Genomic DNA, 144,179 nt, shown 5'->3' with positions numbered 1-144,179 from the left:
TTTATTTTCTGATTTCTCTGTACTCAGCCTTCCTCTTCAGAAGCTTGGAGATCAGATGATGAGGGTGAGCAGGAGAAGGGATCCTTCTCAAAGTATCCTGCTGACTCCTGTGCCCACATCTAACATTCCCTTTTTTTGTCTGGCCCTTTTGGGGCTCAGGAGACTTTTGGTCTGATCTCCCAGAGCTGTTCAGGAGCTGTAGGATGCTTATATTAAGTGCTACAGCCAGCCCTGAAGAGATTGTAATACAGGAGACAATGTGTCCTAAACTTGGCTATATGCCTGGATTAGAAATTAAAGGCAAATAAGGCAACCTAAGCTCTGGAACAGCATCAAAGGCAAATCCAGGCTAAATGGGAAGGATCCAATTTCACAGTTAAGTTTGTTAAATAGGTGGGTGGTGGTTGCTGGTGGTGTGCACGTCCCTTTATTAACAATTTAAAAATGAAAAGTCCCTCCCTGGAGACAACTAGAGGATCAGACCTTTTTCTGGCTACCTCGACACGAAGTTAATCCTCACTCTTGCAAAGTTTCTACTAAAATCCACGGAGCTGCCCACTGGCACAAGGGCTCTCTTGTAGAAACCCAATATAACAGCAAAGGTGAGGGCAAAATTGGGAGGATGATGAGACAAGCTTGGCAGCCCCAGCACAGCAGAGAACAATCTGGCAAACGTAGCTCTTTCTTTTGCACTTGTGAGTTGTCTGCAAGCAAATAATTCCCAGCCAGAAACCATTCAGCTGTTCATTCATGCAAACGTGGTTTTTATTTGGGATGGCTTCTGAATTTTGTAGGAATAAATTATACTTCAGCTTCTTCCCCTTGCACCCAGGCTCTGATTATTCTCCCTGAAGTTGAGGGTGACAATTCCCAGCAGAGAATTGGACAGATGATTTTTTTAGGTTGAAATCAGAATGTTTTCACTAATAGATAGCCAATAAAGTAATAGTTTGTAGAGCTCCCACTGATGCTGTTGTGGGGCATATTTTGTGTGTGGATTGCTCTTTGCAATGTGAAAACCAAAAGGCTCTGTAGGACCTCAGAAAAGGTTTCATGGTTTCATTTGAAGACTCTTGAGTATGTTTGTTTGGACATGAATTATAAAAGGTGCCTCTTCTACCTATATCAACATCAGGATGAACAAATATGCTTATAATTTCCTTGTGCCACCTTTTGTGTGTATCTTTGTGTAAAATGCTGAATTATTACTACTGTAGTAGTAGTAATAATAAAACTACTGCTGACTTTTTTTTTTCTCTTCTCTGTGGCAATTTATGATTAAATTTCAGACTTTCTACATGTGAACTTTTCCCAGTGTTCCCATTCTCAGCCACATGACAAATGAGTTGAAAAGCAACAAACCTTCTTCTCTGGGTTTTTAGCACTCAGAATGAGGTTTGAGAAAAAAATTCCCCCGCAAGGACTCAGAAATCAGAAAATAAATTCCATGAAGCCAGCCAGAGCTATTTGGAAGAGGTCATGATTTTTAAGGAAACCTCATAATTTTAGCAGGGAAATGACTGGAGAGGTTGGGCTGCTTGGCAAGGGCACTGCTACACGAAATGACCCTGTAAACAAAAGGAGGTAATTAAAATACATTTGCCAGAAAAGAGCCCAGATTTCCCATGCAACAGGCACTACTCTCTGCAAAGCAGAGCTTTTCCTTTCTGTGCTCCCCTCAGCTCCTTGGTTTTATCATCTCTCAGTCAGAGGCAAGCAAAACAATAGACATTCTTTGAGAAATTCACTACAGGGGAGATGAAGCTAAAGGTCTGTGGTGCCAGTTTTACATCTCCTTAGGCCTTGTCTTCATGGCAAATGTGACCAGAATAACTATTTTAGACTCAGCTTTCTCTGGTGTCACTGTTCCAGAGGAAAGAGATTTTATTCCAGATGAATTTCCCTGTTTAGGAAAGAGCTTGATGTTTTACAGCTAAAATGCATGTGAACAGAACAGCACATGGTGATGTGCAGAGATACTTGGTTTGAGGAGGGTCAGAAGCAAGATGACCAGGTTAATGTCATGCTCAGATGATGCTTTTATCTGCAGCATCATGTAGGTACACACACCCAGCACAAAGAGGGTGTTCCTGATGAATGGTTGCCTAAAATACATTGTCCAGTGTGAGCTCTACCTTGTCTCTACAGTTAATGAGTGAGGGCATCCTTGGTCTCAGCTTTCTGAGCTATCCTAGGGTGGGCAGTTGGCTTTGTGTAAAGATTTGCCTCTCTGAGAATGAGAAATGAAGTCAAAAGTCAGAACTGAACCTCAGTTTGGAGGAGTGGTGATGAAACAAATCCTTCTTCAGATGACTTCTCAGACAGAGGGTGGGACTCATCCTACCAGTTCAGATCAGGGGCACATTGCTCTTTCAGGAGTGAACACACCTAAGATGAAAATTATTGTAATCCCTTTGGTAAAGGTTTAGGGTGCCAGGAAATCACCTGTGGACAAAACCTTTGCACCTGAGTTTGGTTGGATGTCTGGGCTTCTTAGAAGTTACCACCTCCTCAGAAATTTCCCCACACCATTACCTCCTGCCAAGAGGTGTCTTTGGTGTGGCTCAGCTCCCACTGACTGCATATTCTGGGTTGGATTTAAGCTGTGTTTAAATGGATCAATTGGCCCTCAGCTCCAGCTAGGAAAATGCCCTCTCCTGCCTGAATCCATGTTATCCCTGCTGAAGAACATAGAATCATCAAATGGTTTGGGTTGGGACCTTGAAGATCATCCAGTTCCAACTCTCCTGCCATGGGCAGGGACACCTCCCACCGGCCCAGGCTACTCCAAGCCCCATCCCACCTGACCTGGGACACTTCCAGGGATGGAGAATCTTCTCTGGACAACCTGTTCCAGTGTCTCACCACCCTCACAGGGAAGAATTTCTTCCTCTCATCTCATCTCATCTCATCTCATCTCATCTCATCTCATCTCATCTCATCTCATCTCATCTCATCTCATCTCAATCTCATCTCAATCTCCCCTCCTAGAGTTTGAAACCATTACCCCTTGTCCTATCACTCCATGTACATGTAAAAAGTCCCTCTCCAGCTTTCCTGGAGCCCCTTTAGGTACTGGAATGATGATGCTTCCATTTCATTAACCATGTGGTACCCATGGGGAATGGTAATACAAAAGAACACATCACGTTTGGGATGCATCAGAAATCTTCTTTGAGACACAGGACCACCATGCCAACTACTCTAGCAGAGTGAGGCCTGCATGGTTTCTACCATTTGATGAAAAATGAGGAATCTTAGCTTTTTTTTTTTGGGGGGGGGTCCAGTCAAGAGTATTTCTAGGGAAATTCATCAGGCCCTCAACCCTGTGGTGGAAGATCCTCTATAAATTCATGAGAGAACCAATGCTACAATGGATTTTAGGCCACTCAGAGTTTGTGGGAAGAAGGAATATCTTCCATTTGGCCATGTGATACAACTGGTGCAGAGAGATGTGCTGCCAGGTACACAAAATCTGCTTCTCATCTGGATTAGTCAAAATTAGGAGACATCAGACAAATGAAGGAGGGAGATTAGATTGTGCCCTGTGGTGGTAGATGGTTTTCAGCCCTGACGTAGGCTGAGCCTTATCTCATCAAACTATGCTCAGAATGAACCTTGGGGGCCTTTTCCAGCTGCAATCATTTGTGCACAGGTTGGCCTGATGTGAAAGACAGTTCTTAAGGATAGCAATGGGCAGCTCTGGAGAGCATGGGCTCCAAGGTCAGTGTTTTGCAAGGCCAATTCCTTACTCACTACACGGATCAGATGTTTTTCCTCATTGCTGAAAGGTGTTTTAGAAGGGTTAGGGTGAAAGCCTGTCCCTTGGGATCAGGGGACTCAGTCCCTGCAAGGCAGTTCCTTGCACAACACTGGGGAAGTGATTTGATGTGGGACTCATATTATCTATCAAAAATTAGAATCCAAGCAAGTCTTTCACCTTCTGCAGCAAATCAGAGAGGTCTGGTTGTCTAGAAAGTGATTTCTCCCATCCATGTCACAGCAGAGTGAGGCTGTGAGCTCCAGGGGTGGCAAATCAAAGTCTCCTTTCAGCAGGCTTTGCAGAGTGAGACCTGTCCATCCATCTGTCTCTCCTGAGGGCAACCAGAGACAAGATCCCTAAATCTGAGAGTGCCCAAGTTGGGTGAAATGACTCAACTTTTGGTTTCTTTGTGCTTCTGCTTCTAATTTGTAAAAGAAAGATGAGGGCACTTACTCCAGCATACAAAAGATGTGGACAGAAATATGTTGAAGACCATGAGCTGTATGCTTGCTGTGGTGACAAAACTGGGAGGAGGTGACTTATGACATCTGCTGTCTTCTGCTTGGATGGACAGTGGGTGAAAAAAACCCCACAAGATGGACAGTTGAGAGAAGGCAACCTATAGGGTAAACCTCATCCTTGTGCCCTTATACTCAGCAGCCAAAAATCAAATGTCACCACTGGGAGGCATCACTGCTAGGAGAGAGTTTTGGTCAGGTTTTTGAGCTTGGATTACAGTTGGGGAAGAAACCAACTTGGTCCCAAGGACCAACTTGTCTGAAACAAAATCAGTTTGGGGAATTTTTGTAGGTGCTGATGCACTATCAGAAGAAATAGTGGTGGAAAACCATGGAAAACTGTTGGCACTGCTGCCCAGTGTGACATCTTGAGTAGGTTGTGTTGTCACTTTTTGCCTCCTGAACCTGGCTGAAAAGCTGATCCAAAAAATCCTTGTCCAAAGGAGATGAGCAAAAAGTTTATGTCAGTGTGGGAACACTTTTGGTGCTGGCTACTTGGCAGCCTACACCAGCTGGAACACATCTGTGTACCCCAGCAAATCCCATATAAAATAGAGAGAGCAATAATCAATCAGTTCTGTGCTGCATTTCAGTCCTCCAAGTGCCAAGAGCAATGGGAAAAAGATGCAATGTGGAGCAACAATGCAGAATAGAACTAATTTTGGTTGGGTTTTTTTGGTTTTTTCTTCTTGCCTTCTATATCATCCCAGGAGTAGACAATTCCAGACCAAATTCCTTTGTTGGTGACTCCAGTCTGGAAGAATTAACAACCAGTGAAGGTTTGTGCTCTCCAGAAATGCATGAGACCTAACTTCTGAAGATCTGAAGAAGATTTCCACACTAGGCATGCAGTGGATGATGAGGAGGAATTATTGACACTGGTGTTGCTTTTCAGCTGTTGGTTTGAATGCTGCAGCTCCTCACTTTGGTGAGCTTTTGGTAAGGAGGAATACAGGAAGAATAAGGAGGATTAACTAACTCTCTGCCTCACCTGAACCTTTGCTCCCAAGTGCAGAAGAAGAGTTAGTGGGAGCCTAGTGGGAGAAAAAATTCTTGTTGCCAGTGTTTTGTTGCAAAGGAGAAAGGAATCAGGAGAAATCAGGAGAAAGCAAAGGAGAAATCAGGACCTGACTGATCACCACCCTTTGATTGTCCTCTGAGGTGAAAGAGAAAATGGTAGAGACCGAACTGGAATGAGACACATGGACTTGAAGGCAGGACTGAAATTCCTAGGAATCTGTTTTTCTTCTCCATTTATCTGCAGCACCCATCAGAGGGAATTTAATCCTTCTGTAAATAGGTTTCACGTGATTTATCCTCCTTAAATATTGTTTGAACATTTATAGGCCACAGAATGCTTTTCATGAATCATTGAATCATCATGGTTGGAAAGGACCTTCAAGATCATTAAGTCCAACCATTAGTCCTACACCACCTCAACCACTCAATCATCTCCCAAAGTGCCACATCCACCCATTTGTTGAACACCTCCAGGCATGGTGACTCCACCACCTCTCTGGGCAACCTCTTCCAAAGCTTCACCACTCTTTGAGTAAAGAAATTTTATCCTGAGAGCTCACCTGAACCTCCCCTGGTGCAAAAGTCCACGAATTGTGTGTCCTCAGTAGCCAACCTTTGGTTGTGTCATAATAGGGAAAAAAAAAAAGATGTTTTCTTGAGATCACTCCATCAGGAAGAGGATTTAGCATCAGCTCCACTGAACATCTTCACTGTACTGAAGCTGTGGGACATCCCCCTGACATCTGAGCTCTTTTTGTATTTTCATGGCCCCTGGCACAATGTAATTGTGACATTCAGGCTGTGTTTGGACACAAAAGCTGAACCCTGTGACTTTGGCATCGCAGTGTAAGGGACAACATGGACCTGCTGGCCATTGCCTTCTACCAGGGCTGTGCTTATGTGTCTGCTCATGGCTGTTGAGCCCAAGTTGCAGGCAACATAATTTTTGAAGGAATTGCATGTGATGGTTACAAGAGGCTGCCCAGACAAACGCTGCAGGTCAAGACTTGCCCCCTCCTCAAATCCAGAGTTGCCCCCTCCTCAAATCTTGAGTCACTCTACCTTTGTCTTGGTGAAATAAGAGGTGAGAACCGTGCTCACCTCTTTGAGAACTAAGAAACCACTTTGTTTCACCAACTTTCAATTCAAGAAGAGATCTGTTGCCTTGTCAGATGCATTTCTGGGTTGTTGGGTTTTTTTGCCCCAATGAGCAGATGGCAGACTGGTTATTGATGGAAGATGTGGTGATGGGCGATGGTGGTCCAAGGCATGGTGCCTCTAAAGGTGAAGATTCTTGGGACATCCTCCTTACCAAAGACACAACCCAGGAGGATGTTCTTACTTGCAGAAAATGATTCAGCCACCAGATGTCTCTCCATGCTCCCCTGGTGAGCAAGGGAGGCAAAACTGGAACTCAAATCAAGTGGAAAAATGTGCATTTAAAGTTTGCAACCCTTTTAGGTCTTCATCTTCTACCTGGAGTTGGGCTTTGCACCTCTCCAAGGAATACTCTGCTTCAGGGGTGGATTTTGATGCAGCTCCTTGGGTTGAGGAGTCTGAAATAAAGATTCTCTAGAGCTTTGTGGGAAGATTAGTCCTAAGAAGGTCACTCAGGAGGTCAGAGAAGCTTTATGGTAGAGGTGGCCTTTAATGAAGAGCTTTAAAAATGGACATTGTCTAAGATGGAGTGAAGCAGTCAAAGAATATCCAACCATGGATTTAGAGCAGGGAGAGCAAGCCTACTGAGGGCTCATTTCCAACATGAATTGTTTTTCCAAACTGCTGATTCCCAAACCTTTCACCCTTCAAACACCCAACACATCTGGAGACTGAAGCAACTTTTGCCTCCTGCTGATTTTGAGAAGTTTACAGAGACCATCGTGTCAGTCTGACATTTCAAAGTATTCCAAGCAAAAAAAAAAAGAAAATTAAAGGAGAACTGCACTTTTCTGACAGGAATCCTTCACAGACCTGGAATAAGTAACTGCAGCTTTCTCTGTCCTCACAAACTGTGACTGACTTTGGTCCCTAATGGGACAGATGGTTTCATTCTGCTCAGTCATCAGTCTACAGCAGGTTAGGCATGAATCCTCCCAAAGCAATTGTCTTTTTTTTTTTTTCTTTTTTTCACAGTACATTAATGTTCTTCTTTAAAAAGTGCAGAAAGAGTTGAGATTGTGGCACCTGCAGAGTTACAACCCCTTGAATTTACTCTTCAAAGTCACCCTCTGCTCAGATTTACAACAGGCTTCTCTGGCTGACAGGAAGCCCTTCACGTGTGGAAGGGAAAAGGCAGCAGCTCCTGTGACTTTGGAACAGAAAAAGGAATCCACTCACCCCTGGCATGCTCTGAAAGACTCCTTGCTAAGGAAGGCTTTGCAGGATGGTTTGAACTACCTAGATTCCTGCCAACCACAGAGTCAGAATCCAGCTGACTCAACTCAACCCTTTTGTGCTTCTTCAGCAGCTGAGTAAAGTCTGTTGAGATTACTCCCATTAAGGATATATTGTTCAGTGGCCTGGATAGACATTAAGGATATTTTTTTTTTTGGTTAGAAATGAGATTTGCTTTGGTGTCTTCAGCTACAGTTTTCTTCCTAGCTAGAACTGGCCTTCACCCTTTGGTTCCTGTGATTATCAAGAGCTTTTCTTTCTTATGGAAAAATCTGTAGACTTCAGAAGTTCTCAGGGAGAACTATTTCTTGGCCAGGATCTGGTGTGTAAACCTCAGGGGTACACAGGAAATTTTTCTGCCAAGATTCAGTTAAACCTTATAAAACAATTTTGAAATATATGTGAATTTTCTTTCACGTTTAACACTTTTTTTTTTTTGTTTTGGTACTTTTTTTTTTCCCTGTTCTACCTCACAGCTGAGATTCCTGCAAACTTGAGGTGAGGCTTGCAGTTTTGGAAGGGTTTCATCAGCTCTAATTTACACCTCTAAAAGTCAGGTGCCCAGGTCCAAGTTAGTCAGCCCAGGATTGCTTTGTAGTCAAGGCAGAGGAGAGTCATCCCTAGGGGGACGTTCATCTCTTACATTTGGTCATGCAAATTGCTTGCTGGACATGTCCCATGCTCTCTCTTGGCTGGAAAGATTTAGTCTTTTAGCTTTTTTAAAGTTAAATGAAATGGCCAGTGTCTTCGGTTTGGTTTGGGGTTTTTTTTGGTTTTGTTTTTTTTTTAAAGCCAGATTAAAAGAATTAATTACAATTTCTTGAAAGCCAGAGAATCACCAAAGGTTTGGGTTGGAAGGAACCCTAAAGATCATTTAGTTCCAGCTCCCTGCATGGGCAGGGACACCTCCCACCAGCTCAGGTTGCTCCAAGCCCCATCCAACCTGGCCTGGAACACTTCCAGGGATGGGACAGCCACAGCTTCTCTGGGCAACCTGGGCCAGGGTCTCACCACTCTCAAGGAAATTATTTCATCCTACTCTTTAAACTGAGCTTTCTGTCTTCATCCTGCATGGACAGTTTGCCAGATTTGATCAGGGCTGTCAGTCAATAGTGATCATCTTTTGAATGAACTTATGAGACTGTTTTTTTATGTGCCACAGCATATGAATTTTGTCCATATTTATTCCAAGCCTGGAATAAATTCCAAGCTGGATGATTTCCAAGCCTGGAATTCCAAGCAAGGTCATCCAACCTGACCTGGAACACTTACAGGGATGGGGCAGCCACAGCTTCTCATGGGCTCAGCATCCTCACACCAAAGAATTTATTCTCAGTATCTCATCTAAATCTCCCCTCTTCTAGTCTGAAACTATTCTCCCCCATCCTATAATTCCCTGCCCTTTTCCAGTCCCTTCCCAGATTTCCTTTAGCTCCTTCAGGTACTGGAAGATGTTTAAAGGTCTCCTTGGAGCCTTCACTTCTCCAGGGTGAGCAACATCAACTCTCTCAGCTTGTCTCCATAGAGCAGAGCTTCTCCAGCCCTCTGATCATCCCCATGGCCTCCTCTGGGCTCTCTCCAACATCTTCCTGTCCTTCTTGTGTTGGGGCCCTCAGAACTGGAGACAGCACTGCAGGTGGGGTCTCACCAGAATGGAGTAGAGGGGAAAATCCCTTTCCTTGACCTCCTGGCCACACTTCTTGTGCTGCAGCCCAGGACATGGTTGGTTTCTGCCAGCACAACATTGCCAGCTCATGTTGAGCTTCTCATCAACCAACACCCCCAAGTCCTTCTCCTCAGGGCTCCTCAGTCATTCCCCCCCGAAGTACAGAAAGGGTATTTGTCTCTTTCAAGTTTGTTTCATGGACATTTACATGTCAATGAATGTATGATCAGCTGTGTTGGATCAGGTTGTGTTGGTCCTTCCTGCTGTCTCTGGAAGTGGCTGGTGAAGAGCAGAAGAACAGGACCAACACAGGGTGACACTTTAACTGGTGTGTACCCAACTCCCTGCAAAACCTGGATGGGATTTTTCCTTGATAAGTTGCATCTTTGAGTGTAAAAACTTCTCATGTAATTTTCTTCAGTGAATTTTGTCTCAGTGCTTATTAAACTTAAACTCTCCTCACTTTCATGTGGCAGAGATTTCTAGTATTAAACTACATCCCATGAGAAGAAACCTTTCTTTCTCTTGTTTTCCACCTCCTATCTCCAGTGGATGTCCCCTACGTTTAATATTACAAGAAATATTACAAACCTGGATGGGATTTTTCCTTGATAAGTTATATCTTTGAGTGTAAAAACTTCTCATGTAATTTTCTTCAGTGAATTTTGTCTCACTACTTATAAACTTAAACTCTCCTCACTTTCATGTGGCAGAGATTTCTAGTGTCAAACTACATCCCATGAGAAGAAACCTTCCTTTCTCTTGTTTTCCACCTCCTAGCTCCAGTGGATGTCCCCTAGGTTTAATATTACAAGAAATGGTGAATATTTGTTCTCTCTTCACCTCTCAAACCCATTATCTTCCCAGGCCTGGCTGCTCCAAGGGTTTCTTTTGCAGATTATGCCAGCTTGCATCCTATGGTCTTTGCTTACAGAGCACTTCCCACTTTTTTTATTTCTTTTTTATGCCAGCAAGGTGCAACCACAGGCTTGGTGAGGCAGCAGAACTGTAACTTTTTTATTGGCTTGTAGTAATTCCAAGCCACAAGTGAAAAAAAGTTATTTCCTTGACATGACATGCTTGATAAATGATGCCAAAAGATGGACCACACTTTCCTCTAGTTAAGCCAGACTGTGTTCCTGTTACTAAATTGATATTATTTGTGCACTTGGATGATTTGCAAGGCATCTGCTTGATCTGGAGAACTTTATGGCTTCCTTAGGTACAGCTGTTGTGTCTACAGGCAAACTGGATCAGGCAGACTGCTAGGAGCTGTTTTTATGTATCAGCATCACTGGTTGTGAAAAGGTTAGGTAGAAATAGACCACTTGGACTGGAAGTTCTTTAGAACAGGGTCCATCACCTTGTATTTGAGCACTAAGAGTGGTCTTCAACTGTGATGAGCACCAGAGACATCGTCACCAGACCAGGAATCAGAAAATCATAGAATAATTTGGGTTGGAAGAGACCTCTAAAGATCACCTAGTCCAGCCCCCAGGAATATGATTGAGACTGCCATAATAACCTGGGTCTCAGTGTGTTCCTCAGATATCAAACCTCCTAATTAAAGGGGGGGAAAAAAAAATCATTCAAATCTGCCCAGCCAGCCTTTCAGTTGTGTTTTATTCCATACGAGTTTGGAGTGTCTGCTGCTTTTTAATGTGTAACCTTCCTCTTCCCTGCAGGAACAACATCTGCTGCTAAAGGCAAGGTGTGTCCAGCAGTCCCTGTAGCAGCAGCTGGGGAACTTACTCAGAACTCTTGAGGACCACTCAATTATCATTCATTAACAAGTCTAAAGCTTTGCTCTTTGCCAGCCCTCCATGTGCCAAGTTCCTTGACTGGGGGATGGTGTTCTCACTCCATGGTTGAACCAACAACAAATGTTCTTATTGATTTAGCTGTTAATATCAGCCAAAGTCCTTCCCTTTACCTCCTTCAGGTCTATTTACTTGTTCTGCCCTCCCTACTTCATTGAGACTCCTTGCTGTCCCAACTGACCCAGGGGAGATCATGCCAGAGAGAAATCTCCTGCTAAATCTGCTCTGGTGTTCCAGCCTGGGTTAGAAATGTGGAAGATAAAGGTGTTAGAGCCTCATCTCACCCTCCCTGCAGACAGCTCTGTCAAAAGCCTCACCCATTCACTAGCCAAAGGCTACTCTCTGGTCTCTTCTGTGAACCCTGCTCTAAGGAGGTGGGTAGGACCTAAGTGACTTCTTCATTTCTGAGAGCACTTGGTGTACCCCTTGGGAGGGAGCAGCAGGAGGAACTGAGAGGGAGCAGCAATTTCACAGGAAGCATCAATTTATTTTTTTTTTTCCCTCTCTGGAAAGCAGCATTTTGTTGGAACCAGAATTCCAGTGAGTTTGCTCAAGACTTGACTGGAGCTATCAGACACTCAGGAGGGGTTGGTGACTCAGGCAGGATATTGGATGTAGGTTCAAGTCTCAGTCTGACAGGGATGGGAGGCTTGCATGTGGATTTCCATACACTGGGATACTTCCATCAGCTGGGATACTTTTCTCACTGAAGCTACCCCCTTTTGCATAAAGACCTTGATATTCCCAGGATGAAAGACACTGCCTGCATAACCCAGCAGCATTGATTAGGACAGAAAAAACAGGTTCAAGACTCTCCTTGGATGCCTACATGAAAGAAATTCACCCTGGAACAACTTGGCACCCCACCACCACCACTGCTGTTTCCCACACACAGCGATGCTGCAGAACTGAGGATGACCATGGCCTCACATATCCCAGGGAAAAAAAAAAACAAAACACAACAAAACCATAAAGCAGCTTCATTTCTCAGAGCTCAGATGCTTGGTGAGACATGTTCAACACCACCTTGCCATGTGTCCTCCTTGACAAAAGACAAAATTGAAAGGATTGAGGTGTTCACAAACCAGAAGGTTTCGAAGAGTCAGTTCCAGAGCACAGATCTCCTTTAAATCATTTTAAAACCAATTTAACCTTGCTGTCCTTGCACAAAACCACCAGCTGACCTCACCTTAACACTACCACCAAGTTCATGAGTTAACACTTCACCTGTTGACACTCGCAGGCAAATCCCAGACCGGATTGTAGCCCTGTGGAATGCAAATCTGGCCATGTGCCTCCAAATGACTCCACAGTAAGGGGAGGGGGGGGGGGAAAAAAAATAAGAAATCCACACCTGCAAATAAAAGAGATCCGTAAGCAAATTCCAAAGCCAGGCTAGGTAGCAATGTGATGGCAAAGCTTTCAAATTGTGTCAGGTCACAGCTTATTTCTTTATGGCTTGGTTAGCTGCTGGTCAGGAATTGCTTTCGGCTGATTTTCACAGCTTCAAAGGATGCTCCATGGGGCTGATTGCTCAAGCGGGCTTCAACTTGCAGCTGAAGACACCTAAATTTAGGCAGCACTGTGTAGGGTGCTGCCTACATGTGCTCGGGGAGTCCAAGCTCCTATTACAGGCAGGGGAGAGTGAATTTTTGTCTGGTAGCATCTGTGGTATCTTTTTGGGGTTCCTCTGCATATCCCTCGGGTAGTCCAGAAGGATGTGGATCTCCTAAAGGGTCTGTAGGATTTTATGTGCCAATCCAGGTTACCAAAGTGATGCAAAGCAGAGCTCAGACCTCCTGGTGGAATAAATCCCTCGTTAGACTTGAGTGACAATGACAGGAACTTGAAAGCCATATCTCAAATCCCAGCAAATTGGGCTTGATTCGCTTGATTAAAGTGCCTGGTGACTTTTGACATGGTTTGGGATATCTGGGACAACTTCTTGGAGCTTCCAGACATGACACAGACCTGCAGGAGAGCCGTGGTGGTTCTGGAAGAGCACCTGGAGGACAGGCAGCATCCTTCAGATGGAAATGCCTGGAGGGCATCGATACGTCTGCTTGTGGTTCTGTGGGCACCTCCTTTTGTCTGTTTGGATCTCTGAGCTGAATCCCACTCCTCGTAACCAGTGAAGCCTGTGTGGCAAGTCTGCAAGTTTGTGGAGACTTTGGGTGCCTTGTTCACATGCAGATTTGTCTGATTACAAGTGGTTGGTTTCCACCAGATGAGTGCACGAGGGCTCTGGGGGCTCCCAGAAGCTTTGAGCTCAGGCTGCATGCACAGAGCAACCCAAACTGGTTTGAGTTACTGTCCATGTGTGACTGGGAAGCCTGAGCATGGAAAGCAGGCAGCAGAGATGGTGTTGTCCCACCAGCATGTGAACTTGCCATGGATTTCCTTAGGAGCTGTGTAGTCAGTCCTCATTTTTAATTTTGCTTTTTTTTTTCCTGGGAACCAAACCTCTGGCCAAGTTCAATGCACTCGTTTCTCAAAGAAATATGGAGGTCTCAACTCTGCTAATTACAAGGAAGTTAGGTACCTAATTGCATCATAGTATCATAGAATAATTTAGGGTGGAAGGGACCTCTAAAGGTCACCTAGTCCAAGCCCTGCAGTATCAGGGACACCCTCACCCATCAGGGTGCTCAGAGCCTCCTCAAGCCTCACCTTGAACATCTCCAGGGATTAGGCCTCAACCACCTCTCTGGGCAACCTGGGCCATTTTCCCACTCCCCTCATGGTAAAGAATTTTTTCCTAGCATCCAAGGCCTGTGTGCACATCAATCCTTAAATTTTTCCCTGGAATGAGGTCAGACCCTTGGCTCTGCCTACCAAAGAGCTGCCACTTGGTAGTGGAACAGTTTTAGGTACTTTCTATGACCTAACTATGGTTCTGTGCCCATAGTTAGGCTGTGTTACCTACCCAGAGAGGGAAAAGGGACAGTTCTGCAAAAGAGAGGACTTTTGTGGGTTCCCTAAGGATGAAAAATCCAGGATATGGAGCAGCAATGAGGTATCAACACCAGATTTTCTTCTTTAAATCATAAAAGTGTCTGTAGGGGTTAACAGCACCCCCAAGGTAAGAGCAATCAAGGTGTCCACTCATTTCTTAATTTTCCCTATTTAAGCCAAAAAGAAAAGGTTCTTGCTCAAACCCAGTGAAGCAGGCAACACAGCTTAACAAATAAACTTATCTCAAGTGCTCTTTAATAAGAATGTTTATCACTTATTTCTGGAAAATATGCTGAGCTTGGTATGCTGAAAGCTCTCCGTGGTGTTTGACCTGTGTCCTTCAGAGCAAGGGCTCGGGGTGTGGTTGGGAGGGGGAGAATATTTTGTCTGGGGTAGCACAGGATGTTGCTTGTCTGCCAGTCTCTTCTCATAGAAAAGTTTGTTTTGTTTTGTTTTGTTTTGTTTTGTTTTGTTTATAGATGTGTTCATTTAGTGTCTCTGTAGAAAGCCAGGTGATTTCTAGCAGCCAAAGTCTATGTTTTAATGTGATAAATATAATGGGATAAATGGGATTTAATGGGATTTAATGGGATAAATATCTGAATCTCCTGAAAGCTCTCTATTGGCTGTAAAGGAATCATCAAGGGTGAGGTGAGAGGAGACACCTGGTCTGCCATCGATTCCTAAAACCCCAGACTGGTTTGGGTTGGAAGGGACCTTAAAGACCACCCAGTTCCAAGCCCTCTGCCATGGGCAGCCCTCTGCCTACCAGCCCAGGTTGCTCCAAGCCCCATCCAACCTGGACTTGAACATTTCCAGGGATGGGGCAGCCACAGCTTCTCTGAGCAACCTGACCTAGTGTCTCACCATCCTCACAGTGAAGAATTCCTTCTTAGTATCCCATCTAAACCTCCCTTCTTCCAGCTTATATGAGGGATACCGTTGGGTGGCTTGAAGCTCTGCTAACTGAATGATGAAGGTCACAAGAAAACAGATTTACTTCTGTTTGTATAAGTGGGGTAGGAGATGCAGAGGCACAGAGTCCCTGGAAATGTTTCCTTCTCTGCCTGCAGCTCTTCCTGCAACAAAACCATCACCTCTGCAGTGGATCCATCACCTCAGCACTGGATCCATCACTTCTGCAGTGGATCCATTACCTCTGTACTGGATCCATCACCTCTTCTTTGGATCCATCACCTCTGCAGTGGATCCATCACCTCTTCCTTGAATCTGTCACCTCTGGAGTGGATCCATTACCTCTGGAGTGGATCTATCACCTCTGCAGTGAATCCATCACCTCTTCTTTGAATCCATCACCTCTGCAATGGATCCATCACCTCTTCCTTGAATCCATCACCTCTGGAGTGGATCCATCACCTCTGCAGCCAATCCAGTCAAACTGAAAATGTCAAAGAGAAGCTGTGCTGCTTTCTGAATAAACTGAGCCCACCTCAGGAGGATGCTTTTCCTCACTAAGGACACAGGAATGGGAAAGGCTGCAACAGGGTTACTTTGGAGACCAAATTTCTCTGTATGCAGTCACAGAATCACAGAATGGTCAGGTTGGAAGAGACCTCCAGGATCACCCAGTCCAACCTTTGACCAACACCCCAGTCCATGCTGGCCATGGCAATGGGAGGTCAGCCATGGGGAGTTCCCATGGGAGGATCAACATGGGTTCCACCATCTTGCCTGTCAGCAGTGTCTCCCTCTAGTTGTATCCTGATCACAGGATTGTCATGGTTGGAAGACATGTCTAAGATCACCATGTCCAACTCTCAACAGCCCTTCCATCCCCTTGCTGCAATAAAATAAATTAATAATATATATATATATATGATTAGAGCACGTCCTGAAGTCCCTCACCCACACAATTTTTAAGTACCTCCAGGGATGGTGACTCCACCACCTCCCTGGGCAGCCCATTCCAATACCTGAGTACTCTCTCAGTGAAGAAATTCTTCCTCAGACTGAGTCTAAACATCCTCTGGTTAAACTTCAGGCCATTTCCTCCAGTCCTATCTCTATTTACTTGAGAGAAGAGACCAACACCCACCTCCCTACAAGCTCCTTTCAGATCTTAGAGGGTAACACTTCATGTTCAGTGTCTGCAATCTATTGATTTTTCCAGCATGATCTGGTGGTTACACGACTATGCCCAGCAGGCTCCTCACCTCATGTACTGACAGAAGAAGAAAATGGCAGGAAATGGCAGAACCAACACAAAATTTCTTAAAGACTTCCAGAGCCATTGTGCAAGGTGTTGTCTTGCCCATATTGGGCTTTTCTTGCTCCAGAGAAAGAATATTTATGGAAATGGTGGTGGGTCACCTTGTAGCAGCTCTCAGCTGTGAGTAGATACGTGGTTGGTCCTTGTCATCCCCACATTTGAATCACAGCATCACTGAGGCTGGAAAAAACCTCATCAAATCCAACCTCTGACCTAACCCCACCACATCAGACAGACCATGGCACTCAGTGCCACATCCAACCTTTCCTTAAACACCTCCAGGGATGGAGAATTCACCACTTCCCTGGGCAGCCCACCCCAATCCCTGATCACCCTCTCCATGAAGAAGTGCTTCTTGATATCCAACCTAAACCACCCCTGGGGCAGCTTCAGGCCATGTCCTATTTCCCTGTCATTAGTTGTCTGAAAGAAGAGCCCAACTCTCACCTGGCTCCAACCTCCCTTCAGGGAACTGTAGAGAGTGAGAAGGTCCCCCCTGAGTGTCCTCCAAACTCAAGAACCCCAACATCCTCATCCTCTCCTCATAAGACTTTTCCCCTGGATGCTTCACAGCCTCATTGAAGCAGGATGAGTGTCCTTTCACCACCTTCCTGCACATTGCAGCTGGACTCCTGAAAGCTGAGTCCTTGTTCCAGTGATGCTCAGATGAGAAATGGGCTGGTGTACATTTTTGACTCTTACTTGGGCTGTCACCTTCCATGGGTTAAACAGTGCCAGCTCAGGTGGCAACTCTTCTTCTAAACTACACACCTTCTGCCCCACAAGAGAATCATAGAATCACAGGATCATCCATGTTGGAAAGGAGCTCTGGGATCACCAAGTCCAACCCTTGATCCACTCTCCCCGTGGTTCCCAGCCCATGGCACTCAGTGCCACATCCAGTCTCTTCTTAAAAACCTCCAGGGATGGAGAATCCACCCCCTCCCTGGGCAGCCCATCCCAATGCCTGAGCACCCTCTCTGCAAAGAATTTCTTCCTCATCTCCAACCTAACCCTCCCCTGGCAGAATTGAAGCCCATGGCCTCTTGTCTGACAGATAGATCCCAACCCCCCCCTGGCTCCAACCTCCTTTCAGGGAGTTGGAGAGAGTGATGAGGTCTCCCCTGAGCCTCCTCTTCTCCAGCCTCAACACCCTCAGCTCCCTCAGCCCTTCCTCACAGGAATTCTGCTGGATCCCTTCACAGCCTCCTTGCTCTTCTCTGGACCTGCTCCAGCACCTCAATCTCCTTCCTGAGCTGAGGGGCCCAGAACTGGACACAGGACTCAAGCTGTGGCCTCACCAGGGCTGAGCACAGGGGCAGAATCCCTTCCCTGGACCTGCTGGCCACGCTGTTCCTGAGCCAGCCCAGGATGCCCTTCTTGGCTACCTGGGCACACTGCTGGCTCATGGTCACCTTCCTCTCCCCTCAAACTCCCAGCTTCTTTCCTGCCTGAATGCTCTCACCCCCTCTGTGCCCCATGGAGCTCCCCATGGGGTTGTTGTGTTGAACCTCATCCCGTTGGAACCATCCCAACTCTCCAGTGTCTCCAGGTCCCTCTGCAGAGCCCTCCTGCCTCCCAGCTGCTCAATACTCCCCCCAGCTCAGTGTCATCTGTGAATTTGCTAATTATTGGACTCAATCCCCTCATCTAAATCAATTAGAGGAAAGCATCTTTGTTCCCTGCTGTATTTCAACCCCCCGGATATGTAATATTTTCCCATTGAAATGGTGGAATGGTGAGGAAAAGACCCAAAGGCAGGTTAAAAGGAATGCACTTTTTTTTTTTTTTTTTTTTTTTTTTTAATTTTCATTATAAAGTTAACACATCTATCAAACTTAACTGGTAACAAAAAACAGTTACAAGACATTGCTAGTGTGCTGTCAGTAGAAAACAGAGTAAAAGCCCATGAGGTCACAAGCACAACAGCAGAGCAACAACACTGTCCCGATGAGTTATTTCCGCAAATATATACTCTTACTAATATATACATTTATTCATAAAATAAATAATCATAAAAAAATCATCAGACTTAACAAAAATACTGAGGGGGGGGTGGGGCAGAAAAAAAAAAAAGGAAAAAAAAAGGTGACAATCCTACTTTGTACAATAGCTTTGGAATTTCAGGTTGTATCATACATGCAATCTGTAAAAAGGGGGTGCTCAGGTGGGGTGAGGGCAGGGGCAGGCTGGGGAAGGGTTACAGACAGTGATGTAGCTTTGAAGGAGGCGATGTAATCAGGCAGACAGTCTGTGGGAAGGGAAAGCAACAGTGAAAAAAAAAACCCCACAAGAAGATACTTGTCCTTGAGTGCTGGACAAGCATGTTTTTGTACCATGGGGGAATCCCCTTGGGGTGCTACAGGTCTGTGTTTTATGTCTTCCACACTGCTGGTGGGCTTGTCAGAGAGTCCAAAGCTACGAGAGGACTTGTTCAGGCAGGTTTTGTCCTGGGAGTGACAGAAAGTGATGCCATAAGAGAGAGATTTGAGCAGTTCATCCACTGAGATGAAGAGACCAAAGGCTGAGCTGCAGTCAGTCAAGGACCAGGTGGGCAGTTGGGGCAACCAAGGTCTGGAGGAATTCCCACCAGTGGGGAGGATTTCATCACACACAGGAAAAATACTGGAGGAATACCTTGGAAAAACTCAGGCCTTTTTTGTTTTTGTGCATGTTGGGAAGGAGCTCTGACAAGATGGTGCCTCCCCTCCAAAAAAAAAAAAAAAAACCACCAACCAAAAATAATGGGTGATGCTTGGCTGCTTCTCAGCCTGTGTCTGTAGAGGATGTGACTTCAGTATTTTTTGGTGGAGTGGAATGAACGGTGAGAAATAAATAAATACTAATAAATAAGAAGAAGAAACTTGGAAAAAAAGAAAAGAAACTGAGGAAAGCATCTCCTCACACCTTCCCTACTCTCCATTCCCACAGAGGGCTGCCCAAGACCTCCCTTGGTCCATAGAACATGTGTAACATCAGCAAGGTCCACAGCAGCAGAGGAGGAGACCAAGTCATGTGGAAAAAACCCCCCTGTGAATGTTGTGCTTTAGGAACTTTCTCTATCTGGATGGTATTCACGTGACAAGAGGATTTTTGCCTGTAGATGACTTGGTGGGACTTGTCCATTTTCATTCTGTGCTCACCAACAAGGAGAGCAGAGATGCTCCCTTGGGGCCAAACCCATTAAATACCAGTCAGTAAAGTGGATTCAAATAACTATCCTCACAGGGTAGGTCCACCCTCCTCTCCCTTTGAGAGACTTGCAAGTCTGGCATTATGAAATGATGCCTTCTGGTTTCTATCAGTATAAAGGAGAGCAGAATTGAGCCCATACACAGTTTTCCATCTTAAAGCCTACAAAGACAGGGGAGTTGGGCATCTGGAGTGGGATCCAGCTTACAGATTAAGACACACACTTGTAGATGTCCACAAGCATCAGTCTCCATGTGAGACAGACATTTAAACACCTGTCTGTGATGGAGTCAGCATGGTTGGTGGAGTCCAGAGGGTGGTTCAACTACACCCTACAGTGGACACCTCCATTTGGACAGCTGAATTGTTCTCTATTTTCCACTGCTTATTGACTAGGAGCAAAAGTGAGTTGCTCAGCACAGGCATCTGCTGTCATCTGAGATGCCCTGAGGTTTCTGGAGCATCTGCATGGAGCTGGGAGATACACTCTGGGACTTAAAGGAAGCCCACATTCTACCAGAGCAGTTTCTAGAAGCCTCTGGGGTACCCTGGGGCATCCCAAAAGGCTTGAGACCTATCTTCAACAAATCAGCTCAGCCCCAGATGCTGTGTTTAGGCAAATGGAAACCATCATTGGGCTTGTATGGGAGCTTCACATGTAGGTTCCTGCATTTAAACATCTCACTTTGCCTTCTGAATCCCACCCAAGGCAGCCTCGGGTTAACCCTTGGAGTTAACCTTTGCTTGTGCTTGAGAACATCTCCCCCTCCAAGGTGCAGATGCACCCTAAGGTGGAGATGCACCCTAAGGCACCTCCAGAAACTGCAGCAGGATGGGAGCAGAAGGATTTGCCCAGATCCATGAAAACACTGGAAATGTCAGGGATGAGGACTTAACACCCTCTTCTCCAAATGGAGGCCACAGAAGCCTCAGTTTCTCATCAGATCAAAATATCTGCAACCCCCTCAGCAGTTCAGAGAGGGCTGAGGGAGGAAGGTCCTGTCCCCTTGTAGTGTAGTGAGGAACTGCAGAGGAGGAGATTTTGTTGGAGGACACAGGAGGGAAGCAGGAAATATGAGCAAAACATTCAGCAAAAAGCAAGCCAGATCCTGCTGCTGCTGCCCAGAGAGAGGGGAAATCCAGAAAAGAGATTCTGCCATGTGAAGAACTCTCAAGAGCCAAGATTTAGCTTGGAGGGAAGTAGGAAAGAGGAGGTGCATAACTATGGAGAAAAGATGGAACCTCCTCCTGCCCATCCCACCTTCTGTCCCATGCTCTCACTAAAGCTTCTCATCCAAACAGCTTCTTGGGCACATGACTGAGAGATCTGGGAGAAAATTCCACCACTGACAGCAGAATTTTGCCTTCCTAGAAGCTCCAGCTTTGGAGAAGGTCTCTAGAAGAGCAGGGAGTCATTTTCCTATAGGCAACTTGTTTAACCCAGGGCAGTGGCTGGTCTGGTGCCTTTTGATGGCCCTATTTTCTCTTCCCAAAGCAATATCTCTAAGGTATCAAGGGAATAATTGCCATAATGCAGAATCTAAGTCTGGGATTCACAACTCCAAGCTCTTGCAGAGTGCTCGTGCACCTTTAATACCCCAGCAACATCAAAACCCATCTTTTCAGCACCAGAACTTCTCCTTGAAGCTAGAAAACTGATCCAAACCTATAGTGTATTTGAATTTAAGGATGAGGAGATGGGAAGCACACAAGCACAGGTATGATGGATGTGTTCCTGTACCTGCATGCAACTCAAACCATTTCTGAAGTGGCAGATTGAAGTGGCAATTGCTCTCTGAGGTTTCCTAACACAGAAATCCTGCAATGCTCAGCTAAGACTCCAACACTCCTGGCTGCAGGGCTGATGTGGTTGGAGCTGACTCAGAGGTTTCTGTCCCAAATTGTGTTCTGTGGCGTGGTTGTCTCTGCAATCCTCTCCCAAGATAAAATCCTGGCTGCTTTAGCTCCTCGTGTGAAGGAGTGGAAACAATTCTGGAGGCTGCAGAATGCTTTGGAAAAGACTTTCAGTGGGGAACATGCCCCTCAGCCAAAAGAGATGCATCAAGGGGTCAAGTAACAGAAAATGTCATCTGTTTCCCTCCCCAGGTTTTTTCTTTTCTCTAAGAAAGAGAAGACCCCGAATTCTAAACCTAAACCAAAACGAGAAAAAAAACCCAAAACAAAATAAAACACCAAAACTCCTAAACTTTCCATTTCTTTCATAGAAAGAAAAGAGATGAGATCAATTTCCCCCCTTGCAGGTAACTCCACTGCCTTTCATGAGGTTGGATGTGGAACTGATAGGCCCTGTCAAACCCATCTGTTCAGCTAAAGGAAAGGTTGGATATAGCAGCATGTAAGGTGGAGGGAATTGTGGTCTGGTTTTCTTTTTTTGTGTTTTTTACATCTGTGTTACTTGGTTGGATGATACCTTCTCCCTTTTCCCTGGCACTGCCAGACACATCCCTGGTACAAACCATCTGCCTGGGGACAAACCTCATCAGAAGTGAAGGCTGAAGGGAAGGGCACCGTGGATCATGGAGGTTGAGTTGGTCAGCTCCCGTTTGTGGGAAATTAATGATTCAAAGATCTTTTTCCTTTTGACTATAGATGGGTCCTTACCCAGCTCAACTGAGGTGGAGGGGAAGCTTTGACAGAAAGCCATGTCCAGAGAAGTGCACAATTCAACTGCTTACACACAAGCATCTCATGTTGTTTTGGACACCCTACAGTCTCTGACATAGCCCAGATTTAAGACTTCTTGGTGTCCTATGTCATTGAAGCAACAGCTGGATCCCAATAAAATATTAGCAGGCCACCTAAAATGTCACCAGATAATTATATTATTGAGTAAAACCCTAAGTTCCCTCCATAAGAAAGGTCCTACCACTTGCAGGATGGGAGCACCTGAGGCATGAGAAAGCTCTGGGTTATCCTCAGACCATCTCCTAAAAGAAACTCAATGTAGGCTTGATGAAATGTAGGGAGGGATGGCTCCTCACTCCTCATTGACTCAATCTTTCATGCCAGCACAGTGGCAACCCCTTCCTTGAGACCTCTCAGGTAGGCAGTAGAGTGGGATCTTAGTTTCCCAAAGAATCCTCAGTGCATGTGTCCTAGGGAGTGTTGGGCCAAGTCCCTTCTCCAAAGCCATGGGGTCAGATGCAGGTCTGGATTGTGCACTCAGTGTGCTCCCAGCAGGCTCCCTCTCTTCCCTCCTCATGAGTGGGCAGAGTCAGACCCAAGAATAGGACCCTCAGATGCCCCACAGGGTGGTTAACAAAATCCAAACTGGCATTTTTCATTGACTTTAGTAGCATCTTAACCCCTTACATTGTATCACCGTGGTGGATGATTAATTAATTACACCATCAAACCAAACAAATATGCAGAGGCACCATGAAACACCCCTCATATGGGGTGGAAGTCCTCAATCACTGAGCTGTTTCAAGCCTGACCCCAGCTTTGAAGGAAGGACCCCAACTTCCAACCCACCTCAGCTGATGATCAGGTTGTAGCTTCACCTCCTTGACTCACAGTGGACTTCACATCCTCAGACTGGACCCATCTAAGACCTCATCATCTACTATGATCTCATCAGCTAAAGTCAGAGGAAAGACAGAGAGTAATTTCCCAAACATAGCTTAGATACCATCCAAGACCATAATGAATCACCTGGACTTGTTTGCTTCTTGTCATTGATCTGAGCAGAAAAGTAGGGAAATAGCTTAGATTAGATGACATGGTCAGATGAAATAAATTCCACTGCTGCAGTTAAATCTGTTCACTTGAAGAGGCAATTGCTCAGCAAATGCCTACTTTGGGGTTGTTCCCCCCTCCCCAAGTCCATGCTTCCCAAAGAGCTTCACCTGGTAATTATGTTTGGCTTGGTTCTGGTGCAAAAGCAGAAGTGGTGGTTGTTAGGATGCTGTGGATGGGCTGGAGTCAGAGTCCAGCTCCCATGCATGGAAGTCAAGTCCTCCAGCCCATTTCTTCATTGGTGTGGTGTAGCAGAAGGAGTTTGAAACCACCCTTGTTTAAAAATATTGGGGTAAAACGAATTGTGGGTGTCTGCTGAAGTCAGTGGATTGGCAGGAGCTGTGACCTGCAATGATTTGCATCTCTGCTGTTGGGACACCACTCACTGACAGAAGTTCCTGGTAGGATGTGTCCCATCCCTTGCTGTGACTGATCTGCATCATATTCAGGAAATCAGACCAAATGTCTTCCCTTGTCCCATCTTTTCCAGTTCTTCAGCGGCTTCCACCGTGTGGAGTATGAGGTTTTCTTCAGCTTTTGCCATCTTGAGAGCTGGTGTTGGAATATTGGTTCTTGTGGCAATATCCCCCTGCAGTGGCTTCCTTCTATATTTGCCATTACAATCAGATTTTGGTTTTCTCCCAGATTTTGTTGCAAAAATCAGTCATGGCTCCATTAACTGGTCCATCTTCCTCTCAGATTTTATTGCTTTCTACCACTGGTGTGTGGCCATCCATTGGGTGCAAGATTTACATGTACAGATATGAGTGAGTGGTTTGGAGTTTTTTTCCCCATTTTTAATTGATCTCTCTTGATCTCTTCCTCTCTCCTTCCTTCTCTTCCGTGCCTCTGCTCTCATTTCATTGAAGCTTTTTTAATTTTTTTTTTCTTTTGCAGAGCATTGATAGAAGTGTCTCCATCAATAAGCAAAGCTCTCTGGTGCCCTTGGGCAAAGCCCTGGGACAAATGGGTGATGCATAAACTTCTCCAGCCTAGGAGTAGTCCCAGGAGACACCATGACTCAGAGTCAACCCTTGCAGGCATCATTTCCTCCTCTTTCCTCTCTGATGGGATGAAGTTCTGTTTGTTCCCTGCTTCTTCTGCATGCATCCTTTGGTTCTTGGGAATGAGGACATGCAGGAGAGAGGGGCACTGATATATCTACGTAGACATCAAGGAGTGAACTAGCCAGCAGTGATGGTTGCATTGCCATGAGGAGACTCTTATGGGTCACTGAGGGTTGATCATGCCCCATTTTCTTCCATGGACTGGAAGAGGAAGAAAAACCTGCTAATCCATTGTCCTTTTTCCCAAGATAGGAACCCAAAGGTATGGGTAAGGCAAAGAGGACAGAGGATAAGTGCATCTGAGACTGAACAGATCCCATCCTTGGTTCACCTCTCATTTGTGCCAGGATGGACCAGGAATAACTTAAGCAGAGTTATGGTGCTTCAGGTACCAGGGTGATGGGCTGTGCTTCTCAGCAGATCCCCACGAGTCTGAAGAAAGTCCTGGTGCCCACGGAAGAGGTGGGTGCTGTTTCTGGAACTTGGCAAGCCTGATCTGAAGTCATTAGCAGAGCAAGACTCAAAGATGTGGAGGCAGAGGTGAACAGCAAGAGATGGGTCAGTGCTGCAGAGCTGGGAGGTGGCTCTTAGTCCAAACTTGCCCTAAACTTGAGTTGGTTCAGCCTCTGGGTTTTGTGCATTTTAACCTGTGCCACTTTTAGAGCTGGGAATGGCTGTAGGAATTAGGTGTGGACTAAAATTTGCCTCCAGTCTGAAACTGTTCCAGTTTGTGAGGGTTGGTGGTGGGCTGGTTCATCATCATGCAAATGGAAGGGTGACAAGCAGTCCTTCAGGGTCAGGTTCCCAACAGACTTGTGGTCTCAGGCTTTTGCTAAGTGCCCAGGGGGGAAGCTTGGATGAGGTGCAGAGAGCAGATGGACTAAGTGCACTTTCCACTGTTGGTGATGATGTTTTTTAATGAATTGGGAGGGATGAACGCTTCCCCTTTCCTCCTCCACAGAAACCAGCTGGGATGCTGAAGAGCTGAATGTCCCAACAGAGAGTATCCAGCCCCAGGAGACTTTCTCTGTGCATTTTATTTCCAAGGGAGGCTTTTTGGCTGAGACACATACCAGGCCACAGCTGGGGCAACATCTCCCTTCGTGGGACTGTTTCCTTCTCAATGCACACACTGAGTCCTCTTGACTTCACGTATTAGGCACTGAAAATTTCCACACTGTGCCCATCACCTGTGTCCCAGGAGGGAATTTGCAGGAAACCATCAGGAGTTGGTTTCACTCCCTCTTCCTTCCTCCCTTTCTACAGGTGTCACTCCATCCTATGTCAAATCTGGCAGAAGATACTAATGCTAAATAGTTCACATGAAGAGCTTCCCTGCTCTACAGCTCTATTATGTATTTTTAGAGTTCTCCAGTTCCAGGGCAAAAGCAAAGGAGGATTGACATATATTTATTATTATTTTTTTTTTTAAAGTCATTAATTTATCTGATTTTATCTCTCTTGCTGCTATTGTTGTTGCTTGTATTGTACACAGAGTCTGACCACTTGGGTGTGTAGATAGATCTCAGAAAGCTCAGTGTTGTTGTTCCACACAGCCTCTGCCTGGCTGAAGGAAAAGGAGATGCTTAGGAAGATGCAAGTCTTTCAAAGGACACTTAATCACACGAGTCACTTCAGGTGGGTGACAGCAGAGCAAACCCAGGCTTTTGTTGATGGTCTCCTTCCCAGCTCTGTGGCCTCAGCTGGTTGAAAAACCGCTGTCTACTATGGGAGGCATCATTGGGGCAAAACTTTTATGACTGCCAGATGTACCTCAGGATAGCCCAGAAGTCATTAGACCTATTCTATCCAACCAGTTTTAGCCTTTTTTTTTTTTTAAAAAAAAAAAAAAAAAAAGTTGTGTTTGTTTTTTTTTTTTATTCTTTTAATATCAAAAAAGGAGGCTTCTCTCATGTCTGCAACCTCAGAGGAAGTAGGCTCAAATCCATTCCTCCACTTGGAGCCCAGCAAAGGGATTTTCCTGCTTTATTTGCACGTGTGGACATCGTAGACTCTTATGCACTCCTGGCAGCGGACGTAGCAGCACCAGTGGAAGATACAGTGACATTTCTCCTTCCTTTTCTCAGTCCTCGTGTTGTGCCCGCGGCCGCAGCACAAGAGGTCACACCCGTCAATCCCGTGGGAAGTGACGTTACAGATCCTGTCACGGGTCCCAAAGGAACCTGTCTCGGGGTTGGGCTCACAAAAGTTTGGTGAGTTCTCGTAGTAAACCAGGTCCTTCTCAGTCGGAGCCTTGAAGAAGTTGTATTTGGGCCTGAGGGTCTCAACCCAGCCGCGGGATTCTCGGTGTTTTTCCACCACCATTTCGGAAGCGCTGTCGTACTTGTCCTTGAGGTAGTCACCAATGACCCTGAAGTCTGGCTGAGACCACCAGCAGGTTTTCACTTCACAGCTGCCTGAGAGGCCATGACATTTGCACTTCAGATGCATGAGTTCAATAATAGACTGGAAAAAAAAAAAAAGGAGAGGAAAAGCAAAGAAGAAGGAAGGCGTTAGCTTGTCATCAAAACTCAGCTCGTGTTCTGTTGTTAACCAGGGTTTCCTAGAGAAATGCAGTTTATTCATAGATAAAGTCACACACTTGTGGACAAAATTCACCTCAAGTCAGTGCCCTGTGTAGATGCTGGATCTGAGGCAGATAAAACCTCTGCAACTTCCTTTTTTTTTGTTATTGCTATCTCTAATTCCCACCCCAACTTTAAGCATCTACCGAGTGCTTTCACTAAGGGCTGCAGTGATTTCTGTGTGTACCACGTGTCTTAGCAGCTTTCATGGGTGAATGTTGTCCCATCAAACAGAAGCACACTTTGGACACACCTAGGCAGGGAAGCAAAGAATGCAGAAATCTTCTAAGATATTGTTCTCATCAATGAAATATACAACTATTCAACCAGAAAGCAAGAAAACGTGGGATGTCCTAATGCTCTGGTCCAGAATTCCATTTGTGTATGTTTTCAGTGAGCAAAAAAAATTCTAGCCTGGTTTGTATTTATGTTCAGAAGCCTGAAAAGTGTTTTATTTTTAAGACAGACATGATTTTTCTAAAAGCATTAAAAAAAAAAAAAAAGAAAAGAATAATATCTATTTATCTATCTATTTATCTATCTACATATGGGATCCCAACTTTTGATTTGGAAATGCCTCAACATAAACCACTGGAATAAATGGCAAGGTGATTATTGATCTCAGAAGTTTGCTAGTGGCTTTTAAGGTCTTCTGAAATCAGCTTAAAGGTTCTATAAGTTCTACAAAGTTCTACAAGTGTTGCCCTCTAGTATTCCGAGGTGGGAGACAGCCTTATGCAACTTGCTTGATAATCTGCATTTTCAGACTGATCAGCAAATTTCCTGGGTACGTGAACAGACTCGTGCCAACCTGAGTCCAAAAGATTTGCCATGAATCAGCACCTTGGTGCTCACCAGGTGCTTTCCTGGGTTATTTACGGAGTATCACCCACCGCAAAGGAGGTGGTAATTAGAGAGAGAACCACAAAATGTTTGGTTCATATAATCATGCACAACTTAATCAAAGCCTACCTGGTGGTAGGGCTTGAGTTCATATGGGAACTAAGATGAAACATTGCCTATGGCTCAGGTTTAGCTGGAAGCACTTGAGCATGGAAGCACGGGTGAGCTACCCTTTAAAGTGCAGGCACTGTGAGTATGGAAAACACCAGGGCTTTAAAAACCAGGAGGATTTCAGAGAGTGACATCTGCTCTCTAATCTCTGACATCTGCAAAATGTCCAAAAAATAACTCAATGCCAAGTAACGAGGCTTCTAACAAACAAACAAAAAAGCCTTCTGCAGCCCTGTGACCACAGGGATGTTTGCTCAAAGCTCATTTTTACCAAGGATTCTCATCTGAATACAAATCCCTTCTTTCCAATCTACCCAGTCCTGTTTATCTCATTGTCTACCCCATCAATAGCCAACAGCAATGCCTGATACCTTGGGACACCTGGAATAACTGGGCCAGTGCTCAAGGAAATCACAATATTTCTTGTGGTCATCTTCATTATGGACAATTTTTTGTTTCTGGTGGTATTTCTTTTGGAAGGGTTGCATTCCCTATTTCAAACCAGCTCTCCTGGGGGGTGAGGTAGAATAAATCCAGCAGAGCTTGACAGCCCCCACCTGAGGAGCTCACACCAAAGTCCTAGACTGCCTGGGGACAGCTGCTTCCAAGCAAGATGCAACTGTGGTGGCTTTGCTACAGCTCATTGCACAGCTTGATGTCGTCCTAAGCATAAGCAAGGCCTGCTCCTGGGGGAAAAAAGCCATATTAATCTCTTTTGATTACACTGAGGTATTTCTCTTCCACTGGGGGATAAACTATATCAAGATTATTATGTGAAAAAAACCCAAATGCTGTTATCTCAGAGGATGTGGTCTCCATCAGTAGGAGCTTTGTGAACTGAATTTTACAAAGTGTTTTCCATGGATTATGTTCTACTGGTATTTATTGGCTATTCTTGAGATGAGAAAGGGAACGTCTTCCTACTGGAATCATTCCACCTTGTGGAAGAGATTCAGAGTCACTGTGATGGGGACAAGACTTTCTGCTTTCAATTCCCTCATACTTTTTGTCCATGACTGCCCTTCAAACACACCAACTGGCTTTGAGGGGTGATCTAATTTTAATCAGGAGGGACCAGAGTTACATTCCCTCTCCTTTCCTTTAAATACCGCTTGGGAAATGGAGCAGTGTTGAGAAGAAGGGTGGTGGGAACTGCTCTCCTGCTCTCCCCCACCCTCAAACTTACAAAGCAGAGTGGTGATCCCATTCCATTCATTATTGGAATGAACAATTACACTCAAAGTAGGATTCAGTTCCCAAACCCCATGAATCTAATGCTGTTTGTGAGCTCCAGGGATGCATAAGGCATCTGTCCCAAGATGACAGAGGACCTGGAGGACACACAGAGTCTTTCTCAGTAGCAGCCCAAGGACAGGCTGGGTACTTCAGGATATCTCAGTTTATCTCAGTTTATACCAAAATGCATTTAGGTTAAGCAGCTGAATCCTCCCCATAAAGCCTATTCCATCTCTCTTAGCTTCAGATGTCTACAGCACAGACATCTCCAGCTCCACAGCTCCCCTTCTTACAGACAGCTGAGGTGGACAGGCAGAGTTAGAGCATCATTAAGTGAGTTATTTAAAATTATTCCTTCAAGTTGAGGTGACATCACAACCCAGACCTCCCTGCCTTGATCCATTGTCTATAATGGATCCACTGGCTCCAAGGCAGATGTTTACCTCTAGGTGGGGAAATTAAAGCTTTCCCAGGTCAAGCCACCCCCCTGAGAAGAACTGTGACATGGAACATACCATTGTTTCATGATATAAACCAGCCCAAATTTAGGTTTGGTTAATTCCCCCTCCTCCCTTTCCCTGTTGATTTGTGCCAGGTAAGAAAAGATTAGAGCTGAAACTCAGCGTCCTTACGGTCCTTCCAGCTTCGTTGTTGTGCCTGTTCATGGCTGAGCGAGCGTCCGGCCTGTTCTCCCGGGCGTCTGCAAACTCCCGAGACACCATGCTCCCAAACTCCACGTCCTCACTGCAGCCCCCCCATTTCCAGCCTTCCCCAGGAGAGCCCTTGTGACGGGTGTCACAGCCGCAGATGGTGGCCGAGCCCTCGGCGCAGGATCTGGTGACGGCAAAAGCCACCCCGGCCGAAGCGATGGCGTGGACAAAGGCTGACTCCCTGGTGGCTGTGAAAGAGAGAAAACAGTGAATAAATGGACAGTAAAGGGACCACGTCTGGTTAGGGGCATCCCTGTGAACACCTTCTCTCAAGGCCATGGCAGAAGGCCAAGAGGTTCATCAAGGATGAGTGCCATGTCCTACATTTTGGCCACAACAACTCCATGGGGAGCTCCAGACTGGGCATGGAGTGGCTGAGAGCAGCCAGGCAGAGAGGGACCTGGGAGTTTGGGGTGAGAGGAAGGTGAACATGAGCCAGCAGTGTGCCCAGGTGGCCAAAAAGGGCATCCTGGGCTGGATCAGGAACAGCGTGGCCAGCAGGTCCAGGGAAGGGATTCTGCCCCTGTGCTCAGCTCTGGTGAGGCCACAGCTTGAGTCCTGTGTCCAGTTCTGGGCCCCTCAGCTCAGGAAGGAGATTGAGGTGCTGGAGCAGGTCCAGAGAAGAGCAAGGAGGCTGTGAAGGGATCCAGCAGAATTCCTGTGAGGAAGGGCTGAGGGAGCTGGGGGTGTTGAGGCTGGAGAAGAGGAGGCTCAGGGGAGACCTCATCACTCTCTCCAACTCCCTGAAAGGAGGTTGGAGCCACGGGGGGGTTGGGCTCTATCAGTCAGACAAGAGGCCAGGGGCTTCAGCTCTGCCATGGGAGGGTTAGGTTGGAGATGAGGAAGAAATTCTCTCCAGAGAGGGTGATCAGGCATTGGAATGGGCTGCCCAGGGAAGTAGTGGATTCTCCGTGTCTGGAGATATTTCAAAAGAGCCTGGATGTGGCACTGAGTGCCATGGGCTGGGAACCATGGGGGGAGTGGATCAAGGGTTGGACTTGGTGATCCCAGAGCTCCTTTCCAACACAGATGATTCTATGCTCCTATGAAACTCTCTTCTTCCCTGTGGTCCAGCTTGGATCTACTCCAAAGACATTTTCTCATGCTCAGAGGAAATAAGTTCTTTTGTAGACAGGACCAGGCTTGATTCAAGACCAGAGATGTCAGCCAAGAAGTTTTGACCAAGGTCACTTTGAGGTCTTAGTTTGAGGCCATGGCAAAAAACAAGAAGTTGGTCAAACCTGAGTTTGAGTCCACGTAGAAGATACCACAGGGTTCTCTGTAGTACCATGTACCAGTCTTGGTGCACAGAATTTGGGCTGTGTTCTCATAAGATGGGAAATCCAGGTCTACACTTAATGACAGTTTTCACCCTTAGTGGTGGGACCAGCACCAGGCAAAGCATCTCTTCCTTCCTAACTAACCAGTCAGCCTCATCCCTGGAGAGGTGGTGGAGCAGTTCATTCTGGAGGCCATCTCTAACCCCTTGGAAAAAAAAGTTATCAGGAGTATCCAACATGGATTTAAGGGGAAATCATGCTTGATCTGATATCCTTCTACAAAGGCATGACCCAATGGGTAGATGAAGGGAGAGCAGTGGATGTCATATATACTTTGGCTTCAGTAAAGTTTTTGAACTTGCTTTTTCTACACAATGCCTCAGGGTGGTGGGTGGCATCAGCCAAAAGATTTTCTGGCTAGGGGCTGAGGAGCTGAGGTCTCTGTGGAGACCTTCTGGAGCTTTTCATCTCAGCTGGGGTTTGTTGGGGCAGGGCAGTTAAGTTTTAGCCTGGCTTTCCTGGGTGCTGGTGCTTTTTCTGGTCCAAAATGAAAGCCACATATTTCAAACTCCTTTGCAAATGGCAAAGATACAAAAAAAAACCAGGTTTTATTCCACTCTTCCTTTCCCAGATTTGATTTCACGATGTTCCTTCACTTTCTAGAAATGACTCTGGAGTTCAACACCATGTCTGAGGAAAAAGCAATTGCCATGGGTTTTTTTTTGGCAAAATGACATTTTTATCATAGGCTGGGCCCTTCTCAGACCCTCGAGGTAATTCTAAGAAGACACAACAACTCTGCAACTGTCCTCCCTTAACCTCCTGTTACCATGCCCCACTCAATATCACCTTGTGACTATGGAGCAGTTAGCCCAGGAAGAATATTGTCCCTGAGACCTTCCAGATGATCAGGCTGGGACAGCACTGAATGGATCCATAAAGCTCAGGTTCCCAGTTGATGCAGCTTCACCAGCTTCTGAGCTGTTCATCAGCTGATGGGGTGCTTACTCCAAACCACCCAAACCTTCTCTGAACCATATTTTGCTGATCTGAGCTTTCCCTGGGCATTTTGGCTTATTCTTTACCTTCTAGATGCTTCCAGGCTTTGCTAAGATGGGGAGAGTCCAACATGCCAAGCCCAAAAGCCAGCATGTTCTTGGGGAGAAATGAAAAGTGCCTGCTTGCAGAGCAATCCCAGCTGGGTGGAAGGCTTAAGCAAGAACTTGTGCAGCCCCACATTGCTTTGGGAAGTCTCCCAAACCCCACAGTATGCAAATCAAGCAGTGTGCATGAACTTACAAGCTGAAGGTATGAGCAATGTCCTGGAACATGTTGTCAATGCACATGGTGAGGTTAGCAAGTCACCAAGGGCTCGAACCAAAAAAAAAGAAAAAGTACAGGACAGGAAACCTCAGTTCCACAATATGAGTTTGCAGTCCCCTTATTCAGCATCTGTGCTGAAAGTGGTGACCAGGCAGTTCCTGAGCTCTGGGGAAGCATGGGCAGAGCACTCCAGCTCTAACAGGGCTGGGCACTTAGCATCTTGCACTTGCATAAGACCAGGTAAGATCCAGAAATCAAATCTTAGGGGTGAGGAGCCTGGTGTGGTGTCTCCAAGGACACTGATGAGCAGCCCTGCAGTCTGGAAAAGGCAAAGGTTTCTCTTGGAAACCATTCAGTGGGATGAGTGCCATCACCCACTGGTAGGGAGGTAGAGCCTGACCAGAGAATATCTGACAAACCTTCCACCTCCTCCTCCAGTTAATATTGAAAACTTTTGATATGCTGCTGTGCCATGGACAGAAGAGGAAGATGCTAATTCTTCTTCTTCCCCTCTCTGACAGCTACAGCAGCTGAAGCACACTGCTCAGATCACTTGGGAACCACCCCTTCCTTGGGAATCTCTCATCACTTGGGAATCACCCCTTCCTCTGCTCAGGAAGAGAGACCTGATCCAGGCCTTTGGCTGCTTGAGAAGGTGCTGAATTGATGTTTGCAAATGCCATGGAAAACTCCTGTGCCTTGCCATGCTGGGCATGACCTGAAAGCATCCACAGGCATGATGTTTGTGCAGAAAACCTTCTCCTGTGTGAGAATGAGAAGGAGATGGTCTTGGCTTAGGAGTCCACAGGTCATGGATCCCCCCTGGGTTTTGTTAGCTCAGAGCAGAGGTGCTGCTGTGTGCATACAGCTACAGAGCTCACCAAAACACAGGCAGCTTCAGGACACGCAGTCTGCAAAATTTCTGCATTTTTCAGGAATTGGTGGCAGCAGAACAAGGAATCACAGAATGTCAGGGGTTGGAAGGGACCTTCAGAGATCATCGAGTCCAAACTCCCTGCCAAAGCAGGATCCCCCAGGGCAGGGCACACAGAACACATCCAGGGGGGGTTGGAAATTCTCCAGAGAAGGAGACTCCAGAACCTCTCTGGGCAGCCTGGGCCAGGGCTCCCTCACCCTCACAGCCAAGAAGTTTCTCCTCACGTTGAGGTGGAAATTCCTACATTCCAGTTTAAACCATTATTCCCTGTCCTATTACTGGGCACCACTGAAAAGGGATTGTCCCCTTCCTCTTAACACCCCTCAGATATTTATGGACATTCCTAAAATCCCCTCTCAGCCTCCTTTTTTTAAAGCTAAACAGCCCCAGGTCTCTCAGTCTTTCTCCATAGGAGGGATGCTTAAGTCCCTGCATCATCTCTGTAGCTCTCCCTTGGAATTTTTCCAGTAGATCCCTGTCTCTCTTGAACTGGGGAGCCCAGAACTGGATCCAGAGAAAAGTAGAAGGGGAGAAGGACCTCCCTAAATCTTCTGAGGAATTACAGGAGCTTGGGTTGTAGCTACCCAAATTCTGCCTATTCCCCAGGTCTGTTACCGTAACTCCTCACTTCGAGCCTTCATCTCCAGTAGGTAATTACCAGGATTTGCCTTCAGAAGCACCCATTATACTCTTCTTTTTCCCAGAAAGAGCTCAGATGCCTTTTTTTACAGCCCTGTATATAGGCCCCGTAATCACTCCCTTGGCTTTTTTGAAATGCAGCCTCCCCTGGGGTGGAGTGCAGCCACCACTTAACAGCACCCAACAGGAAGCAAAGAGCCTTGTATCTGATCCTAACAACCTGGGGAATGCAGGCAAGCAGAGAGAAAAAGCTGAAATCTGGCCCCGGGCTCTGGGGTGAGGAGTTTGTCTCTTGAGAAAGTTGCAGCCGGAGCTCCTAATGACTCCGATGGAATTAGGGCACCGGGTTGACATCCCCTAACTTTAAGGCACCCGACTTCAATCCGGAGGCAGATGGAAGAATTCCCATCTCCTGGACCGCATCTCCAGAAGTTTAAGGGCTGTCCCTCGGTTACTAAGTGCACCCGAACCTCCCGAGAGCTCCCCCGGGATGGAGCCGGAGGCGATGTAGCTGCAGGAATGGAGAAGGAGTGGATAAGAGATAAGGAGGAGGAAAGCATGCACTTGTAATGGAAATGAGGGGTTATTAAGGTGCCATATAAAAATGCGAGAGACTTAGGAAAGATAACAGGGAAGTGCGGTGTATTTGTGCAGGTCGCCTCATTCCTTTCTGGGTGGTTCTGGTAGCAGGAGAGCAAGCAGGTAGCTATGTCTTGAAGAGAGGTTCTGGAAAGTCATCTGGCAAGAGGAGGTTAATAGGGACTTGTATCTCACGAGGATGTTGACTTAGGAGCGTTTTAACCACTTTGCTTTCAGTGCAGCTCAAGGTCACCAAAGCTCTGGCTTCATTTTTTTTAATCCCTGCCAGCTCCCAAGTTTCTCCACAGGGCTTGGATGTTTGGTGCTCCTTCCAAGTTCCCTCGTTTCAGAGCTTTTTGGGGGATTGGCTATTAGGGAAAAAGGTGCTGAGACTTCCAGAGACCCTTTAGGGGTTCTCTGTAGCTTTCCCCTCATTGTTCCCCAAAGCACTTCTGGAAATAGGGTCAGGAGGAGCTTAGCCCATGAGGTTGGGAGCCTTAATGCCCCATGCAGAGCATCTCTGACCACCCTGCCCAGCATCAGAAACATCTCAGGATGCAAAAGCATCTCAGATTACTCTGGGGAGTAGCCATGTGAGAATTCAGAGGTCTGAAGATGAGGTAGCCTTAGATTTGATTTCCTCCTTTCACAGTTTTTTTTGTTTGTTTTGTTTTGTTTTGTTCTGGTTTTTTTAATGTGACTTTGGTCAGTCTGTGCCTCTGCTTCCTTATCCATACACCTGAGGACAATCCTGCTGATCTCCTGAGGATCCTGCAATGCTAAATTAATTCACTGATGTCTCCATCCCTGGAGATATTTAAAAAGAGACTGGATGTGGCACTCAGTGCCATGGGCTGGGAACTGAAGTGGCAGTGGATCAAGGGTTGGACTTGATGATCTCTGAGGTCCCTTCCAACCCAGCCAATTCTATGATTCTATGATGCAGAATTGTGAGCAGAAGGTGTTGGAGCTGAACAAAAGGTCATCAAGATGTGGGATGAGGAAGGCAAATGAATAACTGCATTAATATCTTGACTGTCTAATGTATGAAACTTGGTTTCATGGGTTCTGCTGCCCAGACAGTGACTGTTTTTCTCTGAATCTTCCTCTGAATGACTGAATGATTAATCCCAGGTCAGGCAGATCTACCAGATATGAGGGAGGAATGACTGTAGTGATGTAGAAGGATGATTGTAATGGATTATTTTGATCTTAAAAAGCTACAGTGCCTTTTCACCACCTTTGCACCATCCTTTGTGCCCTATTGTCTCCACTTTTCCCTCTTCCAGATCTTTCCTTCCTCTCTGCACAATGGTCTGGTGGAAAGAAGGGATTCTTGGGACAGAACTTCAGGTGTGTTGGGAGATGAAGTTTCAAGTTCTGTGTCCTGGTCCACAACTCAAAAAGCCAGGAGGTATTTTAGAAAGGGGGATTGCTGGTTCCACTTGCTGCTCCTTCAAAGAAAGCAGCGAGATCTGTGCAGGGGAAGGAAGGAAGGAAGGAAGGAAGGAAGGAAGGAAGGAAGGAAGGAAGGAAGGAAGGAAGGAAGGAAGGAAGGAAGGAAGGAAGGAAGGAAGGAAGGAAGGAAGGAAGGAAGGAAGGAAGGAAGGAAGGAAGGAAGGAAGGAAGGAAGGAAGGAAGGAAGGAAGGAAGGAAGGAAGGGAGGAAGGAGGGAGGGAGGGAGGGAGGAGGAGGGAGGGAGGAGGGAGGGAGGGAGGGAGGGAAGGTGCTTGAAGTGGTTCTGTGTTACAGACCTCAGCAGACTGGAGAACAGGTCATAGAATCAGAGAATGGTTTGGGTTGGAAGGGACCTTAAAGCTCATCCAGTTCCAACCCCTGCCATGGGCAGGGACACCTCCCACCAGCCCAGGTTGCTCCAAGCCCCATCCAACATGGCCTGGAAGAATTCCAGGGATGGGTCAGCCACAGCTTCCTTGGGCAACCTGGGCCCAGGATTTCACCACCCTCAAACTAAAGAATTCCTCCCAAATATCCCATCTAAACAAGACAGCCAAGCAGTAGAGATGGACCCTGCTTTCTTAGATGGTCCTTCTGAAAGTGTGGAAGCTTTTTTCCATGGGGAACCTTGATGTCTCCAAGATTGCTACTGATTCTGCTCTGTGAAGACAAACCTCCTATGCCAACAACCCCTTACTGCCCAGGACCTTGCCACCATAATGTCACCACATGTCCTTTGTAGTGTAACTCTGACTTTTTGGGGTGGATAGTGTGTAAACAACATACAGAAGAATGGATTTGTCCCAGATTGCTCCTGAAGAAGTAGGAGAGTGAAAGGAGAGAGTTCCCACATCTTGGTCACTCCTCTCAGCCATGTCTGCTCCTCAACAGAGGATCCTACTCCTGGTTCCACCCCAGGAAAGACACTGCAATGGAGTGGCTGCAAGCCTTGAATTTCTAACACCACAGATTTTTGGGCAAGTCCCTGAGCAAGTGAGTTAAAACGAAGCAAATACCATATCTGCTGAGCAGGACCACAGGGAGGAGACGTCTTGTTTTCTCTCAGCTTTGTTTTTGAAAGCTCAAAGAGAAACCTGCCTGTTGTGTCAGCTATTTCAGACACCCAGACACCCATATCTAAGGGGCAGAAGGTGGAAAGTCTTTCCAACATTTGTCTGGTAGGGCATGTACCCAGGGAGTGTGAGAAAAGGTTTCAATTCCCTCCTTGGCCCCAGGGGGTACAAACCCACAGCTCTCATGCTAGGATTTGCACAAGAGTTGACACTCCATTGACTCTGGATTAAAAAAAAATAAAAATAATCTAAATAAAACCCCAAGAACCAAGAAACTGGAAATGAAACTGAGGTCAGACAAGTGCTTCTGGTATTTGGAGCCAGCACAGCCCTCCTGGAGCCTGACCTAACAACTCAATCTTCCCCTGATTTGTATGGTCAGAGACATCATGGGGACAGGAGGAGAGGAAGATGACAACCCATGGAGGAAGGTGGTGAAGAATTTGTTGGGAAGTTACAGAAGGCCAATCCCTGACTCAAGGTGAGGTGAATTTTGGTTTTGAGTGCCATGTAAAGAGAAGGACCCAGCTGCCACAGCACATGGGGGTTTTCTCCTTGAACCCATTAAGAGCCATCTCACTTAGGGCTGGGAGGAGACCTGTGCCACTCCTTTGTGGGGAGGGTCACCCATCCACACCTCCCTGGCTAAAGCTAAACCACTTTGGATGGGAAAGAAGGATGCCAGAGGAGGTACCAAATGTTCCTCACCATGGAGGAAGGAGCTGAAGTACTGAGGTGGTGTAAAACTCAGTGTCTACACCTTATTTGCAACCACACTGAAGCCAAGGATGGAGGAAGGCTTCAGCTCCGAAGATCCCTTGAGATGTTTCATCAGATGTTTAGCAGCTGGTGACCCCAGGGGATGGTGGGTTTCAGGGCACAGCAGAAATGAAAATCCAATGGGATTGGTGAGCCAGAGTTCAGAGGAGCTGCAGAAACATCTGCAGAGTTTGCTCTTGGCTTAAATTGCCCTGAAATCCTGCTCTAGGACACTGAGGACCACCTGAAAAAATGCAGCTTTGCTTGTCCCAGATACCAGCAGAAAAAAAATCCAGTCCCCTCACTCAGCCTTTATGGATTCTGCCCTAAATTTGCCAGTCAGTGGATCCCCCAGAGCCAAGAAGGGTTCAGGCCATGGGGCTGATGTCCCTCATCTTAACCTGCTCATCACACGAGACCAATCCTCTTAGCAATGCTTGATGAGGAAAAAAAAAAAAAAAGAAAAAGAAGGGTCATGTCTCAGAGCACAGAACATATTTCTCCCCAGGGAAAGGAGGAGGGAAGGTTGGAAAAAATGTTAAAAGGCTTTTTTTTTTTTTTTTTTTCCCCTCTTATGATCACAAAGAAGCCAAACCTTTTGCCAATCAGAACTATTAAATATTGGCAGAGCACCAGGGGAAGAGGGAGAACAGGGAACCCCTTGGCACATGCTGGCTGACAGATCCATCCACACTGCAGAGACAGTGCCCAAGTGCTGGAGGGGAGCAAGCATCGTTCCCATGGAGCAGGAGGAGGAGGAGGAGGAGGATCCCAGAGGTGTCACGGCTGCTGTGAGCCTGACATTGCTTGTGGGGAAAATACTGGGAACGTTGGAAACAAAATATTGGCTCTGGTGGCCTCGGAGGCAGGCGAGCTTCAGCTTCACCACATTCCTCTGGATTGTAGCAATAGAGGATCCCATCTCAGATAAACCAACTGAAAAGGTTTTACATAAGCTGGCTGGCTCAGCCTCAGCTTCCTGCAGCTCCTCTCCTGGAAACAGAGGCCCCTGTTTCCAGTGCTCATATTTTCCTTGACCCATCCTCACCAAAATTCAACTTGTTGGCCTCCTGCTACAGTATCTCCTGGTCTGCTACAGCATCTCCTGGCCTCCTGCTACAGCATCTCCTCATCTGCTACAGCATCTCCAGGCCTCTTGATGCTACAGCATCTCCTGGCCTCCTACAGCATCTCTTGGTGTCCTCCTACAGCATCTCTTGATATCCTCCTACAGCATCTCCTGGCCTCCTGCTACAGCACCTCCTGGCCACCTGCTGCAGCATCTCCTGGCCTCCTACAGCATCTCTTGGTGTCCTCCTACAGCATCTCTTGATATCCTCCTATAGCATCTCCTGGCCTCCTGCTACAGCATCTCCTGGCCTGCTACAGCATCTCCTGGCCTCCTACAGCATCCCCTGGTCTGCTACAGCATCTCCTGGCCTCCTACAGCATCTCTTGGTGTCCTCCTACAGCATCTCCTGGCCTCCTGCTACAGCATCTCCTGGCCTGCTACAGCACCTCCTGGCCACCTGCTGCAGCATCTCCTGGCCTCCTACAGCATCTCTTGATGTCCTCCTACAGCATCTCCTGGCCTCCTGCTACAGCATCTCCTGGCCTGCTACAGCATCTCCTGGCCTCCTGCTACAGCATCTCCTGGCCTGCTACAGCATCTCCTGGCCTCCTGCTACAGCATCTCCTGGCCTCCTACAGCATCCCCTGGTCTGCTACAGCATCTCCTGGCCTTCTGTAACAGCATCTCCTGGTTTCCTGCTACAGCATCTCCTGGTCTGCTACAGCATCTCCTGGCACTGAATGCTCCTCAGTGACCTCCTTGCCCCCAGAAGAGGTCTTTGCTCCACCCTTGGCTTTCAAAAATTCATCTTCTACCCCACCAGAAAAAGTGGAGAGGAGGAAAATATGGCCTTGGATGTACTCAACACACGGAGTATAAAAGCAGGGGACAAGCCAAGCTTCCTGATGGGAAGGTGAAACATTCCACAGAGCACATCCCCCAGTTTGACACCCCGTGTGCCGTATTCATACTGGGGATACTGGAAAATGCTTTCTAAAGCCAAAGCTTTAGGAAGAGATCTTGAGCTTGTTTAAAGCTTTCATTTCTTGGTGTCCCTCCAAGTCTAAACACCAAGTAGCCAAGTGCCCTGGCCCTGATTTTCTGCTCAGTCACAGCAGTCTCAGTCGTGCTGTGAAGTTCTTGCTGTTATTTTAAGAAGACTCTGGAGGCTTTAGGGAGATCAGAGCCTAATGACTGCCTCACACAGGGCTACAAATGCTGCACAAAGTCCCCCTCTGGGCAGAAGTGACACTGAAACTCTGCCTCAGTTTCCCCATTTTCAAATATGGACAAAATTCATATATTGTGGTACATAAAAAAACAGTCTCATGGATTCATTCAAAAGATGATGACTATTGACCCTGATCACATTTGGCAAACTGTCCATGCAGGCTGAAGACAGAAAGCCCAATTTAAGTAGTAGGATGAAATAATTTCCTATAAGGGTGGTGAGATCCTTGGCCCAGGTTTCCCAGAGAAGCTGTGGCTGCCCCATCCCTGGAAGTGTTTCAGGCCAGGTTGGATGGGGCTTGGAGCAACCTGGGCTGGTTGGAGGTGTCCCTGCCCATGGCAGGGGTTTGGAACAAAATGATCATTAAGGTCCTTTCAAACCCAAATCATTCTCTGATTCTATGAACTTAAAATCTACAGCCTGAGCTTTGAGCCTCCTTTCAGTCTATAAAGTTACAGAGGAGATGAGAAAAAGGGAGGACTTGGTTTCTTGGATCCCTGTTTTTCTACTAAGCCTTCCACAAGAACATCTCTACCTCAAGCTGCCTGTGTGCTGAGCTGTGTGGACATCCATACTTTTTTACCAGCACCTCCTCTTGGCTTATAACTCTTGTAGATCTTGGTGGGGGGATCTCTGGGACTTTCCAGAACATCTTTGTGTTGCACAGAGAAGATGTGTCCAGAGCTATACCAACTCCATCCACTCTCTCCAGAAAAGCATGGTTGCATGATCTCCTTTGGACCAGAGCAAAGCTTAAATGGTTGCCAGGGATCTCATGGATGCAGAAGGATCACTAAATCCATTCCCCAAAAATCCATTTCTAGGACTGCAGTTTGACTGTAGACTTATGGACTGATAGGAATAGTTGGGAGCCATACACCAATGAAACCCAAAGACATGTCTGGTGTTTCTCAAGTCCCCTTATCTTTATCAGCATTTCCCAAGTGGCTTTATCTCCAAGTCTCAGGAAACCCACTGTGCAAAAACACCAGTCCTGGGGTGCCTCAGGTGATCATGGCTTTCATTTCTAACCCTGAAATGAGGTGGGGGTTGGCTCTGAGGTGCATCTTGAGGGCACCCACACCACAGCAAGTGATACCAGCCAGGAGCTGCCCCACAGATCTACAGCCTGAGCCCCTCTTCAAGGGGAGCCATGCCAACCCCATGCCCAGCTGATTCTGCACTCTTTCTCATCAAAATCCAGCTCCAGGGTTTGTTTGGCTTTTTTTTTTTTTTTTTTTTTTTTTTCCTTTTAAATATCAGGCCTGAAAATGCAAAGATTTATGCAAATGCAAAGCATAATAACAAGAAGCTAACCACATTTTTGCATATCTTAAAGGAAAGGTTCAGGTTTGGGTCCCATCTGTGTTTTGAACGAAGTTCTGATTGAGTTCTTGTTTCCTCTGAACCAGCGTGCTAGTGTCAACACATCCCTGGGAAGATGAAAGGCCCTAAAAAGACATTTGATCAGATTAGCTGTGATTCAGATCATTGGAGGGAAATTATTAAATGGGCAATTCCTGCCAGGGAACATGAAGGTGATATAGATAAGAGGGAATGTTGGATTGAAAGAGGTTGGATTAACACAGCTTGTAAAATCTTGAAGGCCAAGTTCCCCTAAAACATTTGAACAGTGGTTTGGTTTTTTTTTTCCTTGTCTTTTCAATTTTTTCCTCTCCATTTTTTTTTTTTTTAACTGGTTGCTTATGGTTATTGTTGCACCACAGAGCTGCAACCTCCAGCCCTGTGCTGATGCTTCCAAACCTTTCAGGCTCTTGCTGGAACAGGTAGAGCCAGATTGTCAGACTCTGGAGCAGCCCGGGAGCCTTGTGCATGGCTTTGGGAGCAGGGCTGGTGCTCCTTGCCAACCTCCAAGCCCCTGTGAGCCCAGGGTGGGTCGAAGGCTGGAATGCTCTCACTAATTAGCTGCTGTCAAAATAACCCCAGGTGATCACAGGTAACCAGACCCCCAAGATAGGCAAATCAGCAGGACAGTCTGGTATCAGTAACTCAAGTCTGATACCTCCAAAGCAAACATCCCTCTATCTCTCTCTCCATCTCCCTATCTCTCTGTCAATCTAATCATTACCATGTATGTCTCCTTACCTCCCCTGCTTAATGCAAGCACGTTTTTATCTGGCTTTCTGTTGGCTTGGTCATGTGTGAAACACTTAGAATCTGATCCCCCTCCTTTGCTCCCACCATCCCATAAATGCCTTTTTCTGCATATTTCATCTCTGAAAGACCAAGGTCCTCTCAGCCCTTCGAACCTCCCCAAATTACCCCACACTCTTCATCTCCCCAACCACTCCATGTCCCTAGAAGGCTGTAGACAAAAGGAAGCTGTGTGCCAATTGGGGATTATTAGCAGAGATACAACGTGCTCATTGTGGCAGGACCAAGGCCTTAATGAAAGGGGAAGGAGCAGGGAAGGACTGGGGTAAAATTCTCCGGGGTGTGTTCCATGGTATAGGATCATTGGGGTCCCCTCTGGCCTCAGATAAAAAAAAAAATAATAATAAAAAAGCAAGGTAAAGGAAGAAAAAAAAAAAAAGCTGATTCTCAAGGAGCTCCTAGGCAAAGCAGCCTCGCTGGTCAAGAGGGAAAAAAAAAGAGAAAAAAATAAAAATAAAATAAAATAAAAAATTGCATTCGGTTATCAGAAGCAACATGGTTGACCAACAAAAGGATCTCCCTCGCCCACCTGAGAATGGAATGTGAGGCTCCATTTCGCTGCTCTGATCGTATTTGACAGCCCCCCTCGAGACTGCCTGGTTGGTATGGCAAATCGTCCTTATTACCTGCTGGGGTGAATGAATCCCCCTTTGTGCTGCCACTGTCACGCTGCATTAGGTTGACAATGGCTCCAGATATTTTATATGAAATTTGCCCTCACTTGTGATTAGCCAGCACCAACTAAGTCATAGCAACCTAGAACTATGCATTGGCCGGGCCCCGTTGTCGACCGAAAGGGAAATCCCTATTCAAATGGTTTAATAAAACAATCTAAAGGGCGTGTGAATCGTGAAAAGCATTTTCACTTTTCTCTTTAGCTTAATCTCATGGTCGCTGGGATATTGTGCTCTGAGCAGACCCCAGCAGGGTGTGGGCTAAGGTCCCCCATCAACTTCTTTTACAGCCTCCTTTTTCTGTGAGTTAATGATATACCGGTGTGATTGCCTCCCGCAGCAAGGAGAAACACGCAGCTGATGAAAAGGATGGACCTCCTAACACATCCTAAATGGCAACAATTTCTCATCCAAAGGTCACAGGTCATAACCTGGATTTTTGAATCACCACCCAGATCTTTTTTTTTTTTTTTTTCCTCCAAAGCCCTGCTAAAGCTGAGGCTGTTTTATGCACAGAAACGCACACAGACACCACAGTGTCTCCGGAGGTTCCCTCTCCTCTTGAGGCTTGAGATCAGTGTTTGGAAATTATAGGATTTTCCTCTGGTTTTAGCTACAGTTTGCTGCCTTTCCTGTCCTCTCAACCCTGGGCTGCTGGCTAAGGGAGAGCACAAGAAGGAGGTTGGCAGTGCAGAAGTGCAGTGTCTCTCTGCAAGGCAACTCCTGAACATCCCCAGGGGGGCACCCAGAGCCCAGCAGCACCCAAAGTATAAGCAGGACCCTCAGTTGAATTACTAGGTGGTTGTTCACCCCAAAACTCCCATGCTCTCCACCCTGAGCATCACCTCCAGCAAGCCCTGGGAAAGCTCTGACCCCTCCATCACCAAGAACCCCCAGAACAGGGGCAAGATGCAGCCCCAAAGATTGGAAGATGAGGAAGGAGAAATCCAGGGTTTTCCAGTTGTATTTTTCCTTCTCTTCCTGGCCAGGGCTGGGAAGCAGAGGAGGGCAGAGGAGGGTGCAGGGTGTCCAGAGGGTTAGCTGAAAGCTGGGCAGCTGGGTGCTCCTCTGAAATGTTTCCCTCAAGAGAAGAACACTTTGCTTCTGCAAAATAAATCTGGAAATCCCCTGGGAAACAAGCTCCCTCATGAACCTCCTGAGGCCGACCTTCCAAACACAATCCAAAAGTCAAGGGGAAAGCAACACAGGAACTCTTTTTTTTTTTTTTTTTTTTCCCCATTTTTCTTTCCTTTTCTCTACTTCCCTCCCCTTCCCACCATGAAGCCTTGGGCCAGGGCTGGGGGTTCCTCAGTTTGTTGTATATATTCTCCCCTGATTTTTTTTTTCCCCCCCACTGGAGCTCAGCACAATGCAAAGCAACCCAGCAGCTTTCCTGAAGGACCTTTTTTTCCTTTCAAAATCCCTGTTAGGCTCTTCTGAAGGGTGTTCACACGAGCTGTGGTATGTTTCCACTGCAGCTCTCCACTTAATTGTAAGTTATCTGGGGCAAGGAGTGATTTTGTTATTATGTGCTTGTACAGTATTTAGCACAATGGGGCCCTGATCTCTGCTTGGGGCCTCTGAGTCTACTGTAATACAAATAATTAACCATAATAGAGCTGGGCAAATATCTTAATAAAACCATGGAATCAATTTGAGGCAATTAAGCAGGTTTTCAGCTTGCAGAAGGTTTTTGGTTTGGGGTTGTTTTTTTTTTTTTTTTGCTTTACAGGCTCAATTTGGAGAAGAAAAGGGGGGGGCTGAAGAACTGCAGGGAGCTGCTCATCCTCCCTGCAGCAGGATTTAGCAAGCTTTTTTTTATTATTATTTTTCCTTTTTTTTTTTTTTTTTTTTCAGTTTCACCCCATTGAGGAGGTAGAAAATTTTTCTGCATTTCCCAAAGCACAAAATCCAATTTTTTAGAAAATAGCTCCTGAGAAGAGGCATGCTTTGGAGGCTGGATTTGTAGTTCCTGAGGGAGAAAGGGCTCAAGTCCTAAGCAGCATCACTTTCCAGCAGCTCTTTCCAGCTCTGCCCCAGGTGCCCACCCATGACATAGAGAGCAATCTTTATCTTCTAATCCCAAGCACTCCAGGATGTGGTGAGATGCTAAAGCTCACGTGGAGAGTGCAGATCTCTTTAGGCAGAGAGGAATAAGAAAATTTCAAAGCCCTGGACACAGATTGGATGATTGGAGAGCAATTATAAGTCAGCAGATAAGCTCTGGATGAGAGATGCTCTGATCAGGGTTGAATAAGCAGAGCAAGGACTTAAATACATTGAACACTTGTCTGAAGTTGGGGTTGGTTCTCTATTTGGCCATCACAGAGGGAGGGAGTGTGAGCAAGGGGCTCATCTTCTAAAGGTGGAGACCTCAACACAAGAAGGACCTTGGAGCTTTTGGGGTGAATCCAGAGGAGACCACACAGAGAGTGGGACAGCTCTGCCTTGGAGCCAGGATGAGATAGTTGGGAGTGTTCAGCCTGGAGAAGGCTCCAGGTAGACCTTAGAGCATCTTCCAGTGCCTGAAGGGGCTCCAGAAAAGCTGAAGAGGGACTTTTTACAAGGCAATGGGGTAAGAAGACAAGGGAGAACAGCTTCAAGATGAGGGGGGAGATTTGGATGAGGTATTAGGAAGAAATTCTTTCCTGTGGGGGTGCTGAGCCCCTGGCCCAGGTTTCCCAGAGAAGCTGTGGCTGCCCCATCCCTGGAAGTGTCCAAGTCCAGGTTGGATGGGGCTTGGAGTGACCTGGGCTGGTGAGAGGTGTCCCTGCCCATGGCAGAGGGGTTGAATCCACCCAGCCAAACCAATAATTTCAAGAACTGAACTGCACCACCATTTTCTGAAGGAAACAGCTTTACCCTCCATGCAGATATCTGCTGGCCACATGGGTGCAGACCCTGAGCTTTGTAATGCATAGATATTCTCTAGCCAAGCCTTTGCAGGAGCTCTGACTATCCAAAGTCATGTTCTAAGAGGCATTTCCTAAATCTTTCAGTGCTGGGAATACACAATCAGATCAATCACAACAGAAAAAAGGAAAAAACCCAATAATCTTCCATATCCCATTGTGTATCTGACTGTATGGCTCAAACAAGTCTGGGAACTGGAGCTCAGCCTGGTCTAGGTCCCAGACTTGGAAAAATAAGACCTAGTTCTTAGGTCTTCTTTATAAGAGGTCTTATTTATGGTCTTATTTAGGTCTTATTTATATAAACTGAAGAAAAAGATCTGCACCATAATGCTTTCAAACTAGAGCTCACCTTCCACTGCATGAACATCCTAAAAATGACTGACTTTAGCTGCCATGAAGAATTAGACTTTCATTCTGGTGGACTGAAGATGTGTCACCTGTTTGACTTGGGAAGGCAACTTAAATCATACAAGGTGACTACTTGGCTAGGAGATTGCCTGGAAATCTGTCATGGCCAGAGCTTGAGCTCTTGGTGAATAGAAGAGGAGAGAAATGAGATAGATTGAGGTTTTCTTTGAGTTTCACTGTCAGGTGATAGACAGGGGTTAAATAATAATAATAATAATAATAATAATAATAATAATAATAATAATATCAACAACAAACTAGCCATAACTTGCATCTTCTTGTGATTTAAATAAGGGAAACTCACACACACAGACACCTTGCCCCCCACCAATGGGAATGGGCTTCTTGTCACCTCCTACACACTTGTGTCCACACCTGTGTATCAAGTGACAAGAAATTTCCATCCTGTGATATGAACCAGTGCCACATGGTCGTACTACAGAGGTGAGAAGAGCTAAAGCATCCAAACTGTGTTTTCTGATGCCCACCAACAAGCTCTCAGAGGTGATGGTTTGTGTTCCTCACCGAGCCAAACCAATTTTTGAACTGATCAGCCCCCCAGAATTTCAAAATTGGGAATAGTTGTGGTCGAACCTCAGGTCTCCTGCTGTTCATGCTCCCTCCCATGACCAGGATGGCAGCATGAGACAAAAGAAAAATGCTACACCTGTGTCCACACCTGTGTAGCAAGTGGCAAGAAATTTCCATCCTGTGATATGAACCAGTGCCACATGGTCGTACTACAGAGGTGAGAAGAGCTAAAACATCCAAACTGTGTTAGCAGCATGCCTTGGGTTTTCTGATGCCCACCAACAAGCTCTCAGAGGTGATGGTTTCTGTTCCTCACCAAGCCCAAGAAATTTTTGAACTGATCAGCCCCCCAGAATTTCAAAATTGGGAATAGCTGTGGTGAAGCCTCAGGTCTCCTGCTGTTCATGCTCCCTCCCATGACCAGGATGGCAGCATGAGACAAAATGAAAAAACAAAACGAAAGAAGAAAAACCTGCAGTAGCAACAGGGGATACCGAGCACCTCCAGACAACTATCTCAACCAGGCAAGATTTGCATTCATAAATCAAGCCAATTTCTTATCTTTGCCTTATTTTACTTGGGTTTCTTAAGCTAAAATCACACCCACCTACCTAATTGCAGGGATGCAGCCTCCTTGCCCAGCCCTGTGCCATGCACTTGTCAACCCTGGTGGAGAGCAGAGCTGGAAGTGTGCAGAGATGCTCTCTCCTAGTGGGATGATCTCTTCCAGTCCAAACTCCATGAGGGTTTTGCCCTCCCAAGCAAAGAAAATGATGGGCAGCCAGAATGTGAATAACCTCCAGGTGAGGTTTGGAGTCTCCCCCAAGAGAGATGGGGGCTGTGAGCAAGAGGGACAAAGGAGCAGGTGCTGTGGGTTTTGATCCAGCTTCAGTTTCACTCTCTGGGTTCATCTGTACTAACCCATTGCAAGCCAAATGATAACATTTGCTTTGATGAAGCATTCCCTTCCTCAGGCTATTCATTACAAGGTTTCATGATGGCATTTTGGCCTCTTTTCTTTACGTTGTGAGGCTTTTCCAGACCTTTGCCAACCCGAGTTCCAGAAAACTTGCAATTCCAGCTTACTCTTCTCATTCCCCCTGCTTTTAATAACCCAAATGCCTGTTTGCTCCTCTGTCAGCCCTGCCTTTGTGTTTGATGACTGGACACGATTTTATTCCTGATTTTGCATCCTAAATGCTCCTGTAGTTCTGCTACAGGTTGTTAAAGAGCATCCATGCCCCAGGGCCATGGGTGTGTGCACTTCAGAGCTGGTGGGAACAACTCATGGCTCCTGATCCAGCATATTAACTCAAGGGGGGAAGGAAGGGTGATGACCTGTTCTGCCTACACGGTCTTCGATGACTTCAGTGGGAGTGAAAAGTATTCATCAAACTGCTGGAGGAAGTCAGTACCTTCAGGGTTTACTGACTCTGCACATCACTTTCATCCCTGCCTATCTTAAAGCAAGAAAAATCAAAGCCAGGCATCCTCCTGTCTCTTGGGATGGGAGCTGGGAAAGATTCCTCTCTCCCCGTTAAATGTAAGCTCCCTTGGTGGCAGCACTGCTGGGACCCTGTGGAGTGAGTGGGGGGAGATGATATATGAAGTGCAGGGAAAAAAAAAACCCACCCAGAACAACCAAGAACCCTTAGGAAATGCCTTTGAAAATCAGTTGCTGAATAAATCAGGTCAGGTAAGAAAATACATATTGGCCACCAGCAGAGCAATGTGGGGGTGATTCTCCTCTTGGTTGGGTGTAAATCCCAATAACCTTTATCAAACCACAATAAACTTAATCAAATTGAGTGGAAAAGGCAGAAAAGCTAAGTCAGTCTTACTAGGGGTACAGCTCCCTGAAAGGAGGTTGGAGCCAGGGGGGAGTTGGGCTCTTTTCCCAGGCAACTCTCAGCAAGACAAGAGGGCAGGGTCTCAAGTTGTGCCAGGGGAGGTTTAGGTTGGAGATTAGAAAGAATTTCTTTCTGGAGAGGGTGATCAGGCATTGGAATGGGCTGCCCAGGGAAGTAGTGGATTCTCCGTGTCTGGAGATATTTCAAAAGAGCCTGGATGTGGCACTCAGTGCCATGGGCTGGGAACTGCAGCGGGAGTGGATCAAGGATTGGACTTGATGATCTCTGAGGTCCCTTCCAACCCAGCCAATTCTATGATTCTATGATCTTGACATAGGAGATGGGGTTTTTCCTCCAAAACCCTTACTTTTTCTAACGAGACACCTCACTTCTTGTTATTTTAAATGAAACTGGAGACCAGATGCTCTGCAGGCTCAGTTCCTGCTCCAGAAAAAAAAACCTTTAAAATCATAGATATCAGACCTGGACCCTTCTGCCCAAAGGCAGGATCCACTCTACCTAAACTGTCCCTGACAGATGTTTGCCTAACCTGTTCTTGAAAACCTCCCAGGTTGGAGCTCCCACCCCTTCCCCAGGCAATCTGTCCTCATGCTTCACTACCCTTACCATTAGACTGCTCTTCCTACAGCCCCCTGGCTGGGATTGAAGTGGACGTGGAGGAGAACTTGTCAAATTAAGGAAGAGAAGAAAATGAAGCAGATCAGTGGCAGAGCTGGGAATTGAGCTCAGCTCCCTGGATTCCATGACTTATACTTGTGTAGGCGAGGGAGCTCTTAACTTATTAATCCCACTGGGTACCTCGCCTTTCTCTTGGCCTTTTTATCCATGCTCTCTCTTCTCACTCTCTTCCATCTCTCATGTTAATTTTCCTTGCCTTTCAGCAGCTCACATGTGCCCTCGGAGGGAGAGGCTGTTGTAACATTCTCAGTCTTTGACTGATTCATCCCTGTGCTCATGCATGACTAACACTCGTGCTATTTGTCTAACTTTGTCGATTGATATACATTTAATATGTAAAAATTTAATTAAAGTGTTATTCATAAAAAAATATCTGGGCCAATTTAATATTTTTTTTTAAATACCCAAAGGGAATATTCCAATTAGGGACTAAATGCCAGAAAACTCTGTCAGATTTTTTTTTTTTTCCTTCCATCTCTAATCAAAGCAGCAGGTTTCGAGATCATAAAGGAAAAGCCACCAAAACCACAACAATATTTACAGGCATTCGCTCTGCAGGTGCAGAGATCAATCCTGAGAGAAGCTGAGAACTTCCAGTTCTTGGTGGAAACCTGTGGAAGTTATTCTGAGGAGAAGCCAACCACGTATCCAGAGCCAGCTCCTCACCTAGTGGATCCGTGCTAATGCTCTGATTGGAGAATTTGCTGAATCTTTCTAATCAGCTTGGTCCTGCAACCTTTAATCATGCAAATGGCTCACGTCTTCCAGTGCAGTTCCAGACTTGCCAGCAAAAAGCTTGCAGGACTGAGTGTGGAAAGGGGAACTGAGATTTGTGCTGGCACAACAAAAGTTTCTGACGCTGATGGGCCCGAAAATGCATTCCTCCAAAGAGATGTTTCTCCTGAGTTAGCTGGGAGGGGTAAAAAGTCTTGGAACTGCATATTACATGGCCCAACAAGTCTCTCCAGTGGACAATGTCATTCAGGAGCTTAGCAGATATATTAAGATTTCCTGCTTCCAGAGAAGCAGTGACTGCCAAAAGGAAGGAGTTGGATGGAAACAGTTGCCTTCCCCACCAAAAAAAAACCCCCAAACAAACCCCATAGCTCAAAAAACCCCACAGCAAACACCTGAATTTGTTTATCCTAAGAACAACAACTTGGTTTGGGTCTTGGGAAAAAGCTGAGATCAAGTCACCCAGCCTTCAGTTTAGCATCACCCAGACCTGATTCACACCCTTGGTCAGAGAGTCTGCTCTCCAGCAGTTTCAGGTAACTGTGTGGTTAAGTTCCAAACCCCAGGACAAGTCCCCACAACAAAGCTGGGTGTGTTGTGGTGGTGGTATAACAGTGAGGACACAAAAGTCTTGGGTGACTCAGAAGAGGGTGCCATACCACTCAGTGCTGATGGTGGCCCTTGGCCTCCTTACCCCCTCCTGCCATCCACCACAAGCCATGAAAAATTCTTCTCCTTAAGACTCTTGGTGTTCCCTGACAAAATTAAGACTTCCCTTAAGAAACAGCAAAGCCTCAACAACAACAGTGACCAAAATGGTCTGTCACCCCCACCCCAAGTGGACACTTTCCCCTCAGATCTTCAGCTGCTCCATGGTTGACATCTCCCTACAGGTTTTGTGAGAACTTCTCAAGATTTGTGAAAGTCTTGAATGGTCTCGTTGTCGTTCCAGTGCAAGCCCAAAGGAGCTCGAGAAACTGAGGAAATCTGACATTTTCCCTCAACCTGGAGTGCCTGTTTCCTACCCACACACCATGGAAGTCCCAGCTGCCATCCCAAAAGTGAGGCCAGTGGAAATGTTGTGTCACAATTGAGGAATGGCCCCCAAACTCCCCAAGAGAAGAATGTGAAGAAGATCATCATGAAGATGCCCAAGCCCATTGAACCCAAACCTTCATTTCAGGCATTTTTTACGAGGTCTTTGTAAAGATTCAGCCATTCAGGTCTTCAGAGAGAGGTAGTAGGGTGCTTGGTGGATTCATTTACCTCCATGGAGCAGTAGCCTTGTGGTGCACATGTAGGAGCTGTTAGATATGCTAATATGGGAACACAGGCCTCATCTTGAAATCTTAAGAAGGGATTAGAGCAGATGAGTCCTCATTTAGCTTTCCAGCACAAGGACAGAGATAAATCTGGCTGCTCCTTTGCAGGGTGTTAAAGGGGGATTTCCTGGTGGGTGGGACTCCTCACTGGGATGTTATTGTCCTGACAGTGGGGTGGGAAGGGATGGATTAAGCAACTGGCAATGGGATATGGAGCCTTTGCATGTGTTGACAATGGGTTGGAGCTGGGGAGGATGGAAAACAAGGGAAAATCAGGTTTGGTTCCTGGAGACCACATTGTTGCTCTTGAGCTGAGCATTAATTTTCAGAAATTGAACTATGGCTCTCGTGCTGGGCATGTCACCAGTGACCAGCTGTAGGGTTCAGGTGTTGAGAACACTGTTGGACCTCCTAGTGTGGAAGGCAGGGAGCTGGAGCTGTTGAGGCTGGGTTACTCATACACTGCACAGTCCTACAGTGGAGTAATGTCATTGCTGGTAAGAAATGCGATCTCCTGCCCATAGATCACTCCCAGGTCCCATCATCTTCTTGGCTTCCTTGAATATGAACAATTTCCCTGATGCTTTTCTTGGCCATGGTGAAGATTTTGGCATGCTTTGCTTTTAATCTGCATGTTTGATCTTCTGTTCTGCTTAAGCACAGATGCTGAGGGCAGCACCATCAACTTCAGTGCTGATTTGGGGGACAGGTGGAAGCCTGCAGAGGGTTCAGGAACTGAGAGCAGAAGTGAGAAAAGTGGGGCTGAGAATGGATTTCCTCTTCACCCTGGGAATGTCATCTCATTTAGAGAGGAGAGGTTTTGGAGAGGAACTACAGGGATTCTTCAAATGTGAGGGCCTATGTTTGCCTTTATTTTAATCCTAAATGCAACATGGCCATCCCAGAAGTTCAGAGTCCTGTTGAGTAAATATATTTAACTTAAGAAGCAAAATGGCCATGATTTGCAGATTTACTGAACTTCTTAGAGACCAGGCACAGAAATGAAGAGCTCCCAGCTGACAAGCCCTACCCAAAGAAGATGCATAACTTCACCCTGGCTGGTCAACCACAGCTGGTTAAGTCAGATTAAAATAGCTTTTAAGGCAAGACAGTTTCTACATTGGTTCAGGTGAGAAGATTAAGTTCAAGGCAAGTTTAGATGTTAGTTTTGGGTGAGTAACTGATGTTCAAGCTGCCAGGGCACAAGCTCCTGCTTGGGGCTCTCCAGCACTTTGTATATGGTTCTTTGCCCCTGTTCTAACATGGGGTTGTAGCTTGGGGGATGGAATCCCAGCATCCCTGGGTTACATCACTCTGGGATGTGTCTCTCATGCCCAAGTCACCTCCAGAGAAGCCACTGTCATCCTCTGAGGTAGTTCTGGTACACCTGGACTTTCTGCTGTGGCTCACAGAGTGACAAAGATCCACAACAATGAGACTCATCCCAAGTTGTCTGATTCCAATGATTCCAATCACGGAATCATTAAGGCTGGAGAAAACCTCCAGGATCATCAAGTCCAGCATTCAACCACCAGCCAACTAAACCATGTCCTCAAGTGCTTTGTCCACATGTTTTCTGATCACCTCCAGGGACAGTGACTCCACCACTTCCTTGGACATCCTGTTCCAATCCCTGACCACTCTTTCCATGAAGAAATTTTTCCCAATACCCAATCTGAACCTCCCCTAGCTCAGTAGCTCAGTCTGACTTAGCACCACTCTTCTTCTGGCAGGGCAGATGGAGCAAAAGAAAAGTCTAAAAACTCAGGAGGCAAAAACCACAAAAAAAAAGATGCAGCCCTGGATTAACCAACCAGCAATCAGCTCCCAGCTTCTCAAATATCAGAATTCTCAGCCTTGGCTAGAAAAGCCTAATATACTTGGTCAACCCTATTAGTAGTCAACCCCATAAAACAGGCAAATGTGTGTAGTTAATAATCTAGAGTGCTTGAAGCAGTGACCTCACTGAGTTGCAACACCAGTGATTACAGCCTCTTTTCCACTGGAGCTATAGTGCTGATACATAGATTTTTAAATTGCACCTTCCCAGCTTGGCAGATTTGGAACAATTATTATTTTGTAGCCAGCACCCACAGAGGAGCCTCGTGCCAGAGCTGTAATGGTGAATGTGGATGAGCAGAGTGTTGGCCATTTATAAAGTATCTACATAGGTAAGCAGGGAGATGTGTTTGGATAGCTTAAAAAATTTAAAAAACCTGCAAAACAAACTCCTTTTTTTACTTTCCCTGCTGTCCTGGTTTGGGCCAGGATAAAGGTGATTTTCTGTCTTGTACTTTTACTTTTAGCTAAGTCTCTTGTAAGTAGTTGCACTTGCTGAAATTAACATCAAGTTTCTCAGACAGTGTGTGCTTCTAGGATTGATAACACTTGATGTTTATAGTTACTGCTAGAGACTGGTGTGCAGAGCCAAGGACACTGCTCAGCTCTGAGGAACATTTTACCGTCCAGGAGGATAAAGAGGTCCCACCTGAGCCCTCCTTTGGGGAGGAACAGACAAGATAGATGCCAGAATTGACCAAACAGAGTATTCCATCCCATATACGTCACACTCAGTATAAATTTGAGGCATCACGAGGGCCGAGCCAGATCTTTTCCGGATTTCCAGATTTCCAGACTTCTGGATTTCCTGATTTCCCTTCCTCCCTTCCTTCACTCGGCATCCTGGAAGGATCCCGTCCATTCGTTTGCCTGTGGTCCTGATCCGTGCCAGCCCATATCTGTGTGTTCCTGCCTCCGGTTCCCGACTGCTGCTGACCCCAGGATTCCAGCCTGGACTTTCCCAGGGCTGCCCTGCAGTCTCGGTGGTGATGTGAGAGTTATTGGGGGAAAGGGGGGAGGAATGTGGTATCCCTTTTCCTGTATATTTGTATATATTTAGTAATTTTACCTATTTATCATTCCTGTTTCATTAAAGCTGTGTAGTTTAGTTTCCAACCCATCAGTCTCTCTCCCTTATTCTCTCTCCTTTCTCTATCAAGGAGAGAGAGATTAATAGAGAGCGTCTGTTATTCGGTTTAATCGCCGGGCCAGTGTTAAACTGTGACACCTGCTCTGTTCTTTTTGAAAAAACACTGAAATGAGTCAGGTTGATTTAAGGATTTCAGGGAAGTCAGAGCCCCCTCAACATGAATAATGAACAGAGGTATTAATTCTTGATGGGGCAGGAATATTCTGAAGGCTTTGGTTGAACTGAGGAGAATCTAGGGAGAGTTTCTGACTTCCATTTGATTATTCTTACCTATAGATTATTTGATAGAGCACCTGAGGCCTTGGGACAAGCATTGGAACCATGGAACTGGAAATCAAGAATATGCTTTTCTGCTGAAAACTTTTTCTGAAGTTCAGAAGCTTCAGAAAGTGTCCATCTAGACTCTTGAAAACCAATGCCAGAAGGCAAGACTCCACTATCCTGCTCAATGGATGAATAAAATGTTCCATGAGAAGACATTTCCATCCTCTTCCACTCTTTCCTGGCTCACAGGGGTTAATGATGTGATATGGGGATGTGTTTGGACCAGGATCATAACTGATAAAGCCATAAAAATGCTACAAAAAAACTATTATTTGCCAAGGTCTTGACCTCAGAAGCCCACTGAGCCATCTCTGAGTTGTGCAGGTGCAAGTAATGGGCTCAGAAACTTCTGATTGGAAGGCTCTGCTCAGATGAGCTGAACCCAAAGGATATTCCTCATTTCAGCTGCTGGGCACAAATAAAACCTCAATTCCACACCTCACCCTCACAGAGTCCTCCTGTGCTGGGCACAGACTGAACACCTAACACAGACTGGCCATGCTCCTCCCATCTACCTCTCTTGAGATACATCTAAGTCCTCAAATTCATCTCCCAAGGAGCCTTTATCCAAAATATTGTTAGGAAAGCAGATTGAAAATGTTCTAGGAACAGAAAAGCCTTTCTCCACCAAACCCAACAACTCTGAAATCCTTTCCCACCTCTTCTTTCTTCTCCAAGAAGGATCTATGCAATTCCCTGTTGGAGCATCTCCTCCTCTCCATGATTACAGAGGAGAAAATGTCACAGATTTGGGGTCTGTCTCTATTTTATAGAGCTGTAAGGATGCTTCAGGGATTTAGCAGAGTCCTTAGGAGAGCAATGCTAAGACTTTGCTAAGACTTGGGATTTAGGCAGCCTGTCAGAATGAAGGAGTTTGGAGAGCATGTCATGCCTCGGGCTAATAATGAGGGCCAAAAAACCTCACATTTCCATATTATGGGAAATTCTGTTTTGTTTTCTTTTTAAGAGTTGAAAATCAGATGGAGAATATGAGAGGCTGAGTTTTTCCCTGTGATAAGAGACTTGGGGGGGGGGGGGGAAAAAAAAAAAAAGATATTTTAGGATGTTGAAATATTTTATCTTGTTAGTGTCAGAATTTTTTGTTTGGCAAGATAAAATCAGCATCCAAACACTCCAATGTTCTTTAAAATATTAAAGGTACAGCACTGTGCTTCTTTGATACCTTATTGACTTTGCATTTTGACATAAGATCACGTTCAAACTAAAAAGAAGTTTAGTGGCTTCTTTTCAAGGACTCCAATGGAACCCTCTAAAATGCAGAAAACAACACAAGAAAGCCCAAGCTGAGCATTTTTGCCTTGAAATTGAGGAGGGTGCTGCAAAACATCTCTATTTTGATTTTGCTTTTTTTTTTTTTGGGTGGAAAACTGGCCCAGAAAAGAAATAAATACATTTTTTGACAAGATATAATAACTCCTAGGCTGGATCTTGTGTGCTTAGCCTAAGGGGTCTCCAACTTTTTTTTATGGCTGCGGGTGAGCAGAAATATCTCCTTGTGCCCTCCCCACCCAGCCACCCTCCCACAACATCCCTGTGGCAACAGCTTCCCTGGGAAAGCAGAATGATTAGGAAAGGATAAACCATAATTATTAGCTATCATTTAATGCGATTTAACACCTGGAAATAATGGAGAGGAAATTGTGTCAGCTGCTTACTCAACAAACTCCAGCCTACCAGGAAGGGTTCCATGAAGTATTACTGCCCTGTCCATCAAACTTGAGAGCATAAGTAGGCAATAAAACCACCTAAATCATGTTGCAAGAGCTGCAGGGCCCTACACATGACCTATTTTGGTGGCACTCTCTTGGAAGCATCCAGAGATTTCTCTGGAAAACAGAGGTGCAGAGGAAGGAGGATCTGCACCACTGCATCCATCACAGTCAAAAGGAGAACCAGAACTTCTCTTTCCTGCCTTGCTCACTGTTGCTGGGTCTGGAGAAGCCACCTAAAAGACATGGATGCTTTATAAACGGTGGATTTTTAGGTTTTTTATTTTTTGTTTTGTCTAGGAAGGGTGAGAAGAGTCAAGATGAAACACCAAGTCAGTGATGCCCTTCATCTCTCCACTCATGACCTGACTCTAGAGTTCCACCTCAAGACATGGGGATGTCCCTGTTTTTCCCAAGATCTGATGACCTCTCAGGCTTTCTGTCCATGCTTTGCCATCAGGTTTAAGAGTCACTTAAACCTCCAAAGCCCCCCTGAGATTCACCATTCCACCTAAAAAATCCTGTTCAAACCAAAGCAAAGCTTCGATAGTGGCCTTCAAGTCCTTTCCCAAAGCACATCCATACTGTGACATATTTATATTTTTATATCTTTTGTTATATTTATTATATTATATATATTTTATATTTTATATTTATATACATATTTATATTTTATTTTATTTCTGAGTCCATTTTACAGTGATCTGCTGTAGGCAACACTCACCAGAAGTGACCCATTTCAGTGACCCATGGGAGCATGTTGAAGGGAACAGGAGACAGCTCACCAGGGACTTCCCTGCTTTATATTTTGGGGTCTCCCTCACACAGTAGGTGAGCTCAGCTTCACTCATGCTGTTTTTGGAAAAAAAACCCCCACTTCTCTGCATCATCAGCCTACCTGGGAGGAAGTCCCTACCCAGTTCAGCTGGGTGCTGCCAGCCACAAAACTCTCTGATTTATGGCTCTGGATCTTCCAAGACTTTGGAGGCCCCAAAATTCTGCTTTCCTCTTGCTTCTGCTTTGTCCTCAGTAACATCAGCTGTTCCCAAATCACCTCCATGACAACAGAAACCCAACCACAACCACAACCACCTTTTAAGCCATTCCTTCTCCTGGTGGCCTTTGCTAATCCTATAGCTCTTCCCAGGTGATAAAAGTCCTTCCTTGGAAGGATGTGCTCCCTGAGAGATGGGGATGAGGGAGCAAAGAAAAGGGAGAACCTGAGACACCAAAGTTCCTCCTGCAGCAGATCTTAGCAGGGAACATAGAATCCCAGGTTGGTTTGGCTTGGAAAAGACCATAAAGATCCATGAGTTCCAACACTCTGCCATGGACAGGGACACCTCCCACTAGACTCAGCTGCTCCAAGCCCCATCCAACTTGGCCTTGTTTGCTGTTTCTTTTGCCATGCCAGGCTCCTGCATGCTCACCTATCTCCTGCTAAGTGCCTTGGCTCTCTGCCCTGTCTGCTCAGCAGGAGACAGCCCCATCCCCCTGCCATGCGAGCTCACATAGCACAGAAAGAAGCCTGCAAGTCATCTTTAAATGCTGTATTTTTTATGCCTCGTGCCATCCTATCATCTCTGCTTGGGGAGGGACAGGAGGAAATTCTCTGCTTCTTATATTAGGATCCAACCAGATGATCCCACAGCCCCTCCTGGCTTTAAAATTTCCATGCTTATTCATCCCTGCCAGCAATAAGACATCTCAGGGGGAAGAAAAAGCCACATTTAGGGGCTGGGATTCCTCTTTGTTAAAAGGCTTTTCTCAGTTTGGATCTTTGGTACCTGGCAGGGCAGGCAAAATCACGGCAGCAAAAACCCAGCCTGGGGGAGCAGGGGATGTTGCACCCCAGATTTAGGATCCATTAGGGATGAAACCCACAGTTTCCCCCCTTTTCCCTTCCCCCAGAGCTTGGATGAAGGCCACCAAGGCTTCATTTCCCTCCTTGGCTCCCATCCATGCGTGTGTCTGTGTGTGTTTGTGCTGCCTGTTGTGCACCGAGGGCCCATTTGGGGCTGGGATTCTCCTGGGACAAAGGGATGCTAATCAGCTCCCTCTGCTGTTCCCTTTTGTCTAGGACCAGCTCCCACGCTTGGACTTGGCACTTTGGGATGCAGCAGAGGGAGCTCCTTGTTGCAACCAGCCTGAGCCCACTTGGGGGAATGCGATGGACTCAGCAGGGAAAAAGGAGGGAAGGTGGTTGGGGTAGGGGTTGGGGGGAAGGACATAAATCTAGGATTTCACTCACCCCCTCTCCCAGCCAGCCCCAGGCTGAAATTTCCAGTGCCTCCCACTGCCAGGAGAGATGCCACCAGTTTTGTAGCCACTGGCTGGCTTGTTCCATCTCCCCTTCCTGATCCCCTCCATCTAATGTTTTGGTCACCAGCAAAAAAAAAAAGAAAAAAAAAAATCTCTGCCAGGGCTGACAGATGGGGGGTGGTGCAGGGGGAGGGGAGGAGTAGAGGAAGCAAAGAGAGCAAAGGGGATGGACCCCCAGAACTGCTGCCATCTCCTTCCTGCCATCTTTGCATCCTGCATCTGGATGTTGTCTCTCTGCAGCTGTTTACAAGGGCTGTCTCCTCTCCAGTGAGTTGTACAGATGCTTAAGGGGCAGATCATTTTCCCCAGGATCACTTTGCAGGCAAGTGATGAGGTCAGGACCTCTGGTTAAGAAACCCAGAGAACACCTGAGCCCTCCAAACCCAGGCCTCTGGTTGCACTGGGGATAAGGAGGGAAATGCAGCCAGATGTGATGCTAACCCAAGGCTTCTGGATGCCTGCTGTACTAGAGAGCTGCCCAATGCTTGCCTTCCAACCCCTCTGAAGTCCCCAGAGGCTGAAGTGACCTCTTCTGATGGTGACCTGGCCATCCAGCAGATCCAGCAGTAAGAATTCCTCCTCTACCACCTCCTTGGCATCCTGCTCCCAGGGGCTAAAGGACTGGGAATTTTCACGTTGGGAATTTTCCTCAGCATCTCTGCTTGCTGCCATTGCAATGTGCAGCTCTTGCCAAGGCTCAGTAGAAGCTGCTCATCTCCCTCCCACCCCTGGTGTGGGCTACAAACCAAGAGATGTGACTCCAGCTCCTACAAATCTCCCCAATATCTGCATTTCCTCCTCGATGGAGCCACCTGTACCAAGCTACCCAGGGAACAGCCTGTTCAGGAATGCTGTCACCATCAATATGGACCTTTCTGCACCCCTGGACTGGAGGGGGGACTTGGGCAATGCAGGAACCCCCTGGTTCTGGTGTTTATGATTGCCTCATCCCTTGCAATAACCCCCAGCTCCAAGCTTGCTTTGCACCAACACTTCACGCGAGTGATGCTTCTGCCTCCAGCCAGGACCTGGAGGAGCTCAGCAGCACTGGGAGACCTCTGGATTTATGCATCTTGAAGGCTGAGTGGAGCTTGCACAGTTGCATTTTCAAGCCTGATCCTTCCAGTTTCCTTCCCCATAGTTACAGGGCAGAGTTTGTAGATCTCCGTTGTTGATACCGGGGCAGCTGCCCAAATTGCCATTAGCAGGGAGGTAGACGGGGTGTGGTTGGAAATCAGATCCTCTTGGGAAGAGTTTCATGAGAGAGCAGAGAGTACCTCCTACATGTAACTAACCTCCTGGATGGATCAGTATCTTGTGGCTTTCTGCTCATGCCTTACTTTATTGTAGAAGGTGGGGAAGTCGGATTTTAGAGCAGGGAAGAGGTTGGGAGGGGGAAGCGTTTGGCACGAAGACAACTGAGGTGCCAGAAATCCATCAGGAAAAGATGAGGAGCACTGCTGAACGTATCCATTTTACATGATTCAAGACATTAGTAGGTGGGATCGTGCCCGAAATAGCAAGGGGTTGCCTGTATGTCATGGCCCAGGAGGTCTTTTCCAGTGCCATGGTTGTGCAGTAGTAAAATATCCTCTCAACACATCCTGGATGTCAGGGCTGTTTTCTGACAGGAGAAAGAGGGGAGGTGGGAGTGGGGGGGGTGGGAATTATTTGCCCCCAAACTGGGCCTCTAAGAGATACACATGGAAGTCTGAGCCTGTAGCCCTAGGCTCCCTCTATAGTCAATGGAGAGAAATAAACATCTTGGGATGATTCATGTTATCCTGAGATAGGTGTCTAAGATAGGTCAGAAGAATTGCTCTCTGGAGATGCTGATTGCTCTCCACTGACTACAAAGGGAGCCTGGGGTGACAAGCTCAGACTTTGACATCTACCTTTGGTAGATGAGATCAGGACTATCAGAGAGCCCGTGGAGAGAGATTCTTACGACACAGCAAGAAAAAGAGATGGAGGAGACTTGTGGCTCCCAGGTATTATAAATGAATCTAAAAGTTTTGTTCTGGTCTTGCTAAACCCAGGGGAAAAAAATCTCACATGGATTTCTTTGGATTCAAGATGAAGTTTCTCAGCCACAGTATTAACAGGGACGAAAGACTCAACCCATGTACACAGGTAATATTTGGCTTTCTGATGGCAGACAAGGCATGGGGCTTATGCCTCAAAGATCTAGAGTCCAAAATAAGCTTATCTGCAAAATAAAACTAGCCCAAAATAAGCCTGGGTGCAAAGATAACAGTGCCCAGTGCCCCATATGAAACTGGAGGTGACCTGAACCCCACAAGCCAGACAAATGCCTGCTCTGCCCTTCATGAGGTCCCTGGGAGCAGGAGCCTTCTCAGCAAGAACTGAATTCTCCCAGTGATTGATGGAAAGATGGAGAAACTTCAGGGTGTGAATAATTGAATCTTAACTATGCATCAGATGATATATAGGACCAGAGGACCCCAAAATCAAATGGAACTCCCTTGACTAGGAGAGAGCCACTGAAATGCTCAGAGTGCTGAGCACCTTCCTGGGAAGCCAGGCCGAGGGATTGGGCTTGTTCAGCCTGGAGAAGAGGAGGCTCCCAGGTGAGCTCAGAGCAACCTTCCAATATCTGAAGGGGCTCCAAGAAAGCTGGGGGAGGGCTTTGGACACGGGGGTGTAGGGAAAGGACAAGGGAAATGGGTTAAAACTTGGAGAGGGGAGATTGAGGTTGGAGATGGGGAAGAAATTATTTAATTTGAGGGTGATGAGACCCTGGAACAGGTTGCCCAAGGAAGTTGGGGCTGCCCCATCCCTGGAAATATTGAAGCCCAAGTTGGATGGGGCTTGGAGCAGCTTGGGCTGGTGGGAGGTGTTCCTGCCCATGCAGGGAGTTTGGAATGAGATGATCTTTAAGGTTCCGTCCAACCCAAACCATTCTATGATTCCATGACCTGTCTTGCTGTCTGGCATAGTGGACCCAGCTTTTGCTGATCTACTGCTCTTCTGCAGGCCTCAGCTTCAACTTTTTATAAAATATAATTAGCAATGAAAATTCTCTGTTCTAGAAGAGTTATTCTGAATCTAGCAAAGAGAGAGATCTAGTGGCTGATTGTCAACACCAGAACCATGTTACAACAGATAGGAGACTTGTAAAAGAGGAAGTGAACAGTCTCTTGGTGGTGTATCAAAGCAAGGTGTCCTTGGGGAAAAGATGCCATAGTCCAACCCAGATTTTTGTTTCATTCCAGAAGTCTTGAGATCAAATTCTGCAGTCTGCCTCATGCAAGAATTCTGCAGGGAGGTTCAGGGACCCAGAGATCTCAAACCTCTTCCAGTAACAAACTGTTAGTGCTGCTCTTTTCCATTGCCAAGTGGCCTTCAAAGAGATTATCTGGCATCATGGTCTGAAAGGCACTCTGTCATGTCTAGGAGACATTGCCATCTGCAGGAACATCATGAATGAATGAAGGCAACAAAAATTCTTTGTGCTTCATGGTCTCCCTGGATAGTGTCACAGGGAGATACGACCCCGTCCCACCTTGATGTGAGTTGGGAGTGCTGCAAGGCAAGACATCCACCCAGTTTAAGCAGTCAGATGGTTTCAAATACTCCGTATTTCATTCCAAGCTCATCCTCACTCCACAAACAGGTTCTATATCAAAAAGGAAATCTCTTTGCTGGACAGGAACAGGGAGGGGAATGAAGAGTGGGTCACTCCATTGATTTTGTGGCTCTCATCCTTTGCCTTTGTCCCCAACCAGGACGACCTTCTAGCAGGCCAACAATTCTTTCCGGAATAAATTTATGCCTCTGAACTTCCTCATCACCCATTAGGCTCTCATTTGTCCAGTGGGGAATTTGATAGATGTCCCCAGAGGGCACATCCGACGGGCGCAGACGCTCGATAAAAGCCACGGGATGCTCTGCTCCTTCCAACCCCCCTGGCAGGCCAGCAAACACCCCGACCTCCAAAAAGGGGATGGTGTGGCTTCCCCAGGCTGCACGAGTGTTAAACTCTAATAAACAAGCCCCGTCGGAGAAAGCTGAAAGAATCCAAGCCCTCCACAACAAAGCATTTAATCCAGTTTGGCGTCACCTTTGACATTATTAGGGATCCCGGTGACCCTAATCCAATCAGATTGATTAACTAAAGCAGAGACCCCATAAGCTGACCCCCCTCTGGCCTCTGCTATTTAGTCCTGACCAAACAGTGGGAGAGTGGTGCTGTATTTACACCACAATGGGTCGGCGCTGAGAACCTGTTTCATTACAGAGAGACTTAAACTCCCATTACTCCATCAATGTATCATTCTTCAATAGTTCATTAAAAGCTGCTCCTCCACAATAACTATTAACCATTTCTCAGCCCAGCTGGCAGGTTTAAAGCCCCAGCCAGTCTTTAGCAGAAGGAGGTGGGAGTGAGTGAAAGAAATAGATAGACAAGGGCTCCCTTTTTAAATTTAAAACGAACTGGGGGTTTAAATAGTTTAAGGTAATTTACTTTTATTGAATAGGGGGAGGAGAGGGAGGAAACTTTTATTTTGACTTAATTATGTGCTGAGGTCCTTTAAAGAGACAGGGCTGTGATAAGCTTTTATTGTATTACTTCTCTTCAGATGGGTTCATATTTCTGCCCAGAGGAGTTTCAAAGAGAGCTCACACGCTGTTGAGAGACTATAAAACACACCACAACTTAAACACCAACAGCATCCTCAGCCCACAAAACTGGGCCAAAAGACACAATTCCAAATATATGGCACCTCAGCTTAAGATGGAAAATGCCTGCTAGGTTATATCATCCATTTTGTCTTGTCGGTGGTTGCATGTCCCTCTACTACATCCTACCAAGTTTTAACCTGTACCTCTTTAAAGACAACTCAAAAGTCTTCCCTTGTCTTTGGGAAGCTGAAAAATATGGAAACTGCCCTACAAATTGCCAGACCTCTCAGGTGAGTGGCTGGGCATGAACTGTGGCTAAGGTGATCACTTGTGGCTTTGGCCATGTTGTATTCCACTGCTTCATGTAACACAGGTGAAGAAACAAGAGAATAATTCATTTTTTTTTTTCCCTCTAGAAATTACTCTCTGAGAAAAGCTCAAGTGATGGGTCCAGTAGTTGAGATGTGAACTTCTGGGAGACTGTGAATTATAGGAATGATAGGGGCTTGTATAGGAATGATAGGGGTTTGTGTATGACTGATAGACAGACAGGTATGTTCAGAGAGAGGAAAATAGATCAGGGTCACTCCTTTTTTTATACAGTCATCCTGTTCTTTGCATTCCCAGTAATTTAGGGCACCCAAGCCACCCACTGCATAGTGCTTTTGAAGAAAGACCCAAGAGTGGCACCTATCTGAATGCTGCACCATGGAGCTGAACAGCTGCCCATGTGCTCCCAAGACCATATAAGAGGAGAAAACCTCTTTTCCAACAGTTCTGTAGGAATTTCACTCCCTGCTAATGCCTGAATTGTTCCCCATGTAGCACAGCCCGTGGGGGAAGGTGACTCTGTACAGTTGTTCCACAGCCAAGGCTGGAATAGCTTGAAGTGAATGGCTGGATGGGATGGGAATTTCTGCTCTTCCTATTTTCTGAGGGATGTATGAAGAGGTAGAGGGACATAGGACCAAGCCTGTCAAGCATTGCCTCCAAAACCAGCAGATCTGGATGCTCTGAACATCACCACTCCCTTGTAGCTGGGCTGGTGGGTACCACTGCTGTTTAATATGTGGCCTGGCTAAGGAAGTGTTAAATAATCTATCTACATAAACACAGTCGTAGCTAAAAGATGTGAGATTTCTTTTCACAGAGAGGCTGATGGGGAAAAGAATCCAGTTTTAGAAGAGATCTCAGAATATGGCTCTGAATGGGACCCAAGTCTGTTGACAATTTGGCAAAGGTGAAAATCATAGCCCAAGCCTAACCCTGGATTAGCAACGAGACACCAAAGCAGCAAGAGCAGCCCAGACAGTGAGATTTGAGCCTAGAAAATATTTCCTGCAGGCATTAAAGTCTGTCCTTTTCAAGGAAAGAATTGCAGATAGTTGTGTAAGGCAAAAGGGAGCTGCTTTAGTGTCTACACTGGTTAATGCTAAGGGAGGAGGATTCAAGTGAGAAGCTGATGTTAGATCTTGGGTGACTTAAAATCCAACCTACAAAATCCAATTGTTGGAGTTGTTTGCTTGCTCTCCTTTTCTCCATCTCTCTTTCTGGGTAGGAGCACAAATATGTTCCTACCCTGGGGGATCTGCTGCAGAAGAATGTGACTGAGCTGTTTTTTTGTGTGTTTCTTTCTTTTTTTTTTTCTTTTTTTTTTTTTTTTCTCCCCCCCTTTCCTGCTGTAGGTGAAGTAAAACTGAAGGGTGGTTTGATTCTCCCTCAAGGAACAACATTCTTCAGTTATGAAATCGTCCCAACCTTTCCCTCTCTGAGCCTGGCTGCTGAAAGCCTTCAGTCCCAAGCAGGGACAGACCCTGGGTATTGACACAACTGGGAGAGAAGAAATTACAGCTTGTGGAATTCAGGCTCCTCTGAGGAGGTGAGGATCACTTTCAGGCTCTAATGGCTACAGGAGATGTGGAGCATCTAACCCAAGAGAGCCTGGGAGCAGAAGATGCTGCAGGTGTGCTTGAGGCCTCATGATCATAGAATCATAGAATTGGCTGGGTTGGAAGGGACCTCAGAGATCATCAGGTCCAACCCTTGATCCACTACTGCTGCAGTTCCCAGCCCATGGCACTGAGTGCCACATCCAGTCTCTTTTGAAATATCTCCAGACACGGAGAATCCACTACTTCCCTGGGCAGCCCATTCCAATCTCTGATCACCCTCTCCAGAAAGAAATTCTTTCTAATCTCCAACCTAAACCTCCCCTGGCACAACTTTAGACCCTGCCCTCTTGTCTTGCTGAGAGTTGCCTGGGAAAAGAGCTCAACTCCCCCCTGGCTCCAACCTCCTTTCAGGGAGTTGTAGAGAGTGATGAGGTCTCCCCTGAGCCTCCTCTTCTCCAGCCTCAACACCCCCAGCTCCCTCAGCCCTTCCTCACAGGAGTTCTGCTGGATCCCTTCACAGCCTCCTTGCTCTTCTCTGGACCTGCTCCAGCACCTCAATCTCCTTCCTGAGCTGAGGGGCCCAGAACTGGACACAGGACTCAAGCTGTGGCCTCACCATGATGAGGCAAAGTAAGGATGTGAGCCCAGTAAATGATCTTGGACAAATCACCTTGGGCTTGTGGGCATGGGGAAAAATGCTTAGTTTGGTCCTCATGGCCTAATTCACCTGCTCTGGTCAGCCAGGTGTGATGGAGCCATTAACTATGGGAAACATTGAGGGATGACTCTCTGAGATGGGCTTAAATGCACCAGGGGGTGCAGATCTTACATGTGGAGTTATTTTGGGGTGATCTCTCACCACTAAACCCAAATATTGACACTGGGATGGATGTCTCAGTTCCTCATCTTGATTCCATGAGCTGGGAATCACCTGTTCTTCTGTTGGCTGCAGGCGAAATGCCTGGTCTGGGTGGTGGAGGCTCTGCTATCATGCAAATCGGGTTTCGCTCTCTCTTGGGTGCTGTGTTTTATGAAATTCATGCATGAGGAAATGTCCCAAGTAATGCAGCAGGGGAAGGAAAAAAAAACCAAACCCAAACAAAACCTTGTCTCCAGATGGCAAGCACTGGGAGAATGTGCTCTGAGATGCTCCATCAGGTGCATACAGTAATGCAGGAGATTGCCTGGAAATATCCCAGGGCTCCCTGCTCTGCATAGGAGATGGTGATATTCCGGAAAGGAAAGGAAAAGAAAGGAAAGGAAAGGAAAGGAAAGGAAAGGAAAGGAAAGGAAAGGAAAGGGAAGGAAAGGGAAGGGAAGGGAAGGGAAGGGAAGGGAAGGGAAGGGAAGGGAAGGGAAGGAAAGGAAAGGAAAGGAAAGGAAAGGAAAGGAAAGGAAAGGAAAGGAAAGGAAAGGAAAGGAAAGGAAAGGAAAGGAAAGGAAAGGAAAGGAAAGGAAAGGAAAGGAAAGGAAAGGAAAGGAAAGGAAAGGAAAGGAAAGGAAAGGAAAGGAAAGGAAAGGAAAGGAAAGGAAAAAAGTTGGTACATTCCTAAGAGAAAGCAGTCATATTCCTGCTCAGGACAACTGGAATTACCATATGAGTAGGAAACAAATGCAAAGTAAATCTTGTGCTCTTGGATGAATTCCTTTGGGCTAAAGGGAAAGGCAGAGCTTGACCCAGAGTTACCAGCAGGAGCAGGCTGGACTTCACAGTGCTTACTAGAAGGGCAAGGAAGGACAAAACAGTTCCTACAGGTTAAAATAGACTCAAAAAACATAGACTCAAGAAGAGGAAAAGACCAGATACTCAGAACTGGTCAAATGTTTAAATCCACTGCATTCAACAACTGTGGGCAAAACATTTCTAAGAGCTCCCACTTATATCAGTGGGTACTGTGCCAGAATTAGCTGCCTGAATTAGCACCTTGTCATAATTTGCCATGTTCATAATCAATAAAAGCAGAACCATTAATTGATGGCAATTTCCTCAGGCCTTTGATCTTCATTGTATCCCATTACAGTATCAAAACTGATGTTATCTGGTAAACCCAGCCCCTAGGAACCATCCCCAACAGCCCATCATTTCCCCTCTGCAATCATCAAGAGAGCTGAAAATGTGCCATGAAATGCCACGGCGTCAGAAAAGGAGCCAGACATCCAGCTTGACCACTGGAGACACAATAATCCTTTGTGTTCCTTCCAAGGGGCACAGGATCATCAGATAATTCATGTCAAAAGGGACCCTGGGAGGTCTCTAGTCCAACCCCTTGCTCGAAGCAGCATTGGAGAGGAGCCCACACTCTGTGCACTGTCAAATGGGGCACTTCTCAGTTCTGTAGGGTCACCTATACAATCCTGGTAGGGAACTGAGGTATAAACAGTGGTTACCTGTGATTAGATGTTGGCTCTACACCTTCCTCACACTGAGGAGACACACAGAGACTTGCTGTCCCAAAGGGAAAGAATAATTCTCTTCTTGTCTCTACAAAAGGCTCAGGTTTGAACTGCTTGGATGGGGTCCCAAACCAAATGTATTTTCCCTGCCTATGTCACAAGTCTCCTTTAACAAACTCAAGTCCTATCAGCATCAGTGAAACCTTACATGAAACTTTACATGAAACTTTATCAGAACCACAGGAGGTCCCAGCAGCTTTCTCAAGATCTTTGCTGCCGCTTCACTGTGGACCTTGTCATTGCCAAACCTCGTGGGGCTGCACTCACCTTTATCCAGCACGGGCCCAAAGATGGCTAAACTGTCATTGACAGTCGTGCAGTTCCACCTCCTTCCTCGAAATTGGTGTTGACACTCCTGGATCCCAATCTTCACCCCTTCTGCCACGCTGGGCATGATCTCCACATAGTTCCGACAGAAGCGAAGCTGCTTGGGTACCAGTCCTGGGATGCTCCCACAAAGGATGGGCTGAGTCCCCAGGGAGGAATACTGGTGACCAATTGCCAAGGACCTGGAAAAAAACCCACAAAACATTAAAAAAATCTTGCTCTCAGTCCATCTGTCTATTTTGTTCACAAGACTGGGGACAGAAAATCAACATCTTCAGTTCCTCTCTAGAAAACAACCATTTCACTCCCATCTCTCCCTGCAACAACATAATTTATCTTCTGAAGTTCTCTACAGGTTCAACAAGCCAAGTAAGTCTCCCTGTAGTATCTTCCTTCCCTCTTCTTCACCCTCTTGAATCACAGAATGTTTAGGTTGGAAGAGACCTCCAAGATCATCCAGTCCAACCTTTGACTAACTCCACTGAACCAGATCTTTAAAACTGATGGATTAAAATCTCAACCCATCGTTGTTCTGCTCCTTCCCAAAGATGCTCAGCTCATGCAGTGAGTTTCTTTTGCAACCAGAGAGTCAAACCTCTATTTCTTTTTCTTTACACAAGGGCAAGGTAGGTTTTATAGGAAATTTGGCAGCAGAGGAACCCCAGGGATTAGGCAGTCAAAAGCTACACAAAGTAATAACATCCACACTAGAAGACACCATGCCTCAAGTCCTTTGGAAAGAGACCCCCGACAACCATCATGCAAGTTAGCACTGTGCTCTATCTATTTGGACCTTCCCAGGTAGTTTCTGAGCACTGTCCATAAAGACTCAGCAGTTTGGACTTTAAGAACTCAAAAAAAAAAAAAAAAAAAAAAAAAAAAAAAAAAAAAATCCAACTTTGAGCTAAAAGATGCAGGAGTGCAACACAGACTCACTACCATAAGCAGTTACATTTCCCATGCTCCAGAGGAAAAAGGGTGGACACATTGCTCTGCTGGAACAGGAATAACTTGGGGAAAACCTCTCCTGTGGTTTAATATGGGTCTGATATCACTGCTGTTCTCCTGGGTGGATGGTGGTGCTCATGTTAATAGAAATATTTGTGCATGCAGGTTGGGCCCATGCCTGGCATGTTGATTCCATCCCAGAAAGTGTGGTCTAGAAAAGATTTGGTAATGTTTAGCAAAGCATTTCCACACCTGCTTAATCCAAGCATGTGATTTCCAAAACTTAATACCAAGCTTAATTCTAATTTCTAATGAGGATGGACTTTTTTTTTTTTTTTAAGTTATTAAAATACTGCTTGCCTGTGTCTTTCTGCATCTTCATTTCATAGAATCCTCGAATGGTTTGGGTTGGAAGGGACCTTCAAGATCTTCTATTTCCAACCTCCCTGCATGGTTAGGGACACCTTCCACCAGACCACATTGCTCAAGACCACTTCCAACCTGCCCTGGAACACATTTACACTTTTCCACCAGTTCCAATTTGGGAATTTTCAAAAGCAGGGCTGTATTTTCACAAAGCTGTCTGTGCTCTAGTGTCACAAGGATGTGGAGAACCTGCTTTGACCAATCAACCTGTGAATTGCTTTGGTTAAAAGTGAGGAGAATGAAATAAAGAAAACCACAAAAGAAAATACTGCTTGCCTGTGTCTTTCTGCATCTTCGTTTCATAGAATCCTCGAATGGTTTGGGTTGGAAGGGACCTTCAAGATCCTCTATTTCCAACCTCCCTGCATGGTTAAGGACACCTTCCACCAGACTACATTGCTCAAGACCACTTCCAACCTGCCCTGGAACACATTTCCACTTTCCCACCAGTTCCAATTTGGGAATTTTCAAAAGCAGGGCTGTATTTTCACAAAAATTGCTCTGGTGTCACAAGGATGTGGAGAGCCTGCTTTGACCAATCAACCTGTGAATTGCTTTGGTTAAAAGTGAGGAGAATGAAATAAAGAAGACCACAAAAGAAAAAAGAAAAAAAAGAAAAAAACTTGAGGGCAAACTCTGTTCTCATCCAAGTGGAAGTCTGTTGAAAGGAGTGTCCATAGCCCATTATGTTGGTTGAAGCCATAGAGACAAACAAGTCAGCTTTGCAGTGAGATCAGCAGATATGCAGCTAATTAGATAGATTTTTTTTTAAAGTGTTTTTACTGGTGCTTCTAATAATAACCTTGACTGCTAAAACTGAAGGGACTTTTAGAGTATAATTTCCTTTTCTTCTAATTAAATCTCTTGATTGGCTTTTCTGCTGAGAATTAGTGACAAACAGAAACCTGCCTGGGCAATGTGTATTTCTGTTTATGTTCATTTTCTGCACTATGGTTTTCATTTGGGGAACAGCCTGGTGCATCTGAGTTATCAACAGGCCAGCCAGGGAATAAACCTTTACTTCCTTCTGCTCTGATTAAAAAAAGAAAAGTCCAGGGATTTTATCATTGCTGGAATTCACAAGAAACTTTTTTGGCTTTAGCACTTCTCTAGGATGAAAAACTGAGAGAAGTGTTTGTTCTTTTTATGGGAGAAAGGTCCTTGCAGCCATTTAGCTCCCTTCTGGGTGGGTTCCCACTCAAGAAGAGGCAGAAGTGAAAAGGAGGTGGATATTCAGATGGTGAGGCACCTTCTCAGTGGCTTTGCTACCTGTGCCCAGATTAGGCTTTAAAAATTGGTCCTTTCCAGGCAAGGGAGGCAAAGGGACATCCATTCCTGGATCCCACCTGACTCTAGGTAGCAATCTAGAACCCAGATAATCAGATCAGCTAAGAATGTGCCCTCCAGTGAATGAACTTTTAGTGGACAAAGTAGGAGGTGTATGGGAAAACAAAATATTTTCAGGTGATTTCCTAAACTTGTCTCTGTCTAACTCAGTTGAACTTTTTAAAGAAATCAGTTTTACTTCACATCAGAGCATATTTCATGTCACCCCAGGGAGAGAAGATGAGACAAATAGCATGAACTGCCTTCCAGAAGTGCCTTGCTCTTTACATTTCATTAAAAGAGGGAGGAAGGCAGCTTTGCACTGCCCAGGAACGGTGTTCCCCTTACCTATCTCCTGATGTCTGCAACATGGACATCTCCAGCTGCTCTGCTCACCCCAACCAGCTTTTGTAATCAGTCAGCAGAGAGAACCAGGCCCATCTAGGGCACGATTCATCTGCCCCATTTGAGGTGTCTGCTTTGGGATGGGGTGAATCATGGCCTTGCCTCTATTGACTGCATTGGCCAGACTATCAAGAGAGTCTGGTGACTGGTTGAGTGGGGTATGTCTGCACACTAAAAGTCTCCAGATGAATCATGCCATGCTCCCAAGCAGTTGGGAAGGCTAAGTTCCTTGGAAAAGTCCCACCCAGGAAAGCTGAGTGCTGTGTTGAAGGCCATGCAAAGAGCTCAGCAGTTGGAAGGGGGCAAGTTCCTGCAGGAGCTTGCAGGTACCCACAGCAGAAGACCAAGGAAAGGATCCAGTTAACTTGTTTTCCCTATCTAAGAAGCTTGATGTGGGTTTTCTTGAGCTTTAGATTAATTCAGGGAACAACTAGGGGTAGAAAAGCACCTGTGAAATGGAGCCCATGCCAAGCCAAAGGGTGTTTTCTCTTTGACTACACCGTGTGCATTTTCATTTCATTGTTGTGTACAAAACACTGGATCACAGTTTCTGACTGTTGAGACAGGCTCCAGAGGACTTGCTGAGTGTGGTGTTGCCCCTTGTTGGGAATTCCTTGTTGGGAATGCAGAATCTTAGGGTGCTACAGCTCCAAATCTCAGCCCATATAACACCCTGAGGACTGGGAGCTAGGAGTTACTCATGGGTGCTAACTTCAGGATCTAGGTGGTCCTTGTCTCCACAAGCACTGAGTAGAAATAGATGATTTCACTGAAGCCTCCAGAGAAGAGCATTAGTTTAATTAAGACACTCAGTACACATGGAGTCTGGAATGGTTACTTGCAGTTTCTAAAGTTATCTTTGGTGGAAACCTCTGTAGGACTTCCCACCACATCAACTAGAGCCAAGAGCACTCTTCCCAAAGCTTTCAAAAGTGTCTCATCCAGTTCCCACCAAAGACAAAGCATCCTCTGAGATAGAATCCACCTGCTGGAGGTTCCATCCACCATGTCATGAAGCCAGGAGGACTTTCATCAGCTATTTTAATAGGACATGGATAAAGTTTTAGGATTCCCATCTCATAAACTTTAGTTTATGTGAACAACCAAGCTCATGCCTGACTCTATAGGTTTGATTGTTTTGTTTTTTTTTTTTTCCAGTAGTTACAGCACAGGCAGAGTGAAAACACCAATCACAGAAAGAAGAGTTTAGAGGTTGGTGCCCTCAACCATTCGTTTCCGTTGCTGGGAAGATCATCCAAGATTGAAAAAAAAAAAAAAAAATAAACCCATGGAGAAATACTTTTAATTGCTTTTCACACTGCTCCCTTCTCAATACAGCAGGGAAACAGTCACACCTTGCTTTGATCTGTGTTACAGTCTGGGAAGTTTAATCTGCAAAAGACAATCTCCAGCAAGAGCCTCGTTCTCAAGGCGTCATCAGGCACTGAGACAGAGCAATGCAAATTTGGCATTTCATGGAGGAGTCTGGAGTCACTTGACTTTCAGCTGAAGATACAGGTTGGAATCTCCAATCATCTCTCCATGAACAGGGCCTCTGCTGTTGACCATAGCACAGTCTTTTCCCAAGCTCACTTGCAGACTCTGGAGCATCTGCTTTTGGTCTCTACTCTGCTTTCAGCTTCCAGGTGTAAACTCTTTCTTCCCCTCTCTCTCCAAAGTCAGTTTTTCTTAAGGAGAACCAAGGTCCTGTCAGGATCCTGTCAATTCTACTGATCATGAGAGATGAACCTCATGAACCTTCCAACCCTCAGGAAAACCAACAACAACCCCACAACCAAAACCTTTAGAAAACATTGGGAAAGTCTATAAAGATCCAAATCTCCTTTCAGTGTTACACAACTCTCTAGTAGCTTCCATCATTCATTTTCCTCACTGTTTCCAGTCCTTAAACCTGTCCTTTGTGTTTTCCATTCCCCTGCCATCTGCTTCCAACCCTCCTTCCACATGTGGGTGATTTTGAAAAGGTGGAGCTGAGAAATGGGCCAAGTGTCTTCTGTTGTGGTCTAACCAAGCACCTTCAGATTTCTTCAGCACCCACATTTTCCATTGACTCCAGCCTTTGCTTTTGCACCAGAGAATTTGTAAAGCACTCAAGGTTACAAAAACCACTCATCCCCAGAACAGGTACAGCTCAAGTTTGAACCACAGAAAAGGGTCAAACATGTTCTTTTCACACCAGTTAACTTTTTCTTCCAATCATCTCAGGAGGAGCCATGAAAACCCTGTCCACAGCCAAAGTTCTTGGCTTATCTTTAAGCCTTGCATGCCCTGAAGTGTTTAATTCAGCCTTCAGTGAGCATTTTTCTTTGCCAACACACCTAAAGAGCTCTTCATTTCCCTTATCTCAATCTATCTGCTCCTTCAGCAGAGCCGTTGTAAATAAGTACCTGGCCACCTTCTTATTAAATTACATGGACCCTCCCTCTTGGAATGGACACCCCAGCCAGTTTATGAGGAAGAAATATGCAGGAAATATCTGCTCATAGTTTTTTGTTGTTTCTTTCTTTCTTTTTCTTTTTTTTTTTTTCTTCTCCCCAGGAAAAGAAAAGGCTTCAGTTCTGCATGACTTTGCCATAGAGCACCACTCCATCTGACTTCTCAACGCCCCTGCCTTCTCAGGATGGCTGTCAAAAGCCCTTGACACATCAGTAGCAGCATGCAGAGGTGCATCCACCTCCTTGCTTCTGCCTGAATTCTCTTAAAACTGAACTCTGTAGGAGCTCAGTTCTATTCTTCATCTTGGAGAGGCCTTTTGCTGGCTCCAAGTGCTGCTGAGAGCTTCCTCAGCTGACATCCTGATGGGATCCCCAATAAAGGTAAAAACACCCATATGTACTATATGGGAAGAGTGTAACTTGTCTAATGACCCAGCATAAGAACCAGAGAGCATCTAAGTTCCCACTGAATATTTAGAACTGGTTTTGCTCCTTTTGTCTTGCACAGCTGAAAGATGGCAGCCAGTCCTGCTGAAGAAGACAAGTCCAAGGATGTCCACCTGCTTATAATAGAGGGACTTGATGTTCAGAGATGCCCTAGGTTTTCTTTCATGCTGCTCCCTTTGCATGGGATACCCTAACAGGAGGATATCACACCTCCTCCTTGTAGAGAGACATTGTCAACCAGGTGCCTTGAGTTGCCAAAGAGTGGGTGTGAGTCCACCTGTGCCTGATTAGGACAGGCCCCTATTGGGCATGAGCAAGACCAGGGGGCCAATAAAGGTGGGACACACACCCACAGAAGGCAGCGCAGCTCATTCTGGTGTGAGGCATGGAGAGGTCAGCAGCTCGTTGAGCCTCTGGAGCAAGAAAGGCTCTTCCTGCTACACTTCTACCCTGGAAGCGCTGTGTGGTGGCTGGACTCCTGGAAGAGACCAGCAGCTCCTCGAGCTTCAGGAGCAAGAATGGCTCCTCCCACTACACCTCCTAATCCTTTCTCAGATCCTTTCAGATGTTTAGAGGTTCACCTCACTCTCTTTTCCTTTCTTCCCCACTTTCTCTGCCTCTCAGTGGTTCCACATCTAAGTCTTGGCAGATGAATCTCAGCCACACAATGAAGAAGGAGACAAGTTGTGTAAAGCTGTGTATCTAAAAGGATGAACCCTCACAAAGCACCCATGGTATTATGAGATGAAAATACTGAGATGAAAATGGTGGCTGAGGAAGTCTTCATAAATCATGTCAAGCTATAAAAAAAGCCAGCAAGGGCTGTCTCACATCTCCCTGGACATGTCCAGAAGGGCTCACAGAGGAGATGCTTGAAAGTGATGAGTGGACACTTCTTTCTCCATCCTACAACAAGAGAATTAGGCCATAATCCCCCATCAGCTGCTAAAGTTGACTCCTGCATGGACTTCATTTTATTTCAGCCTGCCTAGAAACACACTTGGAGAGAACTGAGCTGCTCAGAGGCTGGGAAGTTTCCAAAAAAATGGAGACTTCCATGAATGGCCAAAAGGCAAGTTCTTGGAAGTTCAAGAGAGCCACAGGAAGGGATCAAGTCAGCCTTGATTCAGTTCTCACCAACACACATGGATGAAGAGCTATGGTGTCTACTTATGATGGACAACTGGAAGCTGGGAAAGATGCTCCAGAACATCTCAACCAGCTCTGGGGACCAGGCATAGGAGATGTAGCTGAGCCTCCTGTGTGCTCTTTTACACTCCCAGAGCATGCATTGGTTTCCAGACTCCATGAAACTCTTCTGCAGAGTTGATCCAAGAGCCCAGAGGCCTGGTGGGTGGACAGGCAGAAAAATTAATGAATCTTCCTTAGTTTAATTGCATGTTTTTTCCACAGAAAAACACCAATATTCCAGCACGTGTTGTGATCATCTTTCTCTTTTCCTGAGAAAATGAAAGCAGAACTCAGAGAAATTTTAGAAAGGGAAAAAAAGAGATGGAACTTGCTAAACCCCATCACTTTAAATGGAAAAGGAAATCATTCTGCTAACTAATAACCCTCCTAGATGGAAGAGATTTTTTTTCTATGAAATTAAAACTTCCCCAAAGCCAAGCAATTACAGAATGTGGGCAAGAATGAAATTTCTAATTCGTGTTTTAGCTGAAAATTTGAAAACCACCTTTACACGGATCAGCAAAGCAATGGGTTTAGCTCTAAAAGACATGAATCAGGGGATAATTTTGAAGAATACTTTTTGATTTTGAGGCAGGTGGGTTGGTAATAAGCAAACCAAAGCCTAAACAGTGTAACACTAATAACAGAAGCCACATATTTTAATTCAGAAGTTGTAAGTGTCTGCAACACTGATTGCAATGGGGCCTTCAACCCTTGAGCTCTGAGATTCTGGCTACCAACAGAGTATTCCTAAGAGGTAGAACTCTGAGGAGAAGAAAAGAGTTAAGAAATCTAAGCTTGTTTTTATCTCAAATATCTGTCCTTCTATAAATTTTTTTTTCCATTGGAAAAAAAAAAAGAAGAAGAAAAAAGAAAAAAGAAAGAACTGAAGCCTCCTGGATTAACTGTTCTTTCCACTTGTTGGCTGTTTCTTCTTTCATCCTAAAGTAGAGCACAATAGCTATATTTAAATCTTTTTTTCTCTCCTAACCCAAAAAGTATGTACATAATTGTGTGGCTGGGTCCAATCCTGCAAACACAGAGGCATGGAGGTAACTTTTCTCCCATGAATAATTCCCTCACCCTTGCCCTGCATTAATAATAATAATGATGATGGTGAGGATGATGCAGCATTGGATTTCTCTAGCACCTTTCATCAGAGGATCTTGAAGCGTGGGACTCATCTCACCTGACTTTGACCATTTAAAAGTTAGGCATCTCAGCCAAGTTACCTGTCTACCAGAGTCCATGGAGCAAGATCAGCATCTCCAGAGGGCAATTCAGCCCATCCTAAGATAGGTGCCTCAGATAGGTGGGCTGAATCACTGGAGATGCCTAGGAGGCACCACTGGCTGTGGAAAAGTGATGAGCATAAACTAAACACCTTGTTGTTAGCAAGCTAAAGGTAGGGACCAGGAATCTCCAAGTTTTTTTTGCTGAGTCTCAGAAATCCCTGAAGGGCTGGTAACAGGACACCAGGGAAAGTCTTTGCTGAGAGATGGATCATAGAATCCTGGAATGGGTTGGGTTGGAAAAGGCCTTAAAAATCATTTAGTTCCAACAATTCCCTGTCATGGGCAGGGACATCTCCCACCAGCCCAGGTTGCTCAAAGCCTCATCCAACCTCACCTGAGACACTTCCAGGGATGGGGCAGCCACAGCTTCTCTGGACAACCTGGGCCAGAGTCTCACCACCCTCACAAGAAAGAATTTCTTCCCAGTATTTCATCTCAATCTCCCCTTTTCTAGTCTGAAACCATTCTTCCTCATCCCATCCCTCCAGCCCCTTGTCCCAAGTCCCTCCCCAGCTTTCCTGGAGCCCCTTCAGGCACTGGAAGGTGCTCTAAGATCTCCCTGGAGCTTTCTCTTCTCCAGACAGAACACCCCCAACTCTCTCAGCCTAGCTCCAGAGCAGAGCTGCTCCAGCTCTTTCATCATCTTCATGGCCTCCCATGGATTTGCTCCAGTAGGTCCATGTTTTCTTCAGGACAGCAGCTCCCTCTAATATGGCAGCTTCTTTGTAACACCCCACAGCAGTTTGGGTCCAGATTTAGCCAATAAAACACTCAATGGCAACTTTGAGTGGATGCTAGAAAAGTAGAGTGTAATTATCTGAGCTGAGGTTTGGCCAAGGCAGTGAATTCCCACAGGAACTAAGGCACACCACAACACTCAGCACCTTCCACTCAAAGTGCAGGAGATGTTTCTTTGACTTTGTCTTCCCTTAGGATCTACAGAACGGGATGGAAGAGGACAGAACGTGAGTATTAACAACTGGTTCCTTGCAAAAAGTCTCAGGAACTCTTTAATTACCCCAGGCAATTAGCACCTCTCTTAGACATGTCATCTGAAAAACAACCCATCCAGCAGAATTATGACCCCTCAAACCATGTTTTCAAGCCTGGCTTCAGGATACAGTGACCCTGCTATTTTTTTTTTATACCACATCCTACATCTGGGGCTTCTCCTTGTGAGTTTCTCTGCTGGGATTGATCTGTCTCCATCCAGCTCCATTTATCTTCTAAGATTTCCTGGGATCCCAGCACAGGGTATTAGAGTTGTATAATCCTTAACATTTTAATCTGCCACCTACACTGCAGTTTATGAGAGCTGTAAACCTCGTGGTTATTATGAACTCATCTAATGATATTGCTGATGGATAAATTTACCTGGGATGAGGAACAACAGTTACTTGGAAATGAAAGAAAAGTAATTTAAAGTTTCATGTAAACACCTTTGCTGCTTTCCTCCTGGCTTCTCCCAGCCTAACCCCTATCAGGGTTTCATGACAAATGGAAAGTATGTGTACATGTGTGTTTGCCATGCAGTGACTGGATGGCCTGTGAGAGGACCTGCCTCTTTCTGCCCAGTCTGCTTCTAGATCTTGGGAACTGGGACCCAGTTTTAGGCTAAAATAGATCAAATTTGCTGCATTAGGTGTGTCAAATTAAGGGAATGGAGGGAAGAGAGAAGGCAACATCTTAGGCAATGAAAAATGCCTGCAGTATTTAAAGATATTTAAATCCCTACTATGAATTTCAATAATAATTAGGAGTGTGGCTGGTCTTAACCCTCCTAGTTTCCCCCTACACACACCCCCAAAGCATCCCAACTTGAACCTTTTTTAAATGATCAGCAATATAAATTACATCTTGTGGTTTCAAACCTCTCATTAAAGCTCATCCCCCTGCACTGAGGTCTATTCTGGGCTCTGGCAGTGCTAAATACCTCGGAGGACTGGGCTCAAAGACCTCAGATCCTTGTGAAGATTGGATTTGGACTTCTAAATTGCTTAAGTGCTGAAGCGCTTGGGGGGGAATTTGATCCTGAAACTCCTCAAGGATGGAGCCAGTTTGGAAACGAGAAGCCTGGATGGAAAACCTGCTGGTGGTGAGGTAACCCTGCAAGAACAACAGGATTTTTTTTTTTCTGTCCACTGGTTCACTACTCAGAGTCACTTCTTTTTCTCACCCTTTCCCCTGAGGATGGGTTTTGGAGGTGGATTTGCTCCCGCCAGACACACATCCCCTCTCTTGTTTGTGCACACACACACACTCACATCTATGAGCTCCTTCTTTGCCTTTCACTGAGTCATCAGGCTCACCAAATGTGTGAACTCACGCTATAATGTTCTCCCAGAAAAATAACAAATTGATTTCATTTTTACAGGCTACAGCATGCTATATAATTGGAGACACTGCCTTGTCAACTCAGACCGGTCTGACCCGACCAGAGACATTGCTTACAGCTGTTTACGGAGCCATAAAGTTTCCTCCTCTTTGTTTTTCCTTCCTTTTGCACTCTCTCTCTCTCTTTTTTTTTTTTTTTTTTTTCTCTTTTCCCTCTCCCTCTAATGAATCCTACAACTACTTTTTTGTTCTGGTCATAAAATACTCTTAAGGAAAACGCAGGAAGCTTTGATTTAGAAAAGCACTTCAAGGTAAAGCTGGAATCAATGGGACTTAAGCACATATTTAAAACCAAGTATGGGTTTAGGACTTGTATTACATCAGTAATAAACTTTCTGTTATACCTGAGTGTGCTTTTTTTTTTTTTTTTAATTTTTAATTATCGATACCAAATTAGCAGTTTTGATTGAGCAATCTCAGGCACTGTTTCCTTTTCAGACCCAGAAACTGCCAGTAAGGGCTGGGTACATTTTTTTTTTTTACATGAATCCATTTCCCATAAACATAAATATGGATGTGTGTACATATAAATATAATCCCACCTTGAAAACTGCTATTTTTCACATATCCATTTTGTTTGCCACTATTGCCAAGCACTCCGAGTAAGCTTAAATTTTCTGAGCATTATAAAAACACAGCCTTATGTGAGGTTGTTTTGAATATGATTCTACTTGATGTAAAAATCTTTTCTGTTTATTTTAAAGCACTCAGACCCTCAAAACTTAAGCAGATTATTTTGATTTCTATGGCAAAACAATTTCTGATCAAATGCTTGGTTTTCCAGCCATGAAGAAGCAATTCCATTTTGAACTCCTGAACTGAAAAAAATTAAAATAAAATAGAAAAGGATGAAGATGCTAAACCTGAAAGAGCTTTTGATCTAGCTGCACTATCCATCAAAATCCCATTTAACTACTTTGCAATAAATTATAGTTGTGCTTCCTTTCATATCACACATTTCTCACCAAATCTGCTCCTCCTCCCATCTGTAATGCCACAAGGCTCATTTCATCCAATCCCTCTGAAAGGTTCAGGGTTTAATCAATACTGAGTCAACTGTCCCAAAGTCATCTCTAGGTACAAACACATCTTACACCCTCTTTGAGGACCTTTTCTCTATGCAGGATGGACTTAGGAGTAAGGAGAATTTTTCTCTGGATCTTGGTCCCAACACGTAGGGAAAAGGGACACGAAAGTCAGTCAGGGAAGATAAACATTTCCCCCTAAATACATTGAAACTTTTAAAGTTTATGGTTTTCTTTGAAAAAAAAATTAAAAGTGGCAAAGAGCAAAGGGCAGAGACCTCCTTAAATTCTTCTTCCTTCTATTTTGGAAAAGATTGAAGGAAAAGGTGTTGTTAGACAACAGAGAATCCATAGGCAGGAAGGCCATGAGGAACACCATAACCCAAAGGGAAGTTAACTCTTATTCAGAGCAGGACTGCCATGAGACAAAAGCTCAGAGGTTTTTTTTTTCCTTTCCTTTTTCCTTTTTTTTTTTTTTTTTCCCTGCTTATAAAACTATTTTTTAAAACAGAACAGCAATTTTTTTTTTTTTTGCAGCAACAGAACAACTGGATTACTTTTTTGTTTTTGCAAAGAAACTACTTTGCATGGGAAAAAATCCTCATGGCTCCTTGACATGTTTCAGCTAGATCTCAGTAAAATTAAGGAGGTACAGACTGATGAGTCGCTCAGAGGTACAGGAAAAATGCCAGTGTATGTCCTGGCATTTGGATATACTTTGAGAGAAAGGAAAAAAAAAAAAAAATGCCCTCAAAGATCATCTCTCACAACAGAAAGAACAACAAGAGCAATAAACCTGATGCAGAGAAAGAAGAGAAAGATTTAATTTGCTTTACCATCATTTGCAAGAAACCTCTGCTCTGCTGAAAGGGATGCATTGGATCCCCAAAAGGGATGCACTGGATCCCCAAAAGAGGCTGGGGAGGTCCAGCCAGAAGCAAACCCCCTCAACTTCTTACATCTATGGCAATGGCATAACATAAACTCCACATTTTATAATGTGGTTTTGGGTTGGGAAGCCCTTTATTTGTGTGTTGTGAACCTATTTGCAGCCACCTTGCTTTTCTTGGCCATCTTCTCCAGATTTTTAAGCAACACTCACTTTAAAAGTCTCCAGATCACTAAGTGAAAAAAAAAAAACCCAACAACAGTGATTTGGATAAAAAGCTCTTCAGTCTTTTGAATAACCAAGCAACAGACCTGATCTGTTTTCCAGCAACAGAGCTGGAGAACCACAACACCACTTGAGCATCACCAGACCATGCAGAAAAGGACCAAGCCTCCTCCAAGCTCCTTTCCCTAAACTTGTTGGAATTTGGTGTTTGCAGGCTTGGAGCTTGGGCTTAGAGAGCTTCTTCTCCCAGTGACTCAGCAGATGTGGTGCCTTGATGTTCCTCAGAAAAAAAACCAAAACCAAAACATAACTGTTCTCAGTGTGATAAGTGACTCAGTGTATGGCTGGAACAAAGCTGGTGGTGCTCAGGCTGATGAATGGGGGAAAATCTCAGGTTTGGGAAGAGGAATAAAGCAGGAGAGGTGGGATTCAGAGGGAAAAAAAGTTGGGCAGAGAGTTTTCCTTGGAATGGGAGAAACCAACCCAAATCCTGACTTGGAGGATGAAATAAGATGTTGGGTGAAGACCAAAATAAGCAGAGCAGTGAGTGAGGTTTCCCTGGTTAGTGAAGGGGAAAAAAGATCCCCCAGAGCTTGGGGCAAGGAGCAAAAGACCTCTCTGAGGATGGCAGCACCTGCAAACCTCTCTGCCCAGCACTGAGACTTAATGATTTCTTTCTGAAAGAGGTTGGGGCAAGGCAGACAGGCTGCCAGATAGTGATCAGCTTGCAGAGGGGTGATCACTCTTAGGCAAAGATACCAGCTTTGACATGCAGCAAGGGAAGCAGCCAAGAATTTGGGGAAAGCAATCCCAGCTTTCTGCTCCACGTTCCCCTGCCAAGTTACCTCCTGTGTTTACTTTAGAGACCAGAGATGAGCCCTCCTCTGAATAATAATAATAATAATAATAATAATAATAATAATAATAATAATAATAATAAAAAGCTGGAGGGTCACTTGGCTTAGCAGATGGATTCCTTCCAGCTTGGATTTCTCCTCCTTTACCTGCAGAACTGATGTAGCTGGGGAATTATGCAATGTTCATAATAAGGTTTCCCAGGAGATGTGATCAGTGGCAAGAGGAGGCTGCTGTGGGAAGGAAACTCCACCAGAGACAAATCAAATCGACCCCTGGATCTCATCTGGGACCTGTGGATTTTCCTTGGGTCTAAGGAGCCACATGGACCATGAAGCTCTCATGGATGCAGAAGAAGCAGCTCTGTCTCACCAAAAAGCAATCAACCTGGCTGCTCTCTCTCTATTTCTTGGCTTTCCAGAGCTTGTAGATCTTAACAATCTAGTGGTGCCCATTAGAGCAGGGAAAGAGTACAGAAAGACTGAAAGAATATTCTCTTGCATTTATTTTCTCTTAGTACTGACTCAGAACCTGAAGCTCTGGGTGTGCTTGGGCTGAAATCCTCAAAATCCTAAACTCCCCAAAGGCATATTGTGCATTTTTTGAATTTCCTTCCATGATCATAAGATCCTGAAATGGTTTGGGTTGGAAGGGACCTTAAAGGTCATAAAGTTCCAGCCCCTTGCCATGGGCAGGGACACCTCTCACCAGCCCAGGTTGCTCCAAGCCCCATCCAACCTGACCTTGGACACTTCCAGGGATGGGGCAGCCACAGCTTCTCTGGGAAACCTGGGCCAGGGGCTCAGCACCCTCACAGCAAAGAATTTCTTCCTAAGATCTTATCTAAATCTCCCCTCTTTCAGTTGGATGCATGGATATTGTACAGAACCCCTAAACCTCTCTGATGGTTGCGTTTAACTCATTAAGGTTGTTTTTTATTATTACTTAAAAAAAACAAAACTTTTTTTTTTTTTCAGTACACATAGTTTTGTTTCAGCTTTAGTTTATTTATTTAGTTTATTTATTTAGTTTATTTTCAGCTTTATAGTTAGTTTTTTCAGCATTTTATTTCCAGCATTACAGTTTTTCACTGTAGTCCTGCATGCAGTAGACCACTGAAAAATAGAAATCTAAAGGAGATCTTTTACCTGGCCAGAAACATCTAACTGAACAAATCACTCAGCATTTTAGCAAATATTTTGCTTTTCCAACTCACCATCTTCTATAGAAATGGGAAAGTTCAGTTTTCAAAGATTTTTACAGCAACAACACCTGAAGTGGTAATCCAGATGTTACAACTACTGCCCTAGAAGGCTCTGCACAGCTCTGGGTTCTGCTACAGTGCTCAAGAAATGAATTAATGGCTTCACAAATTGGAAGTTGGAGCCCAGCAGGAATAATTTTTTTTATTTTACACAAAGGAGGAACACCTGGAGATATGACAGCACATGGGTTTTGAAGGTTTTTAAGCACTTCACCTCCATTAACACATTGAGGACCAAGGGGGAGAGCAAAGAGGAAGCTTCCTTAAGAGCAAGGTTGAAAATGGAAATGGAATCAAAATCATGAACACAAGAAGATGTTTACCCTTGATGCCACCACCAGATGTTTTCTCCCTTCTATTCCCTTCCCTTCCTGCGTGTACCCACCCAGAGCCACACCTATTGACACATCCCTGTCTGTGGAGGAATAATTTACAATTTCTCTGCTCTACTGCACCCCAAGCATCAACCAGAAGCATCAAGTGCCCTCAAGGAACATTTTCTTACATCTTTTTTTCTTTTCTTCCCCTATCAATATTGACTAATGATATTTGGAAATCAGAAGCTCAGAACTAGGTGGGGTAGATCTTTCAAAACCTGGAGAGGTTTTGAAAGACAGAGGTCAGTTTGGTTGACTGCACATGGGCATCCTACACCCTTCTAGCTGGGCTTGAGGACCCTGCCACACCCAAAGGACTCAGGTCTTCTTTTGTAGGACCTGTGTGGTAGCTGCCAACTCCATTTGGTAGCTTTAGAAGGCTCCATCACAGCCCTGGGATAACCAGATTATATTTCCCATGTGCCTAATGGAGAGAAAAGGGCTGAGGGGAGACCTTATCAATCTCTGCAGCTCTCTGAAAGGAGGTTATAGAGAGGGGGATGTAGGTCTTTTCTCCCAGGTGAGATAGGACAAGAGGAAACAGCCCCAAGTTGCACCAGGGGAGGTTTACATTGGATATTAGGAATGATTTAGGAATGATTTATTTACTGAAAGGGTTGCCAGACCCTGGCCCAGGTTGGCCAGGGCAGTGGTGGAATCCCCATTCTCCAGGTGGAATCCCTGGAGAGATTTCAAAGCTGTGGAGATGTGGGGACATGGTTTAATGTGCCTTGGCAAATGTTGAGTTAAATGTTGGACTGGATGATCTTACAGGTCTTTTCCAACTAAAAAAAAAATTTAAAATTCTGTGTTTCTGTGATTCTAAGACACAAGTAACTTGGCCTAGTTCAGGCATCTGTTTCAAGGTGAAGTTGTGTGCCAGACTCAACTTGCTATAAAAGATCAATACTTCAGGTGTGAATTACTGACACTGCAGGTGTTCAGTGAGGTGAATCCCATCTTGAACTCAGGCTCATGTGGTCAGGTGTAAAATAGGAGCTTTGTATTCACCCCTACCAAATCTTTCAGCCAAACAAAGATCTGGTTCTGGAGGACCTCCAGAGAGAGTTCCTTAGAGGAGAAGGTGGGTTGCAGTGGGGTAGGAATTCCTTCCCTGGGAAGCATAATGGATGCTGGAAGAGATGCCTAAGGCTAGAAATTCTTAAAGTAGCCTAAACCAGAAGGAGTTTCTTACTGAGAGAAGAAATCCTGAACTGAAGATTCAGGACCATTCCTTTCACTTGCCTGGTGAGATGGGCAGGAGAAGTGGTGAGAGACAACCACAAAAGTCTATGAATTCTGCCAAAAATTCTCCAAAAAAAGAATAGCTTTTTTCTTATGGGTTTCTCTCCAGCAGCACTGCAATCTTACTGATTCATCACTGCAGACACTTTCCAAGCCAGGCCACCCATTACCTTATCTCCCCTATGCCACTGCCCATTGCATCTCAGCCACTGGATTCACCTGGAGCAAACCCAGCAGCTTTTGCTCAGCTGAATTTTTTTCCTCCAGAAAGCTATCCAAAGATATCCAGAGATAGGGAATCTACCAGTACCCCCTGGGGAAGTTCTGTGATGGCAAACCACCTTTGCTGCTGCGAGCTCCTAGGGCTACAGAAGCCAAGCCCTGGCAGCAGCAGTCATAGACTATGGTGCAAAGAATTATGGCTTTTCAGAAATGGACCTTGCTGGGGCTAATGTGGACTCCACTATAAATCAGTGAGACCCCAGTCCTGCCTAGAAGAGGGAGCCAAAAGGCAAAGACAATCGGTCTGCTGGAATTTTTAATCTGTTTTTTTTGTTTGCTCCCTTAAAAAGAATATTCAGAGGCTTTGCCCCTTCCCTGCAAGAGATCATTTATTCCTACTGTTAGGGAAAAAAAAAATAGGGTTTGTAAGCAAAAAATAGTGTTGGATCTCCCCTGGAAGTGCTTCTGCTGGGTGTTCAGTTTAATGGGGGTGATCTCACCAAGTGAAGAGGGAGGTGGTGGTGGGGAGGAGGGGAAGGTTTGCACTGTTTAAAGAGGCTCATGGGGGGGGGGGGAGGAGGATGGAGGGGACCCAAGTTGCCTTCCCCTCAGCTCCCCACTGCACCAACCTCCTTTTCCTTTTTCTGAGCAGCAAGCTGCTGCTGCTGCTGGTGTTATTGACACATATTTCAAACAAGCCTGTGCAAGGGACTGGAGACACATTACATTGCACATGGTGCCCCGGGCCACAGATTCGCCTCCTTACACCGACAGCACGTTTTGCTTCATAAAGAATGTGCAGGCCTTCACCTCGAGCTATTTATCTGCTGTTCTCAGAAGAAATAAAAGAGAAGGGAGAAAGCCCTACATGCCCATCTTGGCTGTTAACCCCCTGCTACAGGCTCCAAGAGGATGGCCAAGAGTTGACCTCTCTCTGGGCTACTGTCTGCTAAAGGAACCTGGGTGGATAGGTCCATCCCCCATCTTTCTCTGCACCTTGCATTTAGGAAAACAGCTTCTCCTCCCTCTTTTTTTTTCATGGTCTAGTGGGAGGTGTCCCTGCCCCTGTCAAGATGGTCTTGAAAGTCCCTTCCAACCCAAACCTGTGGTTCTGTGGTTCACACACACACTCAACCATGGAGCACAACCAGAGCATCCCCCACTGGAAGAGGAAGCCTATCTGGTGATTAAAAGTTGCTGATACACACCTCTTTCCAGGATCAGGTTAATCTTGCCTTGCTCTTAGCAACATTTTCCCTCCCCCTTTTTCCCCCCCTGATTTCTCTAAATCTTCCCATCATTGTTATGATAATGATAATAACAATAATTATTATTATTATTATGCCTTGAACTCGAGTCTGAGATTAGGGCTTCATTGTGTTCAGAGCTTGATGGAGAAACGTCAAGGAGCTGATTCCTGCTGGAGAAAGCAGCTCATTGTCTGTATCCAGGCAGGACATGAAGGGGTGAAGGAAAGAGAGGGAAGGGGCCAGGAATGAGGTAGGATGAGAGGCAGCAGTAAGGAGAAAATGAAGAGCAGAATAGCAGGAGTCAGCACTGGTGCCTTGCCTAAGCAAACCCCACTCCTTGTCTGTGTCCACACATGTCAAACCTCGGCAGGGAGAAGGAGATTGCTCCCTTGAATTTCCCAGCTGCAGAAATATGGGTATTTTTTTATGGTTTTTTTTCACTTTTTGTTTTGTTTTGTTCTAACACAGCAGTGGGAGAGCCTTTAGCAGCTGCACACATCTCTGCTCGCTGCCATGTTCCCTGCTAGAGCTCAGCTCCAAGTACATAAAATACCTAGAAAAAAAAACCCCAAAACCCCAACAAAACAAACTTTTCCTCTGTGGCAAAATCAGGGTGGGTTTTTTTTTTTTGATCACAAACCCCCTTACACCTACTCTTCCCTTGAGAAGAGATATCTGCAGTCATATATATATATATATATATATATATTTTTGAGGTGGGGGGGGTTGGCTGGCAAGCTTCCAGGGATCTGGGGCAAGGAGTTGCTAAGATCGTGCCATAGTAATAATTCTTCATTTCACCCACCTCTTTTTCTGTCTCTTTAGATTAGATTTGAAGTGCTGGAGGGCAGGGACTGTCTCTCTGCATGCGCTCAGGACAAGGAGCCTCTTCGACTTCCTTGGAACTGGCAACTGCTAATGTATTGCAATTAATAAATAATTGGAAAGATCTTGAAAGATGAGATGTGAGATGACAACAGGCTGCCTGGGAGGGGTCTGCAATTTTTAATTTTTGTTTTTTCTTTCCCTGAAAGCTTTTTGTTTTGGTAGATGTTAAAAAGAAAAATTCCTGAATTTCCTGGCTTTGTGGAGGAAAAGGAACTTAGTGCCTTGGTCTGGACTGTGAGACATGAGCACTGGAGCACAGAAGTACAGGATTGCTGAGCTTGGAAAAGACCTCTGAGATCACTGTGTCCAGCTGTCAACATCAGCCTCAGAAAATAAGTAATAAAATTAAAAATATATATAAAGTAATAGGAAATATAATAAAATACAAAATACTAAATGAAATGAAATGAAATGAAATGAAATGAAATGAAATAAAATGAAATGAAATGAAATGAAATGAAATGAAATGAAATGAAATAAAATAAAATAAAATAATAAAATGAAAAGAAATGAAATAAAATAAAATAATAAAATAAAATAAGATAAAATAAAATAAAATAAAATAAAATAAAACAAAACATGTATGCCTCATCATGCCCACTAGGGCATGTCCTGAAGTACCTCACCTACATGTTTTTTAAATACATCCAAGGATGGTGACTCCACCACCTCCCTGGGCAGCCTGTTCCAGTACCTAACTACTCTCTCAGTAAAGAAATTCCTCCTAATATCCAATCTAACCCCTCCCTGGTGCAAATTTAGGCTGTTTGAGCCCTATTGCTATTTACTTGAGATGCCAGCACCCACTTCCCTACAACCAACTACAGCCTAAATCAGGGAGAAAAAATGAAAAGTTAACTGGGGTTCAGTGGTGTGAGAAGTTTAGGTAATGTGACTGTAATTTCCTAAGTGAACACCTTTATTCTTACCCAAAATAAACAACAGCATGGGTGAAATCTCAGGGGGCTGGTTTAAAAATCATCTGTGAGCTCAGAGCACTGCCCAGGAATTTAATTTCAGGCTCACTCCACTTCTGTTCTCACCCAAAACCAGCGTGAGGATAGTGGGAAATTGTGAATATAGTGAATATGAATTAAGTCAGGCAGATAAGTGATAAAGGAAGATCAAACCCCACCAGTGAATAATTCATGGCTAGTGCTAAGAAGATGAGAATGACTAATAAATAATGGTTTAATGTGTTGGAATATACAGAGATATTTACACACACACAGACTCACACCCAAATATACATTTATAATCCCTAATAATGTATTAACTGTATGTAGATTAAACGAGGAGATAAAAATGAAGGGAATCTGGGGTATTTCTGAATAAGTGCTCTTAACTTTTGTCATAAATCTGGAAGCGATGATGGAAAGCAAGAGGATGCCAAATGGGTTAGGAAGCTACTGCCTTGTTAAAGAGCAAATGGATAACTGTAAATCTGTTAGCTGGCCCAAAAGGAAAATGGATGATGCAGGACTGAACCCCAGGAGAGGTAGTCATAATATAATTAGTCATAGTAACTGCAGTTATATAGAAAATTAATTTATTGCAGTCTTTAAATGAGCTTGTTAAACATAGGTGAGAAAAGTAGTTCTGTCAGTACAGGGTTTTTGGAAAAGATTGAATAAAGAATTAAAACTGTACACATAGGATAAATATGGTACACAGGTGACAGATGGACAGCTGACATTCTCCTAGGCAATCATCATCAGGTGGAGCTGTTCCTAACTGAAACTCTGAGATCATCTCAGTGCTATTTAAGTTTCTTATCAATGGGCCAAAAAAAAAACACCTAAAACCCCTCCATCACACCACTACTGAAAGTCTGTAGGATACTGAAGCAGTGGGGGGAGGGAAAGTGAAGGATAAGGACAGGGCAACAGCACAAAGTAATGTGGCCACCTAAAGCCACTCTCATCTCCCAGATGCCAAGGGAAGCTTGTAGGAGTGACAGAAGTCATGGCAAGGTTCCAAGAGGATTCAGGGATTTGGGGAATGCCTCCCATGATGTGAATCCAAGCCAAGAAGGCCAATGGCATCCTGGGCTGGATCAGGAACAGCGTGGCCAGCAGGTCCAGGGAAGGGATTCTGCCTCTGTACTCAGCCCTGGTGAGGCCACAGCTTGAGTCCTGTGTCCAGTTCTGGGCCCCTCAGCTCAGGAAGGAGATTGAGGTGCTGGAGCAGGTCCAGAGAAGAGCAAGGAGGCTGTGAAGGGATCCAGCAGAATTGCTGTGAGGAAGGGCTGAGGGAGCTGGGGGTGTTGAGGCTGGAGAAGAGGAGGCTCAGGGGAGACCTCATCACTCTCTCCAACTCCCTGAAAGGAGGTTGGAGCCAGGGGGGGGTTGGGCTCTTTTCCCAGGCAACTCTCAGCAAGACAAGAGGGCAGGGTCTCAAGTTGTGCCAGGGGAGGTTTAGGTTGGATACTAGAAAGAATTTCTTTCTGGAGAGGGTGATCAGGCATTGGAATGGGCTGCCCAGGGAAGTAGTGGATTCTCCGTGTCTGGAGATATTTCAAAAGAGCCTGGATGTGGCACTGAGTGCCATGGGCTGGGAACTGCAGCAGTAGTGGATCAAGGGTTGGACTTGATGATCTCTGAGGTCCCTTCCAACCCAGCCAATTCTATGATTCTATGATTCTATGATTCTATGATTCTATGAATGCTGAGTACAACAGGGCTGGCTAAGGGAGTGAAGACAGGGGAGGACGCCATAACCACTGCACACAAGACTGGTGAGGACATTACCAAAATATCAGATCCAGATGGAATGAAAAGCTGGAGAAGACCTGAGAAAGCAGAAACATATCTAAGCTTGAGAGGAACAACTGATTGACACCATCTGCAGTCCATGGCTGCTACATCATCCCCCTCCTTTACAGAAAATGGATACAGGATGGAAGTCAGACACATCCAGGAGATGCTTTGAATATCACCAAAGCTTCTTTTCTGGAGACTTAGAGAAGAGCAAGAGTTTTGACCCAAGTTATTCATTACTTTCTTGATCTTCAATACCATAGCAAACACTGAAAAAAAATTCCTCAAATTCTAAGAACATGTTCTGAATGAGAACTACAGGAATTTGAGGAAATGCCACTTGGAACAGCTCTCTGAACGCTGTAACTCAAACCCAAGTTATTAGACCTGACAAAGAAACAACCAGGTATAGATTTCAGACATCATGGTCATAATGATCCTGAAGGGACAGAATCATCCTAAGGTTTCCTTCAAGGATTCCCACCCAAGTAGTGACTCAACCTCCTTATTGTTTTAGCTAAGGAATCTGACACGATCAGGCCCAAGATGGTCCGTGGCTTCAGGCCATAAAGTCCCCTATCACTAAGTGCTATAAAGTTCTCTGATCAGAGGAGGCTTCACCACAAGCCCTCAAAGGGCTGAGTAGCAATATCTGCTGGAGACAATGGGATGTAATATATCTACAACCATATAAATAGCCAGCTGGATGAGAGGTGGATAAGATCATGGCTTTACAATGCTGCCCCTCCTGCTTTTAACCCATCCCAGCTGAAACCAGGATGTGGCAAGCCTCAAAGGGATTTATGCCTCGAAATTACCAACCTCCTTCAGCCTTACAGGAATAAGGATGTTGATTCTCACCAGCAAATTGTTCCCACTCATCACTGCCTTCCCTTGTTGATCCTTTTAGCACCACTTTTTGTTGTTGTTGTTGCTGTTTAGAGCATCTAATCACTTATCAGCAGAGGTCTTAAACTAAAAACACTCTTTGGAAACATCTCCCTTCTGGCCCCTTCATTCCATTGTCCTGCAGCATCCTGCTCAAGAAAGGTTTTTTTTTGCACTCCTGACTCTGTCAGTGACACCTTCCTCAGTTTGGGTCCTCGTTGTGAAAGACACCCTGTGCTAGCAAAAGAAATGGAATTATTTTGCTGCAATTCCTATGCTGCCTGCTGTGACAGGACAGAAATGTCTCTTCGGTACCCAGAATTTGGTTGGCGCCAGAGCTCTGGGAACAGACTGAGAGGCGTGGGTTGTTTTTGGATGAATCATGTTTTTAATCATCAAACACTGCCAATCAGAACTGCAGCAGATTTTCTCCAGGTTTGTTGTTTTCTGTTTGTTTGGAGTTTTTGTTTTTATTTTTTGTTTTGTTTTGTTTTGGTTTCTTTTTCTCTTTGTTTTCTTGTTTGGGCTTTTTGTTCGGTTTGGTTTGATATTTTTTTTGGTTTGTTTTTATTTTGTTCTTTCACCTTAATGACCATTTCAGACTCAAAACTCTGGATGGGGCACAGATAGGAACTTCACAAGTCCTGACTGATGCAACCTCACAGCCATTCTTGGAGATGGAGAACCTTCAACAGCAAAAGATGAAGTGATTTATGAACCTGCCCATAATGGTACTGACATTAGATTGGAGATAATAATCCAGTGTGCACATGGATCAATTATATCAGTGACTAACCTTAACTGGGAGAGAAGATGGTGTAGTTATTAAGGGATGGGGAGAGGGCTGTGGGTTCAACACCTCATTGCACAAAAGATCCCCTGTGGACTTGAGGCAAATCCAGCCTTCTGGTTTGCCTCAATTTCCCATCTGTGAAGTGGGAATCATATTACCATACACAGCCAGGTATTTAAGGAATTAAAGAGCAAGGCCATTAACACTTAGATAATGGATTATTAATGAATGAACCATATTGTAGTGGTAAACTGAGGCTCACACCAACCACAGGAACACAGAACAGAAGGCAGCTGATGATCACTGAGTGCATTTTCTTTGAGAAGGGCTGCAAAAAATTTGCATCATATCTCTGCCTATAACCAGATGTTTAATGTATGATAGATGATAAAAACTTTCCAAGTCTCTGTAGCACCTATGAGCACTGGTTTGGGTGAGGGAGGCTTCACTTCCACTCCTATGTAGGAATCCCCACACCTCATCCATAAAGTTTCCTCTTGCAGTCTTTGCAGCACCACCAAATGGAGTTGTTTTCTACAGGTCTAGTAAAAATTTGTCTGCTCACTGGTGGATTTTGCTTTTCAATCCCTCAACCAACTTTCCTAAAGAGGGAGAAGGTGGGAAGTTGGAAATTTCCTTTTTTCACTCCCAGGTCCTGATTTGCTCCTGATTTACCCAACGCCTCAGTTGAACTGTGGATCAATAAGAAATAAGCAAGTATGTAAGGACAGAATGTCCTGTCCCAGGTGCTTAAACATGTGGTTAAGTGCTTGGCTGAACCAAAGTTTTCATAAGGATTAGATTTAATGCAATAAAGGTGAGTAATCCCATGCATGACCCAGGTTGTCCTGTGTTAGACTGTAACATCAGACCCTACTCAGAAAAAAATTGGGCCCTACTCAAAAATTACCCCTCTATTCTAAACATTTTAAATCTCCCATATTTTAGAAAGATGAAAGTCTCCAGGAGCTAAAACAAAACAAAACAAAACAAAACAAAACAACAAAACACCTTTCAAGTAAAACTTGCAATAAATCTATATTCAGCTTTACCTGAGCAACACTAATCATCCAACCAGGGATTTAATTCAAGTTTGTTCACTGAGGGTCCTGTTTCTTCAGAAGAAAGACTCAGCAAAGCTCTGCTAGGATGTTTGAGCAGTCGTAGATAAGTGGGCACATCATGCAGTAGATGGAAGGCTTGTTCCATAGCCTGATCCATGGAGTCCAAAGCCTATTCCTGAGAAGAAATCACTAATAAAAAGGCTTCTAAGAAGCCTCTACCTCTGCAGATGGTTGAAGGTGGCTTGAAGGGAAAGCAAACAGAAGCATGATGCAATATCCTGAGCTAGGAAATGAGAGCACCAAGGTGGCACATTGTGTCTTTGCACAAATTCATGTTTTAAGGGACATGGTTTTCACCTATCCCTGCTAAAACAAAACAAAACAAAACAAAACAAAACAAAACAAAACAAAACAAAACACCTGTCAAGTAAAACTTGCAATAAATCTATATTCAGCTTTACCTGACCAACACTAATCATCCACCCAGGGGTTTAATTCAAAGTTTGTTCACTGAGGGTCCTGTTTCTTCAGAAGAAAGACTCAGCAAAGCTCTACTGGGATGTTTGAGCAGTTGTAGATAAGTGGGCACATCATGCACTAGATGGAAGGCTTGTTCCATAGCCTGATCCATGGAGTCCAAAGCCTATTCCTGAGAAGAAATCACTAATAAAAAGACTTCTAAGAAGCCTCTACTTCTGCAGATGGTTGAAGGTGGCTTGAAGGGAAAGCAACTAGAAGCATGATGCAATATCCTGAGTTAGGAAATGAGAGCACCAAGGTGGCATTTTGTGTCTTTGCACAAATTCATGTTTTAAGGGACATGGTTTTCACCTATTCCTGCTAAAACAAAACAAAACAAAACAAAACAAAACACCTGTCAAGTAAAACTTGCAATAAATCTATATTCAGCTTTACCTGACCAACACTAATCATCCACCCAGGGGTTTAATCCAAAGTTTGTTCACTGAGGGTCCTGTTTCTTCAGAAGAAAGGCTCAGCAAAGCTCTACTGGGATGTTTGAGCAGTCATAGATAAGTGGGCACATCATGCACTAGATGGAAGGCTTGTTCCATAGCCTGATTCATGGAGTCCAAAGCCTATTCCTGAGAAGACATCACCAATAAAAAGACTTCTAAGAAGCCTCTACCTCTGCAGATGGTTGAAGGTGGCTTGAAGGGAAAGCAACTAGAAGCATGATGCAATATCCTGAGTTAGGAAATGAGAGCACCAAGGTGGCATTTTGTGTCTTTGCACAAATTCATGTTTTAAGGGACATGGTTTCTCCTATCCCTGGAAGTATTTAAGAGTCATATAGGCAGAGTGTGGTTTAGTTAAGGACTTGTCAGTGTTAGGTTAATGTTTGGACTGGATCTTGAAGGTCTTTTCCAACCAAAGTAATTCTGTGATTCTTTCTATGATAGCATCTTGAATGATGACCAACAGGCCACATTCACCCTACAAAGCACAAGTAGATAGAAAACACAGATGAACCCAGGGAAGAAGCATCCCCCAGGTGCTTAATATCTGGTATTCATAGAGCTGAAGGCAACAGTCTTGAGCAGACATTAACCTTTGAGACAGTTCCACAAATACAGGAGTTCCGAGCTCTCATATTCACCTTACTCCATCATTGTTGCATGTGGTCATTACATTTCTTGTAGCAGATCCCCTTTAAAACCAATTGGAAGCTTCTGTTTGCAAGTGTTTTAAAAGAAACACAAAAAGAAACCACTGGGGCAGTCAAATCAAGCACCCTAACTTTTGAGGATGTCAATCATCAAGTTGCCTTTTCTCCCTTTTCCTTTCATAGAGACAAGTAAAGAACCATGTTGTCAAGCTATCCCCTGGCAGAAAGACTGAATTCAAGAGGTCTCAGCTCTCACATACATTGTCCCAGGAGAAACAAGCCCAGAACAGGTTGTCCCCATCTGACCCAAGAGCTCAGCTCCTGAAGAATGGAACTTGAAAGGCATTTTGGGTGTTCCTTTCATCCTATGCTCATCACTTCAGTCTGAGTGAAGCACTATCTCCTGGCAAAGGTTGGCTTCAAGAGTTTTGCCAGGGCTTTGGATAAAATAAATCAGCATCTTGGTCATTTTTTTTTTTTTTGACACCCCATGCAGAGCTTCTGCCAGGGAACTGCTCTTGGATACCCACAGAGCACAGACAAGATCAATTTAGTGCCCAATCAAGATGCAAGGATTTGATCAAAGTGAGGAGATAAGAATCACAAAGGCCAGCTTTATGACTCTGTTACTGATAAGGTGACAGAGCAGGGACTAATCTAGATGCTAACATAATTGATAATAACCTTGGAGCTTCTTGGAACTGTTTAAGGAATCTGGGGAATGCTGTTGCATGACAGAATTCCTGCCATGTGCCTAAGACAATTTCTACCTTGGGCTGTGAGAGGAGGCATCAGGTCAGTCAGACGGGACTGATAGGCCAATACTGAGCAAAAGGATTGCTTCAGACCCAAATGTTGGATGTCTGAGATCTTGGCTCCTGGTGCACCCCAGATCTTGGAATAAAACATCATGAAGGTAGAGACAAAAAAAGAAAATACAATGAAATGGTAATCTATCTCTCTTGGATAATTCAGTAGCTGGGAGGCAATCCAAATTCACTGAGTAAATTTGCTTATATGAGCTAGGAAGCTGCCTGTCACGCCTCAGCCTGGAATCAATCATGTCCCAGTAGCTATGGTAAAATATGCAAACAGTGACTTCCAGCTGAGACAAGTTCAGCACAGCTTGGCCAGAGGGGTGGAGGCTCCATTTTTGACTCACCCAACAGAGTTACTGCCTAAGGACCAGGAGGGTCTCCAGGAGGAACCCCAAATGCAACGTGGACAGGAGCCCTAAGAGAAGGGCTGGGGAGGATCTGTTTATGTATTTATGGGAAATGTGAGATTCTTGCTCCTGAGCTTGTCTCAACTGGAAGGAACTCACCAGAGATGTAGTTCACCCAGACTCCATCCTCTACAGCTTTCTGGATAAATCCCATTCCAAGGCATTTTGGGGCAGTACATAATGGAACATAACACTACAGACAGGCAGGGATGTCCCTCAGCTTTGAGAGAAGACAGATCCTCGGGGGTGTCAAACAGCAGCTCTCAGAAAACAAGGACTTAGGGTCCTTCAAAGCATTTAGCCTCCAGTCTGTCCCTAAAGATGCTTATCCTGCTTTGACAGTGATGACAAAATCCTTCCTCCTTACTTCATACCTCTACATTTACACAGTGACCCAAACATTGATGGCAACTCCATGGTTAATTCCCTTCAAAGTTTTGGAGACCCCAAAGATGACTTTGTAAGTTACATATTCCCTTCTCTCTGTACCTTGCCAAGGCAGTCAATAAACTCTGAGCCTTTACCCCATCCATATGGATTCTTTTGGCTATTTTCCACATCCTTTGAGGAGGCCCTAACACCAGCTCTTTGATTGCCTGAGCATTCTGGTTGCCCAACCTTTCAGCAAAGTGCTAATGAGAGAAGTAGCACAGTGCTTAAATAGTGCTGATCCTGGAGTCATTTTACAACTGCTATTTCACACCATTTTATTTTCCATCAGCCCTTTCACACTCTGTAAGGCTGGGCAGTTGAGAAAATGGCCATCTCACACTGAGGGTGTGTCCAAAAAAGGGGGATATCCAGGCCCTACCCTGGGCAAGTGGCAGGAGATCACTCCTTCCTGTCTTCATCACTTATGAGAATCTAAAATGAAGCATTGACCTTAGCTTAGGGCCTCTGACAAAAATATTATCTTTTTTATACACTCTGGAGCTTCTCGAATGAACATTTATAGCTCAGGTAGGATCCATCTCACCTAACATAAGCCAGCTAAAATGTAAAAATCTAGTTACATCTCCTCATCCATGTCCTACTGACTTTGATGGAAAAAAAGACAATTTCAGGGGGTGATTCAACCTTCAGCATCTAAATGAGAAAAATCCCATGTGTGGAATCATAGAACCATAGAACAGTTGGGGCTGGAAGGGGCTTCTAAAGGTCATCTAGTCCAACCCCCTGCAGTGATCAGGGAAATCTTCAACCAGATCAGGTTGCCCAGAGCCTCATCTAACCTGACCTGGAATGATTTCTAGGATGAGGCTTCTACCACCTCTCTGGGCAACATGGGCCAGTGTTTCACCATCCTCATTTTCTTATTTATATACAGTCTGAATCTTCCCTCTTTTAGTTTAAAACCATGAACCCTTATCCTATCATTAGAGGCCCTGCTAAGAAGTCTGTCCCTGTCTGCTTTTTAAGCCCCTTTAAGTACTGAAAGTTCTCCTTGTACACAGCCTGGGCTATCAGACAAGTGGCTTTTTCTCTAAACTAACTGGTTTCCATCTTCCTTTCATTCTATAGGTTATAGATTCATAGAACCATAGAATAATTTGGGTTGGAAGGGACCTTTAAAGGTCACCCAGTCCAGCCCCTGCAGTATCAGGGACACCCTCACCCATATCAGGGTGCTCAGAGCCTCCTCAAGCCTCACCTTGAACATCTATCTCCAGGGATGAGGCCTCAACCACCTCCCTGGGCAACCTGGGCCATTTTTCCACTCCCCTCCTGATAAAGAACTTTTTCCTAACATCTGATCCACGTCTATTCTTCTCTAATTTAAAACCATTGCCCTCCCTCCACTGGTCCCTCATGGAATATTGACAGGAATATTTTGAGAGTTATTATCATATCATTTTCTGGCCTGGATGAGTATTTGCTAATTTTTGCTCATCAACATCAGTCCTTTCAGCCCTCTGACTCTTTGAATACCCTCCAGTTTGTCAATATCTTCCTGGCATGAGCATGGGATGGAACAGAGTTGTCCAGGTGCACTCTGGAGCCATCTCATCCCATCAGCTCAATCCAAGTGCATTGGATCCTGTGGGATCCAATCTTTCCCATCACCTTGCATTTCACACTGGGGTGGAAGGACACATGCCTGTGCATAGCTGAGCTGCTCACGTGGACCTGTGTGAAGTTGTGCAGGTTGGCATGGCAACACTTTTCATAAATGTGGAGGTAGAGCCCCTACCTCCCTCTGTTTACTCACCAAGGTGATGAGAAGCAAGGTATTGGCTCAGGATGAATGAGATCAGGTAATTGACAAGTTCCTGCCTGCCAGCAGAGCTGCTGCAAATGTCCACACACATTCCCTTAGCCTACACCAAGTGGGAAACATGGAAGCTGAAGTCTCTTCCTTCCACCTGGACACTGGATTAAGTTGAGGTCATGCAGAGATGTCACAGTCCTGCTCATGGCTGGCAACATCTCCAGTCAGAGAAAATCCCCCATGGCAGGGGGATTGGGACTTGGTGGTCTTTAAGGTCCCTTCCAACCCAACCCAACACATCCCATCATTCTGTGCTTCATTCTGTCATCTAAAGATAATGCATTTTTTTATCACAAGTGATGATAAATACTTTGATACCCCACCTGCCTTTAACTTCAGCCCAGCTGCTGTGGTAGTAAATTTGGTAGTAAATCCTATGCAGCACCCCAATTTATCCATCTAGGTAAGACCAGCATCTTAATTTTCACCTTCAACAGTCATCAGACCTAAATAAGTAACACTGGGTTACACTTGAAAGGGAAAAACATTTAAAATCAACTTAAAGTTGATTACTGGTGCTAGATTACTGCTTCCTGGAAACTGTGGTCTTCTTTTATCACCACACATCTACTGACAAAGCCAATTTCTACTTCCCTGAATACAGACTAAACCTGATCTAAATTAACTGAACCAAAGGGCAAGAAGCTGGTTAATTATTTTATATTTCATCTTACTGACTCCCCACTCAATAACTCCCAGTATGTCCTGTTACAGGCAAGGGCTCCATGGCCAGGCTAGAGACCTCTTCACTATCATCCCCATTGCCATCAGAATTGTTCAATTCTGCACATAATTTAGATAATATTCTCCCACACAATACCACTGTTGGAAGTAGATATTCTGAAGCAAGCCTGCTGACATGGGTTTTTTTTGGGAGAAATTCTATGTTCCTTCTTGAAATGATCTTGATTATTTTTTTTTCACTTAGTTTATCACACTAAATTCTCAGGGTGGAATTCAATTGCTTAAGCATAGGTGTGGTGAGTACCTTTTGAGGTGCTTTACAGATCCTCCTGGCTCCAGCCTGCCTTTCTAAAGCATTCAGATACCTCAGATGACATTAAGCATCCTGAATGGCACTAAATACTTGTGTGTACATGACTAGGTGGAATCTTAACTCTCCTTCAGCTCTAGTGGGACTCAGAAAACGAAGTGGGCATTGATGTCCATATTGTAGAAACCCCGAAGAAAATATCTGAATCTTAAGCTCAGGAATCAATTTCTTGCTTATTTCCACATGAAAGACCCTGTAGATAAGGCTTGTGGATATGATGTGGGATCTATAGGAGATCTGGACCCCTTTGGAACAGCACGTGGGCTCCAGGGAGATCTCACACAGCTTTAGACATCTATGGATAACCAAATGCATCAAACTCTCAGAGAGGACTGGTAATGTGCAGGTTGAAAATTAACTACATACAGCATAGAGCTAAAGTTTTCCTCCTTTTCTTTGATTAAGATTGTACCAGAAAGAAGGCACCACAAAAGGGAGATGACAGAAAGGGTTATCTGTGGTAGGGAAAGAAAAGACACTGACTTTTACCCCATCCTTTTTTTTTTTTTTTTTTTTTTTTTTTGTCAGGACATATGTCAAGACATTATTTCTACAACTCCCAGGTACCCAGCTCCAGAATCACAGAATCATTTGGTTTGGAAAGGAGCTCAGAGATCATCAAGTCCAACCCTTGATCCACTCCCTCCATGGTTCCCAGCCCATGGCACTCAGTGCCACATCCAGGCTCTTTGGAAAGATCTCCAGACACGGAGAATCCACTACTTCCCTGGGCAGCCCATTCCAATACCTGATCACCCTCTCCAGAAAGAAATTCTTTCTAATCTCCAACCTAAACCTCCCCTGGCAGAGTTGAAGCCCATGGCCTCTTGTCTGACTGATAGAGCCCAACCCCCCCATGGCTCCAACCTCCTTTCAGGGAGTTGGAGAGAGTGATGAGGTCTCCCCTGAGCCTCCTCTTCTCCAGCCTCAACACCCCCAGCTCCCTCAGCCCTTCCTCACAGCAATTCTGCTGGATCCCTTCACAGCCTCCTTGCTCTTCTCTGGACCTGCTCCAGCACCTCAATCTCCTTCCTGAGCTGAGGGACCCAGAACTGGACACAGGACTCATGTACAGCACTCACTACCTTGGACTTTGCCCAATTCTATTATTTTGGCACTTCTGAAGGCAGGAGGTGCAGGCTGCAGAGAATCTCCAGTTCTCTGAGTCATCACAGACAGCTACAGACCCTGCACAGAAATCACTAATGATTTACCTACATGGAACATCATCACGTAGCAACCTGGATTGTAAATATATTTAAGTGCTACCTATCCCATACCAACCCTCAAATAAAACCAGTTGACAGTATGTGCGTTTGAATGATCTACTCAAAAGTTACTCATACTTCTTTGAAAGGGGGAAAATAACTCTACATTTTGGGCAGAGTTTCTGAGACATGCTTGTGGGATTGGCAGATGTGACACAGGATCTTTGGGGAGCCCTTTGGGAGGGACAGGTGGAAAGCCCCAAATGAGATCAGGTTGGGAGGAGAAAGGATTGAAAACAGCCCTGAGGAGAAGGACTTGGGGGTAGTGGTGGACCAGAAACTCAACCTGAGCCCTCAGTGTGTGCTCGGAGCCCAGAAACCAACCAGGTCCTGGGGGCATCAGCAGAAGCACAGACAGCAGCACAGGGAGGGGATTCTCCCCCTCTGCTCTGCTGACCTCCCCCCCCCCCCTGCAGTGCTGGGTCCAGTTCTGGTGTCCCCAACACCAGAAGGACACAGAGCTCCTGGAAGGTGTCCAGAGCAGAGCCACTGAAATGCTCAGAGGGCTGAGCACCTCCCTGGGAAGCCAGGCTGAGGGATTGGGGTTGTTCAGCCTGGAGAAGAGGAGGCTCCCAGGGGAGCTCAGAGCAACCTTCCAATATCTGAAGGGGCTCCAAGAAAGCTGGGGGAGGGCTTTGGACACGGGGGGGTAGGGAGAGGACAAGGGAAATGGGTTAAAACTTGGAGAGGGGAGATTGAGGTTGGACATGAGGAAGAAATTCTTTAATTTGAGGGTGGTGAGACCCTGGAACAGGTTGCTCAATGAAATTGTGGCTGCCCCATCCCTGGAAATATTGAAGACCAGGTTGGATGGGGCTTGGAGCAACCTGATCTAGTAGGAGGTGTCCCTGCCTATGCACGAGGGTTGGAGCTGAATGATCTTAAAGGTCCCTTCCAACCCAAACCATTCTATGACTCCATGATTCTATGATTATGGTCTGCAACAAAATGGATCCCTCAATGTGCATTGGGAATTGGGATTTTTTTGTCCACTTGGTGACATTTGCAATGGAGGGGTCTACAACTGAGCAAGTCACCCATATTTTTTTTTCAGCAATTAAGAGAAATAAGGCAGTTTAGGACATGATTCAATTTGGTTTTATGCTTTTGTTTTGTTTTTTTTTTTTAAACACCATTAGAGCGAGAAAACCATCTCACTAGAGTCACCCATTTCTTCTCTTTATTGACTATGGAGGAGACAGAAAAAGATGTTTCTGTTGCAGATGTCTGAACATGGATGTCCTAGGGCACATCCTGAAGGAATCAGCACACAGACACCATGAATTGAAGTCTCCACTGAGGGCTCAGTCTCATGGTCAAGCGAGTGGAGCTCAAATTACTACCTGCTAGTTGACCCACAGCAATCCTACATATGTGGATTCCTAGCCTACAGCAAATGCTGGCAAATGTGATTTAAATTAACCCTTTTTTATTGTGGGTAAGCAAAGTCTAATTACCTGACTTGCTGGAGGCTAGCAGTGAGCATGCAGACAGTTACCAAGGGTCAGCTGATGTGTGGTAACTTGTTGCACCGCAGAAACTCAATCATGAGTTTAATTTGCTAGAGCTTCCACACACAGGCAAAAACCCTTAAACCTGGATTCTAATTCCTCCTGAAGCCTCAGGCAGTACAAAATTGACTAAAAGTTGTATGAAGGGGAGGGAGCAGTCACACTGAAACACCTCTCTGCTGGGAGATGCTGCAGTGGTGGGCATCAGTGCATCTTCCTCCACATGAAGGATTTAGCAGCGATGAAAATAAAACCCCTAAATTCCTAATTTTTTCTTTTTTTTCATCTTAGAATTATGGAATTGTCAGGGTTGGAGGGGACCTTAAAGATCATCTAGGTCCAACCCCCCTGCCTTGGGATCTTAAGCCATCAAGAGCTACTTGTATCAAGAAGTCTGTTTCAAGGGTGGCAGCCAGCATCCCTTGCACCAGAGCTATTGTTTAATAGAAAACAGCAAAATGCATTTATTTCTTACAAATTAATGAAATTATAAATAAGCTAACAGCATTTCTGCTTCTGAGCAAGGAAACAACAAATGAAGGCCACCAAAGGTGCTTAGTTAAAAGTACTGTGACAGTCCAGCTAGCTCTGAGTCAGGAACACAACTTCTTTGCTGCTAGACGAGGCATCTTCCAAGTGAGAAACTGACCATTATTTCCACCCCCCAATCCCATCTATGCTGTCTGCTGTCCAGGTAGAAGCTAAACATGATCAGGAGCAACCTCATCATCAGAAGAGATCTGCTCACCTCCCCAAGGCCAGGACAGAACACAGAAGTTTTTGATTCCCCGACCTCCAGAGGTCCATAGGGCACTCTTGAAATGATTTAGCAGGGGAGAAACTCCCAACCAGATACATGGATTACATTAGAGGTTTTTTTTTAATCTAGCAGTGAAATGGCAGGCAGTGATGGATGACTGAAACCAGCCAAATCCAGCTCAGAGCTAGACCTGAAGTCCAGTGAAGATGATGAAGCCCAAGTCCATCAAGAGAAAGGATGGATTCTTGAGAATGGAAGTCTCCCTCTTGACAGCTTCAAGTACACAGCTGAAAGCTCTTCCCAAAAAATGCATTTCAGCTCCATAGAAGCTGCTTGGATGAGTAGGGAAAAACATGGTGAATCCCTCATTATCATCCTAAGAAATGAAATTATGGAGCCTTACATTCCAGACCCTCTTCCAAATGGGATGAACAATCAGTCAGCTAATGCTGGAATATTCTCAGGATTGGATTCAGTGGACAGACTGAGACATAGAGAGAGAGATGCCTGCACATGAAAAGGTCCAATTGATAAAATTCTGACTATTAAATCCACTACACACAGAGTGTTTTGCAATTAAACCTCATTTTTATATATATATGTAGATAGATAGATAGATAGATAGATAGATAGATAGATAGATATATCCTGGACTGCAGAGGTCCCCAGGTGATTTCTGGGACCAGGCTTTCAGTATTTAGAATAAAGCATCATGCTGAAGATCTGAATGTTTCAGTTAGAGAAAGAATGAGGTCTATTTTTTTCTTTGCATTGGCTTAGAAATTCAACTTTTATCACTTTTGCCATAACTCTAAGAACGGGTTAATCACCATTAAAAAAAAATAAAATTGCCATGGGATTTGAAGGTCAGACCCATGCCCTGCAGAGCCCCATAAGTTGCAATGACATCTCTCATTTACTAAGGATCTTCTGAGGAAATCTCCCTGCTTCCAGGTTGCCTCATCTGAACACACATCCCCAAGAACCTAATGAAATGCTGAGGTTCATGCTTATGAAATCAGTCTGGAGACAGATACTTTCTCACTGTAGAGATTCGAAGTAAAGCAAGAAGGAAGCTTCCAGAGATTCATTTCTGGTTTAAAAAAAAACCAAAAAAACCAACAAAAACCCAACTTCCCTGGAGTCAGGCTTGCTACAATTAGACTTTGAAGAGACGTGTAGGTACTAGTAAACTTCTCAAGCCATAACACTGTGCAAGAAGCTTCCATGGCTTGCTCAGCCACAATGACCTCAGATTCCATCTCTGCTCCCTAAATACCATGGATGGGATATATGTCAGCTGCAGCCCCCATCCTCTAGGCTGTAGAGCTGTGCCAGGTCACATCATTCCAACTTGAAACAGCTTCCTAAGGCTGCAGGACTTCAACAGATTTGCAAAAAACAAGAACAAACAAACAAAAAAACCCAAAACAAGCCACCCCACCAACCCCTTGATTCACCAGGATGGAAATGTCATGAGTGCTCATGGCAGGAACCAATGCTCACCCCTGGAGCAGAGTTCAGATCTCTCTGTAGCCACCTAAAAGTCAGAAATCCAGTTACTGACATCCCCAAGGGCCCCTCTGAGCTCACAACAGAGAAATCAGAGCTTCAGAAGAGCAAGGTGCTCTGGCCTAAGATAGGTGTCTAGGATAGGTCTTGCTAAGATGAACTCTACACTTCTCATGAGCCATGTACAAACACACACATGAAAAGTTCACCAGTAAGTCAGAGAGGAGCTGAAGTCATGGAAGTTGGGAATTTCTTTTGAAATAAAAATGCAAACCCTCAGCTGCCCTCTGAAGGGTGCAGTGATGAAAAGTGGCTCCTATTTTCCCTACGCAGATCTTGGTGACCCCATGGGAGGTATAAATGGATCAGCACATCACACACCAGGCTGGTAACAATGCTCCAATCCTACAGGAAAATGTGAATTAAGAGACCTGAGGCCAGTAGCCCTTTCCTAGAGTGGCCAGAAGAAAATAGAAGAACCCTACACAGGACATTTGTGGAACATTGTTCCCTTGCAGGAATCTTATCCTGGTCTTCAATAACCAGATGTCACTTTAAGCTCAGAAATGAAATTTTAAAAACCCCAAATATCACCCTATTGTCATTAATGAAAAAAAATCCTGGCTAATTCTAATATCTCTAAGTATTGCCTTGAAAAATCCTATTGAAAAATCCTCCCGAATCTTGTTTTCATCTTGGTGTTCACCTCAAAGCTAAAAACTGGTAAGTTCTGCATCTACCTCAGGACAGAATATACAGCTCAGAAAATAAAACTCACTCCCCATAGGAAAGGTTTTTTTTTCATTTCTTTCTGAGGCCTTTTTGGCCTTCCCATTCAGTTTCAATTTTTTCCTGACAAGCTTTTAATTTCTCCTGAAGTAACTCTGCACAGCAGCATCTCCTTCAGTTCCTTAACGTGCCTAAATGGGAAGAAGCTGTGTTGTTGGAACCAGAGAGGATGTGGGTCTTTTCCTTCTTATCTCCAGGCAAAAATCACCAAGGAAGGTCAAGGACCTGAAAAAACACTTCATCCTTCTCATCAGCCACTCTTAAAATAGGGATAAAACCCTTCCAGAGACCAGCTGGCATCACATCAAGGACATTTGTTGGGTGTTGAGGCACTCAGTCAAACCTCCCAGCCTCAGCTGTCTAAAAGGTAAGTGTTTAGGCTGTTTCTAGAGTGGATGGAGAAAGATAGGCAACTCCAGACAGTGATTCATCACATCCACTAAAAAGATACCCATCTCAGGAAGGATGAATCGCCCTCAGAAGATGCCCATCTTTCCAGAGGGAGGTGAGATGATGAGCTCAGATAGTTCAGCATTACATAGCTAAAATGAAGTGAGTGAATTCCATCCAGAGGGCTGGTACAGGAGTGTGCTGTCACCCAACTGAGTGTTCCTCGTATTCCTGGACACAAAAAACATCCTCAAACTCTCTGGGAAAGCTTTGTCTTCAGAATGGAGTTGGCTCAGGTTGGTGGAACAGCTTCAAGGATGAATTTCCCCATCTCATTGGAAGGAGGTAGCCTTTGGGAGCATCATGATACAAGGTCCCACTACACAAATATTTTGTCCATTTGTTGTTCTTTAATTATTATTATTGTTTTTAATTGTTTTTAACTGGAACACTGAGCGTAGTTCCTGGAACCTTTAAAGGTATTTTTCCCCAGTTCAGCCACCTGGGTTGATGAACATTTATGCTCAGCCTCCTCCTAAGCAAAGATTTCTCTCTCTCTCTCTGCAACCCTTCAAGGCTCCCAGACCAGTATGCCAAGAAATTAAATCAAGGTCTTCTTTTTTCAGAGCTTCTGCCTTCCTTTCTGGGCATTTCCCAGGCCTATGGGAAGGGCATGAAAAAGCTCTGAGCACTCAGTGACCTCAAGGCAATCTGCAAGCACTGCTCATCTAACAACCACACCACCAATGGCTAGAGAGAGGTTTATGTGTTTAATTTTGTATCTCTGCATGTTTAAACCTCTTCAGAGCTTAGGGCCTGGCTGTAAGAAATGAGAATATTCATATGTCAGGGCCCAGAAGGTCTCTGACTCTGAAGCAGGCAAAGCTTGTAGGGGTCAGTAGGCAATCTGTCCATGTTGGCTAAAGGTGGCCAAGAAGGATTTGAAGTGTTACTGTTGTCTTCGAAAAGAATGCATGGAGTCAAGCTCAGCAAACCAAGAACACCAGGATAATTATAATTGGAAATAATTATAATTGGAAAAGCAGAAACGGGAGATTTGGGGTTTTTGTAAAGCAGAAGAATTCGATGGTTTTGGGTTTTTTTAATTTTTTTTTTTTTTTCCAGGATAGATTCTCAAGGGTGTTGAGGTTAGAGGCACAACCCCAAGTAGCTGGGAGTCAAACCAGGGTGTGAGCCCTGTGAACACCCATGTGAACGTTCATCCCCCCTGGTATAGGTGAACCTCCTTGCATGCATTGCAGGCTAAGAGCATTCACACGGGCAGTTACCACAGAAAAACTGGCATCTTATTAGCTCACACCCTAACTTTCCTCGTGGTAATTTGTTCATGTGCCCATCCCCTAGGGTGCCATTCCCAAAGTGAAGTTAGAGGACTCAATGTCCCCTTTAAACTCGTAGTCAGCAACTTAGTGGTTAAGGCCCTTGCCCATTGGATGGGAAAATGAGCTGCAGAAGTTTCCTCTGCTTGGTTTTGGAAGCAGGGTTTGGAACCCAAGTTTCTCCAATCTCAGCAGCACACCCTAGCCAAGAGATTATGCTGTTCCTACAGAAGCACCAAATCAATGATTCGCATTGATTGAGTCTTGGCCAATTCTGGAGATTCAGCCAGAAACATGTGGATCTAAGACCTGGGTGCAGATAGATGGATTTTGCAAGTGCTGAAGCCCATTAGGATGCACAGAAAAAGATCTGCAGTTCTGCCTTTGCATGCCCCAAAACCCCATCCAGCTCCTGGCCAAGTTTTGCTGCGTGTTGTCAGATATGTACAAGCCTTAACTGGGTTCCCTCTCCCTCCTGTGATGGGGTAGGAGATGGGATTGAGATATGTCTGTAATTTACATACATTATTACTCTATGTCCCTGATAGCACATATAATAATGTGCTATGTATCAGCCCAACACAGGAAAGACTCTCCCTGCTCTCGGGCTTGATCTCAACCTGTGTGACCCAGTTTGGTGCACAGAAAATGAAGAGAACTGCCCGGGTATTTACAGATAAACACAAAGCTCAGCAGCACTTTCCTGGCCCGTAATCAAAGTATGAAGCAACTTGCAGGATCAAGACCTAAAGGAGTTCACAGTTGAAGACAGAAGAGAAGGTGATTGCTCCAAAGTCTGCTGAAGTCAAAGGAAGTTTCCCCTGGAGCTCAATTTGTCCTTGGAGTAGAATCTAAAGTTAAGGAGAGGGACATGTACATGTTCCCATCTATGCATATACATATGTACACATAGTATTATATATGTTTACAACTATCTTCTTCCATGATAGCTACTTTTTCTCACCAAAGACTCCTCAAAGTAGTTTTTAACTGGACTTTCCTAGGACATATCTCTGGGAGCTGCTGTCTCGAGTCCACTATGGAGGTGGGTCCATTTCTCCACCCTTGCTCACAAAACACCAGCTGTCTCACAAAGCCTGCAATATTCTCCTTCACTCCACCTTCTGAAGCTCTGGGAGAACATCTGCAGTGTTCAGCCACACCACCAGATGAAGAACACAAGGATTTGTGGCCTGGAATGGGAGATAAGCCATGGCTAGGAAGCATGGATCTTCCAAGAACTGGAGGACTCCATCCCCCATGAACCTGATGAGAAAATTCCTTCCCTTCATCTCTTCTTCAGTCAGATGATGCAAGATGTCTGTCAAGAGATTCCTGGCATGACCCACACTCTCCTTCCTCCCACAAATCACAGAGTCAGAATGAGGAGTAAACAGGAGATAAATGGATTAAGAAAAAAAAAAAAAAAATAGAGCATAGGATTATTCTGTGGGCACTGCAGCTTGTGAGCTCTGACTTGTCTGTTCTTCTGTCTGGATTTATGATATCCAGGGAATATTGCACACACATGCATTCATCCACACTGCACCCTGTCCCGCTGGCAGGGCCCTGGCCATGGCTTTCCTCTACTTAAATGCCTATTTTTGGGAATCTTGTGGGTATCCAGTACCTCTGAGGACCTGTGCCAAATGAGGCTCATTAGGGCAACAGGTCCAAATATCATTATGGGGACAAGCAGGATGGTTTAAGCCTTGGTTCATGCAGAAACCAGCTGTAAGAGATGGATTAGAGGAGGAAGATGTCTGAGAACTCTTCCTCAAGTCCCTCCATGCCCCCAGCCCCCCAGTCCCTCTGGTACCACAAAGTGTATGGCCTGAGGGACATCAGTCCCTTTGCACAAGCTCTCCCCATCCAATTAAAACATTTAAAACACACTTTGGAAGGGCCTTAATTTCACAGAGCAGGGGCCAATACCAGCTGAAAATTACACAAATTGCACCTGAGGTGTCTCCATCTATTCTCTGCTAATATTAATAATAAAGTCTAACTTAGCATAGCAGTGCCCAAGGCTGAGTTCCTGCCTAACTTAGCAGCCAGACAGTTTTAATAGCAAAACCTAGGCAGAGACCTGGCACTTAGGCAGTATAGAGTGGTGTTCACATCACTTCTCTCCCTCTTCCACAATAATGTTGCCACCAAATCCTTCTGACATCAAAAGAAATTCCTAGGCATCCCTCCTGACATCTTTAAGATCAAGGAAATTTCAGATAAACCAAACTCTGCCTTATTCACAGCAGCAGAAACAGTCTGGGAATTTGAGGACTAGACTGTGCAAGTGTGTGAATAAATTTGTACAGATTTTATCAGCAAGGTCAGCACAACCTTGGAAATCTCAGGCTCAGGGATAGACAGTATGAGTTGGTGACTCTTGCCACAGCAACTCTGGGATCATGATTGGCCTTGAGGGTGGTCTCTGTCTTGATAGCTCCACTTAGAAACTCATTACTGGTTACAAAACCCCATCCAAATGACTATTTCTTTGACCAGCTATGCTTCTGCAAGAGCAGCTTTCTTCTAGGCTAGCACCATGGCAAACCAGGGGCAGACTTGAAGAAATCCTACAAGAAAGTTGGTGAGGGAGTTTTTAGGATGTCAGGTAGGGATGGGACATGGGGGGATGGATTCAGACTAGAGGAGGGGAGATTTAGATGGGATGTTAAGAAGAAGTTCTTCCCCATGAGGGTGGTGAGACCCTGGCACAGGTTGCCCAGAGAGGTGGTAGAAGCCCCATCCATCCCTGGAAGTTTTTAAGTCCAGGCTGGACAGGGCTCTGAGCAACTTGAGCTGATGGGAGGTGTCCCTGTCCATGACAGGGGGGTTGGAATGAGATGATCTTAAAAGTCCCTTCCAACCCTGAAAATTCTATGATTCTAAACACAAATTCCTTGTCCCTGGGGTCTCACAGGATGAGTCTAAGGATTGAGGCATGGTGGAGTCAGAGCCTTTGACCTAACCTCATTCACCCAGCTCAGTCATCTTGGTTCTCTTCCTCACCAACGTAGGGAGATTGGTTGATGCAGTAATCATTGCATCCAGAGACTGGCAGCAAACATTGGGCTGATGAATCAATCTGGGGAAGTGTCATCCTTCATTCATTGACTTGAAAAGGAGCTGAGATGCCTCCCTCAGATGTCCAGCTCTGAGATGGAGTGTGATGAATCCTGCCCAGCATAGCTTCAGTGCGTAAGCATTGTGTGCGTCTCTACAAGAGGGTGAACAAACCTCAGCTTTACTCTTGGTCTCTGTTGGTACTGACTCACTTGTGTACAGACAGCTGCTTTGGCTGTTATTCTCACTGATTTTTTTATTTATTTTTTTTTTAACCAGTGAGTCAAATGTAACTCCAGCACAGCTTCTCCTCCTCTACCTTGGGCTCTGCTCACTGACTCCATGCTGATGTTGAAATGGGAGGTGTGCAACCTGCCAAAGACCGTAGGAAAACAGCATCTTTCCCATTTTCTTCCTGATTCTCCCCTGTCCAGGTCACCCAAGCTATTTGTTTAGGGTTGTGGAGGGTAAAGAAGGGATGTGACCAGATATCCCTTGTCCTAAGGGTGTGCTTTACCCACTGACTTTTTTTTTTTTTTCTTGGTTTGTCAGAGTCTGGAATTCATTAGGTGACCAAGGTCTTGCCAGGTGCTCTACCCTTTTTGTACCAGAGATGGACAAAAGAGTTCTCTTGCATGCAGGAATCCAAACAAGAGGTTATGTTGCCCTATTTCTGGAGCTTGTGGGCAGGACAGAATTTCTTAATTTATTCTGCCTGACCACCAGTGTGAGAGGCAACAGGAGCCACCCACCAGCATCACTGTTGGTGGCAGAGACCACCACTGCATCTCTGGCTGTAAATACATGCTAGACTGTAGAACCCTTGAATTATTTCTGTAGTGCAGCTTGTAGACTCTCCTGGCAAAGAGAATCACTCTGGTTGGAACAGACCCTCAAGATCACCCAGTCCAACCATCACCCCAACTCCCAACCATTAACCAAGCCCAGTGCCTAAACCATGTTACAAATGACTTGGAATTTTAGTAGGGCTGTTAGAAAGCTGTCCTAACAACACTGCTTGGGATCAGGGCTGAGCCTGAATGCTTCATTCACCAACAGACTGAGACTCCACAAAGTGTCAGCAGGGCAGCTGGACTGGATGCTGGTTTCTATCAGACTTCCCATATGCCTGTGGGCAAGTTGCACCAAGGCTTTCAGTGGCCACTGAATTAGCATTTCCCTGTCTGATTCCCAATCTTCTGCTAATGTGTCTTATCTCTCCTCTTTCAACTCAGTTGTTTGCCCCATCTGTCTGGACTTTATACTCTTTCAGGCAACAGCTACTTCCCACTGAGCCCTCAAGTCTTCTCTTGTGACATCCAGGCTTTGCAATCCATCCACTAATATCCATGACCTGTCCTCTTAGAAAAAGGCAGTGATCTGGTGAGGTCCTTCATTTTCAAGATGATATTCTGGTTAGTAATGACTCAGGGCTAACTACCTCTTCTGCCCATTACCTCTCCTGATTTAAGGTATATTTAATCCAGCCCAGGGCACATGAGGGTGGATGAGATGATTTTTTTGGATCAAATGATTTCATGATGGTAGAACCTGTTCTATCTATTATTGCCAACCCACAGTGGGATGCATCTCAATTAACCTAAGGTGCCTAATAGTTAGACAGCTAAAACTGTGCTGCTTAACTTCTCCCTGAGGCATGTGGGGGAGAAATCAGCACTTCAATAAAAGCAACAGGGCTAATCCACTTCTCCTCACATTCAGAATGGGCTCAGGGTATTCATGGAGCAGTCACCACAACCCACTGACAAGGGGCAGCTCAATAAAATCAGTTTAGTGATCAAGCTGCAGCAATGCAGTCAATAAGTCCAAGGCACAAAGCAAGATTTATGTGTTTAATTGGCCTGCACTTGACTTCTTCTGTCCTTTTCCACTTAGCCTCTCACTGTTTTGTCTGAGCACTTCCACCCTCAAATCCTTCCAGATGGTGACCAAACCACCCCTCTGCTAATGCTGTAGCAAAACAGCTTTCAGGCCCTGGAGATCAGGCTACCACTTTCTTTCTCTGGAGATTTACACTCTTTGGGAATGGGAATGCATTCAGGCCTTGGAAAAAATCAACACAGGTCGTTCAAGGCAGCTGGTGGATGGGCTGTGAGCTTCCCAGTCCCTGGATCCCTCAATGCCAGAACATAATAGACTATATCAATGCACAATTCAAACACTTCTAGTCCATCTTTCTAGATCCTAGATCCTAAATCCTAGATCCTACACATCTTCAGAGGGCTCACAGCTCTCTATCACCATTACAAATTCACAAGGAGAGGCAGCATGGTATGGGGGATCAAACGAAATACCTAGATCTCATGTTCTAGGTCAGTAAGGTAAATTATTTCAGGATAAATGCACCTGGACTGCTCTTCCTATGGAAGAATGTGCAAAAAAAAAATAAAATCATTACTTCAGAAGAATTACCTTCTAATACCCTTCTGAGAGGTGGGATTTTTGCTCTGCTCTACTCTAGGTATGTGGAATGCAAGAGCAGGACTTCATGAGATGGGTTTTTAAAATTAATTTGGTTGCTAAAAATGTCAAATCCCACCAGGATTTTCAAAAAGGTTTCCCAATATTCTCCATGCCTAGGTAGATCATAAAACACCTGGATGCTTCTAGCCTTCAGGAATGCATTCAAAGAAAAGAAAAAAACCCACCACCTTGATTCATCTGTCTAAAAGAAGGTATCACTGTCTGGCCTAATCATCCAAGATCCTCTTGTAGGCAATGGTGAGAAAACTGGAATGGCTGGGATGTGATTCATCCCATCCCAAAGTAAATGTCTAACACACGTCATCTGAGTTGCATCCTATTTCTCACCAATGACTCTAAAAGGAAGCTTAGCTGGAGACTGTTAAAGCTGCAAGATGATTCTCCCTTCAGAAGGGACAGAAATCACAGAATTGGTTGGAAAAGACCTTCAGGATCCTTGTGTCCACCCATTAACCTAACACTAACAGGTCCTAAGTAACCACCTCCCTAAGTACTATGTCTAAATGACTTTTAAATGACTCCAGGGATGGTGACTCCTCCCCATGAACCAGATTTTTATGCCCCTAAAGGAAATGTGGGTCTCCCAGAAAATTCTACAAATCCTCTCTGATGCACACTGGTGTTTCTCCAGTCCTCAGTGGGCTGTGGATGGGGTTCTACCTCTCCAGCAAGAGCTGACTCCCCATTTTTTTCCTGGCTACTGTAGGTTCATAATAAAAAAAAATAAAAAATAAAAAATGGAAGGGCTTAAGCATGTCCCTCAGCCTGCAAAGGATTTAGAGTTGCTTTCTGTCAGGCCACACAACACTGTCTGGCAACAGGCTCTATTGTTGTTCTTCTGGAGGCAGAGGGACACACTGAATGGAAGGCTTGGCAACTGTTCAAGGAGTTTCAGTTCTGCCTTCCCACCCCTTGGTAAATATCTCTATTAGACAAGGTGAACCCTTTTGGAAGCAGAAGAAACTCCCTGCTCTGCTCAGTGCTTTTTTGGTTGCATTTCTGCTGGGCTGTAGCAGAGGTGGGCTCTGGATTTTCTTGCTCCTCTGTCCCACAGTGGGAATTCCTCAGAAAAGTGAAGGTGCCAAACATCATAAAAACAAATCTTCCAGCAGAGATGGAGAGGAAATACAAACCCAGAAAGTGACATGGAGAGATGTAGACATGGAGAAAAGAGAAAAGGCTTTGGTTGGAGAGAACTGGAAGGAAAAAAAAGCCAGAGGAATGCTCCAAAATGCAGAGTCAACTCTGGCATTAGGAAGTGGCCATGTCCTCTGCTGAGATACCTGTCAAGATAGTTAAGCAAAAAAGCCATTATATATATTAAGTTTTGAGATAAATTTCTATTTATCTCAATTTTTTTACTCCAAATAAAGAATTATCACAAGTTTGACCCAATGAACTGTGGATGTGGTCAGAGGATGGTGGGAGACATTGGATGCTCTTGGGGAGAAAGAGCACGAGGATGATGTAGTTGTGCTCAGGATTAGTTTGCTGGATTAGAGGCAGGATTAAATATATTACAGAGAAGGCTGCAAAATTCATAGCTGGGACATGATAAAATATAAGGTGATGTGAATTTGCTGAAGAGAGGGTTTTTTTAGAGAGGTTTAAGCCCATTCCAATATACCAATGAGTTCTGCACACTAAAGAGCTTATTAAAATACAAGTAAAAGATGGAGATAAAGTCTATTACTCTATTTTAGGAGTGTGAATTTATGTCAGGAAATTGGAGTGTTTTAACAGCTAGGAAATGAGTAAACTCTCAAAGAGGATTCCCTGACTTAACCTGGATGATGGTGGTGGGGAGATCTTTGAGCTGGTAGACTCAATTCCTCTACAGTCACAGAGAGTTTAACCAACCAGGCTCAACCAAAGCACTGAGACATCAATTGCAGCAGAAGAAAGTGTCCACTTCTCACCAATGAAAGGAGCCAAGAGCACTTGGCTTGGATGGAGACATCAAAATTACAGACATGTAACAAGTAAAATAAATTTCACCCCAAAGCTTTTTGCTCGGTTGTCTGCAACAGTCATCAGGTCCCACTGAGGAGCTCTAAGGGTTTCTTGATCTGCCTCCACCTGCTGCTGAGAAAGGAGGGATTGTGGACACCACCAGTCACCAGTGGATTGTGGACAATCCCTAAGAGGTCTCTGAGGACAACCAGAATGCCACTGAGCATCCTGTCTGGAAGAAGGACCCCCATGAAGATGTTCATGGGCATCTGATGGGAATCCAGGCAAATGTTTTTTTGGACTAGGTGTCTTTCCTGGAAGATGTGCTTTAACTGACCAGAAGGATTAATGCCTGGTGACCAGGAGTGTTTTCATAATCTGTGACAGACAGGAAACCAGGGCAGAAATATAAGATCTGGATTCAAGGAACCTCTGAGGTGTGCTCTGAGCCTTTCAGAAAAAGATGCTCTGAAGCACTTTGGTCCTACAGAGACCCCCATGGAAGAGGAGAAATGGTCATCCCAAACACCTGGGATGCTTTATGAGGCCTCTGATGTGAGAAGAGACCCAGTCAGAACACTATGATGTGACCTTGTTGATGAAGTCTGGGGGTGTGCAAAAATCAGAGAATGGTTTGGAAGGGACCTTAAAGATCATTTTGTTCCAACCCCCCTGCCATGGGCAAGGACACCTCCCACCAGCCCAGGTTGCTCCAAGCCCCATCCAACCTTGCCTTGAAGATACAATGAGAGAAAAGGTGCAAAAAAAAAAAAAAAAAAAAGCATTTCACAGCAATAGAGTGTGGAGTAACATCCGTGTTGGAAGAGAGTAAGAGCATCCCTGCTAAGGATTATCACTATGCCCATAGAAAGCAAAGCAGAGTATTATTTACACCAGAACAGAAACTGTGAGGAGGAGACCAAAGGGACCCTGAGCTGCTTTGATGGCCCAGGCTCTACAAATGCAAAGTGCCCTCTGGGTATCAGCAACATCCAAGTGGGAAGGGAACTGTGAATATGCAGGTGACAAACAAGGAAAAGAGACAAACACCATCTTTGTGATGCAGAATGCCCTCCCCTGGTTTACAGGCTGCTTTTAAAAGCAGTGCCCTATGTTAGGAGTTCAGAGCAAGGCACTTAACATATTGGTTCTCCTTCCCTTGTTTTTGGCAGGCACCAGTAGAATTCTGAGTGGACTCTTGAACTGATGAATTTTCACAGGTTGTGCTAGGATGAGAACAGGACTTAAAGCAAACCTTGCCACTTTGAAAGGGACAGGAGGGGTGAAAAGCATCACCATTGGCCTCAGTTAGATGGAAACAGTTGGAATAGACAGTGTCAGGAGTGGCTTTTCTGCAAGTCTAACCCTGAGCCTGATCCAGCAAAACCCTGGTGGATTCATCCTGGAAGGGCTTCTGTCTTTACAGACATTCCTGCATGTTCATCTCCTTTAAGCCTCACTGAACTGATTTGGCTCCTACAGCCCCTGAGCCTTCATTTGGCTCTCCGTGGTGTCAGGAAAGCAGGGATGGGTTTAGTGAGGAGGGCTGGGAATGGCTCTTGCTGCAGCCTTGAGGCTTCATCCAACCTTATCTGGACACACATGCTCTGGCCAATACTTCCCACCCCACCATTCCTTCCTTTCCATGATATTTCAGTGGTTTTCACTGATACCATCACCCCAGCACCTGACTGGGCAGAAAGCACCATGCTCCCCATCCCCAGAAAAGAGTGGGTGCTTATTTTGAGCCTAAAAACCCCTTCTCCATCACCTTCCACATGGTCTCACCTCCCAAAGAGCTGCACTCTTTGGCCCCACAAGTTTTTTCCTTGGGGATCCAGAGCAAGACCATGAGTCCAGCCCTGCTCAGGAAAGGAAATTTCAACACAGATGGTGATGGGGGTAGGACCAGTCCACCCCTGCTTGCAGGAGGCCCTGGGGGTGAAACTCAACTCCTCCTGCAACCAACTGCATCCATCCTCCTGGCTACAGCTCAGCTCTCCAAATGAAGCATCCATGAGTGACTCAGAGCCTGGAGGATTCTCCCAGTGAAACCCTTGTGCAATACTGGTTAAGTGCTGTCATTATTCCCAATAAAGGCCTTGGAAATGTGGCTGGGTTGTTTGAATCATGCACTCGAGGAACTGCAAGCAAGAAAAGCTGAGTAAGGATGGGGAAGAGGAGGTTATCAAGCCCTGGTTGTCCTGCTTGGCTTTTCTTGCCATCCCAAACATGCAAAGAGAAACCATCTGCTCCTTGAGAGGTCTAGCACAAAACATAAACTCCTTTCCATGATGTTTTGCAGGTGTGCTGAGCACCAGCATTGAGGTCTAGAGACTGGCAAATCCTGTCTGGAAAAGCAGAAGCTTGGAGTGGAGTTGGCTCATCCCAGTTGCAGGGAGAGGGATGCAAGCAGGAAAGGGATCCCATGGATTTGAGATGGAGACATCAGGAGTCACCTTCATTTCCCTCATGTCCTTGAGGACAGACAGACACAGGAATGGTCTCCCAGGGGCAGTGGTGGACCCCCCAACTTTGGAAAGTTTGAAGTCTCAGCTCCACAAGGTACTGAGACATCTCCCACAATAATAAGATTAGAAGGGTTGGACCAGGTGACCCTTGATGTCCCTTCCAACCTGACATTCTCTGATTCCATGATTCATTTCCCTTGGCACAATCAGCAATCCTTGACTTTTCTATCCCAGGAGACACCACAGACTCAAAGCAAAAGGCTCTTCCAGCTTGACACTTCAGAGGAAACAATCAGAAAGTCCCTTTTTGGGGGGGCAACAGAAAACAGGGCTACATCCCCCCACCCTCTCCTGTTCTAGCTACTCTACCAACAGCAGCTCAAGCTGTAGAGCCAAGTTTGGGAAAAGCAAAATGTCATGTGGAGAAGTGAAAAGGCTCATCCAGGTGGCAGAAGAGCTCAGGGAGGGGAACAGGACCCAGAAGTTTCAGAATTGTCACCCTTCCCTGCTGCTCTGCCCTGCAAGAGCACCCAAGGACATGGGGTATGTGCAGAGAGGTCTTAAAGAAGACACAAACTTCCTTCCCTTGGGAAACCTGAAAACCAAGTGTCTCAGTGCTACACTTAACCCTCATTGGAAGGTCCAGGGCAAGGTCTTTAAATTCTTCTGCCTTTGCTTACCCGTTGATAAAATAAGAATTAAACAAAAAAACAAAGAATATCCTCTCCCTTCCTGGACACCTATCAGAGCTTAAGCCATGTTAGTAGGTGCTCAGAGTGAGAGGTTTTAGAGGTGTTCAAATGTCTGTAAAGGAAATATTTTACCTCTGGGACTCCCTGAGCAAAATGCTTCACTTTCCCTCATCTTAGGAAGGGCTTTCTCCTGTCAAGCAATGGCTTTGTTCAATGCTTTGAATATCAAGTTTCTGGTTTTCAGGTTAGCTTATCTAATAAAGTCCTCTTAAAACTGAAAGAAAAAAAAATAATCAATGGATATGTAAAAAGATAACACAATTTTATATGAGCAGTCTAAAATCTGAGGGGATGAGAGCTCCCCTGTAGCACTCGCTGTGCTCTCTAGAAAGGTCCCAGCCCTCCCTGTGCCTGGGACTCGAGCACAGGCCCTATGAGGAGAGGCTGAGAGAGCTGGGGCTGTTCAGCCTGAAGAAGAGGAGGCTCAGGGGAGACCTCATTGCTCTCTACAACTACCTGAAAGGAGGCTGTAGCGAGGTGGGAACTGGACTCTTTTCATAGACGACCTTCAACAAGACAAGAGGACACAGTCTTAAGTTGTGCCAGGGGAGGTTTAGGTTAGATATTAGAAAGAATTTCTTCACGGAGAGGGTGATCAGGCTATGGAATGGACTGCCCGGTGAGGTGGTAGATTCTCCATCCCTGGAGACATTTAAAAAAAGACTGGATGTGGCACTCAGTGCCATGGTCTAGCAACTGCTCCGGTGGGTCAAGGGTTGGACTAGATGATCTCTGAGGTCCCTTCCAACCCGGCTAATTCTATGATTCTATGATTTTATGAATCAGGGGTTTCCTGGTAAGAAACTTAGAAAAAAAAAGATTTTCAATGACTGAAGGAAGAAAATCTTCTTGTGTGATCTTGGCCCTGTCATTTAGTTTCCTCAGTACAGCCTGGGTTATTCCAGGAGCAATGTAAATCCGATTAGAATCTGTTTCTCCAGTCCCACCATGAAAAAAAATGGAGATGGGAAAATATTTCTCTTATCCTTTGCACACCAAAACCTTCAGAGGGACCAGACAAGGACTGTTTCATACCATTTACATCTACACACCAAGATTCTCCACACCCAGCTGTCCTCTATCCCATTGTTTGGGTGCAAATCCCCCAGGCTGTGCTCCAGAAAATCCAAGCTGGTGGGTGAGCTGATAGCTGAGGGATGAAGAGATTGAGAGCATCCCTGTGGAAAAGGACTCAGGGGGATACTGGTAGATGAAAAACTGGACAAGAAGTGGCTTGAAGCCCAGAAAGACAACAAGAAGAGTGTCCAGCAGGTCAGAGGAGGTGATTCCCCTCCTCTACTTTTCTCTGGTGAGACCCTTCTGGGGTCCATGGGAAAAGAAGGACATTGAGCTGTTGGAACAAATCCAGAGAAAACCAGGAGATGGTCAGGGGGCTTGAGAAGCTCTGATATTGAGACAGGCTGAGGGAACTGGGGTTGTTCAGCCTGGAGAACAGAAGGTTCTGGGAAAACCACATTGCAGCCTTTCAAGAGGGGTGAGAAGAAAGATGGGAACAAGCTTTTCAGCAGGGCAGTCGTGGCAAGGCCAGGGGTGATGGTGTTAAAGTGAAAGAGGGAAGATTCAGCTAGATGTAAAGAAGAAATTTTTTGCTGGGAGGGTGGTGAGACACTGGCTCAAGGCTCTCCAGAAAGGTGGTAGAAGTCCCATCCCTGGAAACATTTCAGATCAGGTAAGATGGGGCTCTGGGCAACCTGATGGAGTGGTAAATGTCCCTGCTCACTGCAGGGGGATTGGACTAGAAGACATTTAGAAGCCCTTTCCAGCCCCAACTATTCTATGATTCCACAAATAGGATTTTTCTCACTCTGAGCAACCTGATGGAGTGGAAAATGTCCCTGCTCAGAGCAGGGGGGGTTGGATTAGATGACTTTTAGAGGTCCCTCCCAACCCAAGCCCATCCTCTGATGCTCTGATAAAACATCATCCCTTGCTTGGCAGAGCTGGGCCAGGTGTGAGACAGGGCTGGAACAGAGGCAGACGTACATCAAGACAATTCCCAAGCCTTGGGGCAAGGGTGGGAGAGGGGTGGGTGTAGAGGGATGGGTGCAGAGGGATTGCACCACGTGCAGCTCAAGTGCAGCCACCTCGGAGATGGGGACGAACCTCACCACCTCAGAAAGCTCAAAAAAACCCCCCTCAAATTCTCTCTTTCCCCTCCAGAGGAGGAGAAGTGGGGAGATGCAATTCATATTTCCCAGCTCTAGAGATTGCTTTAGGAGCTCTGGTGCCAAGGCACCCAGCTCAGGCTGTCCCTTGGGTGACCTTCCCAGGGCTCTGCCTCCCTCCTGGCTAACGAGGGCTGATGATCATCTCTCACTTAACAGGGTTGCTCTCTGCCAAACCCCAGCTTTGCTTTCTCAAGTTCAGAGCCTGCCAAGACTCAACTTTGGTCCTCCAGCACTTGCAACAAAAGGAGAATGGAGTTTCTCCGGGGATGCTCCCACCCACCCCATTGGGATGCAGATCCTCAGGAGAGACCTGAAGGAGGTCACAAGCCAGGACTTCATCCCTGCTCTGCTTTTATTGAGGTGATGCCATCAAAGTCTGACAGGGACAGGTTCAGGTGTTGCACCTGCCTATTGCTGGAGTGATGCCACCAGGCTACTTGTCTTGCTGTTGGCAAGGCTCCTTCCCACCCTGCTCCCATGCATTTACATTTCCTGAATGGCAAAAAAGAAAAAAAAAAAAAAAGAAAATAGAGATGGAAAGATCTCTTTTAGATCACTCTCTTCAACCCTCCAAGCTGTGAAGTGGCTCCTGCCGGACATCACAGGCTTGGGCCAGCTTCATCCTACCTGAATGATTCAACCCCCAAGCAGAGCTACAGGCTGGGCACAGAGTGGTTGGAGAACAGCCAGACAGAGAGGGACCTGGGAGTCTGGATTGCCAGGAAGCTGAACATGAGCCAGCAGTGTGCCCAGGTGGCCAAGAAGGCCAATGGCATCCTGGCCTGGCTCAGGAACAGTGTGGCCAGCAGGTCCAGGGAAGGGATTCTGCCCCTGTGCTCAGCTCTGGTGAGGCCACAGCTTGAGTCCTGTGTCCAGTTCTGGGCCCCTCAGCTCAGGAAGGAGATTGAGGTGCTGGAGCAGGTCCAGAGAAGAGCAAGGAGGCTGTGAAGGGATCCAGCAGAATTCCTGTGAGGAAGGGCTGAGGGAGCTGGGGGTGTTGAGGCTGGAGAAGAGGAGGCTCAGGGGAGACCTCATCACTCTCTCCAACTCCCTGAAAGGAGGTTGGAGCCAGGGGGGGGTTGGGCTCTTTTCCCAGGCAACTCTCAGCAAGACAAGAGGGCAGGGTCTCAAGTTGTGCCAGGGGAGGTTTAGGTTGGAGATGAGAAAGAATTTCTTTACCGAGAGGGTGATCAGGCATTGGAATGGGCTGCCCAGGGAAGTAGTGGATTCTCTGTGTCTGGAGATCTTTCAAAAGAGCCTGGATGTGGCACTGAGTGCCATGGGCTGGGAACTGCAGCAGTAGTGGATCAAGGGTTGGACTTGATGATCTCTGAGGTCCCTTCCAACCCAGCTGATTCTATGATTTTGCCACCAGTCTTGGGGAATAAACAATAAGAAGCCAACACAGGTCACAGCTGGGAAAATATTCCTAAGACACATCCTACGTGTCCCCTTTCCAGTTACCAGCCTGGCACCTCCAGTCACACTGCAGCTGTGGGGTTGGTTCTCTCCCATCTCCTTGCCCTGGTTGTTATGGGGTCAATCTCAACCCACCCCACACAGGATGGGATGGAGATGTTACAGAGAGCAACAGAGGAGACAGGAGCTCTACCAGGACCAGCAGAACACAGGGAAGGACAGACATGGGTACCCAAAGCATTGCCACCACGAGGTCCCACCCAGACCCTACCTATTCAGTAGGATTTCTTCTTTCAGAACCTCTCCAGACACATGCTTTGACCATCTGCATCACCAAGCTGCTTCTTACCCCAGAAAAAAATGATGTTTGAGACCCTAGATGCCCAGAATTACTTTCCCATGATCATCTCCCCCTTCCACCAATGTCCTGGGCTACAGGAGGTTCAGATCCCCAGCACTGAACCTCTCTGGGTTAATACTTACTGCTGATTTTTCCTTTACCCCCTGAATCAAACCCTTCTCCTTCCTCTATAACACACTCTGGCTGTCCACAGACCAAGTCAAACCTCCTGCCACTGGTTAAAACATAAAATAAAAAGCTTTTTCCATTCCATGTGCAGTCACCCAAGCCAAGGCAGTGCAAGTTAGCTGAGAGAAGTTTTAATTTTTTTGCTGTTCCTGTGACTTCATGGGCCCCAGGATCTCACAAGACAGGGCACAGGTTACATCCATCCCTCCCCTGCTCCTAAATTTCACTTCTGAATTTCCTAAGCCTTCCTTCACTCATTTTTTTTTTTAAACAAACCCAAAAATGAACAGCACTAACAATTGGGGGAGGGAAAAAAAAAAACCAGAAAAAACCCACCCTGATTTTTACTCTTAATCTGGCCCCCTGGGTGTGGAAAAGCCTGTTGCTGCTACCAGTAGCTCCTTTAGGATGAGCTTTGCTGCTCTGGAGGTCCTGTGGGGTTACTGAGCCACAATAAATCACTCCAGCACATCCCTAAAAACTTGCCACATCTGTCCCCATGGGAAACCAATGCCCTCCTCTTTTTTTATCTTTAAAATTATTCTTTTAAAGCCAGTTTCTTCCCACTCTAAAGATATAATTTTGGGAATTTTCTGTTTTTAAGAAGCTGTCCTGACTTTCTCCCCTCCCTCCCACCCTCACTGCCTTGGATGTGGACGCATCACAGGAGCATCACCTCTCCCAGGGATCTTTTCCAAAATGCTCCATGGATCTTTTTCCAGAGGTACCACAGCTCTGGGGATGGCCAAAAGCCACCAGCACCCCATGGCCTGATTTTAAACACCTGCCCCTGTGCCATGGAGGGGACAGCAGTTTTTACAGAGCTCTATTTAGAGGCAGCCAGAACTTACAGTAATAGCCACACACCCTCTTACTCCACCTGACCAATACACATTTGGTGTTTTCCTCTAATTTCTTCCTTTTGGGAGAATAAATCACCCAAAGCTAGAGGAGAATATTGTTCCTCAGTCCCTGCTTTTGCTCAAGTTATCTGGAACCTGAAACCAGTGTGAGCAGCCCTGGCTCCTCGTGAGGTTTAGGATGAGTTTCAGCTTTAATTAGAAATGATTATTTGTGGAGAGGCACAATTCAGAGATGGTAAATTACAGATTTTCTGCTGTGAGGAGTGAAGTTGCTGTGAGCTAATATCAAGGAAGCTTTAAACAGAAGTGTCTGAGATGTTTGTTGCTTGCACCACCAAACCAAAAAGTTCCATCCCCCTCAAAAAAGAAAAAACAACCCCAAAAAAACACAACCCCACCCCCAAACCAAACCACAAACCAAACTTCCAAAGAAAGAAAAGCACAAAATGAACTGAAAATAAAAATCAAGAAGCACGACTGATTTGTTAAATCATCTGGTTTGGAAGCAAAGCCTCCTGGGTGAGGAGAAGAGAAACTGCACCCTCAATATTGAGATGTCCATGGGTGGGTCTGGGACACCCCTGGGCATTCCCCCCCCCCCCCAAATCTCCAGGGCTGACCCCAAACTTCAGCCCTGGGGATGCCCATGGGTTTATAACCTGCTTAGGGATAAAGAGGGGGGAAAAAGGGATGGGGGGGAGGGGGTGGGTGGGTCTGGGACACCCCTGTGCCACCTTCCAGCCACATCCCCCCCCCCCCAATCTCCAGGGCTGACCCCAAACTCCAGCCCTGAGGATGCCCATGGGTTTATAACCTGCTTGGGGATAAATAAGGAAGGGGGAAAAAGGGTGGATGGATGGGTGGTGGTGGTGTTGGGGGTCTGGGACACCTCTGTGCCACCTTCCAGCCACATCCCCCCCCCCCAATCTCCAGGGCTGACCCCAAACTCCAGCCCTGGGGATGCTCACGGGTTTATAACCTGCTTGGGGATAAATAAAGAGGGGGGAAAAAGAGATGGGGAGGAGGGAGGGGTGTGGGTCTGGGACACCCCTGGTCCACCTTCCAGCCACATCCCCCCCCCTCCAATCTCCAGGGCTGACCCCAAACTCCAGCCCTGAGGATGCCCATGGGTTTATAACCTGCTTGGGGATAAATAAAGAGGAGGGAAAAAGGGTGGGTGGATGGGTGTGGGGGGGGTAATTTAAGCAACCAATGTAACAGAACCCGGCTTCTCCCCAGACTCCCCCACCCCAATCAAAACCTTCTTTGCATTTCCATGGCCTAGAGGGGATGGATGGGTGGGAGGAAGGGGAGTAGGATGGGGGGGGGGATGATGTGTTTTCTGTCCTGGAGAACGAACCGTCTGAAACCAGTGGTTAGCACCGGGAAAAGATGGGAAAAAAGGAGGAGCGAGGGATAGGAGGAGAGGAAACACCCCCTATCCCCCCCCTTAAACAAAAAAATAAATCAAAGAATCGCTAAGGTCCCTCAGAACACACCTGATGTCCTGGATTGAAAACAAAAAAACCTTCCTATCCCTCTCTCTACTCCCAATTTCCCCGACCTCTCCCAACCCCCGACAGCCGCTTCTCCCGCACCCTCCGGAAACCGGGAGCGGGGCTGCGGTGGGGACCCTGGGAAAGGGGTTTGGGGGGGGGGACGGGACACACACACAGGGCCACCTCGGTGGGTGACAGAGGAATATTTCTCTTGGCATTAAAGGAATGCGTTTCCTTCTCCAATCAGGAATGCAAGCGGAGTTTCATAATTATAAGTTAGATGGTGGCTGGGAATAAAAGATTGCTTTTTAATGACTCCCCGTCCAGGTGCTCGCTCCTTCTCCTGCCTTCCCAAGAGAGCATTTGCATTTTATGGCTTTTCTCCCATCCCAACGAAATTTCCCTGCTTTCAGACATACCTGAAATAGTTGGAGAGGCTGCCTTCAACACCCTCAACCTCCTCACCGCCGCCGAGCGCGGAGGTACCGAACCCGCGGCCCCCCGCACCTCGCTACCGCCCCTTGGCAGGCGGGGGTGGGGGGTGGGTTGGGTGGGGGGGGAGTTGGAGGGGGAGTTGGAGGGGGGAGAGTGGGCGGCAGAGATTTAAATGCGCTTAAAAAAAATATTAATTATCACGAGTATTAGCATTTTGGGGGGGGTTTTGTTGTTTTTTCTGGGTTTTTGGGGTTTTTTTTTTAGGTGCTTCTAAGTTATTTACACCACCGCCCCGGGCGCGGAGGAACAGCCACCCGCTCCGCGTTCAGATCCCCTCCGCAGGAGCGGAGCTGACAGCTTTCTACTCAAAGGGGGAAGGAATTCTCCGCAGCCGGCGGCAAAGCGCGGAGCCTCACCGGCTTAGCTTACCCTGCCGCGCTCCGCGCTTCCTACGCGCTCGCCCACGGAGCTTTCCTGCGCTAGGGTTTCCCTGAGCCCAATTACCTCCGCGGGGTAATTAGAGCAGATCTTGCAGTTACATGTCTTGCCCAGCACCATTTGCTTGGGGTGGGGGAAGAAAGAAGAAAAGGCTCTTAAAGGCGTAGGGTGCAAAGCGCGGAAAATAAACTAAAAGAATTAAATCGAAGAACTGCGACTCGGACAAAATTAAATTAAATTAAATTAAATTAAAATCTGCGTTAGCCCCGGTGAAGGGGAGTGCGCAAATCTCCGCAGCAGCGCCCGGCACATCTCCCCCAGCCCCGGCTCTGTTCCCTCGTCTCTGCTTTTCAGCCCAGGTTGTTCTCACCTCCTTTTCTTTCCTTTTTTTCCTCTCTTTTTTCTTTTTTTTTATTTTTAACCTTTTTCCTTATTTCCTTTTTTTTTCCCCCTTTCCCCCCCCCCCCCTTTCCCTCCACATATCCCTGAAAGCGACGGGGAAAAAAAAAAAGGAAAGAAAAAGAAAAGTTTTCATCCTTTCCCCCCCTTCCTTCCACCTGACTAGCTCGAAATCACCTTGAAATGCTCATGTCAACTTGTATCATTATCTCTTTAATTCAGGCAGCGCCTTTTGTTCTTCACAGGAGAGGATCAAAGCACTTAAAAAAAAAAAATAACTTTCCGATCGCTCTCGCTCGCTCTCTCTCTTTTTACAGTAGGAGAAGGAGAGATCAGGTATAACCCAGTCAAAATAAACAAAGTGAATGCATAAATAAAAGAGGTGAAATGCAGGTTCTAAGAACTTGCTGGCGCTGGAACAATCCCACCTCTTTAGCTGAGTGGCAACGAAAGGAGAATTTCAAGTCATCTTAAGCGCAGGGGTTGCAGCGAAAACAGAGGAGGGGAAAAATAAATGAAAATGAGAGAGAAAAAAAAAAAAAAAAAAGAAGAATAAAACTTACCACCAGATTGGGTAACTTGACAGAGCCTGACTCAACCCACAAAGAAACAGGAAATATCCAAAAGAGGCCATTGATGAAAAGTTGTCTTTCTTTTTTTTTTTTTTTTTAACCAGAGTTGCCAAAAACCTTCCTTTCTTCTGAGGCAGGATGATTATTTTAATAATAATAATAATAATAATAACAATAATAACAACAATAATTTAAAACAGAAAACAACCCAAAACCAGCCAAAAAGAAAAAAAAAAAAAAAAAAAAAAAAAAAGTCCAATGAAGTGAACTCAACACCGACCAGGTAAATCCTCTCTTGCTTCCTCTACTACTCTCAAGGAAAAAAAAAAAAAATCTGAGAGAGGTAAAAAACTCTTCTCGCAGCCAAGACACTGAAGGCAAATATTAAAAAAAAAAAAAAAAAAAAAAAAAAAGAAGAAAAAAAAAAAAGTTTGAAGTAGCTGCTCTCTTAAAAAGGACCCAATCAGCACTTATTGCCAAAGGGAGAATTCTGATGCTTTGGCTTGTTCTGTCAATCAGGAGCGCGAAGTCAGGAATGAGCTAATTGCAAGGAGATAGTGTTTTAATACTCATTAGGGGGCACGTTGGCCCACAAGCCAAGGGATAAAATGTAGTTTTAAAAAGGGGAAGGAAGATTTAGGGGGTTTAAATAGACAGGGGGGACCCCTGTGGATTTGGGTAGCTATAACAACCTGCCCGGATTTCACTCCCCGGGTCGAAGCTACTAAAAAAAAAAAAAAAAAAAGGTGATTTTTTTTTTTTTTAAATTATTATTTTCTCGATTTACTCTTTCTTCCCATTCTGTCTTCTTCCCAAATCCCCTTTTTCTCACCGTGACACGTTTGAACTAACTTTCTAGAAACTTTCAGCTTGTTCTTTTTTTTTTTTTTTCCCCTTTCCTTCCTCCTTTTTTCATTAAAAAAAAAAACCAAACAACACAAAAAGCAAAGAAAAAGAGGATTTACACCCAGACATGCACGCACACACACAGACATGCACACCCCCCCCTCAGACACCCACACCCCTTCCCCACCAGTCCAACCAGCCCAGAAAGATCCAAAAGCTCCACTGGAGACATCTGCAAAGAAATCAACTTCTTCCATGGAAATCTCACTAAGGCTCCTCCAGATCATCCCAATTTCCAGGAGTCTTAGTCCCGGACTTTTGAGAAGACTCTTCTGCCAAACGACTTCATCCAGCAGATCCACCAACCCACAGGGCACTAGTAATTGATTATTTTTTTTTTTTTAATTGTAATAATTTCTCTCCTTTTAATAAGGGTGGTGGTAGGGGGGGGGGGGGGGTGAGCTGGGGTGGAGCAGTTCTAAAAAAAAAAAAAAAAAAAAAATTAAAATTGCAAGGTTTTGGTGGGGAAAAAAAAATTAAAAAAACCCCAAAACCAAGATGATTAATAATATTATAAAGACGTAGCTCCTCGGGAGTGGGTAGATGGGTAGATCTGCTGCTCCTCTGGAACATATTGTTTAAAGCTTGCTGTATCTGTGAGCAAGTGTCACCCAGCTGACAGGGCTTTCCTTACCCTGGTTCCTTTGAAAAGGGGGCTGGAAAGGCAACAACGAGGGGATGGAGGCACCGGCTCAGCCAGGAAATATTTTTTCCATGGAATAAGGATGATTCCCTCTTCTGTGATCTCTGTTGTTGTTGTGGTGGCTGCCTTTGTGGTTTTTCTTTTTATGATTTTTTTTTTTTTTTTAAGCAGAGAGAGAGAACTGGAGGGGATTTCTGTTTATTTATTTACCCCTCTTTATTTGTATTTTTATCTGCGAATCAGAGAAAAAAAATAAAAATAAATATTCTGTGGCTCGCCTGGAACAAAGAGAGGTACAATTTTTAATGACTTTGTTGGAGGAAAGCTTGCAACCTTGCATGAGCTCAAATCAAAATGTGTTTTCTTTCTCATTAAGGAGCTGCATATATATATATATATTTTCCCTTCGTCAGGAAGATTCCTCTTTCCACACACGGAGCTTTATATGCATACATCTAGAGATATGTTTGTGTTGAGCTAGATGGAGAGATAGGTTCATTCTAGTGAAATTATACTAGAAATGCAGTTCATTCGGGGATATTTAAATCACTGGGAATTTGGCAGGGGTCGGGCCCTGATTATTTTTATTTTTTTTATTTTTTTTTTTCTTTAGGCTTTGCTTGACAAGTGATTGCAAATGTGAGCTCTGGCAAAGTGCTCTCAGATCTAATCACCCCAAAGCTCCTCTCCTTCTCTTTCCAGAGGAGGGAACGGATGCTCTTCCCGGCTTTCCCAGCAAATCCCCGTGCTGTTGATGCTGCAATTATATCCAGTGTATTAAATCCGACCCCCCCTCCACCTTTTTCAGCAGCTTTCCTCCCCCCCAAAGAAAAAAAAATAAAAAAAGCCCCCCCCGGAGGAGCCAAAGAGGCTGGGAGAAGGGATTTGATTGCATAAGGGAGGACCAGGCGAAAAGGAGGAGGAGGTTTGGTGGTGTGTGAAAAATCATCTTAAGGACTTTCCCCTCCGTCTTAGAGAAAATCCCATCCAATTATAGCATTACTGGAAAGAACCAAACGCCGAGACTTTCAAAAGGAGGGGATTTCTCTGTCTTTTCAAGTGAAATTGCTCACGCCGCAGAGGGGAACACACACACACAGAGACCCCTCAGACATCAGCACCCGGGTGAGGGAACGGGGGTCCCGGCAAAGCTGGGATGGATGGATGGATGGATGGATGGATGGATGGATGGGGGGGGAGGAAGGAAGGGGCAGCACACACATCCCTTCCAGGGGTCGAGTTAATCTCCTCTCCTTTTGTTCCTGGGGGTGAGATTTAAACATCCCCCAAAGCCTCTTGCCCCTCCCACCAGGAAGCACCAAGCAACTTTACCTGGAGGTACAAATTCAGCCACTCTCCCTTTTTTTTTTTTTTTTTTTTTTTTTTTTGCCTCTCTCTGCTCTGCAGCTGCTTGTTGGGGAGGATGGAGATAATCCACTTTGTCATAGGCACTCACAGCCAGCCAGGCAGGATGGCATTGATTCCTCCAGCAGGCAGCATTGCTCCATGCTCTGACACCAACTGCTTTTAATTACCCTGATAAAAAGGTAGCTGGGTGTATAATCATTATTCCCATCGCTGGGAACACCGCTCTGGATTAGTTATCTATTAGCAACCTGACCTTTGAACCAGAGCCCTCGAAGGACCAGATTTTGCAGTCCATTAGAGGAGGTAAAAAGGCAGCCCTGGGTCTTCAGGGCTCTGAGCCTGCTGGCATTTGGCTGCCCAAATCTGCAGCGTTTTCTCCCAAGAGTTGGTTCTCCCAAAACCTTGGCAGAGCAGGTCCATGGGTCACCATTCCTCTCTCCCAAATATTTGGATGTGCATTCAGGCTTGGCCATGGGCAGGATCTGTCCCTCAGTGAGGTTTCCTTGCTCAGAGGTGCCCAGGGAGAAGCTCTGGGGGGGGGGGGAAGTCCAGGTTGAAAGGTTGGGAATCTCCACCAAATCTCAGTTGTTGGAGAGCTGGTCCCATCCTTGCAGAGATTTTCCACCATGCCCACCCTGGCACCAGCAAAGTCAACACCAGTTCTGGTCCATGGCTTGCCCAGGAGGTGAAGTTCCATCACTGTGACTGCCAAATGGAAGCCTTGGCCATGCTCAGAGCCATCCTCAGCTTGCTGCAGGATGTGGATCACTTCAGCTATGGGGAAAGGGGATGGAAGGACATGGAGCAGAACTCATCATCACGGGGTTGGAATACTTTCTGGAGGCCTTGCAAGCTGGTCCTATCTTGCTTACTCATGAGGATGGCCCAGCTGGCATCTTCAGGGCCCACTTGAGTGTGCAATTAGAGCTGGATTTAGAAACATGACAGCTTCACAGAGCAGTTAAGTCACAAGAGGGAACAGCTGCACTCGTCCATGTTCAAAAAAAGGCACATCCAGGGAGCCACAACCCCAGAGATGTCTATGTAAAGAGATCAGGGGCAAGGGGAGGAGGTCTGGAGGGATCCAGGCAGACTGGTGCTATGTCACACTTCCCAAATACTCTTCCTGTCACTTCTCTTGCTCTCCTTCCCCTCTCTGCCCTACATGGGGAGGATTTGTTATGGCTGCAGGGTGAGAAGACCTCACCAAGAGCAAAGGCAGAGCTGGAGAAGGTTCCTCATAGGGCAGAAGGTTTTATTTATTTTTTTGGAGAAGGGCAGAAGTGCATCCTGCCCCTTCCCTCTTTAAGATTTGAATTTGTGAGAAAACCATGGCCAATTTTTCCTTCCACAATGAGAAGCCCACGTGGCAGCACGTTGTGACAGCCAGTAACTCCCCACCAGGTGAACTTTGTAGCCCACCCAACCCAGTGCCAACCATGTAGAAGAACCTCAATACTGTGTGGGAGTTGCTACAGGTATTAAGAGACCCAGATAGCAATTCATGCTGTGAGCACTAAACCTCCTCCCTCTACTGATGTTGGGAAAATATCACATAAAAGCTGGAATAATGGATGCCTGGGTGATGAGATGCTGGAATCCTGGCTTTGCCCTGAGCCTGGTGTGTCATTCTGCCTCCCTTTTTTTGCTTCTTTTTTAAGGTCCCTGAAGACTGAGATCCATGTCATCCATATAGCATGACCAGAAGTCACAACACTCCAAAGAGTGGCAAGGTAGGGTGGTATTGATCTCATCAGATGTGGAGAACAAGGCAGGAGATGGGTAACACCTGGCTCATGCTGTGATCCAGTGGCAGAACTGGTGGAATGATGGATTTGGCTGGGAGGTTGATACCCCCTCTTCAAGACAGGTCTCCCTGTGACCATCTGGTTTTACTGGAGAAAGATCACTGCTGTCCCAAAGTGGGGTCTGGTCAGTATTGGAGATGGAAAAGGCCTCTGGAAAAGTGGCAAACACACTGTTAGTCTGGGTCCCACCTCACCTGACTCCAACTCTCTGAATCCTACTCACATAATGTTGGCTTTCCCCATGGTCAAAGGGGTAGAGGGGACCTGAGAGTCCCACTGTAGGGACTTATCTATGGTAGGTGGGGTGAATTGCTTCTGGAATTGCATTTTTCTTTGTCTGGGATCTGGTTTAGACTTGGTGCCTAATCTTCAGAGAGCTGGGTTAGATGTTAGGTGAGATGCCCCCAGGCCATTGCCTCTCCTCTGGGCTCTAAGGAGGCACTGATAGCAGTGACCAAATCAGGAGCACTTTCAGGGTGGGTTTCTCAGCTCTTTAAGTTGCAAGTAGATGTTCTCAGAACAAACCCTGCTTACAACATCTTTGACCTCTGCCCAGGTTATTCTATGCCAGTGGCAAACTGGCATTTGGGCTGCTCCTGGATTCCCATCAAAACATCCCTGCACCAAGGTGCTACCCTCTGATCCCAGTGCTCATAAGAGAGCTGGAGGATGGCTGAGAGCATGGGAATCACCACTGAGTTGTTCTGCAAGGGTTAAATGCTGGAGAGCTTGTGGTGGGACCCACTTCACAGATTATTTCTCTTTTTAGGCAGGTTATTGCTCATGGCCCTGAATGATTGTCTCCAGGAGGACAGGGAGGATGAGCTGAGTGGCCTGGTCTTCACTTTAATGGGGACAAAGAACCCAGAAAGCTGCCCAGCAACCTTTTGCAGAGCAGATCTGTCATGGGTGCTGATCCTTCCTTTTGGACTTTGATATAGAGAATCTTCTGCTACTTCACCTTGTTATTTTCAGGAGGGTTCCTCTCTCATGCTGTGCATGCCTGGAGTTGTTGCCTGGTGCTGACCGTCTTTCCCCCACCCCAGGCTCTGGGGAACATGTCCTGGCCACCAATTCCCTCCTTTAGAAAAACCAGAAGTGATAGGGCCAGGAGGAACTGCAGATGGAGGTTTTGCTCTTTCCTTTGTCACCTGTGATGTCACTTTGTGCCAGTGACTTCACTGACACCTGCCGTGTCCCAGCTGGGATGCTCTCCCGGGGATGCCACTTCTTTAGGATGGACTTCTCCTGCTTGGGCTTGAAGGATAGCAAAACTCCAGGTGTCCAGTTTTTGGACACCTCACCCTGTTCCTTCTCTCCATCTCCTGTCCCTGTCCTGCCTCCTGTCCCCTGGTTGTCCCCTGGCCAGCAAGGATCAGACAGGCACCTGCCCTGCCTCTCTTCTGCAGCAGGGGTAGGGCTCTCAGTGATGTAGCTTTGGCCCACCTAGTGGTACAGCAGGAGAACAAACCTGGAGAGAAAAAACAAGCAGGGACCCAAAATGCAGCCAACTGACTGGGATCTGCTGCACCAGGGCTCTGGTTTCCTTTGCTCACCTGAGAAGAATGGGAAAGGGGATTGGCTCTGTGTCCCTCTTGGAATGTCAGGGAGATCTGGTGTGCAGAAGCATGTTAAGGGCTTGCCTTAGAAGGTGGGAGGATGAATTAGGGGTTCTACCTCTTCCCTTCCCTCCTCCATGCATGCTGAGGAGGGATGGATGCTCTGGGACAGTGTCACCATGCAGCTATTTCCTTGTCACCTGCACACACAGGCAGGCAAAATGTCTTCTGAGAGTGATGGTAGCAACAAGAAACAGGATGGTCTTCACCTGAATCTCCCCTAAGCACAGGAGGGAACCAAACATCCTTATCTAGTCTCCAAGGAAGGGATTCTGCCCCTGTGCTCAGCTCTGGTGAGGCCACAGCTTGAGTCCTGTGTCCAGTTCTGGGCCCCTCAGCTCAGGAAGGAGATTGAGGTCCTGGAGCAGGTCCCGAGAAGAGCAAGGAAGCTGTGAAGGGATCCAGCACAAGTCCTGTGAGGAAGGGCTGAGGGAGCTGGGGCTGTTGAGGCTGGAGAAGAGGAGGCTCAGGGGAGACCTCATCACTCTCTCCAACTCCCTGAAAGGAGGTTGGAGCCAGGGGGGGGTTGGGCTCTTTTCCCAGGCAACTCTCAGCAAGACAAGAGGGCAGGGTCTCAAGTTGTGCCAGGGGAGGTTTAGGTTGGAGATTAGAAAGAATTTCTTTCTGGAGAGGGTGATCAGGCATTGGAATGGGCTGCCCAGGGAAGTAGTGGATTCTCCGTGTCTGGAGATATTTCCAAAGAGACTGGATGTGGCACTGAGTGCCATGGGCTGGGAACTGCAGCAGTAGTGGATCAAGGGTTGGACTTGATGATCTCAGAGGTCCCTTCCAACCCAGCCCATTCTATGATTCTATGATTCATCAGCAGCACCCAGGGAATCAGTGTTATGTTTCAGATAAAAATTACCTTTCATTGTCCCTTCCTCCTAAATCCACTGAGTTGGTCACCTTCAACCATCTTCACGCAAGAGGGATGAGTTCTCTACTTGGCAAGAACATTGGCTGAAGGTGAAGAAGACTTTTCCAGGTGGTCTCCATCAGCAGCAGTTGCCTGTTGGTTGCAAAGTCACCTTTGGAGACCATGCTCTGAGAAAGGGGTAAGGTGGAGGAGAAGTTGTGACCTTCCCCATAGGATGTGACAGGGGGAAACCAAATCTATTCTGAAGGCCAAGTGAGCATCTGAAGGCAAACTGAATCCCTGAGCACAGAAAGAGCAGTTCTGTTTCTTTGGCATGTTGAGAACTCCAGATTCTGAGCCCCAAAAAAGGAACTGAAGAAGCTGAGCAGTGTAAGTTTTCCCCATGGGACCCCAATTTAATAAAAGTACCAATAACCTGAGCGTGTGCAATGTGTGTTTGCTGGTGTGGATTTTTTTTAGGACATTTAAATGAAAAACCTATTAATCAGCAGTGGAAACAGAGGATTTCTAAGGGCCCAAACCTGCTGTGATGTGTCCAAACAACCATTCCCAGGATGATGCAGGTTTAGATGGTTTTAACTGAGGACAATGAAATCTTTCCAGCAGAGTAATAATAATAATAATAATAATAATAATAATAATAATAATAATAATAATAATAATCTGCTTTCTTTGAGAGGAACATTTTAGGATCTGGTATTTTGGCTCCTGGGATTAAATCCTGCATCCCTTTCTGGAGACATCCATCTTGCCAAACCTCAGCATCTAAAAAGGAACCAGCAACTTTGTCCATATCCAAAGGGAGTTTCAGGGAAGTGAAGTGCCTTCAATAGGAGGAATTAAATGTTCTTTGGGGTTCCTTATTTCTTCTCCCCTTTCATCACCTTCTTCGACAGCCACCTTCACCTGTGCCCCCAAATGTAGAAAACTGAGGTCAAGCAAGGTGGTTCACAGCATTAACCACAGACTCACAGCATGATTTAGGTTGGAAGGAAAAGTATCATGGAATCAAAGACTGGTTTGGGTTGGATGGGACCTTAAAGCTCATCCAGTTCCAACCCTCCTGCCATGGGCAGGGACACCTCCCGCTGGACCAAGTTGTTCCAAGCCCCATCCAACCTGGTCTTGAACCATCCAACCTGGACTTGAAGTCCAGAACTGCAACCACCATCACTGCAGATGGAATATTCCTGTTCTCAGAAGGAAAACCTCAGAAGGAAAAGGAGCTTTTGGGGAAGATTCCTTCCAAATTCCCCCTCAGAATAAGGATTTGCTTCAAAATTGTCATTTTTTTTTTTACTGTGCTACATCCAATCTTATTTCATAAGGGTTATTTTTAGGGGATATGCATTGGATTAAGGCAAAAAAAAAAACAAAACAAAGAGAGGAAAACCAAAGTGCTTGTGTGGCAGAAAGATCAATCAGAGAAACAGTTATTTATTAAATCACGGCTGCCCTGATGTTGAAATTTCTCCTCCTGTTCTAACACACCATTCAAATCACCCCTTTTCAAAGAGCCAGCCACACTCCTGCTGCAGGTGCAAACAAAAGGAAAAAGAATTAAAGTTGAAACCAGGATTTCATCCCTTTGTGAACTCCCTCATAACACCACCCTTTGAACCCTCAGCGATACCATCGCTGGAGCTGAGTGTTGGGCTTCAGCCCTCTGCTTGCAAATCAATATGCATTTTAAACAGGGATTACTGGATGGTGCTGACAAGCACTGGACTGAAAAAACCAACCAGACTGGAGTGTCTTCTCTTCAGCCACAGACCAAGCTAATTAAGACACATTAAACCCAATAACTAGGAACAGAAGATGCGTAGGAGCATCTGTCGGACTGGGACTCCTTTTATTGTCTAACAGTGCCTTGCTCAAGGTCTCCAGACCCTTTTAAAATGGGTTTTAAAAGTGCAGAACAACAAGATTAATGGTTTTTTATTTTTTTTAGATTGCTGGGTTGTTTGGCATTGGGTTTTTTTAAATGAAAAGAAATGAAATATCCCAGTGGTAAAATCACCGTGATGGTTGGTGTTGGGTACCAACCCTTCCCAGTGTGTGAGGGAGAGTAGAAAGGATGGGGGAAAGATAAGCTGGGCCAGAGAGGTGGTAAATAATGAAAAAAACAATGATTTCTTTCATGCATCCCAAAAATCACTCTCACTGGTAAGGGCTGGATGAGGAATTGTTTGGTGTTTTGCTGTTGGAGACTCCCAGGCAAAGAGAAGACACAAAACAATGGGAAGGAAAGAGCTGCTTGGGAGAAAAAAAGACAGAAATGGCTGAGAGAGTTTAAAAAAACAACAAAAAAAAGCACAAATCCTTCCCCCCTCCTCAGTCCCACCAAGGTGTTAAAACCTCAGTCAAGTGAGGTGTTGACAAGGGCTCCAAGTTGATAAATAAACAGAAAGGAGCTCTCCCTTGCAAAGCCTGAATGACAAAGAGAAAAAAACAGGCTCTGGAGAGTGTCCCTGACCATTTTCATCACAAAAGCTGATGCTGGGGGGGGGGAGGTTTTAACATGGCAACAAGTTTGACTTTCTCTCCCTTTCTCCTTCCTTTTTTTTTTTTTTTTTTTTTTTCTCCTTTCTTTTTTTCTTTCCCCTTCCCCTCCCTCTTCTAAACAGAGAGGACAAGAGGTCATATCCCCAGGGTTTAAAGAGACACTTCTCCCCCTTCCAGGGAGGGTGGATGTTCTTTCAGCCTGTTTACAAATTAGTCCAAGTTATGATGTCTTAATGTAGTTGCCGGGTGGCCACCTGGCCCAGACTTTCTTCTCTTGTATTAACTTCATGTACAGGAGTGACACCTGCAGATGGTTTCTTGCCCAGCATCCAAAACCCACGGCTCAAAATGGGACAAAATGCCACGAGTTTGGTTCTTTGGGTTCTTTACATTTTTTTTTTTATTTATTTTTAAGCAATGGTGAAGGCTGCAACATCCCTGGGTTGCTTTGAGGAAAGGTGATGGAGGCATCTTGGGTGATGCCCCAAGAGACCCTCTAGGGAAGGATTTCTGCCAGGAGATTTGGAGTATGATGATGGCTGGGAGAAAAAGCCAGGGCTGCAACAATTTTCTTGGTTTTCAACCTCATCTTAGCAGGACCCATATTAAGCCCAGATCTTCCAGTTCTTCACATTGCTTTAAAAGGTGGTGTCCAAGCCTTGGGCATGAATTCAAGTGGCTTAAGCAGCAAATAGTTCAGTGGGAAATGATACCAATGATGCTCAGTGCCCACCATCCCTTCCCCTCTTTCTATGTACTAGGATGTCAGGAAGGGATGGGACATGGAGAGGATGGATCCAAACTAGAGGAGCATGGATTTAGATTGGATGTTAGGAAGTTCTTCCCCATGAGGGTGGTGAGACCCTGGCACAGGTTGCCCAGAGAGCTGGTGGAAGCCCCATCCATCCCTGGAAGTTTTTAAGATCAGGCTGGATGATGCTCTGAGCAACCTGAGCTGGTGGGAGGTGTCCCTGCCCATGGTAGGGGAGTTGCAATGAGATGATCTTCAAGGTCCCTTCCAACCTTGAAAATTCTATGGTTCTATCTGGGCTCTCTGGTGGCTAATAAAGGTTGAGCTCCCATTGCAGCCCCTTTCTCTCAGGGGGGAAGGAGGGAAATGCAGTAATAAAGTCTTTCTTCCTTACCTGTACACTTAGTTTCATTCAGCTTAATCTCTACTGAAACTTTTATCTTCCTGAGGCTGGGATGGGCCATGGGGTTGGAAGTTGGAGGGGAGGAAAGGAATGGCTGGAGGCCCACAGCCCCCTTAATGTGGGTTGTATTTGGCTGGATCCTTCCAGAGAGCAGAGCCAGGCTCTGCTGGAGCTGGTTTTATCATGGGAATGGCAAGGAAATCACAGGCCTTGAAGAACTTTGCCTTTTAACAGCCCTACTTGGCTTTCATCCTATCCAGAAATCTGGTTGGTTTTGTGGAATAAAGAAAGGAGTGAAATCTGCAGGGCTTGGCCCCACTGGCAGCTGCAGTGTTTTTTTGTTTTGTTTTTTAATTTGCTTTTCCAATAAAATTTTAATTTTCTACTGAAACTTATAAAAAATATTTTAACTTCTTCAAATTTTCTTTTTCCCGTGGTTTCTTTCCAACCATGTCAGGTAGAAAAAGATGTTTTGATCCTCAGAGTGCACTGGATCACCCATATGCAGTTACCCTGCTGGTATCACACCAGGGATGAGCTGGTCCAGTGTCTGGAAAGTATCTCAGAATTATAAAATCACAGAATGGGTTGGAAGGAACCTCCCAGATCATCCAAGTCCAACCCCCCTGCATGGGCAGGGACACCTCCCACCAGCCCAGGTTGTTCAAGGCCCCATCCAACCTCACCTTCAACATTTCCAGGGATGGGGCAGCCACAGCTTCCCTGGGTAACCTGGGCCAGGGTCTCACCAGTCTCCTAGTAAAGAATTTCCTCCTAATATTTAATGCAGATCTCCTCTCTTCAAGTTTTAACCCACTGCCCCTTCCTTGTCCTCTCACTACTTCCCCTCTCCTCCATCTTTACCTCCTCATGGTTAAATTCTGGAGCTTGTGATGGGACCCACTTCACAGATTATTTCTCTTTTTAGGCAGGTGCTTGCTCATAGCCCTGAATTATTATCTCCAGGTAGGACTTCTGATGGTCCAGTGGACTGGATGGGAGAGGTACCTTGGTCCTCGTGTCCCCATGGCAAGGAGGGACTGAGCAGTGTGGGGAATATCTGGGTCAGTTCTAAAGTTCTGGCTTAGTTCTAAAGTTCTGGCTTAGTTCTAAAGTCCTGGCTCTGCTGGAAGGATTGGACCCATCCTTTCCCAGCCTTGCATTTCACAGGAAAGGGATTGCTCTGCTTCCAGCCATGGGCCATGGTGGGATTATTGCCTGCATGGAGAAGGATGAGACCTTCATCCCCCTGCTTGGAAAGAGCTACCAAGTCATCTGTTGAGATAATTCCTCATCCTCTCCTCACCTTCTCTCTCCCTCCATGGACAGGTCAGAGCTAAAAGTGCCCAAGACTGACCCTGCAAATCCAGAAAACCTCAAGCAATAAACTCCAGGTGCTCCAGACAACAGCAATCAGCTCCTTCTGCCTCAGTTTCCCTCTCCCAGAACTTCAAGGTTTCTTCTTCAAACTTCTCTGTAAAGTTTTAAGGAATCAAATATATTTGGAGTCGTAATTTACGTTCCAGGTTCTGAACTTTAAAAAAAAAATAGATGGGCCAGATGGTTTCTGGAGTAATTTGCACCCTGTGAGGCTGGATGTGTGGTTGCACAAAATAGCAGAGCTCCAGATGCTGGTGGGTTGAGAAGAAACCCCAAAATACCCATCAACCATTGAAACACTTGGCCACAATTTGGAGATACAGAGATTTGGGGAAATAGAGCATAAAATGGAGAAAGAGACAGATACATTCAGGTGGGGTAAGCAAGGTCATAAAGAATGAGATTTTTTTTTGGAAACATTTATATTTTTGAAGAAAATTGTTTTTGAGCAGCTGCCATAATTTCTTTGTGTTTCTCCCATCTTCTTGGAGCAATTTTGAAGACCTGGGGCTGAAGGGCAATGGGAACTGTCAGGGTTTAACACTGGCCCAGCAATTAAACCAAGTGAGAGATGCTCTCTATTAATCTCTCTCTCCTCCCTGATAAAGAAAGGAGAGAGAATAAGGGAGAGAGACTGATGGGTTGGGAACTAAACTACACAGCTTTAATGAAACAGGAATGATAAATAGGAAAAATTACTAAATCTATACAAATATACAGGAAAATTGATCCCAGGTTCCTCCCCCCTTTCCTCCAATAACTCTCACGTCACCCCCGAGGCTGCAGGGCAGCCCTGGGAAAGTCCAGGCTGGAATCCTGGGGTCAGCAGCAGTTGGGAGCTGGAGGCAGGAACACACAGATTCAGGCTGGGATGGATCAGGAGCACAGGCAGAGGAAGGGATGGAATCCTCCCAGGATGCTGAAGCAAACAGGGAATGGGTGAAGGAAGGGAAGCAGGAAAGGCAAAAAGGGCAGGCAGCTGGAAGCAGGAAGCTGGCTTGGCCCTTGTGATGCCTCAAATTTATCCTGAGTATGAGGTGTATGGGATGGAATACTCTGTTTGGTCAATTCTGGCATCTATCTTGTCCCTTCCTCCCCAAAGGAGGGTTTCAGGTGGGACCTTTTTACTCTTTCTGGAGGGCAAAATGTTCCTCAGAGCTGAGCAGCCCATTCCTGGTTCTGCAGCCCATTCCCAGCTGGAACTCTAAACACCCAGAGTTATCAGTCTCAGAGCAGCCACTGACTGAGAACCTTGCTGTTCATTTCAGCAAGTGCAGCTCCTTACAAGAGACTGAGCTGAAAGCAGAAGTACAAGACAGAAAATCCCCTTTGTCCTGGCCCAAACCAGGACAGGAACAAATCCCCCCCCAGCTTCGTGTGGCCAATGAAAGGAATCTGCAGGGGAGTTGGTGGTGAGAGAGGACAAAATGCCTTCGTTATCCAAATTGTCCTTTTGCCACCCCACCCCAAAGCCTGCCTGACACTTCCTGCTCAGATTTGAGTACAGGGAACCCTGAAGCTTCCCTGGGTGTAAGGGACACTGAGTTTTAGGAGTTTTGACTGAGGAAAGCTCTCATCTGGAGTTAAAGAGTTGGAAAATGCCCTGAAGCAAAGGCCCTGCTGACCTTGTGTGATTAAGGGTATTTCCCAGCCTAAGGTTAGAGGTGAAGAAAGGGCATGGGCAGCTTTTCAAGGGACAGGTAGGTGATAAGGGAAGGTTAAAACCTTTCTCTTCTTCCAGGATAGGTTTTGCAGGAGGTCTCATGGACCTGTGTGGGTTGAGACGTGTAATGTTGCCTTGGATGGTTGGAGGAAAAAATACTCCCATGAGATTGGTACCACCAAACACCACATTTGAACCTGTTTACAACTTTTTTTGTCTACCTGAGACCCCTTCTCCATGCTCTTCTCCATCATGGACAACGTGAAGAGGTGGGGGGCATCATTGCTCAATCCCTGCAGACATCCCTAAGCAGATGCAACACCACAACTCCTCCCTGGGAACATGGACAACATCCAGCAAGAGGGTGAAAAAAAAAAAAGGCTTCAAGAATTTTCCAGTTTTTTGCATCATCTGGGGTGTAAAAGAGTGGCCTGTCACCTCCTTTAGACTGAGGATTACTGGGAAACCATGGACTATGAAATATGGGATTGGTTTCTCAGGGTCCAAGGGGAACATGGCTAGGGGAGAAACTAAGAAGAATTAAAAAGAAAACCAGAAGAATTAAAAGAAAATGCTGAATTCTTCTGAGGGAGTTGGAAAGATGGGGAAAAAACAGGGAAAAGGAAAGGTTAAAGCATATGGACAGGAGGGGAAATGTCAGTTCTTGTTAAAGGACCTTCCAAGTCAAAGAAGGAACCTTCCAAGTCAAACATAGAGGTGGAAAAATAGCTTATGGAGCTGGTAATAAAGTGCTAATAAATCCAGTGATGGTTTAGGCTAATCAGGGTTTGATTAACATCAGTAAAGCAAGGATAGGATCCTGTGCAGGTGGCTGGAGGTGTTGCCTTTGAAGGAGGTGGCCACCATGCAGGGTTTCTCCAGACACTGCCACAACCCCAAAAAAAGGTGGTGCCCTCAATGTTGTCCTGCTCCTTGGGCAGGAATGAGGATAAAAAAAATAAAGAAGAGAAAAGGAGTCAAGAAGAGTCTAAGAAGAAAGTGGGGCTAATGCTGAGGATAACTCATAAACACAAAAACTGGATTCAGCTCTAGTCACCCTCTGTCAAAACAGAAAAAAAAAAAAAAAAGGAAAAAGAAGGAGGATAAAGAGAAAGAAGAAGAGGAACAGATTAAAAATATCAGGGTTTCATTGCCGAGAGGCAGTGAGTAAGAGATGTACAACATAAAATAGATAGAAATCAGTCAAGAAGCTATAATTTGTTCTGACTCATCATACCAGCCCAATGGGATTAAAAGCAACAAAATTAAACCCAGGAAAAGGAGAAGCTTTTATATATGGAGCTAATGAGTACACTGAGGAACTCAAGACAGCACAGGCAGGTAGCAGGTTTCCACTGGATAAAAAAAATATCCCTAAAAGAATTGAAAAAGCATTTTTATGCTCTGATAAACCAAATAATTCCAGGTTATATCTTTGGAGAAGTGTTTTAATAACCCCTCCAGCATGGCTTGGAGGCTCTTTGGAGGTCCCTTGAGGATGTTCAACCTTGGCTTGTATTGGATCTGGTTTTCTGGGAGGCTTTGTGGTTCCCCAAGAGATGGCACCTGATCACAGATCCAGATGAAATGGTGGTGAGCTTGCAAATGAATTTCTCTTTCTTCCACCCACATGCACCAATCTGGTACCTGAACAGTCACTGAATGCAAGGGATTGTCAGGGAATATTAATGGTATTACATCTATAATTAAAAATCTCCATCCCAGGTGGGCACCCACTCATCCAGCACGCTCTGAGTTCCTATTTCAAGCTTAGGGATCTGACCACCCCCCAAAGAAGTTTTTAGGCTAAAACAATTCCTTTGGCCAGCTCAACATTTTACTCAGAAAATCAACAAAAGCAAATCAGCTGATCCCTTTTCCATTTTGTTTTGAAGATTTTTTTTTTCCTTAGTCAGAGGGTTAGGAATATTCACCACTGTCTGGAAAACCCTCTTGAGACAGATCTGGGAAAACCCTTGGATTTTCTCATTGCTCTTATGATCCCAACCACCATGAGATCCATACTCCATGGAACAGATTAAGGATATTTTTTCAACAGCTATTTGGATTCTGATGATTTTTAAAAACTCTGAAATTTTTAAAGAAAAAACAGCAATTGGGATAAATGTTCCATAACCATCAGAAAAAACCTTTTTTTAAGATTTTTTTTTCTTTTTTCACAGCATTGTCTGTATAGCACTGGCCACCACCATGGGCCTCTCATTCCCATGTGCTGCCTTTGCAGAGGGGAGGGCAGTGCCCTCCCATGGGGAAATGACCCCTCCTTACCCAGCTCCTCTCCATCCCTCAGACAGCACAGGGGGCAACATCTTTTGTTCTTGTGCTCTCATAGAATCATAGAATTGGCTGGGTTGGAAGGGACCTCAGAGATCATCAAGTCCAACCCTTGATCCACTCCCTCCATGTTTCCCAGCCCATGGCACTCAGTGCCACATCCAGTCTCTTTGGAAATATCTCCAGACATGGAGAATCCACTACTTCCCTGGGCAGCCCATTCCAATGCCTGATCACCCTCTCCAGAAAGAAATTCTTTCTCATCTCCAACCTAAACCTCCCCTGGCATAACTTGAGACCCTGCCCTCTTGTCTTGCTGAGAGCTGCCTGGGAAAAGAGCCCAACCCCCCCCTGGCTCCAACCTCCTTTCAGGGAGTTGTAGAGAGTGATGAGGTCTCCCCTGAGCCTCCTCTTCTCCAGCCTCAACACCCCCAGCTCCCTCAGCCCTTCCTCACAGGAATTCTGCTGGATCCCTTCACAGCCTCCTTGCTCTTCTCTGGACCTGCTCCAGCACCTCAATCTCCTTCCTGAGCTGAGGGGCCCAGAACTGGACACAGGACTCAAGCTGTGGCCTCACCAGAGCTGAGCACAGGGGCAGAATCCCTTCCCTGGACCTGCTGGCCACGCTGTTCCTGATCCAGGCCAGGATGCCATTGGCCTTCTTGGCCACCTGGGCACACTGCTGGCTCATGTTCAGCTTCCTGGCAATCCAGACTCCCGGGTCCCAGAGGCACTGGGATGCTTACTTGTGGTCCCAGAGGAAACTCATCCCTTGGAGAGCTTGAAAGCCACCAGACACCAAGCCAAGGACATAAGCAGGAGGGGACTTACCCACAAAGGTCCACAAAGGCAAAGCATCACATTCAGATGTGCCCTCAGCATCTCAGCCCCAGGTCTTCAAGGTATCAGAATGGTGGCTAAACAAACAGAGAAAGGTTCTTCCATGGCCTGCAGCCCAGATTCTTGAAGGTTTCCTTTCCCCACCAGAGGCTTTTCAACCTCAGCAGATCATGGCAGGAATGCAATGATTGGGCCAACCAGAACTGATCAGATTATTTGTCCACCTCAGTTAAAAACCATCTACAAGCTGTGCCCAAGTAAAGGATCTCTTGGGGAATGATCTGGTGGGACACTGCTCAACACACAGCTTTCATAGATTGCTTTCCACCTTGGAATGGGGATGCTCCTCACCTTGCCATGCTGTTGCCTATTTGGTTTTTCATTTGCTGTTCTATTTCCTCTGCTTTTTTTATCGAGGATAAATGGCATCTGTTGTGCTGCTGAAATAAATTGTGGGCAGCTGCCTCCCCCCAAGGTCTGGCAGCAGTGAGTTCCATGGGTGAACAGTGGATGACAAACCTCCCCCCTCCCCTTACTGAAGAAGGCTTCAGAAGTGTAGGAGCATCTCACAAGTTGAGTCCAGAACACCAATGCCACCTTCCCAAAGTTGGCCATAAGCATCCCCCCAAAATCTGGGATTTACAGGAAGAAAAAAGGGGTCACCAGCAAAATATCCTGCTACCTCCTTCTCTGTTAGTGTAAAACAGTGACTGAGGGATCCCCAGAGGTTTTGGGCAGTTGTATTCCATGGATTTGCCTGCAAAATCCTGCCCTGGTGAAAAGTCAGCCAGGAGGTCAAACATCTGTGCAGGGGACTCAAACCCCTGTGTTCCAAGAAACCAAAACTGCTCATGGCTGTAGTTGGCATCTCCTGGGCCTCAGAGAAGCTGAATGAGCTCAGATTCCTGCATTTCATCTCCTGTCAGAGCTCCTAGAGCTACAGGTCTAAATATCTGGCAGGATCCCTCTGTCCTGTGGTACCCATGGCCAGAGGTGGAGAAGGATTTCAGAGCCCCCAGATCCGACGATGCTGCAATAAATTGATCACAATTTGCTCTTAATCACTGAAAAAGGAGCTTCACCAAGCAGCTTGTCCCTCTGTCAGCACCCATCCCAGCATCCCACCAAGATGTCCTTGCTGAGAACCTTTATGTTCATCTGATTTCACACTCAGATGGACCTCACCTGTCAGGAGCTGCCAAATCTGAAGAGTCACTGCCATCTAGTGCCCATGGAATAGCTCACACCTCCTGGAAAACTCCCAGCTTCTTGAAGGGAAACCTCGGATAAGAGATGGCTTCAAAGACAACTCTGTGAGTTGGTGCATGTGAAGCTGATTTCGGGTTGCAGCTGGAGGTGGCATTTGTTGTCCAT

At 45.6% G+C, this 144,179-nt stretch overlaps 1 protein-coding gene across 1 annotated transcript; it reads right to left on the bottom strand.

Moving 5' to 3' along the window:
- Window positions 1-26,368: 26,368 nt before the first annotated feature.
- Window positions 26,369-125,917, bottom strand: WNT3A (Wnt family member 3A). The gene is made up of 4 exons (XM_030445317.1): window positions 125,736-125,917; window positions 68,215-68,456; window positions 29,852-30,117; window positions 26,369-26,850 (listed from the first exon to the last, which is right to left on the bottom strand). Exons 1-4 carry the CDS (start codon window positions 125,804-125,806, stop codon window positions 26,371-26,373), a joined length of 1,059 nt encoding a protein of 352 aa, XP_030301177.1. The 5' UTR covers window positions 125,807-125,917; the 3' UTR covers window positions 26,369-26,370.
- Between the last annotated feature and the right edge of the window lie 18,262 nt (window positions 125,918-144,179).

The sequence above is a fragment of the Calypte anna genome, chromosome 2 (assembly GCF_003957555.1).
Source record: "Calypte anna isolate BGI_N300 chromosome 2, bCalAnn1_v1.p, whole genome shotgun sequence".
NCBI classification, from domain to species: Eukaryota; Metazoa; Chordata; class Aves; order Apodiformes; family Trochilidae; genus Calypte; species Calypte anna.
Note: the sequence above shows the minus strand (reverse complement) of the source record. Positions and strands in the feature narration are given on the sequence as shown.

What these genes read in the sequence shown, in the direction of transcription:
- WNT3A (XM_030445317.1), bottom strand. Translation starts at nt 125,806, where the DNA reads ATGGCCTCTTTTGGATATTTCCTGTTTCTTTGTGGGTTGAGTCAGGCT. An exon ending in TCAAGTTACCCAATCTGGTG is followed by an intron (nt 68,457 to 125,735) that starts GTAAGTTTTATT and finishes GTTTTTTTCCAG; the next exon opens with GTCCTTGGCAATTGGTCACC. An exon ending in ACAACGAAGCTGGAAGGACC is followed by an intron (nt 26,851 to 29,851) that starts GTAAGGACGCTG and finishes TTTTTTTTCCAG; the next exon opens with TCTATTATTGAACTCATGCA.